General features: G+C 37.3%; 15 protein-coding genes, 3 long non-coding RNA genes and 1 pseudogene across 25 annotated transcripts; 9 read left to right on the forward strand and 10 right to left on the reverse strand.

Moving 5' to 3' along the window:
• Positions 1-8,935: 8,935 nt before the first annotated feature.
• On the reverse strand, positions 8,936-12,302 carry LOC116199741 (patellin-3-like). Its single transcript, XM_031530212.1, has 5 exons — positions 11,419-12,302; positions 10,434-11,189; positions 10,203-10,327; positions 9,952-10,093; positions 8,936-9,684 (listed from the first exon to the last, which is right to left on the reverse strand). The coding sequence occupies exons 1-5, from the start codon at positions 12,043-12,045 to the stop codon at positions 9,430-9,432; spliced, it is 1,905 nt and encodes a 634-aa protein (XP_031386072.1). The 5' UTR covers positions 12,046-12,302; the 3' UTR covers positions 8,936-9,429.
• A 4,367-nt stretch (positions 12,303-16,669) lies between these two features.
• LOC116199349 lies at positions 16,670-19,198 on the forward strand. The gene is made up of 5 exons (XR_004155529.1): positions 16,670-17,972; positions 18,051-18,151; positions 18,276-18,517; positions 18,686-18,836; positions 18,969-19,198. It is a non-coding gene; the product is annotated as an uncharacterized LOC116199349 (long non-coding RNA).
• Positions 19,199-20,032: 834 nt separating this feature from the next.
• Positions 20,033-22,013, reverse strand: LOC116199265. 2 transcript variants are annotated; one of them, XR_004155511.1, is made up of 3 exons: positions 21,926-22,013; positions 20,985-21,784; positions 20,033-20,474 (listed from the first exon to the last, which is right to left on the reverse strand). It is a non-coding gene; the product is annotated as an uncharacterized LOC116199265 (long non-coding RNA). The 2 variants fall into 2 exon arrangements; XR_004155510.1 differs by lacking the exon at positions 20,033-20,474 and having other exon boundaries at positions 20,636-21,784.
• Positions 22,014-32,539: 10,526 nt separating this feature from the next.
• LOC116200252 (transcription factor bHLH80-like) lies at positions 32,540-35,357 on the forward strand. 4 transcript variants are annotated; one of them, XM_031531070.1, is made up of 5 exons: positions 32,541-33,132; positions 33,274-33,429; positions 33,607-33,672; positions 34,656-34,724; positions 34,909-35,357. In XM_031531070.1, exons 1-5 carry the CDS (start codon positions 32,683-32,685, stop codon positions 34,969-34,971), a joined length of 804 nt encoding a protein of 267 aa, XP_031386930.1. In that variant the 5' UTR covers positions 32,541-32,682; the 3' UTR covers positions 34,972-35,357. The 4 variants fall into 4 exon arrangements, with proteins under 4 accessions (XP_031386931.1, XP_031386930.1, XP_031386933.1 ...); XM_031531072.1 differs by having other exon boundaries at positions 32,544-33,132; positions 34,924-35,357; XM_031531073.1 differs by lacking the exons at positions 34,656-34,724; positions 34,909-35,357 and adding an exon at positions 34,168-34,558.
• Positions 35,358-35,512: 155 nt separating this feature from the next.
• On the reverse strand, positions 35,513-37,589 carry LOC116200251. The gene is made up of 2 exons (XM_031531069.1): positions 36,164-37,589; positions 35,513-36,048 (listed from the first exon to the last, which is right to left on the reverse strand). The coding sequence occupies exons 1-2, from the start codon at positions 37,334-37,336 to the stop codon at positions 35,701-35,703; spliced, it is 1,521 nt and encodes a 506-aa protein (XP_031386929.1). The 5' UTR covers positions 37,337-37,589; the 3' UTR covers positions 35,513-35,700.
• An 11,705-nt stretch (positions 37,590-49,294) lies between these two features.
• LOC116199730 (FT-interacting protein 3-like) lies at positions 49,295-53,031 on the forward strand. The gene is made up of 2 exons (XM_031530200.1): positions 49,295-49,501; positions 49,608-53,031. The coding sequence occupies exon 2, from the start codon at positions 49,623-49,625 to the stop codon at positions 52,797-52,799; it is 3,177 nt and encodes a 1,058-aa protein (XP_031386060.1). The 5' UTR covers positions 49,295-49,501; positions 49,608-49,622; the 3' UTR covers positions 52,800-53,031.
• A 949-nt stretch (positions 53,032-53,980) lies between these two features.
• Positions 53,981-55,324, forward strand: LOC116200068 (V-type proton ATPase subunit G3). The gene is made up of 4 exons (XM_031530740.1): positions 53,981-54,055; positions 54,385-54,488; positions 54,697-54,797; positions 54,956-55,324. Exons 2-4 carry the CDS (start codon positions 54,401-54,403, stop codon positions 55,091-55,093), a joined length of 327 nt encoding a protein of 108 aa, XP_031386600.1. The 5' UTR covers positions 53,981-54,055; positions 54,385-54,400; the 3' UTR covers positions 55,094-55,324.
• Positions 55,268-56,774, reverse strand: LOC116200067 (NAD(P)H-quinone oxidoreductase subunit T, chloroplastic). The gene is made up of 2 exons (XM_031530738.1): positions 56,060-56,774; positions 55,268-55,824 (listed from the first exon to the last, which is right to left on the reverse strand). The coding sequence occupies exons 1-2, from the start codon at positions 56,518-56,520 to the stop codon at positions 55,401-55,403; spliced, it is 885 nt and encodes a 294-aa protein (XP_031386598.1). The 5' UTR covers positions 56,521-56,774; the 3' UTR covers positions 55,268-55,400.
• Positions 56,775-57,427: 653 nt separating this feature from the next.
• Positions 57,428-59,130, forward strand: LOC116200070. The gene is made up of 2 exons (XM_031530743.1): positions 57,428-57,688; positions 58,678-59,130. Exons 1-2 carry the CDS (start codon positions 57,616-57,618, stop codon positions 58,905-58,907), a joined length of 303 nt encoding a protein of 100 aa, XP_031386603.1. The 5' UTR covers positions 57,428-57,615; the 3' UTR covers positions 58,908-59,130.
• A 119-nt stretch (positions 59,131-59,249) lies between these two features.
• LOC116200069 (protein RADIALIS-like 4) lies at positions 59,250-62,450 on the forward strand. Of its 2 annotated transcripts, XM_031530741.1 has the most exons (3): positions 59,250-59,423; positions 60,803-61,100; positions 62,148-62,450. In XM_031530741.1, exons 1-2 carry the CDS (start codon positions 59,371-59,373, stop codon positions 61,053-61,055), a joined length of 306 nt encoding a protein of 101 aa, XP_031386601.1. In that variant the 5' UTR covers positions 59,250-59,370; the 3' UTR covers positions 61,056-61,100; positions 62,148-62,450. The 2 variants fall into 2 exon arrangements, with proteins under 2 accessions (XP_031386601.1, XP_031386602.1); XM_031530742.1 differs by having other exon boundaries at positions 59,280-61,100.
• LOC116200066 (probable alkaline/neutral invertase D) lies at positions 62,390-66,719 on the reverse strand. 2 transcript variants are annotated; one of them, XM_031530737.1, is made up of 5 exons: positions 66,247-66,719; positions 65,180-65,647; positions 64,401-64,832; positions 63,493-64,051; positions 62,390-62,911 (listed from the first exon to the last, which is right to left on the reverse strand). In XM_031530737.1, the coding sequence occupies exons 2-5, from the start codon at positions 65,570-65,572 to the stop codon at positions 62,616-62,618; spliced, it is 1,680 nt and encodes a 559-aa protein (XP_031386597.1). In that variant the 5' UTR covers positions 65,573-65,647; positions 66,247-66,719; the 3' UTR covers positions 62,390-62,615. The 2 variants fall into 2 exon arrangements, with proteins under 2 accessions (XP_031386597.1, XP_031386596.1); XM_031530736.1 differs by having other exon boundaries at positions 66,293-66,718.
• A 6,644-nt stretch (positions 66,720-73,363) lies between these two features.
• On the reverse strand, positions 73,364-74,474 carry LOC116198813. Its single transcript, XM_031529057.1, has one exon. The coding sequence runs from the start codon at positions 74,373-74,375 to the stop codon at positions 73,770-73,772; it is 606 nt and encodes a 201-aa protein (XP_031384917.1). The 5' UTR covers positions 74,376-74,474; the 3' UTR covers positions 73,364-73,769.
• A 2,660-nt stretch (positions 74,475-77,134) lies between these two features.
• Positions 77,135-79,153, forward strand: LOC116201998. Its single transcript, XR_004155969.1, has 2 exons — positions 77,135-78,302; positions 78,421-79,153. It is a non-coding gene; the product is annotated as an uncharacterized LOC116201998 (long non-coding RNA).
• A 2,558-nt stretch (positions 79,154-81,711) lies between these two features.
• On the forward strand, positions 81,712-87,775 carry LOC116201997. The gene is made up of 9 exons (XM_031533498.1): positions 81,712-82,055; positions 82,227-82,351; positions 82,686-82,893; positions 82,963-83,500; positions 83,576-83,827; positions 83,927-84,118; positions 84,205-84,279; positions 84,483-86,939; positions 87,079-87,775. Exons 1-9 carry the CDS (start codon positions 81,889-81,891, stop codon positions 87,394-87,396), a joined length of 4,332 nt encoding a protein of 1,443 aa, XP_031389358.1. The 5' UTR covers positions 81,712-81,888; the 3' UTR covers positions 87,397-87,775.
• Positions 87,776-89,325: 1,550 nt separating this feature from the next.
• On the forward strand, positions 89,326-91,643 carry LOC116201999 (50S ribosomal protein L21, chloroplastic). Its single transcript, XM_031533499.1, has 5 exons — positions 89,326-89,753; positions 89,890-89,970; positions 90,753-90,854; positions 90,963-91,037; positions 91,238-91,643. The coding sequence occupies exons 1-5, from the start codon at positions 89,451-89,453 to the stop codon at positions 91,310-91,312; spliced, it is 636 nt and encodes a 211-aa protein (XP_031389359.1). The 5' UTR covers positions 89,326-89,450; the 3' UTR covers positions 91,313-91,643.
• Positions 91,644-91,647: 4 nt separating this feature from the next.
• On the reverse strand, positions 91,648-93,533 carry LOC116202000 (annotated as a pseudogene).
• Positions 93,534-101,010: 7,477 nt separating this feature from the next.
• On the reverse strand, positions 101,011-104,543 carry LOC116200040 (NAC domain-containing protein 37-like). 2 transcript variants are annotated; one of them, XM_031530704.1, is made up of 4 exons: positions 104,334-104,543; positions 102,728-102,886; positions 102,052-102,338; positions 101,011-101,780 (listed from the first exon to the last, which is right to left on the reverse strand). In XM_031530704.1, exons 2-4 carry the CDS (start codon positions 102,882-102,884, stop codon positions 101,148-101,150), a joined length of 1,077 nt encoding a protein of 358 aa, XP_031386564.1. In that variant the 5' UTR covers positions 102,885-102,886; positions 104,334-104,543; the 3' UTR covers positions 101,011-101,147. The 2 variants fall into 2 exon arrangements, with proteins under 2 accessions (XP_031386564.1, XP_031386563.1); XM_031530703.1 differs by lacking the exon at positions 104,334-104,543 and having other exon boundaries at positions 102,728-103,125.
• A 2,633-nt stretch (positions 104,544-107,176) lies between these two features.
• LOC116200039 lies at positions 107,177-112,942 on the reverse strand. The gene is made up of 11 exons (XM_031530702.1): positions 112,205-112,942; positions 111,725-112,053; positions 111,283-111,360; positions 111,021-111,123; positions 110,735-110,823; positions 110,115-110,226; positions 109,723-109,776; positions 109,592-109,640; positions 109,111-109,211; positions 108,079-108,191; positions 107,177-107,978 (listed from the first exon to the last, which is right to left on the reverse strand). Exons 1-11 carry the CDS (start codon positions 112,634-112,636, stop codon positions 107,615-107,617), a joined length of 1,824 nt encoding a protein of 607 aa, XP_031386562.1. The 5' UTR covers positions 112,637-112,942; the 3' UTR covers positions 107,177-107,614.
• Positions 112,943-117,953: 5,011 nt separating this feature from the next.
• Positions 117,954-118,922, reverse strand: LOC116199352 (protein ETHYLENE-INSENSITIVE 3-like 1a). Its single transcript, XM_031529675.1, has one exon. The coding sequence runs from the start codon at positions 118,920-118,922 to the stop codon at positions 117,954-117,956; it is 969 nt and encodes a 322-aa protein (XP_031385535.1).
• Positions 118,923-125,524: the final 6,602 nt, after the last annotated feature.

Genomic DNA, 125,524 nt, shown 5'->3' on the forward strand with positions numbered 1-125,524 from the left:
CGACACCCGCTCTCACGTGCAACGTGTGGTCTATTTCTGCCTACACGTTGTCACGTGCCCTTAAACACATGCCCTCAACAAATTGATCTCGAACCGGGATTTTATCTTCAGTGCTCGAGCAAGGGGGGATACTAACACAAGACACACTCTTGGCTGCACTCGACATACTGGGTCTGGCGTAGTGTGAGTGCACACACGCGCGTAGGCACGCATACGGGTAACATAGGCTCTGATACCAAATTAAATTTTCATTGGGCTTATGCGGGCTTGGACCCATTTCCACTTAAAAAGCTCAAGCTGATAAGTAGTGGTACCCAAGCCATATATTAACCCATGGATTTTCCTTTTCTTTTCCAATGTGGAATTTATCACATTTTTACTCCTCGACACCCGTTCTTACGTGCAACGTGTGGTCTATTTCTTTCCAACATTTTCAAGTGTAACACTTTGATATAACGTGGCGTTTGGTACATTGTCAATCAAGATTACTGAAAATCTAATGGTGCGTTTGGTTTTAGAGTTAAAGTAATTTTGATTTTAATTGTGGAAAATGACAAATGATTGTGTAGTGTGTTGAGTTAAAGTTAAAGTTAAAATTTTTTACTTGGGAAATGTGTATTTTTGTTATATAGTGTGTTGAGTTAAAGTTAAAATTAAAATTTTTGTGATTTTAACTACGAAACCAAACGGAACATAAAATTTCACACAGATAGATCTCCACCTTTTAAATTAGTGAGAATATTGCATAACCATGTTTAATATGGACCGAGGATCTTATCAGTAATCCTTATTACCTTGTTTGGCATAGAAAGAAAATTACTGGAAAACTAGTCTTTTTTACCAAAATACAAAAAGCAATATGGCGAGCATATATGTATCCAAGGATATTCAAAGGACCAAATCAGCAAGATTTGCTTACATAATCACAGGAGAATATCATATGGAAGAATAATAGAGGAAATTTGACGAAAACATAAACTACCCTCGTCGAATTAGGACAAGAAAACAAATAGGACATGGGCAAAATTGAAGACGAGATGAGCAAAATTAAGGAGGAGACAATGAGCCATACCTGAAACGGGCAAAAGGAGCAGTAGACGGAGAGGACGCGAGGTGCTGGTGACGGAGAAGAAGCAGGAGCAACGGAGAAGAGGTAGGAGGGAGGGAGAAGAGGTAGGGCAAAAGGTGAGAGCCGTCTGCTCTAATACGTTAGGAGAAGGGAGAGTTAAGGTAAATGAGGCAATTTTGTTATAAATTATACAAACTAAGATTCCCACTTGGGTGGGAATCTACTTGGACCCCTCTCCCCATGGGAAAATACATTACCATCAGATTGGGAATTGACATTATTATTGGGCATTCATTTTTCTAGTAAAAATTTGCAACCAAACACAGTAATTTAGTGGGTTGAGGAATTTAAAATCATATTTCTAGGAATCTAATGTGCTTTGTTTGGTTTGTTAGTGTGATTTTAAAATCATACTTTAACTTAATTTTATCCACAATAAAACAAAATAAATCATACAAAGTCAAAATATGGATTCCATTTATACCACTTTTTTTCATAACAAAACAAAATAACTCATACAAAGTCAAAGGGTGGGCCTCATACATAACAATTTATACAACTCTGTTTCAAATTCAAAATCTGATTTTAAAACGTTACTTACAAACTAAACGTAGTATAATAGATTTCCTCATCCCAAACACCCTCTAACAACTTTCTTTTAGTAACGATCTGATACAATCTGCCAATTGTACCCTCAGAACCTCCTCAGGTGCCTATGCCAACGCGGGGCCTTAGTCCAGGTCCCGGCCTTGTCCCCATTGGAGGAGGCCTGAGAAGGCCCTGTCCCTCTACGCAGGGACGAAGCCCTCTTCGAGCCCAACAAATCAAGGCCCCCCACCTGGCGGCCCTTTGTTGTTGCTGTAGAGTGAAGCAAAGAGCTCTTCACATAGGCAGGCCACGTGTGACCCTCCTTCCCCTTTAAAATAATAATAATAACAATAATAAGTGTGAAACTACAATAGGGATCAACTACTAGAAGAGCCGATCCCTTTTTCCCCGAGACCTCTTCGGGTGATGTGGCGCCTACGTGGTACTTTGTGGGCCATCAATAAGGACTCAAAGAGTGTTCATCATTGTAGATGCTCTAACGCCATCAACAATTTAATAAGGTGGTAAATGATATTTCAATGTATCAAAAGTAGCATAGAAATTAAAATAAAAATATTCATTTTTTAAAAATTTTCAATAAAAAATAAATAAATGGAATGATTAAATTTATTTAGAAATAAGGTGATTGGACACCTTCGCTGATCTCGGTTGGGATGTGGGGTTACTGACAGCAGGATCCTCAACCTCAACTTTCCGTGATCCTACCCCCGACTAGTAGCGGATCCAGGACCAAACCCGAGTGCAATGGATGCAGACTGCAAACAACCTTGCACTATGGCCATAGCGATTCAATATTTAAATAATATATGCTTTCATATTATTGTAGAAAAATTATAATAGTAATTGAATATTTCTAAAGACCTGTTGAAATTTAATAAAATTAAGAATAAGCATAATATAAGTAGTGCGCCCCTGTCGCGAACTATAAAAAACTCCGAGACTTTGTTTGAGAGTGTGGTCAAAGTTGAATAATGGCTTATTTTATTGAGTTTTAGGCAGAAGCAGTGTTTGGTGAGATCTTTTAAAATCATGGTTTGGCCAATTTTGCAATTGGAAACGTGATTTTCTCCAGTAGGTTGATCGGTACTTGTAAAAATTATTATTGTTTATTCTCTATATTAAACATTAATATTAATTTCAGTAGTTTTAAATTATTACATCCCAAACAATTTTACTTATTTTAAAATCAGCACTTATTTTTTAATAATTATACTTCAATACTTTTATTTCAATAATAGCACGTCCAAACTAAGCTTCAGGTGAGGGTTGGGGTGCTTTGATTCGGGGGCTAGGCGACCCCACTGACGACCCCACCTCCCTAACCAATTCGCCGGCGATCCTAGTGGTGAACTGGGTTGGAGGTTGGGGTCGTCGGCAAGACACCCCTATCCTAATTCACTTGAAATTAAAAGGTAAAAAATATTATATAATAAAAAATAGTGGAAGAGAGATGGCTTTGACGGACTTCCGATGACCAGTGAATTACCAGAGACACCAATGAGCTTCTAACGATCTACGGGAGAGAGATGGCAAAAGAAAGGGGAGAGGGAGTGTGTGAGGACGAAGAGAGGGGAAGGTAAAGGAGAGAGGCTTTCGAAAATTTCATCATCATCATCTTGTTCAAATTAAATTTTATAAAATGATTTTTTTTTATTTTAACATTTTGCCATGTCAAATATTTTTTGAAACGACATTCGTGAAGCCACTAAATGTTAACGGTGTTAATGAGAAGTTTATGGACTACAATTAATTATTTATAAAAGAAATTGAAAGCAGTTAATTACAACGGAGTTAGAATGTTTTGTCTTGTCTAAAATTGTTACATAGGAAAAAAAAATACTCCCAAAACTGTTACCGGCTGCGACCTACGGTGCAATTTTTTTTTCCTATACTTATTGGAGTAGGAGATGAGTACTGCAAACAAAACAATGTTACAGCCAACAATCTTGTTGCGGGGCGGGGCATGCAATCGGGTGAACCGACCCCACCCAATAAATTGAAAATTTTCGAGTTAGATTTTGCTCATCCAACCTAAACCGAAGAGAAAAAGGAACCGAACCAAACCTTGAGTCATTTCGAACAAAACCTGAAAATTTTCAATCTTAGGTCTGTTTGATTTTAAAATTCTTTTTACTCTGCTCCACTTATTATCAACTCAACAATATATTCATTATTTTTTTTCACAATTTAACAATACAATCATTATTTCATCTCAATTATTCATTACTTTTTCATATTTTTTATCATAATTCAACAACATAATTATTATAAATCAATTAAAACTAAAATTCATTATATGTTTGCTCACGTTGCTAAAAGAGGACAGCTGCTGCTTAAAAAAAAAAGAAAAAGAAAAGAATTTTGCTGAAAGTAGACACTACACGAGGCAGAAGGCAAAAGGAATCGACATCTTCATAATCCCAACGCCTCCTGTTGGATTTTTCTTCCCGAAAATCCCGAGCTGCAAAGGAGCACAAAACCCTTCAGTATTTGATTCTTCAGTGAGAGAGATGAGAGAGGTGGCGTGGAGGCGACTGGTCAGTGACGAACCAAGGGAGTGAGCCATGATCAACGGCGGCTGGCTGGTGGGTCGCCCTGAGAAAAGACAAGAGAGGAAGGTGTCGCCCTGAGAGAGAAGTAAAAACGATAGGAGAGAACAGGAAGAGTGCCCCAACGTCCGAGGACAAACAGGATTTAGTGAATCTTTTTGCCCTCGAAAATATCAAGTTTCGGTTTGGCTCAGTTTGAGTTCAGGAAATTGGAACTCGAAAACCGGACTGGAATATATCCATTGAAATGTGGGTCTTGAACCGAATCGAAGCGAGAACCAAAAAACCAGCGCTCTAGCGCTTGTTTAGTTCGAGCTGTTGGTTCTACTCGTTTAATGGATACCCATATTTCAGACAACATCTATCAATCTATCAACGAAGGAAAGATCGCGTTACCATTTTTTATTTTTGGTGAAAATCCCTTTTTTTTTTCCTTTTTCTTGATTCATTATCCACAACTACAATTATAATCAAATTGGAAGATCGCGGAGCTAAATTATTTTATCTCATCTCACCTCATGGTTTTATCTACCAGGGGGAGCACTTTATTTGCAAATGAAGTCGTCATCTTCATCATCATAATCGTTACCTATTTTTCATTACACCCACAAAACAAACATTAATTCATCATGTTGCTTGCAAGTCGCAAATTACTTTTTTTTTTCCCCTTTTATTCTTGTTTCTTTAGTGCAACTGTAATGCAGTCTGTATAGTAGTTCACCTTAGTTCAAACATAAAGGATCGGCCCAATGGGCCAAGGCTACTCCAAAGTGAGTGGGGAGAAGCAAAGCTCCATCTTCAATGTTTCGGCCTTTATTATTTACTAAGGCAAGGTGCCCGCGTGATGCCGGCTGAAATTCTTTTGATAAAAAAAAAATCATAATTGTAATTCAGGCAATGCTCAATATAACATATAACCTCAATATATTAGAACAGAATTAAAATCACAAACTCTCAATTGTCAATAAAAATTTAAATTTTTAAAAAAGGTGTATTATTTAATATATGTTGCATGAACTGCAAATTTTATTTTTAATAGTTAGAAAGCTATTTTTTTATTTTATTAAGTCATTTTTTTCAACCAGCATTGATAGGACATTGAAATAAAAGAAATAATTCATCTGATATCTTTAATAAGAAAAAAAAACCATGATGATATGTTAGGACCTGTCATATAGTTAGAAAAGCTTTATAGAAAATTTATAAATTATTCAAAAGTTTATATCATATTTAGTGACTGAAATTCATGAAGGGAAAATAGCAAGACAAAATATAATTTTACAAGAAAAAAGTTTATTAATACTCGAGGAGAAACTTAGGGTGTGTTTGTTTTCAGAACAATATTCAACTCAACTCAACTCCACTCCACTTATCTTCAATTCAATATCACAATCATTACTTTTTTTATTTTTAAAATATTTTTAACCATTCAATTCAATTTTTTATATTAAATTTTCTCAACTATTCATTACTTTTTCACAATTTAACGACACAATCATTACTTAATCATTATTTTCTCTCAATTATTTATTACTTTTTCACACTTTTTCTCATAATTCAACAATACAATCATTACAAAACAATTAAAACCAAAACTCAACTCAACTCAACTCTCAATCCAAACACACTCTTAGAAATTATTATAAACAAATTTATCGATGAGGAAAATTTTAGAAAGATTAGGAAAAATGTTTTAAAAAATCATTTGATAAATATATGAAATATTAATTAAAATATGTTGAAGATTGAAAAATGTCAAGCATATTGGTGAAAAAACATAAGCACAAGATTTAAGGAGAGAATAACTTTTAAAACTTGTTCAAGTATTCATATTATAATTTTGAAAAAGACAGAATGGTGTAAGAACTTATGACACCATGTGGCAGCCTATAAGACGGCTCCACACAAAAATCAATTTTTAAATCATTATATGTAGATAGACATAAGCAAATTTGAATATGATCAATAATAGCATTTAAAACTTAAATTTAATAATCTAAATAAAATATGCGGTCACAAGATTCCAACCCCTGTTGCTAAAATTAAAGTATTAGATGGTTTACCAAGAAAATCCTTCATTAATTTTTTAAAAAAAAATCTTATTAATTTTACATCATATTATAATTTCAAAGTAAATTTTTTAAAAAAAAACACCGTCACAATAACCATATTTCTCTTTGCCAAGTCTCCCATCATACTACATATTCAACTTTATTGAATTTTCATTGAACTCATATGGGCGTGAGTTCACTTTCACTTAAAATGTCTCTCCACCAGTCCTCATTAGTCTAGAACTTATATTTCACAAGAAAAAAAAAATAACATATTACCAACAAGTTAAAACTCCATTGCACATCAACCTTACTTTATCAAGCTTAATGAAGGAACTAAAGTTTGCGAGGAAGTTGAGATCATAAGGCCAATATTAACGGAACACAACATACACTAAAAAAAGGAAGGGAAGAAAAAAAAATCCATATCCGCCTTCATAATACATGTCTACATAAAAAAGTAAAAAAAAAAAAAAGATGGAACAAGCGGCAGCAGGGAGGGATTTCGCTTGTTCTTCTTCTTCACGGAGTCCAAGCAAAGCATGAGTAAAATCAATTTTTCAAATCAAAGGGAAATCAAATTAAAATCATATTGTAAAATTTCTGAGCTAGCAAGAACCCTAACGCAATCAAGCGAATCCCAAATCTTCTTCTTCTTCTTCTCTCGCTCGTATGTTCTCTGATTTTTTTTTTCCTTCTCTTGAGATAAATCAGATTGTAATGAAAGATGAAGTATACTTTTATAACCAGTTAAATTTTTTACTGATTTCATTTCATCCCTCTATTGTTTTTTTTCTTTTTTGGATAATACATAAATTGCTACTTGTCATTTGTATTGCACCAACAAGAATCCAACTCAGCATACTTAACGATATAAATAACGTAAGGACGAATATAGAAAAGTAACGGAAGGTATACAATAAAAAAAATGATAAAGGTATGGGATTAAAAGTATATATTTTTTCTTTAATTTAATAAATAAAACACATAAATAAAGTCCAAAGTAATGAAAGCGACGCGGCCGCCCACGTCAGGAAAGGGACGGGATGGCCCTCTTCTTCCGGTTCCCATTGATTTGAAAAGCGGATATTAACGATTGGAAACTTAATGGTTTCTCTTAAAAAACTTGAGCCCTAGAATCGACGGGCTTTGGCCCTGCCCCACTCCGGTTGGTATAGACAATAAATACAAGCTCCATAGCTGTACCCTCACACAGCGGAAGTAAAAGCTGGACATTTGGAAGTAGTCCCCCATTATTTGTCATGCCGAGACATCTCACCAAACATTAATCAACTGAAAATCTCTAATGATTAAGCAAGAATCTTTCTGGCCTTAATCATCTACTATTAATAGCCATCCAGCCAGTACTAGTATATATATATATATATATATATAATCTAGCCAGTACTAGTATAGCAGCTAAGTAGCTTGGGATATGGGGTGTACATATATACTGAGTATATTCGGAATCGATTGAAACCTACCCGTAAAAGTATGGTCGGGGTAATTCCAATTGAAAATAGGGTAGAGTCCGGTTAATAATTTAAGGAACCAATGACAATAAGTTTCGATTCCAACATACTTGCTGTAAAATCCTAATGAGAGTTTACTTCCTCTGTCTATTAAGAAGAGTTATATCATCTTTTTTTGCTAAATAAATAACTGCATAATCTTTTAGTTGTGTATTTATTTTGTCTATTATATAATCCTAAAGAGAGTTACATAATCTTTTAATTCTGTGGATAAATGTGATCTGATTAATCTATGTTGATATTTATTTATTTTACGTAATTATGAATGGAATCTTTTTTATTTTAATTATTTATTTTATTTATTGTGCTTGAAGGAAATTTTTTTTTACAGATTTCAACATGATACCGAAACTAGTAGTATAATTCAAATTTATGGTAGATTTCGATTCTAGGTTCTAACGGTATAGAATCCGATTTCAAAATCTTGAAACATATCCCCTACAGCGTATGATCCAGATATCGTGAAAAAAAAACTCAAACCGCACACCCTTAGCTAGCGACGACCTTTTGTGCTCTTTCCGGCCTTTACACATATCTCCACTGTTTTTGTTTGATCGGAGTACCCACCTCGTCTCCCCGTTTAATTCTCTGATCAGACGATTATAAAACTAAAAATAGACCCGACTTGATCCCTTAATTAATTTCTAACAAAGTGACATGTTTTCAAACCAAACCTGTTGTGTGTGTATATACATATAAATAAACACTTCGCTTTGATTTGAATTAATTTGATAGACTGGTAATTTGGTATAGAAGTACAACTCGTTGATGGACAACCAAGCATTCTTCTACTAAACCAAATCCTTTCTCCCTTCCATTTAAAATAACAGTAATAATAATAAGTAGAGAGGAACTTCTCTAGCTAGATCATTACCAAGTGGACAGCAGTGATTATTACATTGAGGTTGGCATGCATGCATGGATTGTCATGTCATGCCATGCCATAGCCTCCTCAAATCTTAATGAATTTCCAATTCATTATGAATCAAAAGCCAAAATAACACTCCCAGCCGCGGCCGGGCTTGATCAAGCTGGTTAATAAGTGTAGCCAATAACACAACCCAGCTTCCAATACCGAAGACCAATTAAAAGAGTTCGGTCATCATACATCAAAAGAGAGACTCAAGAGAGAAGAGCATATAACCTTTCACACAAATACTGTCCACAGTGTCATATCATCAAGAATAACAACCAAAGTTTCTATTCACAGCCAACAAATTAAAACCATATATCGTTGGTAATACATATATCCAGCCATCCCTCCCTCTTACAATATGTGCTGCGCTAGAGCAATTAATGCGTCCTTTTTTTTTCTTTTTTTTTTTTTTCCCTTTCTGTACTAGGGATGTGTATCTACCTATCCATCCATCCAATCCAATCCATAAAAAGGAACAGTCACCATTGCACCCCAACAATATTCCCAGAGAAAATTAAGCAAAACACCAACCGCCAAAAATAAATAAATAAATCACTGGACTCCCAACATTCGAAACTAAATTGATGCTGATGATGATGATGATGATGATGATGATATCAGACAACAGGAAGAGATCGAACTGAATAAATGTTGATCCAAGAGCAGTACCATGACTGACATCTTTCCCCATTTAGTACCTTGTTCAATCAGAGGAGGGTTTGGCCTTGGACCTGTAGAGGAGCTTCTTCTTCTTGGAGGATTGATTGTCGACGGTGATTACAACCTTCCCAGGTTCTCCCGTCTTGAAGCTGTTGCAGATTACAGTCTCATCGGCTGCTGCAATCTTCCTGGACTTCTGCACGATCACTGTGTAGCTGCCCTCCGCGCTAGGCACAAACTCAGCTCCATAGCTCACGTCCCAACCGACGACCCTAACTTCCCATACCAATTGGCATTTCTGCAGGTTCCCAAGAAGAGCTCCTTAGTTAAATCAAACTTCCCATGCCAACTGGGGCTCTGGCATATGAAGCAAGTCAAAGAAAACTGACAGTACATACATAGCATGTCATTAATCTATATATTTTGTGTTTGTGTTTCTCTAAACCATTATACCAAAGCTTACCCCGTTCCAATCAACATATTTAGAGTAGAGGGGATTATAGCTATTGCAGTTCTTTTTTTGCTAAATAATGTAATTCATAATAAGCGTTTGCAGTTCATTTACCTCAGAGATGGGGAATTCAACAGTGTGCTTGGACGTTGGCTTGATTGCAACTTCGGTGGCAGGGTCAGAGGTTGTGAACTCCTGCTCACCCTCCCTGCTCAGCCCACCATACTGCACCGGTACTTGCTCAGGAGCTATGTACCTGATTTAATTATAATTGCAAATGGTCAAACTTAAGCTCCCGAGTTCAAGTTCTTGAAAGAGAACCCAATAACTAATATCGGAGCTGAGTCAGAAAAGGATTAACTCACTTGAACAGGGCTTCCGCAGATCTTGCTGGACCGGCAAAGACAAACTTGCTCTTGGTCCTCTGGGTCAGGAAAGGACTGATCATCTTGTTGAAGGCAAGGTACCACCAAGGAACATTGATGAACACCTTCAGTCCAAATAGATCTCTAATTAGTAAGTTAGTAGCACGACCATGAAATGCAATCATCATCATCATCGTCAATCAATTATAAAAAGAAGAACAAGGAGAGCACCTGCTTAGCCAAAAACTCAGGGTAGTTATCCTGAAGGAGCTGAAGTGCCTGATTGGTGGCGAGCCTGAGCTCCCTCTTGGCAAGTCCAGGAGAGTTCTTGAGATCATTCACTTGAACAATCGTGCAGACTCCATTAGGGCTGAAATCGAGCTTCCTGATGCTCTTCTCCAAGAACTGAATCCTCCACTTAAGGAACTTCTTCCTCTTCTCCTCATCGGAGAAGGTGTTCTGGTACAGCTCCTTGTCCCTGAACTCGCCGAACACATTGTAGCAGACTGGGTGGCCCTTCTTATCAGACCCGTGCATGAACACCACCTTCTCAAGATCGCATCCAAGATCCTCCTCGAGCAGGGCTTCGATCCCGAACTCCTTGCGCCAGCGGACCATGTTCTTGATCATGGCGAACGCATCCTTCACCTTGAAGTCCCTGGCCCTCAGGAACTTGAGGAGGACGACATCGCTCCTCTCATCTCCAAGTAGCGGGATTCCCCAAATGAAGACTTGCTCCGGTGGAGGCGGAGGAGGGGTTGGGACCTCGGCAGCATCTTGTTCCTTGGTCTCTGCGGGGCCCTCCCCCTGATCAGCTGGCTTAGGTGGGGCTTGGGTTTGTTCAGCTACCGGAGCTGAGAACTCAACTATGGTCTCCTTAATAGCCTCAACGGTCTTAGAGCCGTCCTCATCTACTTCAGTCACCTTCTCTACCACTTCCTCGACGACCACAGCCTCTACAGCTGCCGCTGGAGGTGGCGGCGCTTCCTGTTCAGAACAATTAATTGTCAGACCAACTCCTTGTAGATCAAGTTCTCTCCTTCTTTTCCAATAAATATATATTCTGGTCTGGCGCATAGGAACTCATAGATGGATAGGATGTAATGAAAATGGATCTAATGATTGATGGCGGACTGGAGATTTGTAGCTTGGATAAGAGAAAAATCTGGGCTTTGTGTGTGTGAGGGAAAGCAAAGAACAAAGAAAAAGTAGTTACCTTGTCTTCCACCTTGTCCTCATCTGGGGGTGGTGGGTGGGCCGGAGCCTCTGGCTCAGGTCTGGGAGGTTCTTCTTCAGCAGGGGAAGCTGATGGTGCTTCAGCTGCAGGGGGTGGAATCTCTTCGGTTTTGGGAGGCTTGTCTTCCTCCTCTTCCTTGATTTTCACTTCCTCCTCCTCCTTGGAGGCAGAGGGAGGGGGAACGGTGAACTCGTGCTTGCTGAGAGCCTCCTGGATGAGGGATTTGAGTTCATCGAGAGCCTTCTTCTGCGACTCGGGGAGCTCATCGACCACGTTGCTCTCTTCCTTGAAGGAAGACGACTTGGTGACGACCTTCTCTAATTTCTTATTCTTCTTATCCTCCTCATCCTCTTCTTCAGCCTTGGGCTTCTCTTCCTCCTCAGCGACAGGGACAGGGGGATTCTCCTTCTCGGGGACGGGCTCAGGTTCAGGTTCAGGTTCAGGTTCAGGTTCAGGTTCAGGAGCAGGAGGGAGTTCTTTATCGGCGGAGAGGGAGAGGGGGGGCTTCTCGGGCTGGGGGACGTTGGCGACCACAACTACCTCCTCCTCAGGGGCAGAGGCTTCAGTAGCAGCAGGAGGAGGTTTGTGGGGGGTTTCTTCAGCCATGGATAAGGACAGAAAGGGACTGATGAGAACTGAGAGCTAGAATATATAGAAGGGGCACTGGCGGAGCAGAGAGAGAGAGAGAGAGAGAAGTGGCACTGGCAGTTGCTGAAGAGGAGGGAGTGGGGAAGACAAAGGGAGGCGAAGGAGAGGGTAGGGGGCGGTGGTTCTTAAAGGGAAGTGGTGGCAAATGGAGGCAATGTTTGTCAGGACGTGTTTTTAGGGGGTGGTCAGGTGAGAGAAAACAACGATGAACAAGAAGAAGAGGAGCCTAATACATAGACTGTCACAGAGAGAGAGAGAGAGAGAGAGAGAGAGAGAGAGAGAGGTTTATTTATTTATTTATTTATTTATCAATGCAAAGCAAAAAGATAGAAACAAAAGTCTAGTCTAAGTTTTTGCCATTGCCAGCTAAGTACTCCACTGATTCCTTGTGTTTGGGCCCCACTTCTACCCCTCACCTCCCCCTTCCTATAATCATTATCACGTTGCCCCTTTCTTCTTCTCCTTCTCTCTCTACTGTTTTCCAACGTTATAATTCACGCCATTCCATCCCATGAGATCATTCATCTTTTTATTATTATTATTATTATTATTATTATTATTATTTTAAACAATTCGATACTTATTTTTTTATATAATATCTTAATATGAATTTTGTGAATTAAATTAATTTATCTTTTAATAAGCTGACTATACTAGAATTGAATTAATCGAAATCCGATAAACATTCAGATATCATGATGCATATAAAAAAAATATAATTTATCTAATTGATTCAAGGCTTACTTAATTTGACTAAGCATCCCGGGTCCCCCAAAAGCTGTTTATTTTTTTCTCTCACAAATAAATAAATAAATATATATATATAGTATATCAAGTCGTGTTTGATTTCGATTTTCATCGTAGAAGTAAACGTAATTTGGTTTTTTAAAGTTTGTTTTATGGTAAAAGGTGTATACGTATTCATTTCATTTCAAGTTTGAATCCTCTTAGAACCAGTTGACATGGTCTTTAGCTGGTTTATTCTGTTCCGTGCATTTGTAGGTCTATATACGAGATCATGAGGATTAGATAGGGGAACTCCAAATACCCAACGTTAGCAAGAAAAGTATAATTTAGTTTTTCTTTTCTTTAAAATGGGTAATAAATTAAAGATAAAGAAAAAAAATATTCCAGATGTAGTTATGTGTCGTACCCTTTACTTTTTTTTTTTTTTGTCCTGAGGAATTCAAATTGCCATTTGATCATATCATCAAGGCCAAGACAAGTTGAATTTCATTTTGATATGATGGCACATCGGCTGGAATGATGCTTTTGCAATCCGCCTCAATGATGGATAAAATTAAACTAATAATAATAATAAAGTTAAACAAAATATATTAATTCTGGCTCTGCTTTGAAGAAGTGTACAAGTAATGTACAGAGGACGACGCGGTCCAAGAAGATTATTATATAGAAGAAAGATATGGATAAAAGATGAATCGACGGATAAGAATATAGATTTCACGGCCTGACTTTATTTATGTCATTCAGAAAATAAAATCTAATATTCCACCAAATTGTGCATCGATCTAAGAATTCCAAAAGTCATATGTGTACATCTTCATTCCAACCTCAATAAAAATGCGTTTTAAGGTCGGAAAAACTTGCACAAAACATATAATTCTAGAAATAGAAGTTACCAGCCACGTTGACTTCTTCACGAGGACGTGATAATAAATGTTTACCCAAGAAGAAAGAACGTGATAATGTGAAATAAAAAATAATTAATTATCTTTGGTAGCAATAATAATAATACTACAAAAAATGTTCGTAGCTATTTGGTATGTATCAGAACCCTTTCTTATCATGCATGGATGGGAATAAAGAGGAGAAATACAAAAGAAAGTTCTAAAAATTTGGAGTTTTTTCAACTTCAATAATAGGCCATCACGGAACTACTAACATGGACATGACGCTATCAAAATTGTCATTGCTGACCATTAATTGTCAACCCCACCCCAGAGATGAGGTTGCTAGGGAATGACAACCTCATGGGAAGGATTGGATGGTCGAAAGCGGCCCCCCAACCTAGAGCCCCGCCTTGTTTCATACAGAGAAAAGGGTTGGGGTGCAGATCGGGTGGGTTCCTTCTAGCCACCCATCCCTTCTAGCACGAATTTGTTCCATCTTCCCCTCCCCTCTAAAAGCACACACAGAGGGAGGGGTGATCATACCTAAGGTCGCTCCCCTTTTGGCCACCCCTCTTTTCTAATGATCTTGCCAGAGGTTCTGGGACGAGTTGGCCAAAAAAGGAGTGTTTGCTCTGGTCCTCTCTCCTATGAAGGGGACCAGATCGAAGACCCTTTCGCCTACCTCTGTCTCTCTGTGAGGTCGTCGTTCCCTTGAAACCTCATAAGGTGGTGGGGATCGTCGGTGAGGGGCCCATACCTCGTGTGGCCACCCAGCCAACAAGGGTTAGGGGTTCTTTTTATTTTTATCTTTGATTTTCTAATGAATTTCCTAGTTTTTAATTTTCTGCCAAATATAAATTGCCATGTTGATAATTAACGGCCAGTTAGAACAAAATTTGATGTTGTGACCTTCACATAAGCAACTCCATAACAACAAGTTACCAATAAGACCAAAAATGTATGCAAACCTTACGTTATAGGATTGAAAAATCCAAATTGGAACTTATAATGACTAAAGTTTTAAAAAGTCCAAACTTATAGGACTTTCATTGTACTTCTCCATTGGATAAATGGTCTGTATCATCAATATGAGTTAGTTCGAGTGATTTGGTGCTTGTACCCCTTAAGCAAGGTCTCGGATTCGAGTATTATGAATGGAGAAAATCTATGTTGAAAGAGTTTTACCCCTTAATAGGCCGACTCGGTTCAAATTGAATTAGTTGAAACCTGTTGCATTTTCGAATATCAATGTACACTCCGAGCAAAATGTTCTTATCATCTTAAGAATTAATTTTTCTAGCTATCATCTTAAGAAGTAATTTTCTAGCCATCATCTTAAAGACTATTTGAGAATACACATTATTTAATAGGATTAATTGCACCGGTGGTCTAAAAGGTTTCATGAATGTTTCAAGTTGGTTCAAAATATTTTTTTGGTAACTTGTTGGTACATTAAGTTTCAAAACCGTTTTGATATAGTACATTAGGTCATCTGTGTTTGATGTCGTTTCTACTCCAAACTTTTTAAAATTGCAAAACGACCCAAAATTTTAAAAAATTTCAAAATGTACCCCACATTCTCTCTATCTTCCTTCTCGACTTTCTCTCTTTTCGGCAGCACCTCGCTTCCTTTCGAGAGCAGCTCCTCATTCTACCAAGGGAACAGTAGCGGCAACGCTGGCAAGTCCAGGGACGGCAGCTTCCCGAGGGGGTTTTGTAAGAATGGGAGCGACTTCAAATTCATCCACTCGGACGATTTTGAGGGTTCCACGTCGGCCCTTTCGGGCTCCCCGAGCAGCTTTGATGCAACCGAGCATATGATGAGACTGAAGCTCACCCATCAACAGAGATGAAGAGAGAGAAAATTAGCAGAAGAGAGAGAAAGTCGAGAAGGAGAGAGGCGATTGGACTGGAACTTGCCGGGTCCAAGGAGAGGGCGGGTCTAGAGACGATGAACAGTTGGGGGGGGGGGGAGGAAGACGATGAATAGTGGAGGAGAAAGAGGGTTTGAGGCAAAATTGAAAATGTTCAAAAAATTTAGATCGTTTTGAAATTTTAAAAAGTTTAGAGTTTTAATTAAAATTTAAAAAATATTTTTTATTATAATATTCTTGCCACATCAGCATTTTGCTAACGGCGTTAATCATGAATTGACGGAATATACTACATCGAACGGTTTTGAAACTTAATGTACCAACAACTTACTAAAAAAATATTTTGGACCAACCTAAAATATTCATGAAACCTTTTGGACAACCGGTGCAATTAACCCTTATTTAATATGTAACAAAAATACTGTAGAATGAATCTCTCTCCTGCACGCGCTTCGTGCATGCAAGATTACTCTCCCATCTTTGAGCACATTCAAGGATTCTTACTTTTTAAAAATTGTATCAAACTTTTAACTCATTTAGAACTTGCTTATTTTTAAGGTAATAGAATATTGAGTTTTTTTTCAATTTTTCCTTGAAAATATGAGAGATATTAGTGCCCTATATATAACAAAGTTTAGAAAAAAAATTATAGCGGTTACAAGATGCAAGTTTACCTTAAATAGTGGTAATGTATATATATATATATGTATATATAATATATAAGATATAAGATGATGAGTGAAGGGGTATGACCTTGTATAATAAAATAGAAATCTCAATAGTTAATAAAAAAGTAGTGTATTGGGTCCATGAACCTATTTTGAAATCAAAAAATAAAAGAGCATAGGTAGTCCTATCACGTGTATTAAACATAGAACATCTCGGTTACCTGCGAGAGCATATGCGACTTCAAACCAAATGAGTTATTGTAAGTACATAAAAATTATATGTTGTATTTCTATATGATTTTCATAAATATAGCTTAATTATTTCTTGCAATTATTCTTGTTTGTTTAATCGTCTTTGGTTTCGGACCCACTGCGGAAAGTAATTTGGTGATGGGATGGTCCCCAACAGGTCCGTCAATTTCTCTGGCTCACTGCTCATGGTCGTCTCATGACGCAGGAGTATCGGCTGAGATGTCATCTCACAAATTCCGCCCTCCGTCGTCGTTGAAATGCGGCTAGCGAAACGGTCATTCATGTACTGCGCAACTGCCCCTCTACAAAAGCTGCTTGCATGAGATTGCTTGCTCAATCCCAGGTTTTGGCTTTCTTTACTTTACCTCTGCGGGAGTAGCTCTTAACTTATCTTCGACCAGATCATCGTGTCACTAACTCTATCAGCTGGTCAAGAATTTTCGGGGTCGGTTGCTGGCTATTGTGGAATTGACGGAACAAGGAACTATTTCAAGATGACTTCCATTACCCGATAGACGAAGGTTCGCATATTATGGATATTGATTGGGGATTCCATTCGGCAAAGTGTTGTGCATCTCGGGCTGATCCCATTAGGGCGAGGTCATGGCACCTTATCAACTGGGATGATCAGGGCAACCGGTTCGGTGGCTTCATGCATAACATTGGTTTTTCATCCTCGGTAACGACAGAATTGTGGGGAGTTCTCTTGGGACTCCATCTCGCCTGGTCTCTGGTTTGCAGAAGAGTTATTGTTGAGTTAGACTCTCTGTTAGTCCGGAATTGGCTCGTTAGAGTGTCTTCCTGTGGGCCATTTCATTATCTGCTAGTACATGAGATCGAGGGGCCACTACAAAAAGATTCGGACGTCCAGATTCATAATGTGTATCGCGATGGAAACTTTTGTGCGGATTGGCTTACCCAATGTGCCATTCTTCGCCCTATCGGCCTCCATGTCCTTAATTCCATTCCTAATGGTTTAGGTTCACTGCGGTTAGAATATATTGTAGGGGTTATCACGGCCCGTCTTTATCCTTCTTAGTCTTTTAGGGCGTTAATCCCGCTTTCCTACAAAAAAAAAGAAAAAGAAAAAGAAAAGAGAAATGAATTGAAGTCATACAATACATAGTAAGTCTTAAAACGGTGTCTGTAAATGGCTCCTTAGCTGGTTACTTCTCCCGTGGCAAAGGGGTAAGACGAAGTGATCCGTCCCCTCTCCTTATCTTTTTGTTCTTGCTATGAAGTGTTTTATCTTATCTTTTGATGCTGCTGTCTTGAAGTGTTTGGGTATCATCCGAGGTGCAAAAGGCTGAAGAATACTCGTTTGTGCTTCACAGATGAACTCTTTATACTCTCGAATGGTTCCTGCAACCCTATACATGAAATTTTGAGAATTTTGGAAAAATTTCATGAACTTCCAGAGCTTCGATTGAATCCAGAAAAAATGAAGATATATTGTGGAGGTTTTAATTCTGATCAAATCTTTACGATTTGGAAGTTGCCTGGTTTCAAGCACGACAATTTACCTATGAAATATCCAGGTGTTCAACTTACATCAGGGAAGCGTTCCTCTCAGGATTGCTCAGCAAGGACCGATAAAATCACGCAAAGAATAAAGAGCTGGACTGCCAAGCATCTCAAGGTGCAGTTCATGAATTTAGTCCCTTTGCTATGAGAAATTATCGGTGTGCTGCTTTCATTCTCCTGAAAAGATTATTAAGATGGCGTATCATAGATGCAGAGTGTTTTTTATCTGGTTCTGACAGACATGAAGGAAGAGCAAAGGTGAAGTAGAGCATTGTTTGCTTGCCCAAGCATGGAAGCGGGCTGGGGATTACGGACCTAGAAAGCTGGAAGAAAATATGGTTGTTATTAATGAATGTAGGTTCTTTGTGGGTTGCTTGGTTGCATGCCTATTTGATCAAGGGAAGATGCTTTTGGGCTGTCGAAATCCAAAGGGATTACTCTTCAAGTCAGGCCCGTTGCTGATTCATTCATGGTAAACAAGGTTGGTGGTGGTTTTAGATCTTCTTTTTGGTATGACTCTGGCTTTTTGTGGGACTTCTTTGCTTCCCTACAATTTCTCACATGGCGAATGTCCCTGTTGTTATTAGAAATGGTGAGTGGTCTTAGCCAAGAATTGGGGGCTCTCGGGCTTTTTTGTGATTGCTTGCAGCTCAATACAAAGAATTGAAGTTAATGCAGTTATTTGGAAAGGCGAGAAGGCTGAGGCTTACAACGGGGAGCACCCATTTTTGAGGGACCTACTTTGGTGTCACATAATCAAGAATGGAGACCCAAAATAAATGGAGATTCACTCCACGATGGTGAGTCTCCATCCCCATTCCCTAAAAAAGAAATTAACTTTATCTTTATCACTGGCATTAGAAGGGCCCTAAATGGGTCCACTATTGCCACGCAGCGGGCGTCCAATTCTTAATATATATATATTGCAACAGATTCTAATTGGAGCTTGCCACAGCCGGGCCAGTCCTTGATACCAAGGACCATCCGGGCTCATTTCCCCTCCTCACAATCAGGAAAAAAATGGGGACGTCTCGACTGCTTATGTGGCAGCAGTCGGGATGCCCATTGTAGATGGTCTTAAAAGTTTATTTGTAATATCCCGAACTTTTCAATAAAAACATATAAATACAATCAGTAACATTTTTGATACTACTTACACCAATTTTTTGCACATAACGGCCTTTACAAGCCTGTGACGGACGTGATACTTTTGAGGGGATTAATTAGTCAAATTTGGGTTCAATTAAGGCCCGTGACTCGACATTTACACTATGGACACATCAAGAGGTCTGTGCATAGAAATGGCTCATGACTGAGGATTCGAGGACTCAATTCAAAGAGTCATGGCATTACCCAACTTGGACAGCCGTTAGATGAGTTAGGGATTCACGGAAAAGTCGTGAAAGGTTTCAGCTAGCGTGGTCCAATCATTTAGCTGGAGGAATATCAATTCTTTCAAAAACAACAGTATTGCGCGAATTTGGACAAGCACGAGGATGAGTACGTTACTCTACATAGTAGCGAGGGTTGTTGCCTTGGCTTTCCCAACAGACATTGAGAGTTACGTGACATATACTGTCATTAGCTAAGTAAGGGAGTTAGTTCGATCTTTTTCCTTTGTTTAGGTTAATGAGTTCGTGTAAAGCAAGTGAGGTACAGCTAGTGCCTTTAGTTGGCGTTTGGGACATCGCCTTGGACAGGTCGCTCATATGGAGGTTACCGGAATGTTTAGCAAGTGTATCATCTCAACTTGGCAATTTCCTTATCTTTAAATAGATGGATATGCATGTTTCCCAGTTTAGCCAGCTATTAGGGAATTACGAATTTTATTACTTTTTGTTGCTTATTTCCTCGTAATAAGGCCGAATTTTTGCTCGATTAGGGTTCTTAAGTCTACCTTATAAGAGTTAAAAGGTGCCATCATTGTAATCTCTCTCGACAACACAAACACAAACAGGCTCTACGCTAACGTATCCTTACTTTTCCTTTACGTGTCTTGTCATTTCAATTCCGCGTTATTCTTCAATATCGCAATACCTGTTTTGCACCTTTCAGTATCTCTTTTCTCGCAGCATGCTCTTCCAATATTTACCTTCCCGCACATGCATCTGAATAGCTAGACTCTCATACTGCACATTTCATCTTACATCAAGAGCTCTCGCTTCCATCCTCTCCACTGTTTCTCACTTCCGGGCAAGGATCGAAAAGTCTCTTCACTTCGGTTTTAGGGTTGAGGTTCTATTGACACTCGATTGCATAGCCGAGTTACTTGCATCTCGTGCAAGTTGACTAGCAGCTCAACTGCATACTGCTTGAGTTTGCTGATTGGCCGCTCCTTCTAATTCGTAAGTTCAAGGTGTACAAGTCATGCGCCCGTGGGTAGAACTTCGGCAGTTTAACTGTCAAGACCGTTTCATCGTCTAGTACATCTGACACACCTGCGACATACATCAATCACATTCATGAAATCCAGCTACCGCTTACTCCTACGGACCTTAGGGACCGTGGAGCTACGCTATAAGTCAATTAGAATAGCCGGTGGTTTCGCCGTTATCTTGGGACAGTGCCTTGGCACGCTTGGTACACTTGTCTTGCCAGGTTTAGGCCGAAGATTGGCCCGTCCATTTCTAGGCGGAATATATACAAATTTTGAATACATTCGATAAATATAATTTCAATTGAATAACTGAAAATCTCGATAAATTTCCTCATTTCCACAGCCACACGACCAGTAAAACAACTGCGAGGGTATGTTTGGGGTGAATTTGACACCTAGTGAAATAACCAACATCTAAACTAACTAGTTTCTGCACGGGTTTAATAATATCATAATCGATCGTATAAAATATATGCATGATTCATAACATCGACATGAGCATAATAATGTAGTTATAGAAAATATGAATATAACGGCAATAAAAGTACTAGTTTAAGAATATATTACTCACATCACCCCGAATGTTGAAACCGACCATTTTCGCTCTCGGCCTCTCTGATTCCTCTTAATACTTAGTCTTGAAATTTGCGAAAGGAATGAAAATAGACGAGCAGGGGGAATGGCAAAAATAAATGAGGAGTCTAAGGCGGTGACACAAAATCAAATATTACCCATTACCCACAATGACTAAGCTTAGCAAATTGTTGACACATGGAAAGTTTATGATTCAAGCGTATCTCATATAAATATTAATTAATCAATTATCAAAATACCAAAATATGTTGCAGTCAAAACCACGAAAAGTTTCTTGGATAACCTTATGAAAATTACATTCATATACGTGTGCGTAAATGTATTATTAAAACTCTTTTAACTTAATAGACAATATACGAAATCTGAAAATACGTATAGGAAGACATGTCATAATAAAGTTCGGGATTTCAATCATACCTAACATCTCTCCCGTGTTATGTTAATATGAGATTCGCCTAGGGTGTCACATTACACTCCCTGTTAGGGACTCTGAGTCCTCACTTAGGCTTGCTCCACCATCGTTCAAGTTTGCAATAGAGCGACTCTGATACCAATTGTAATATCCCAACCTTTTTGATAAAATATATAAATATAATCAATAACATTTTTTATATAAATTTTGAATACATTCAATAAATATAATTTCGATCGAATAATTGAAAATCTTGATAAATTTTCTCATTTTCACCGCCACTCAACATGTAAACCACTGCGAGAGTATCTTTGGGATTGGATTTGATGCACAGTAAAATAATCAACACCTAAATTAGCCAGATCCTGCACGAATTTAATAATATCATAATCTATCGTATGAAATACATGTATAATTCGTAATATCGATATGACCATGATAATACAATTATAGAAAATACAAATATAATGACAATAAAAATACTAATTTAAGAATAAATTACTCACACAAGCCCTGTGTTGAAACCGACCATTTTCGCTCTCGGCCTCTCTGATTCCTCTCAATACTCAATCAGTTGAAATTTTCCAAAGGAATGAAAATAGACGATCGGAGGGAACGGCGAATATAAATGAGGAGTCTGAGACGGTGACGCAAAATCAAATATTACCCACATGACTAAGCTCGGCAGATTGTTGACACATGGAAAGTTTATGATTCAAGCTTATCTCATATAAATATTAATTAATCAATTATCAAAATACCAAAATTGTTGCAGTCAAAACCATGAAAATATAACCTTATGAAAATTACATTCATACACGTGTGTGTAAATGTATTCTTCTAAAATCAAAACTCCTAACTTAGTAAATAATATACGAAATCCGAAAATACATATAGGAAGACCTGTCATAATAAAATTCGGGATTCCAATCATACCCAGCATCTCTCTCCCATATTATGTTGATGGGTGATTCGCCTAGGTGTAATACTCCTATTGAGTTTTTTCTTTTTTCTTTTTTGGTAGACTGCGTTTGAGTCTTATTTTATGCCTTTTTTACTGTCTTTTAGTCTTATTTACTTTCTTTTATTCTTTTTGCATATAAAAAAAATTAGAAGTATAGATATGATTGTAATTTTGTGGAAATTACAATCATATCTTTGATTTAATGGTAACGAAAAATTGTAACATAAATTTCACAAGTAATAATGGAAACTGAATGTTCGACAAAATAGTTCCTTCTAGTTTTATAGCTAGTATTGTGCCCAGTGTGTTGCATGAGTTTGCCGTCGTATAGCTATTATTATTTTTATACTAATTTTTCAGACTTTTTTTATATAACTTTTTATTGGAAAAAATATTATTTTTTAAAGTTTAAATTTTAAGTAACAATTAATACAATCCTTTAAAATGTAATCTTACTAATTATCTTTTCAATATTTCTTAGATTTAATTATTAATTCATTAGAAAGACTTATCATAGATGATCAATTTATACGTTTATTTGGCTTTTTTTCCCTTTAAAAACAATGTTTTTTTTCGAAATACTTATTTTGAATTTTTAATTGGATTAATATCACCATATAACATGATATTTTGAAATTTTTCACCACATAGCACATCTCGTATTAATTTCACCATTCAACACGATATTTTGAATTTTTTTCATGACATAGCACAACAAGCAATAATTTCACCAAATAACACAAAATTGTGAAATTATTTCATCATATAACACAAAATTGTGAAATTGTTTCACCATATAGCACAAAAAGTTGTTGAAAAACTAACGTCGTGCTACGTGGTGAAATTTTTTTAAAATTTTGTGCTATGTGGTGAAATTATTGCTTGTTGTGCCACGTCATGAATTTTTTTTCAAAATATGGTGTTGAATGGTAAAATTAATACGATATGTGCTATGTGGTGAAATTTTACAAAATATCGTGTTACATGGTGATATTAACCCTTTTTCACTTTGATGCATTGTATCAGAACCGGTCCGGATCGGCCGGTTCGACCGGTCAGATCGAAAATCGAACCTATGTCCGATCTGGTTAGCTAAAAAACCCAAAATGCATAAAAAAACTGATGAACCCAAAAAACTAACCGGTTTTTGGGTAAACCCATCGAACCCATTCGAACCAGCCAGTTGCATGGATTCATAAATTTAAATGAAACCCGAATCGAAATCCCCCTCCCGACTCGAAATGAAAGCGAGCAGAAATCAAAAACCCTAGTCTTTCCTTCTGTTCTTCATTAGTTCACCTTCGCTGTTGCTCCCAACTGAAATCGAAAACCTCTCACCTAAGTTCATCAGTCATCTCAAGTTTAGTGTTATGCTTCGAGCTCTTCTGCGTCGAGCTCAATCATCGCAAGTTTCGTCTTCTCTTTTGAGCGGCAGAGTCCTTCCTCTTCTCCTTTGAGCGATAGAGTCCAAAGTCTCAGAAGATTTCTCTTCTCCTTTTGTCATTTGAGCGGCAGTTTCTATGATTGCAGAGTCCAAACCAGAGTCTCTAACGTCCAGACTGACGACGGCGCGACAACGGTTCGAGCAGGGTTTGAGCTTCATCTTCCTCTTCTCTTTTGCTTGCAGTGACTGGACCAATTTTAATTTAATTGTGGTAACCTTTGCTTGCAGTCGCGGTGAAAAATTGAAACATTGGTTGGTTGATTTTGCTGAAAATCACTGTTTAATGAAGTTTTTTCGATTCCAAATTACGGGTTGATTTTGCACGGTGACTTGCTGTTACTGAATGCTGAGGGATTGGTTGGTTATTTTTGCTGAAAATGAAGATTGAAATGCACGATGACTTGCTGTTGCTGAATGCTGGTTATTTTTTATGGTTGGTTTTGCTGAGATTTTGAGAATGAAATGCTCGGTGAATTCTGCACGGTGAATACTGAGGCTTTTTTTTTTTCACTTTGTTGGTTATGGCTGTTTGAATACGTGCTTGATGAAAGACAATATTTTGGATGTTTTTCATTTTGCCTAATGCGCATCCTATGAGGCAAGAAATTGGATTAAGGATGTGTATGCCCTACGAGGGATTCTTATGTTGTAAACAAGAGTGCTTCATGTAAGAGTTTAGTGCAACATTTCTTATTCATGATGTAAGAGCTATTATTTTGGAATTTAATGCAGTAATGCTTTTGACATTACTTTGGTGTGTTGTGTTTTGGTTGCATTCTGCATTTGAGCATTTTCTACATCTTTTAATTCCATTTTAGCATATATTTCAGCATTGATGCTTTTACTTTTTGTTTCTGCAGTGATACTTTCACTTTCTGTTTTTGTAGTGAAAGAAAACATGATGCTTTCATTTTGCATAGAAGCATCACTGTAGCATTAACAAGGTACATATAGTGAAAGGTCACTTTTTGTTGCATTGCAATGAAGCAGTTGCAGCATTAATAAGAAGAAGCATCAACAAGCTTAGGACAGTGCCACTTAGTATCTGTTCAAGATCGTGGGGACATCAGTACCGGAAAAGTGATGCCATTTTTCTCTTATTTTTTTGGACACATTAATTATTATCTAATATTTATTATTACTTTCATGTATTTTATATTATTTTTTAAAAATAATAAAATATTTATTTATTTTATAATTAAACATGCGGTCCGACCTATTAAACCCCCGGTTGAACCCATAAACTCATGAACCCATGCCTCGGTCGGTTCGATGTCCAATCCGGTTCTGATAACACTGCTTTGATGTTATTCTTTGATGAATGTAAGTTTAAAGAGTTAATGGCTCGTGATAAGGTCTTATCCTTTACAATACCTTAAGTTCAAAAATTAATGAATCATGATAATTTTCTTAAAAATTATATATAATAAACTAATTATACTTTGTAGTATTTTAACCTTTACAATTGCACCCATTTGTTTTCTTAGAGTAATGACATTTATTCATATTTTCATTAAAATTGCTTATTAGGAACTATAAAAATTTTAAAATATTAATTTCAACAATTTCAAACAATAATTTTTTTTATTAAATTAAAGTAATTTTAGATGGTTCAATAATTATTTGTGACTTCTCAATTAGTATGCATCACGTATTTATTTAATTCCAATGTTGTAATATATAGGACAAATTTGTGAGAGATGTTCAATTTAACATTCTGTTTACTTTTAAAAAATTGATTTCCAGTTTTCATCTTTATTTTTCTTCTCCTTTTCTAAATTTATTTTTTGAAAATATAAGAATATGTTTACTAATGTTAAATTAGAAAATTTTATAATACGAGAATAATTGGAGTAATTGCCAAAAAAAGTTGATATAAAATAAATTTATAAATATAAAAGTCTAATTTTTATACAATTTAGAATAATGGAGATGAAAATTTTCTTTGAAAAATTAATTCAATTCAATAAAAGTAAACGTACTCTTTGTAGTTTTCCTATTTTTATAGAAGTTTCCTAGAAAATTGAAGAATTCTCCGTAAGTAATCAAACCATAAAATTTGTAGTTTTCCTATTTTTATAGAATTTTCCTAGAAAATTGAAGAATTCTCCGTAAGTAAACAAACCATAAAAGTTTCTTAGAATTACTTCACTCCCACTACTTTTTAGAAAACGTCTGTTTTAGTTAGCTGCGTTTATAAATATTTAATTTTTATCTCTTTGTATAACTTTAAATTGATAGAATCAATGAACCGTTTGTGATAATTCCTTTTGCTACGATATATGTGATCGATTAAGATAAAGATTACTTTTAAAATTATGATAGCACTAGTTGTTTGTCCATATTTTGCACGGATTGATTAAATAAAATTTATTTTTTAGGATTAAATATTGAAAATTATTTTATATTTTTACTTTTCATGTAAATACATGAAAAAAATACATGATTATATGTCCTTCAGAATATACATTTAGCTAAAAAAAGTTAAAAGTCAAGTATTATATAACATTCTTCAGATTTTACTACTTGATTTATCTCTATTATAACATTTTTACATTATATAGATTGGAGGGCTATGTGTATATATATAAATATAAGACTTACCTAGAATGTAATTGTATAATTATTAAATAGAAGAAAAGATAAATAAATGGTTAATTTCACCGTACAACGCGATATTTTGAAATTTTCACCACATAATGCATTTTATATTAATTTCACCAAATTGCTCAATATTTTGAAATTTTTTATGACATAATAGGACATCAATTTTCCGTCAATTCCTTAAGGGAGAGCTGACGTGGCCTACATTGTGGGCCCACCCTTAATATTATATGTGCTACATTGTGAAAATTTCTAAAGTTTCATACTATATTGTGAAAAATTAATACTATATATGCTACATTGTGAAAACTTTTAAAGTTTCGTGCTATAGTGTGAAATGTTTCAGGGTCCACGAAAAGTCCAGCTATGCAAGGTGGGCCCACAACATCGACCAAGTCAGCTTTCCGTTAAGGAATTGACGGACAATTGACGTCGTACTATGCCATGAAAAGATTTCAAAATATCGTACAATTTGATGAATGTGTTATGTGGTGAAAATTTTCAAAATATTGTCTTGTGCGGTGAAATTTACTCTGATTCCTCTTATTTTATAAAGATTGGTGATCTATTTAGTTATCAAAATCTCAAGAAAGTTAAGAATCAATTGAAAGTACATATATGCTAAAACATATTCAAATTATAAATAACATAAACTATATTAAGTTAGGCTCCATCCTCCTTATTAGCTAAAAGATAATTGCATGAAAGAATCTGTCGAAGAATAAATACACTTAAAGAATAACATAGGATAATATTTTTACTTGCATACAGTGAAATTATTTAATAGAAGGATAGTACATGCTCTAATATGAGAAGTCTTCATTCTTCTTGTTTTTTAGTTAACTCCGCACCCAACTAACACCAAAGTAAAAGCAAAAGGAGAAAAAAAAAATCAGTAATGAGAAAGTAATACGTACCATTATTGCGGAAATTGAATATGAAAAAATATGAATTATCACGATTTACCTACTTGAAATTTGGGCTTCTCTAAATCTGCTTATATATATATATATATGTGTTTAATTATAACGATTAATTTTATTATAAATCAATTTATAGCAGATTGATTTGAAAAACTGTTTCTATTGTCCTCCTTGAATGAGGACAAATTAAATGCCGTAAAGATTAGACGTTATGTTGTATACTAAACTGTTATAAAAATACAAAGCTTACTTATTATGTCCACTGAAAAGAAGCTTACATATTATAGATTCATTTTCTTTTATAAAAATCTACTATAATAGTAAAGTAAATAAATTCAAGTAAAATTTTTCATTTTACTTTTCTTTGTTTTGAACTAAATTTAATGGATTGGATGTATTTTACTCTTAATTTATAGAATTCTTTTTTCCTTTGTAAAGTATATTATAATAGATTTATCAAATTGATCCTATTATTATAGAGTGACTGTTAACAATATCCAAAAATTACATAGTATAGACGTTAAATTTTTTAATACATATTCTTTTTTTAAAAAATCCACTATAAAAATAAGGAAAATTAATGCAAAAAAGTGACTTTTCTAACTTTGATATTTTTAAACTAAATTTTACATACCATAAATTTTAATTTCGTTTTGTAGCATATTCTTTTCAATAATTTCACTAAAAAAATAAAGCAAATAATTCAAATAAAGTTTCTTTTCTAATTTCCATTTTTATAAGTTAAATTTACTCTAAATTAGATACAAAAATAAATTTTATTTAGATATTGACCTTTGAAACTCTATATTAGTAAACATTTACTTTTAGATTGGAGTGAATATATATTGTTGGGTAGGTTGGAGTGAATATATATTGTTGGGTAGATTGGAGTGAATATATTTATGTGTATATTCAATTATTTTCCTATTTGCGGCAAATATATTAAATATAAGTTATATTAGTTATTATTTAGACATAAAAAAGTGAATGATATTTTGATATCATAAAAAGTTGAATAGAAAAAAATTATAGAAATTTTTATAAATTCATTATTATAAGTAAATATATGATACTTCTTTCCTAACAATGGCTATAAATAATTAATAAATAGTTTTTAATTATTTTACTATTTAAATGTATTTAATGCGAGAATTTTACTTCTTTTTCCTTTAAATGATATTTCAATTATAAATTTTATTTAGATATTTACATTTGTAACTCTATATAATCTTGAATTTATTTCTTTAACTTTATTTATTGCATGAGATACAATTTTATATATATACTAGGTTTTTAGACCCGTACAATGCATGGGTATATAAATAAAAAGAACACGATTCACTTGGTTGCTTCAAATCTTGATTCATGATGTACTTGATAATGTTCGCTATTTTTTGTAGGCTCTAATAGAATTATGCTGATTACTATACTTGAAAAAAGAAGAGTTAAATTAGAATTATAAATTAATTAGAAGAAATCAGTTAGCCTACCTTGTAAATACCTTGCCCAATAGACCGGAATATTCAAATTAAGAGCTTTTATCAATATTAGCAAAATAACCTCACCACGAGCATATAAGCTCCAAAATCAATATATATATATATGTAATATGTATATATAGATACCTATGCAACTAAAATAATTCAATTTTTTTGGGTGAAAAAAATAATTCGAAATTTTTTGCTGGATAAAATAATTCAAAATTTAATAGTCATAACAATACCATTTCTCTTAATTATTACTAAATTTATGATTTCTTTTATTAATAATTAATGGCATTGGTGGTGAAATTGATATTGAATTTACATTGATGATAAAATAAAAATATTACGAGACCATTTAATGCAAAAAAGTAAGTAGAATTTATGATTCATAACCATTTTATTAGTGTTGAAAAATTAAATTGATAATTTATAATATTATAGTAATTAAAGTAACAATTTAATTTATTGACCACAACTTTTTCTCCCATATATATGAAATATATATCTTTCCATAAAAATTTATATTAACGGCATACATATACTCTGTTATATTATGTTTTAATTTATTTGATTTTCCGTACTACCTTTATTTAGTAAGAGGGACTTAAATATATATATTGATGCATGTATATATATGAAAAGTTTCACCATTTATTGTGCTACTTTTACTCATATACTTCCATGAGACATTACATAATTGAACTCTTATAAGTTTTGCTATCCTATTAAAAATGTAATTAATGAAGCTTAAATTTATATGATTATAAATTTTCTTAACTTTCCTAAAACTAGGAATATTTATTTATTGTTGAAAATACCATGGTGATTTAAATTTTTCTTTGGTACTACTTTGAAAATATTCTTCATTTTCATATATTGATTTCTTTCACAATTTTATGGAAGTTTTGTATTTAATGCATTATAAAATATAAAATATATATTTTCCTTACAAATAGTATTTATTAAAGCATTGACCTTTTTAACCCTACTATATTTACACATTTACTTTTCTAATCCCATTTATTGTCTTGTTATCAAGTTTATATATATATATATATATATGTGGGTAAATTGCACCGGTGGTCCAAAATATTTCATTAATGTTTTAAGTTGGTCCAAAATATTTTTTGGTAACTTGTTGGTACAAAAAGTTTCAAAACAGTTTCAATATAATACATTCCGTTAAATTCCCCTGACACCGTTAACATTTTGCTGACGTGGCGAGTCATATGTGTCACTTTTGACACGTAGAACCAATCACGGTGCGCCACGTCATTTAAGAGAAAATAAAATTTGAAAAAGTCTAATAAAAATACAAAAAAAAAATAATAAGTAAAATTTAGAAAAAAAAATTATTTTTTATTATTATTTTAAATTTTAAATTATTATTAAAAACATTTAAAATTATTTTTAAAAACATTTAAAATTATTTTTAAAAACATTTAAAATAATAAAAATAATAAAAATAATTTTAGAAATAATTAAATTTTTTTTTCTAAATTTTTACTATTTTTTGTATTTTTTTTTGTATTTTTATTGGATTTTTTCAAATTTTATTTTCTCTTAAATGATGTGGCGCATTGTGATTGGTTCCACGTGTCAAAAGTGACACATAGGATGCGTCAAGTCAGCAAAATGTTAACGGTATCAAGGGAAATTGACGAAATGTACTATATTGAAACGGTTTTGAAACTTTTTGTACCAACAAGTTACCAAAAAAATATTTTGGACCAACTTGAAACATTCATGAAACGTTTTGAACCACCGGTGCAATTTACCCATATATATATTATATAATTTTTCTTAATTTTTCTTAAACTATGAATATTTATTTATTGTTGAAATGACAATAGTGATTTGAATTTTTATTTAATACTACTTTGAATATTTTCTTCATTTTCATATATTTATTTTTTACTTTTTTTTATAATGAGGGGTTCCGGGCTTCGCCCATAATTCCCATGGTCGACGTAAGCACCCTACAAGTCCACGTAATAGGTCAGTCCGGCCAAACAGGTTGTGCATGAGGCATAATAGGGAGTTTTCTCATGCATGATTCATCTAACCCTATATTATTTTTATTTTTATTTTTCTAACCCTATTTATTGTCTTTCTATGAAGTTTATATATACTAGCTTTTTTGCCTGTGCGATGTATGAATTATTATTTAGAGTGATTATTTTTAGATTGATTTTTAAAATTTTGACATCATAATTGAAATTTTCATTAAGTTATATATATTCTTATATTGAAAGCATTCAATTATTAGTGCATATAATAACAAATTCATAATAATTGGAAATAAATTATAAAACCAAGTATGGATGAAGAAAATGATATTATTTAGAAAACATATTAAATTTTCTTAAATATCAAATTCTAAAAAATTGTAATAGATGGCCTCCATGTATTTTATAAGAAAAGTGCAAATAATGTATTTTTAATAATTTTTAGGGTAAATTACAAAAAAAAACCCAAGTTTTGTAAAATGTCTCAATTTTGTCCTAAATTTTGTTTTGTAACAGAAAAAACCATAAATTTTCTAAAATGTCTCAATAATGACATCTGTTATAACTTCCGTCAATTTTTGCCTACGTGTGACCTACGTGGACTGTTAAAGGGATCCACCATCAGCAGCAAAAATTGACGGAAGTTATAACGGATGTCATTTTTGAGACATTTTAGAAAATTTATGGTTTTTTTGTTACAAAACAAAATTTAGGACAAAACTGAGACTTTTTACAAAATTTGAGTTTTTTTTTTGTAATTTGCCCTAATTTTTAAATAGATTTATCCATTACTATTTTAAAAGTGTTTAATATTTAAACATATTTATTGCATATAATAAAATTTTCTTTTAGTTACTAATTATGTCAAAAGATTTTTTATAGATATTTATTTTAATAAATTGTATTTTTTATAAATAAATTTTGAGATTATATACTTTAAATCAAGGAGGTGCTTGTATAATAAAAATATTAAGTATTTAATGATTTATATACATTTACTTATTTAGTCTTAATTGTTTATATATTTATAATTATTTATTTAAACATTTACCTTTATGACCTTACACTATATATAAAATTACTTTTTATAAATAAATTTTGAGTTTGTATATTTTAAATTAAGAATGTACTTATATAATAAAATTATTAAGTATTTAATGATTATATGTTTTCACTAATTTAGTCTTAATTATATATATATATATTTATAATTATTTATTTAGAGATTTACGTTTATGACCTTATAACTTTTCTAATCCTATTTATTATGGGGATACAACATTATGTATATATATAGATATAGATAGATATATTAGGGGCATTAATATATTTGTAATTAGTTTTAATATATGTTTATATATGGATATGGATTCACTATTTTAGTCCTGTTAAATATGACCTTAATCGACATAGATTGGTTCAAGAGGTTCGATATTTGCTCATCTTAAGCAGTGTCTCGATTTCGAATATTGTGAATAGATAAAATTCATGCTAGAAAAGTTGTACTCCCTTAATGGACCGATCCGATTTGAACTGGATTGATCGAACTCGTTAGGCTTCTGAATAACATGGTATTAAAAAAAAAAGATGACCTTATTTAATTGCTAAAGGTAGTTCATTATAATATATATATATATATATAAATTAATAGATAGTATCTAAAGATATAGATAGTCTTAGATAAAATAAAATAAAAATATAGAAAATGGGGATTTTGGTGAGCTCAGTCCCACCAGAAGACATCCATCATCCCATCAGTTGAGTCGCGTTGAGTTGAGTCGAGCTCGCCATCGGCAACAGCGGGGGATAAGTTTCTGAAGCAACCACACAGAGAGATGCAAGCGCCTCCTTCAGGCGGCGGTGAACCAGCCCGTTCCGGGCTGGCCCGGTTCCATTCAGCTCCCGCGCCGTGGCTAGAAGCACTCCTCGAGGACGAAGAAGAGGACCCACTCAAGCAGAACCACTTCTTCACTCAGCTTCTGGCCGGCGCCGTCAACCCGCCTCCTCCCACCATCCCTTCCCGAACCTCCTCCGATCTCTCTGCTGCTTCTCCTTCCTACGGCGCGGGTGCTGCTTCCGGCCATTTCCTCCGGCAGAACAGCTCTCCCGCCGATTTTCTCGGTAGCTCCAGCATGGACGAGTCTGACGTTTACTTCTCCAATTACGGGGTTCCCGGGGATATCGATTTTGTGTCGCCTGACATGGGCGTCTCCCCGAGCGGGAAGCGTGGCCGGGGGCTCCAGTCCGCGCAGCAGCTTTCTGGAGATTACAATCCTCACAATCTGGTAAGTAATTCCCTCATCGGATTCCTGTTAAGAGCAGAACAGTTCCAATATCATGCTGAAGTTCGCATCTTTTTTTTTTTTTGGATATGTAGTAGTTTCTGAAATTAAATGTCCTCTGGCTTTGCATTTATTGGATTGAAGACAACGGAGCAACAGGACGGTGGTCAGACACGAGGCGGAGGAGGAGGAGGAGGAGTAGATGCAGCATGTATGGAGAAGCTGCTTGAAGATTCGGTTTCTTTCAGAGTGCGGGCGAAGCGTGGATGTGCTACTCATCCTCGAAGCATTGCTGAGAGGGTGAGTGAGTAGAGATCTTTTTTGTCTGTCTTGACCAGTTGTTGCCTTATTTTCTTTTCTGATATTTTGATTTGGTCCCAAGTAGGATTTTGTCCCTCCTACCCTTCGTGCCCAAGTGAAGTTCGTTAATGTTCTGATCAGTTGTATTCGTAGTTGACCATGTTGTCTCGGTTATAGGTGAGGAGAACTCGAATAAGTGACCGGATAAGGAAGCTCCAAGAACTCGTGCCCAACATGGATAAGGTTCGCTGCTTCATCCCTTTCCTCTTCATCCATTGGGTTGTATGTTTGAACAGCCAAGCAGGACAAGTTTCTCTCCTTTGTTATATATTTTATTTGTTTGTATCCCTTTACACCTGCTAGCCTTCTTTCTTTCCTTTTTTTCCTCTTCTTCTTCTTCTTTTTCTTTTCAGATAACCAAAGTTGCATTAATTAAATCCTGCTGAACAACTTGCTTTTAGAGTACTTTCGAAGGATCGTTCTAGTATTGATCTGTCAGCTTTGTTGGCCTCAAAGTACTTTTGAATTCATTATGGTGCTCTCCGTCTTCCATCGGCTCTGTGGCACAAATGCTTTTATCAAGTATAAAGTATATTTAAAAGAGTTAATGTAGTATGATGGTCTGGGTGATCTTTAGTAAGGAGAGCAAGATGGGTTGGTTGTGTCAAGCATCCCCCTTTGGCTTCTACACATGTTCCGGTATTATATTGATGGATTTTTGCTGTTCCATGTTCGCAGTTGTGGTTGTTGCGGTTTGTGGTGTCCTCACGTGGTCCTTTAGAATAAGTACGCAAGGTTGCCGAATAATTTGAAGTGACTATTTTGTGAAAATATCTGTAGAGTTACTAGCTTATGGGGAATATTACGATTTAAGTGAGAAATTCGGATGCGTATAGCTGGATGTGTACACTTGGGTAGCCACCTTACTGAGCTTGCCAACAGGAGTGTTGGGGCGAAAGTACTATATTGACCGTATCCCTAAATATGGTTTGGATGCTTTGCCTTGGGTTCATTCTGAGGTTTATGCGATATATATGTTCTTTGAAGGAGACTTGCGTAATTGTTTCAGAGAAGTCCCAAGTGGATCGTTAATATCTAAATAGAAGGCAAAATAAAGGATTTTGAGGAAGATGTCTAGAATATTTTTTATGGTCTCTCCATTAGCTCTGTTCCCTCCCTAGACAAGCTTGAAAATTCAATGCTCACTTAGTGGTCGGCGCTCACAGCAAACAAATACTGCGGATATGTTGGACGAGGCAGTGGAATATGTCAAGTTTCTTCAGAAGCAGATTCAGGTATGTCTGGTCGGTTTGATACTTGTCCTGCACCCTGTTGTTCTGATTCCCAGTAGTTAATTTGTTCAGTTTGCCTTTGCTTCTTTTTGGAGTAGAATTGCTTATTTACCTTACCATTGGTGAGACTTCCACTCACTACAAAGTAATAGGAGCATGCCATGTGGGGTTTCTATGACCGGTCCAGTATGAAAAATTGCAGGAGCTATCTGAGCTTCAGAAGAACTGTAGATGCACTAAGAGAGAGTAAATTAGACGGAGGCACCACAGCAGCGGGTACTGCTACCTGCGGCGGCAGCTCAGCTGCACCTCGCCACCACCTCCTCCTGCACGAGCCTGCCGTCAGTCTCCTAGGATTGACCAACATTTCATCATATATTGGGCCACTCCTCCCTAGATATAAACTGGTGTCCTACAAGTCCGAGTAATCCGTTTCCCTAGATATAGTTTTAGTGGCTACAGTTCCTCTTAGGAATGAGAAGACTCATTATAAGGAGGCTGCCATTCCTAATTCTGAGAATATATATATATATATATATATATATATATGTCATTTAATTTAACCATATCCTTTCCGTGGAGGAACCATCATCTGTGCAATTCCACCATTCTTGATAATACCTTTGGTTCGTAGGATCGCCCTCTCCCCGTATATGCTCAATAATGATCTGAGAGGGGTACAACCTGTAATTCCTTTCGGATCATATATTCCCCAACCAGCATGCACTCTCCATTAGCTTCTCACTCGTGTCGAGTACTCTGTCCGGTTTGTGGAAAAAAGCAACAATGGCAACCCAGAAAGCAAAACTTTGCATGAACATTTATAAGATGCTACGTTCAAAAGAGAGAGTGGCATGCATCCTACAGAGCGGAGGATCCTAACACATACAGTAGCCTAAAACAAGTTTGACAATTAAGCCTAGTATAAACGAAAAGATAGATATTTTCTGAAACATTACGGCGAACTGCTACTGGGCGTTCAACAAGTCGGTGACACTCTTTGCCCTAGATAAACTAGATGCCAAGAAAGGGCCATCAAGGTCAAGATGTTCAGCAGCGATGAGTATGAGTTAAGGCTCTTCAACCTCTCGTTCAACTTAGCTACCCTGGCCCTAAGAGCAGCCTCCTCCGCACTGTCTGCTACTGGCGAGGCCACTGCCGTGCCTGCGGCGGTAGGTGCAGTGGATGCAGGAGCTTCTCCAGCTGGGCTCGACTCATTTGTTTGCCTGCCTCCGACTCCGACTCCAACTCCAACTCTGAGCTCCTCGCCAAAGAATTCCCTTCCTCTGCCTTCTTCCTTCTCTAGCTTCATCCTCTCAAACATTACCTACAGAAAACAGTATGTAATTAAGCGGTAACAATACCAACCACTAGCGTATGTATTAATAGAGTCATGCTAATCTCATATTCGTACACAGTAGGTGTTAATTACGCTTCCCAACCTTGGTGGCTCTTGGCTCCAAGTACAGCATATTGAAGCAGACCATCAGGAGAGAGGCCAAGAGATTGTAATTCTGCAGCATCTCCGGATTACTCGAAAATAGCCGCCTCTGGTGGCTGAACATGTGCCCCAAGAGAGACCCTCCGATGCTATAAGCCATGGCTCTGAAGTAAATTGGGTAGAGCTTGCTCTGCACCAGGGCAAACTGCTGCCTGGGGAGTGTCTTCGCCAGCACGCGGCTTGAGATGAATGTGACCCAAGTGCACATCCCATAAGCCACTGCGAATCCCAGCAGGTTGACCAGACCCATAAGAGAAGTAGGCATCAGGGACCGTGAAGCCAACAGCTTGTAGCCCATCTCCTTGATTTTGCTGGGCCCTGCCTTCACCCGGCCCTTGGCAGTCTCTTTAGCTCTTCTCCCCTTCTCCGCGGCCTCGGACAAGCTCCTAACTGTTTCACCTATCGTCTTCTTGGCATCTTCTTTCGCTTCCTTTGCAGCGTTTTTGGCTCTATCTAATTGTTCCTCGACATAATGGGCTCCCTGAGACAAGGATTCTTTTGCCCCTTCCTTAGCTCCCTCGAATCTCTCCTTGGCATCATGGGCTCTCTGAACCACAGATTCCTTAACCTCTCTAGCCTCATCCCTGGCACCCTCGAACTTCTCCTTAGTGTGTTCCTTGGCATCGTGGGCTTCACGGGACACGAATTCTTTCGCTTCACCTGCCTCCCTCCCAATTTCATGAACCGTGGCTGCTGCCTCGTCTCTGGCCTTCCCGAGGGTGCTGGAGATCACATGCTTGCACTTCCCGTAGGCGTCGCAGATGAGCTCTTTGGCCGCAAACCCAGGACCATGACCAGATTCGTGCAATTTTTGGTCGGAGTCCTCTTCCTCCCGTGCCAAGTTGTCATCTTTGTCCCTGGCCCGGGCTTCCTTATTAGAACTAGAAGCGGAGAGGGAAGTAGTGTCGGGGGAGATGGAGACCTTAGTGTTGGGGTGGCCGTCCTGGTCGTACTCGACAACGATGGTGCGGTGACCGTCTTTGACGATGACTGCATCATTATTGATGTCTGGCGGGTGGGTGTGAGGCCGAGGGGTAGGGGAGGGACTGGGAGACCAGACCCCAGCGGCAGCGAGGGAGGTCGCCACCAGACAAATGGCCACCACATTCATCATCTCAGACAGTACTCTTAAAAGAAATCAAAAAGACTCCTGATGGATGGATCAGACTCATGCAAACACAATCTCTCTCTCTCTCTCTCTCTCTCTGTCTCTCTGGGATTCTAGACTGACTGCTAAGCTATGCGTGTGCTGATCCTCTTCCTCCTTTGCCTTTGCTAACAAGAAGACAAAAGTAACTGAACTCAAACAGATATCAACATCCCCATCCCATATATCGATCCCCTTCCAGCTCCTTCCGACGACAGCGATGGAACTTCCGCAGCAAGCAGTATGAATGAATATATATATATATATGTATGAATAACTGACACGCGTAAAACCGGTTCTTCCACGTGGATGCGCACGTGTCTGCAGTGGATAAGGTCCTCCCCTCCCTCCCCTCGGTAACTCCTCGTCACAGAACCAAACGGTCCAGTTCTCGTCGTAAAGGGAAGGCCCAAAGATGTATTTGCCGGAGACCGGCCGGGCCTTCTCAAACTTTTTTTATTCTCTAGTCTGCAGATATAGCTATCCATCCATCTATATCTATATAATATAATACTAGGAGAATTGCCCCGTGCATGGGTTGTGTTATATGTATATTGGTGTTCGTGTATTTACATTACAGTTTTTGATAAATGTATATATATAGAAAAAGTTCAACGCAAAAATTTTAGCTCAAACTTTGATATTTTTCTATTATTTCCTTCTGGCCTACATAAATCTTTGTTGTGCAATGCTATATTACATAGGTATATCGCAACTCGTAAATTGTAGTCAGCATATTTACATTGAAAGAATAAGAGAGTACGAAAATTAACGTTGAAAAATATATAGAAACCAACTAAATAGTAGAGTTTTCGAGAGGGAAATAATATATTATAACTTTATCAGATAGGATTTATCTCCAAAAAAATTATCATATTGGAATTAACGCATGTACAACATTATATATGTATATTTTTTCATCTCGGTAATTCACTAATGAACTTTTTTCACATATTAGTATACATAGATTGCTTCGTTTGACATAATTAATTATGTACAGTTTAATGTGAAGAGCTTAATCCTATTAAGAGACAAATGAATTGCTTTAACTGATAATAAAAATTGATGAAATGCCCTGCACGTATAAGAGACAACACAAACGTTTTACGTGGTCTGCCCACTTATTTTTTTAACACCACCTGACCAAACAATAAAATGCTATTAATTAGATTAGAATTCAATAATGATAAAATCACTCCAATTTTCTTGAAAGTGTTGTTTTGTAAATTATAATAAAATATTTGCATTGAAGTGGTTGATTAATTTATATATTTGGATGGTGTACTTAAACGCAAGATAGTCACTACTGATTTCTTATTAATTATACTTAGTGTATTTTAATGCAACAGATGATTGAAGTCTAACCCTCTTTTAGGCACAGTATAATTTTGTATTTTTTTGATGTCTTAGGATTTACTTTCTCTTAAATCGTTCTGTTCAGTATTTGTGCGAATGGTCTGTGCTAATAATATGTTTGACTTCTCCTTCGGAGTCTCTTTATTAATTAATTGGTTGTAGTAGTGGAAGTTTAGTAATAAGTAATAACAAAATAAAATAAAAAATCAGTTGAGAATTAACAGCCAAATTAATGATAAAAATAAATCATAGAAGAAGAAATTTTCTATTAAAGTGTGAAAATAATATACATAAAGAGTAGTGAGTACGATCTCAATGAACTAATAAAGGTTGGACGGACTATTTCCATTGTCCTTTTTTTTTAGAATTATATAATTCATTCATTTTGTAATTTATGCCTTACAAAAAAATGAAAATTTTTTCATTAAAAATTGAGTAAGAGAGTAAAATAACATATTAAACTTTAAAATCAAATAAAATCTATATTTTGGTTTTTGCCTAATAAGACACAACATAGTAAATGAGAAACTTGCTTTCTTTATTTATATAGTATAATAGAATAAATTATTAAATAAAACGAAATAAAGTAGAGCATAAAATGATTGGAACTCTTCCTAAAAAGTCCAAAACTTTATAACTTAATAATACATAATTATTGAAATAAAATGAAATAAAGTAGAGTTGCAAGAGTATAAAATGATTGAAACCTCTATAAATGTCCAAAACTTTATAAATTGGCATTATATATATATATATATTCTATATATTACAGAAAGAAAAAGGAGAAACTTATCTAAGTTTCATTTTTTTGGTTAATAAAAATAATAAATTAACTTTCAATTTCAAAAATATCCATGGTAAAATAATTTAACAAATTAATAGCTATTAAATCAGTTGAAAGATAAGGTTAAATTAGTAATTTTATATATTTCTACTTCACTACTGCTTCCCATTTTCTCTCCCTCTTTGCCTCTCTTCTCTCTAATATTCACCGAGTTTCCATCTTTTGCTTTATTATTTATCAATTCATAATCCTTAATAAAATATCACTTTTAATTTTCTCGAGAAACTCTGCGTACATTTGAAAAAAATTACCACATCAATATTACAAAAGGGAGAAGGAAGTTAGTTTGTGTAACTTTCCTTCCTGATGATATCCATTACAAAATAGCGCCATTAAATATGAAAGAAATTGAGATTCTATCAGTAAATTCACACATTATCTGTGACTATTAAATAACTATTCATTATCCTCCTCTCTCATCTCTCCACTTTCTCTCTCTTCTTGCACGCCGCATTTCTAATAATTTTTAATTAAAGAAATTAGGTTTGCCTCTATTTAAAAATTGGCCAAAAAATCAATTTTAAAAACTACTCAAATAAAAATAAAAGTACTTTAGATATACATTTTATAAAAATAATTTAGCTATACATTTTCTAAAAGTAATTTAGATATACTTTAGATATAGTTGCAAAAAGATCAAAAATACTTTAGACATACATTTTCTAAAAATAATTTAGCACGGTTATAATCTTCAAATAAGAATTTGATTTAGTTCCGTACGTAGCACGGCTCCTCTCTAGTATTATATTATTGGAAGATTTGTATTAATGTATATAATAATGCAAAAGAAAATGTAAATACCGTACATAGCATGGTGTGCGATCTAGTCTATCCATATTCCAAAAATTGGGAAAGAAATTAGTTGATGTAACATCTTATTGCTGGAAATGCCCATTAAAAAATAAAATAAAAAATCATGAATCATTTAATTATTGAAAATTAAAAGGCAATTTAATAAATCTCATTATCTTTGACCTCTTAATAACCCAGTTCTCCCGCTCCTCTCTTTCGCCCTTTCTTTCTTCCTTGTCTCTCTCTCGGCAAATTTCCCTTTATAAAATCTATTTGTCTTTTTAAAATTCTATTAATATTGTCAATAAATACACTAATTATTACTTTTTTAAAGGTAATTAGAACATTGACTAGCGCTCCATGCGAAAGCATAATTAAATTTTTTTTTATTTATAATGGGGGCGTATGAGTATCATTCAATTAATTTCATGATTCACGTGAATATCCTACAAGCTCACGAGATATGTTAGTCCGGTCACATGCCATACGGTAGCCCAAGAGGAAATATTCTCTCGTATAGTTTATGCAGTGACTCGAATCTACAACTTTCCCAGAAAAGTCACACTCTTTAACCACTAAATCGATCCTATTGGGTGTGAGTTAACAAAAAAATTGTTAATTTACATTTGATAAATAGGACGATATTTTTACATGCTCCGTTTATCTACATAAGGTATGACATGTACGCACCGTTTGCATGTAAATTATGTCCTTTCTATTATTTGTAGGGGAAATAGAATTTCCTGGGCGAGGAAAATAGAGGAAAAAAATTGAGGGGAAATTAAAATAAGAAGGGGGAGATAAAAGGGAGAAACGTGGATGCATTAATAGAAGATATATAAAAGACTTTGAGAGGAGGGACAGAGCACAAAAAGATGTACACGTGTTCTCAAATAGAAAAGAGATCAAGAAAGTTGAGGGCAATTTTATCCTCAACAGTGCTGTAATATATATTCTTTTGGTGTGTATCTTAATTTTCGAAAGTTCAATCAGTCTGATTAATTCAATTCGAGCTCTCCTAATCAAGAATTTTACTCTCAATGGTGCTCTAATACATATTTTCTAATTTTTCACATTTTGTTTATATCTATGTTACCTGGGTGACGAAATATGATATTAGAGCCAAGTTTGCAAAATTTTTGGGAGAGAATGGAATGGATATTGTAAGATAGTTTAATTTCAATCTGTAAGATAGTATAAAAATTACAGTAAGTAAGAATAAATTTAGGTTGAAAAGAATAAAAAAAATCCAACTTCATATATTTCTTTTTTATTAGTCTTGGGAATATTCTAATTTTGAAAAGAATAAAAAATTCTAACTTCATATATTTCTTTCTTATTAATCTTGGGAATATCTCAATTTTGTAAATCATGTTCGATATTTGCAATTCAAACTTCTTGTGCGTTATGAAGATCTTAGTTAAATTCTATCATTAGCATAGAAAATTCAGTTTGAGCTTAATGAAATGAATAAATACTACTAGTATCTGAACTAGCACTAGATTTTCAACGAGAGAGTTTTTTAAATAATGCAAACATCTTAATTTCTTTTTACAAGATCTTGGGTAAATTGAAGAAAGTAAGTTTAATTTTAAGTGCCTTTAGGTGTTGTGCGGTCGCCATTGACCAACGGTCTCACTGCCTCTCCCAGGGACTTACTTATGATACCACAACTATCTAATAAAACACTTTCAAAGCACCTAAATTTATTCTTATTTACTGCAATTATCACACTATCTTGCATATTGAAAGTAAAATATCTTACAATATCCATTACATGCTCCCCAAAATTTTTGTGAACATGGCTCTGATGCCATATTTCGTCACCCAAGTAATATAGATATAAACAAAATGTAAATTTTATTAGCAAATAAATGAAGAAATTCTTTCTATCTAGAAGTTCAAACAAAAAATCCATAAAACTGAAAATTGAGCAAAAAAGTGCAGTGCTTTGGTTTTGAGTGTTTCTCTCTCAATGGTGATTTCATCTCTGAATATAGGGCAAGGGTTTTACCCTCAACGATGCTCTAATATATATTTGTTTAATTAAAGAATATCATTGGCCTTTTAAGCACTTTGTAATTGCAACGGGACACTAAATTTACAAAATGGCTATACATGATATGATGTATACAATTAATTTACTTATTTATTTATTTTTTGTTCACATTTTGGTATTAAAGCCATGTTCGCAATATGGTATCAGTGTGCGTTGTTCAATTGTAAATTGCTATTGTAATATTTTATTTTCCCAAAATTACAATTTGAATTGAATTATCATTTTTGTTATTTGACGTAATTCATTGTTAAAATGGATAGAATGCTCTATTAGAATTCAAAAGTCTTGATTTTTATGTTAAAATAGTAACGATAGAGAAAAACGCGCACTCTAATTATTTATTTTATATTGAATTCTTATTTTTGTTATTTGTGTAACTAATTAGTTGAAACTCAGCGAGTCAAGATTATATTAAATTTTAAAAAGAAATTTTCTCTTAAAATAAAAATATATATACATGTAAAACGTAGTGGCTATATTTTAATGAATTAATCAAAATGGAATGAAAAAATTTATATGAAAATATAAAAATAAATATATTTTCCTTTTTATGAATTAAATTCATGCATTTTCTAATTTTTGCCTAAGTTAATAATAAAATAGCAAGACAAATTTTTTTTATTAATGATGATGATTATTATCATTGTTATTATCATCATCATAAAACAAAGAATTTTTATTTTTTTTTCCTAATAAGACAAACTACTCATTAGCGAGCCTTGCCCAGCGCTCGCACAACCCATGGCTCTAGAGCTCCAGACCGGGCAAGCCATGGGCCCGCCGAAGCTAACCAAACGAAAAAATTGAATCCAATTTCAACCCTGCTGATTTTTATTCCCTCCTTATTCTATTACATCTTAATTTCTGTCACCTACTAAACGCACACCTTGTACAAGAGTTATGCTTATTGGAGGTGAAACCCCAGAAATCGATGAAGATTTTCCACGGATTCCAAACAAATATTTTGAAGGAAAATCATTCCCTCAAAAAAAAAAAAAACTCATTGGAATGACTTTTCAACGGATTTCCGCAAAAAATTATGTTGGATATTATAATTTAATAATGAATTCTTGTATTCTTGCGCTTGAGACCTGGGTTCCCAATATGGCAGGTGCCCATTTTACCATCAAATAAATTTAGGGAAAATTGAACATAAAATATAAAATATTTTATAAAGGAAACACTTTGTTATAAAAATAAAATTTGTAATTTCTTTTTACATATTTCATAATTTGTTACCATGTTGAGCAAATCATTAATTTCAGGTTAACGACATCAAGTTTTTCTACCAGAAATCTAATTTTTTTACATATTGATATTGATATTGATGTTGATGCATATGCATGCTGCTGAATAAAGTGTGTGGATAATTCCTCCGTATTGATTCATCTAACAACTAAATAATAAATAATGATAAAGCAAAACATGACATTGGCGGGGGCAATAGAGTTACTGATATATATATATATATATATTATAATATATAATATAAATAAATAATATACATATATATATATATATAGGTGGAATTCGAAGATCAAGCAAACATTTGAAGAGAGATTGCTCACAATCGCATCTTCGTCCACAAGACAAGAAACAATTATTGGACCCAACAAACTAATAATCAATGCATTCTTTATCCACCAGAAAATTTGCCGCTGCAATATAAACATTATAATCATGTATAAGGAAGGATGTTACATTTGCTCGTTACTTTCTTCTTTTGTTCTCAGTCTTGCAGTACGTTTGAAATATATTTTATACTTCGTTTGCCATTTTTTTTTTAATTTTTTGTTTATATCCTGATATATTAATCTATTTTTCGGATACCAAATCTATCGATAGCTGTTGGTAGCTTGCTAGGATGCACTACCTTAATTAGCGAGAGAATCCATTGTAGATGCTAATTGAAATGGCCAACAACGTATCAAATGAAGAGAGAGGGAGCTACAACTAGAATGGAGGTGAGGATTTTTTTCCCCTTGAAAGGTCAAATGAATCCATTAAAATCCACCACAAAAAGGGATACATGGAGAGAATGACCAATTGGATATTATGAGACAAGAATAGACGGTTTATCTACCGAGCAAATGACAAAGGAAATAAGTGAAAATCACTCTGAAAAAAATAGATATAATCATCATTTGCTATTATGAAATTGTTAATTTCGATTTCAACTTGCTAATTGCATTTTATTATGGACCCCAATGAAAATTGGGAAAAGAGAGCATCCTTCTCCTTAATCCATGATGAAATCCTACTCCTTATGGATACCACAACAAAGTAGATTAGGTATAGTGTATTGTGTCGATATCCGAGTGTAAAATCCAATCACATATCACAACCATTAGATAGAAAACCAATCGACATAACCCTAAATAGACCAATTCCAAGATAGTCATAGCCAAAGCTGTGAGGTCTTCTTTGATCGATTCAAACCAGCGATCACCGTTAGGGAAGCCGAGACCTGTCCAAAACCAATAAAAAAGACAAAGCCACAAAAAGCCGGTTTGAGCAGGCGGGAGGTAAGACCATTCAGACTAGTGGCGCAATATCAATGTGCTGAGCGGGAATGCTGTCGCTGAAAAGAAGTAAAATAGTCATAGGTGAGAAATCACAACGTAAAATAGGAGAAAAGTTGGTCAAATCAGGGTGGAGGCCTGCCACGCTGTCACCGGTTAAGGGGCATACAGGGAGTGGACAGTGGTCAGGTGACGATCAGGAGGTGGCGCCGCCGCTGCTGCCGCTATCTCCCAGTCGTCGACGATTCAAAGGGTCGGGGATATACATATACATATACATATATATACATACACATACACATACACGCGTATATTGTCGGTAAAAGAATAATTGACGGTAAAAGAAAAAACAAAAAAGGGGAAATTCAATATTCCATTCCATGGACTGGGATGAGGCTATAAAGAAAAAAGGCTAAAAGACGATCCTGTTGAATATCCCAGAAAAAGCACTCATGTTGATATATATGATATGCCATTTCCATATTCTCCTCAGATATATATATATATATATGTATAACAAAGTGATGGAATAATATACATATACAAATGTATTCATATTACAAAATGAGAATAAAGAAGACACGACTTTTGGGATCTTGGGAGGCCTATATCTATCTCTATCTTCACTTCTTTCCCTTATCTTTTCTTTTGCTTTATATCCGCTTCGGGGGGAAAAAAACAAATGGGAGAATCATAAAATATGCTGCCCTTTTTGTCCCAAAGACTTATCGACAACGGGTTCCTTATGACCATCATCAAGTTAAAAATTTTGACCTCTCGAACGTTCATCGTCGACGATTTACCGATTTAGTTCGATGTCGTGGTCATATTCGATTCTATTTTTCTCACAATATCCGTTTAGAGGAGCTCCTCAGTTGTTCAGATTGTATATGTGCTTGGTTAGTCTTAGAAGATCTGTTATCGGGTCTTATTTGCACGATAGTATGTGGTTGTGATTGGTTTCTGCATGATGTGCGGTTAGTTTTCCTTGTTGGTGTTGTAATATACCTAGTAGTTCTATGGTCAGGACAAACACCGACAGTGTCATGGCTAGGATAAACTTTGACAGCGTCGTGATTGGGTAAGACGTCGACAATATCATATGATCAATTAATGTATATTATGTTTGCTGATTAATAAAATATATCCTTTCCAAAAAAAAAAAAAGAAACTGACTCCTTATTATTCACAATTTAAATGAAGTAAATTTTCTTTTCAAAATTGTACTAAAGTTGCCGGCGGCCCTATGCCCCTTTGACATGAAGATAATATCACCCTTATATTCATGTATCAAATTAATGTATATCACGGGTACATGCATATATGACAGACGCACCTGCGCTATCCACGGATTTTAAAAAAAAAAAGGAGAAATGATTAGGGAAAAAAGGCAAATAAGGACGAAAAAAAAAAGGAGGGCGAGAGGTGAAAAGGAAAGTGAATAAGTGAATGTAAAAATTATTTCACAAAATTATTAAATTATTCAAAACATAGTGGTTGTAATTAATTAGAGAGAATGTATCATGTGTATTGTAACATCAGAAAGATGAATGTGTTTTGATACAGTGACACAAGGCGTAATTCAGAATCAAGAAATTTTAGATTCGATCCTTACTAATGGGACTTATGTATCTCTTTATTTAACTTTTTTTTTACTAGACTTATGTGGTTCTTTTATCACTTAAAAAAATTGACACCAAAAAAAGGAAAGTTTTGCCTTTGTATAAGAGTGTAGATATATATATATATATATGTATGTATGTACATGTATATAACAAAACAATTGCCATTAGTTAAAGGAGGAAAATAATCCAGTTAATTTAACGGTCAGTACTCTTCTCTTAGATAAATAACAACTTCGGATGCTTAATGAAAAAAAAAAAAAGGAAAGTGACCGGAGATTATTATCATTAGATCACCCTTCATTTTGATTGAAAGACTCTTCTCTTTGTTAATATATGTTACGTACATAGACTCCAATAGAATACTTTAATGGCTCGTTTGGTTTCATAGTAAAATTTTAAAATTCTACCTTAATTTAATTATATCAACAACAAAATAAAATAATTTATACAAAATCAAATGGTGTGCTGCATTTATATCACTCTTTTTTCATAACAAAACAAAATAACTCATATAAAGTCAAATGGTGGATCCCATTTATATCACTCTTTTCCAAAATCAAAATATATTTTAAAATCTTACTTTGAAATCAAACACAATATTAAAATGTGAATGTTCACAATGCGTTAATTCTTATAGTAGCAATATACTCAAATAAATATCAACATGAGGGAAGGAAGGAAGGAAGGAAAAAGATGGATGATGAGAGACCAGAAGGCCTAAAATAAGGAAGGAACTATTACTTACTCTAACTAAACTTTCACGAGGCCCCTCTACTTCCAGAAATTTGAAATTGCAAAGCAAAGCGCATTCTAATCCCATCTCACCGAAGTAAACATATATTTGTTTCTTCCTTCTTCTTGTTGTTTTTTTTTTTTGCTAAGTAAACATATATTTGTTACAGTATATATATGTTTTGTCCCTTTCTCTTGGATTATGATTAGGATTATTTTTATATAATAAGGATTTAGTAACAGAAGATCAAAAAAAGAAAATTATTATCTTAGAAGGAGCTGAGCACCCATTGATTCATGTTCTTCCGCTGACAATATAATATCCTCTTTGGGGGAAACAATATAATTATCTTTTTAGTTTTAACCAAGATGACGTATATAATACTATTCATAATAAGGGTTATTACGCAAAATCTCGTGGTAGCATTCGTTTATTAAATTTATCAATGATTTAAAAATTGCTTAGAAAAGTTTATGGTTTAAATATAGTTTCAAATATATTCTGACATTAATTTCTTAATCAACATTTAACGGTGTTACTGACGTAGAATATAAGCGAGTTCATTCTTATCACCGTGGTCCTTTGCCTATAATAGATTTAAAAAAAATTAAAATTAATAGGTTTGAAACCTACTTATATTTCCTTGAAGATAAATTGACGGCGTAATAGATTTATAACAAAATATAAATCATAATCTCTTTGGGATAATTTTTAAAGTAAGAAATATATTTGAGAGTACAGTAAGATTATGTGACATATGACGTAAATATTCATTCATAATATCTTCGTTGACGGTGATAAATTTGCAAAGATTGTTTTGTGTGCCACGTATGCAGTATAGAAGGATCCCTTTGTTTTTTTACTTTTGTTTTGTTGTGTGCTGAAAAGGAGGACATTCCTCTCTCTTTCATTCTATGATATGATATTATTATTATTATTTTGGGAAAAGACCCTTATGCATATCAAGTACTCAGTTATGGGCAAGATTACTCTAAGTGCAGCATCGAAGATTACTTGGAAGGCGGGGGGGTGCCTCAGTAATTTCCTGTATGATGTTATTAATCTGCACTGCAGATTATATCATTTAGTTTGAGTGGTTTGAATTTGTTTTATAGGGTTTAAGGTTTGTAATGTGAGAGTTTAAAGTTAATAAGAGAGCAGACATGAATTTATCCAAATAATAATTATATTCGTATATCTAAGAAAATGAAAACAAGCTATCAAATCCTCTCTCTTACGCACAATTATATTTCTGAAATTGAAAGTAAAGTGAGAGTTTTTGGTGTCGTGTTGTTCCTTTCCGAATGGCTTTCGCCAAAGTCTACCAATAAAAAACCTTATTTGATAGTTCCAAACAAAAGTTAAGAAAAATATAAAACAAATAAGTACTGTGAATCTTGTGGTCTCTCAAGACAATATACCAAATATTTGGTGGAAAGTTACACACCACCATAGATGTGTGGATCAAATGGGATTTATGTAATGATGAAAGGGAAGGATTTAAAATCTTACTCAAAAGAAAAAAAAAAGTGTTTAAAATACCAATTACGAGACAATTACATTAAAAAATAAATGAGAGGTAGAAAAACAAATGAGATATGAAAATTTAAATTATTTAATAATAATTGAGTAAAAGAAACACTTATTTTATTAAGTATAAAATTTAATTTAATAAATTAAATTAATTTTTACTTAATGATGCTTTTAACACTCATCTTTTCTATACTATTTTATTTTAATTTTTAACTAATTAAATACTTATTTGCCTTGCCTTTGCCTAATCAGACAATTATGCAACACCCCAGCCTGAAATTAAAAAAATTAACAAAACAATAAACTCACGGAATCTAATTTATAAACATTTTAATTAATTATTACTTATTTAAAGTGATGAAACAATACTCATATTTTTTCAACCACCTTCCCCCCCTCTCTCTCTCTCTCTCTCGCCCCTTCCACTGCTGTTACTGTTAGCTTCATTTCTTTTTTCTTCTGTCTTTTGTTGTTGTTGTTGTTGTTGACCTCCTGTTGTTCTCTCTCCTCTTCTGTTGTCCTTGCATACTCTCCTCACCTCTTCTTGTTCTGTTTTCTCTGATCAATCTCCTCCACACCCACACCCACACCCCACTCCCCCTATTCTTTCTACAGTGCAGGATCAGACCTCCTCTCTACCCTTCTTTTCTTTACCTCTCTTTCCCTGGGTTCGGGCCTCTTCCTTTCTTCTTCTTCTTCTTCTTCTTCCTCCTCCTTCTCCTTCTCCTTCTTGATTGATTGATGATAAAAAGCTAATGTTACTGATTAAAACAGGCGTGATCGTGATCGATGACGACAAAGCTGGTAGTGGAAGTTGTAGATGCAAGCGATCTCATGCCCAAAGATGGACAGGGCTCTGCCAGTCCCTACGTCGAGGTTGAGTTCGACGGCCAGCGCCAGCGCACCCACACCAAGCCCCGAGACCTCAACCCCCAGTGGAACCAGAAGCTCTTCTTCAACGTCAACGGCGGCCCCACGGACCTCCACCACCGCATCATCGACGTCGTCGTCTACAACGACCGCAACCACGGCCACCACAAGAACTTCCTCGGCCGCGTTAGGATCTCCGGTCACTCTGTCCCCTTCTCCGACTCCGAAGCTTCGGTTCAGAGGTACCCTCTCGACAAGCGTGGCCTCTTCTCCCACATCCGGGGCGATATATCCCTCAAAATCTACCTCCTCAATGTCCCTCATGAGTACGATGAATATGGGCCCAGCTCCTTCCCTAATTTTCGTCCTCCCCCCCAAAATGCTAATACTGCTGATGCTGATGCCGCCGCCGCCGCCACTACTACTCCTACTATTCTGCAAGATATGGATTTCAATCATGATAAGCTTGTAAATGAAGGCCGCGGCCATATCCACGCTCATGCTGATGATGATCAATATACTACTAGTGATAATTATAATAATAGTAATAAGAAGAACAATACCAAGGAGGAAATTACAAAGCAGGAAAAGGACGCTGCCCGCAGGACCTTCCACTCCATTGGAACTAACAGCAGTGGAGGCACCGGCCGACCCAGCCCTTCCCCTGCACCCCCTCCTCCCTTCTCAGCACCACCCGGACTCGATGCCCATTTCATGAAGGCAGGCCCTGGCCCCACCAGCGTCGTCCGCATGCAAGCCCCCAAGCTTACCCAGAACCCTGAATTCTCTGTGGTTGAGACTAGGCCCCCCGTGGCAGCCCATCTCCGGTACCGGGGCGGGGACAAGACCACCAGCACTTATGATCTCGTCGAGCAGATGCACTTCCTCTACGTGAGTGTGGTCAAGGCCAAAGATCTCCCCAACATGGATGTCTCTGGCAGTCTCGACCCTTATGTGGAAGTGAAGGTTGGGAATTACAAGGGGATCACCAAGCACCTGGAGAAGAACCAGAACCCGGTGTGGAATCAGATATTCGCCTTCTCCAAGGAGAAGCTGCAGTCCAACTTCCTTGAAGTGACTGTCAAGGACAAGGACATCGGGCTGGATGATTTCGTGGGGAAGGTCACCTTCGATATAACTGAGGTGCCTCTCCGAGTCCCGCCCGATAGCCCCTTGGCTCCTCAGTGGTATAAGTTGAAGAATAAGAAGGGGGAGAGTACCACCACTATGAAAGGGGAAATCATGCTTGCCGTTTGGATGGGGACTCAGGCTGACGAGTCTTTCCCCACGGCTTGGCACTCTGACGCCCACACCGTCACGCACGCTAACCTGTCAAATACCCGATCCAAGGTCTACTTCTCACCGAAGCTCTATTACCTCCGAGTGCACGTCATTGAAGCTCAGGATCTGATCCCCCACGAGAGAGGCCGTGCTCCCGACGCGTACGTAAAGGTCCAGCTGGGGAATCAGGGCAGGGTCAGCCGACCTTCCCAGATCAAGACCACCAATCCTATATGGAATGACGAGCTCATGTTTGTCGCACCTGAGCCGTTCGAGGATTCCATAATTGTCTCTGTCGAGGACAGAGTTGGACCTGGGAAAGATGAGCCCTTAGGAAGGTTGCTCATTCCTGTCAGGGACGTCCCCCATAGGGTCGAGACCGCTAAGCTCCCCGATCCCCGGTGGTTCAACCTTCACAGGCCTACATTCCTGGCCGAGGACGAGGAGAAGAAGAAGAAGGAAGTAAAATTCGCGAGCAAGATATGCCTGCGGTTGTGGCTGGATGTGGGGTACCATGTCCTCGATGAGTCCACTCATTTAAGCAGCGATCTCCAGCCCTCGTCCAAGCACCTGAGGAAGGCGAGCATTGGGATTCTCGAACTCGGGATATTGAGTGCTCGGAATCTGCTGCCAATGAAGAGCAAGGAAGGCAGGACAACTGATGCCTACTGCGTGGCCAAGTATGGGAACAAATGGGTCCGGACGCGAACTCTCCTCGACACCTTAACTCCTCGGTGGAACGAGCAATACACCTGGGAAGTGTTCGATCCATGTACTGTGATAACCGTTGGGGTGTTCGACAACTGCCACATCAACGGCAAAGACGATGCCAGGGATCAGAGGATCGGGAAAGTGAGAATCCGCCTGTCTACTCTTGAAATTCACCGAGTCTACACCCACTACTACCCTCTCCTCGTCCTCCAAAGTTCGGGCTTAAAGAAGAACGGGGAGCTCCAGTTAGCATTGCGATTCACCTGTACGGCTTGGGTAAACATGGTGGCGCGATACGGGAGGCCATTGCTTCCGAAGATGCATTACATACATCCCATTCCGGTCAGGTACATTGATTGGCTCCGCCACCAGGCGATGCAGATCGTGGCCGCGAGACTGACCCGAGCAGAGCCGCCGCTGAGGCGAGAGGTCGTGGAGTACATGCTGGACGTGGATCATCACATGTTCAGTCTGAGGAGGAGCAAGGCCAATTTCCACCGAATCATGTCCGTCCTTTCTGGGGCGACTGCGGTCTGCAGGTGGCTCGACGGCATCTGCCAGTGGAAGAACCCCGTCACGACCTGTCTCGTTCATATCCTTTTCTTGATACTTGTTTGCTACCCTGAGCTGATCCTCCCGACTATCTTCCTCTACCTCTTCATGATTGGGATATGGAATTACCGGTTCAGACAGAGGCACCCGCCGCACATGGATGCTCGACTTTCTCAGGCAGAGTTTGCTCACCCTGATGAGCTGGACGAGGAGTTTGACACGTTCCCCACGACTCGGCCGACCGATATAGTGAGGATGAGGTATGATCGTCTCCGGAGTGTGGCAGGGAGAGTTCAGACAGTGATCGGGGATTTAGCAACACAAGGGGAAAGAACGCAGGCGATACTGAGCTGGAGGGACCCGAGGGCAACTGCAATATTCATCATATTCTCGCTGATATTGGCGGTTTTGATCTACATAACTCCTCCTCAAGTCGTGGCTGTGCTGCTGGGGCTCTACTGGCTGAGGCATCCCCGGTTCAGGAGAAAGCTGCCTTCCGTGCCTGTCAATTTCTTCAAGAGATTGCCTTCCAAGTCGGATTCGCTTCTGTGAGATAGATGGACGTTATTTATTGTTGGATTAGCCTCTTTTTTTTTTTTTTAAGGGGGGGAGGGGGAGGGAGTTGGAAATGAAAAATAAAATCTCCCACGAATTATGTAACATAGTTACGGACTTGTGATACTTCTGAAAATGAAGACATTATATATTCAGGTCAGGAAGGAATAAAGCCACAACGATAATAAAAGGGCAAGAAATTTTTATAAGAATTTCAATATTGCTTTGATTGGAGTTGGGACTGACTATGACGTGATGTGCCCCATCTGTATATTTCCTTGTTCAACCTCCATTATTATTGATATTGATATTGGTATTGATACTGGTATTGAAGAAGCAGTTGTTCTTCTTCTGATCTTCTCGACTTGGATTAAGTCCCCTTTTCATTCTGTGAACTGAACAAGAGTGCTGTGGCTGCTGCTGCTGCTGTATCTGTGGCTGTCCTCTCCTCAAGCACACAGTATTCAGTATCGAGTATTATGCATGCAATATATAGAAATATATATATATATATATATATATATTTTGTAAGTGAGAGAATTTTAACTATATTATGCATGCTATAATGTACGTTCACAAGGCGTCCTTGGGGGTGGGGTTGGGTTGGGGATGATATGATTATTTAGTCCCCTCCCAATTCTTTAGATTTGATAATTTCCAAGCAAAAGAGAGTAGGGTGCACGCTAGCTAGCTGGAAGTACATATATAAGAAATGTCCTTTCTGTTATGTATATAAAGATATATAATGAAAGAAGGACCTACCGATGATGTAAGAACAAAAAGAGGATGTGGAATAATGTTTATTTTGGGTGTGTGGAAGTCCCAAGTCCAATCAACTGAAGGCAAGGCTATATGTAGTGATGTTAGAAGAATGACGTGACTTTAAATCAACTATATATGTATGTATGCATATTAATTTAAGGAAAACAAAGGCACAAAATATTTGGATTGGAGAACAACCTGTATAAGAAACCGTGCTCAGAAGGAAGACCGCTTATTTGAAATTGTAATTATAATTTGTAACGGAGGAATTTGTCAACATTTGTCCCCTAAAAGTTAGTTAACTCATCCGGCCAAATCTTCAGGAACAGGAAGAATGCTTCTCCTCTCTCGCTCCTGTGATCTCCCCCTGTGCGTGCGTGTGTGTATATATGCGTAAGCTCCCCTGGCATATGCCTGCCATTCTCTTTGATAGGATAAAAGTAAAAAGGAAGAAGAAGAACGCCATCATTTACTTTCTGCAAATCAGTAACGTATAGGCATTTATCGTCCACATCTTTTTTATCTTTTGGACCTCCTCGATCCACATTCTTTTTTTTTTTTTTTTTTATTGATATGTATATCCACACACAAACACCCACACATATATATGCACAAGCAGGTTTAGAGGTTCTTTCTCATCTACATCGTTAAAGTGTGACCTGTATTATTGTTTGAGTTTGCTGTTACACTATGTGGTGGCAACTGAAGACTGCGTTCATTTTCTCGAATAAATAACTAACTAAAAACACTCTCCTGTTTTTGAATTACTTCTCCTAACATCATCTAATTCCAGTGCCCTCTGTTTAATTCTCTGACGAAGGGATAAGAGCTGCGCCATGGATTCCATCAAAGGACAGGGAGGGATTCAGATGCTATTAACTGCTGAACAAGAGGCCCAGCACATTGTTTCTAGTGCAAGGAACTGTAATGCATTGACTTTCCTCCTCCTTCCGCTGAAAAGAAAAGATCCTGACGATCCTGCTTTTCCAATTCACGAATTGAACCCCGGCAATGCCTGGTCGTGGATTTACTTTGAGATAGAAATAAATAATATTAGAGGAAGAACGTTCAGGTCATATAGCTTTCCTGATCCATGCTTATCTCAGTTCCTCTCGTCTTTCTAAATCTCCAGTGAAGATAGGAGGATTGAAGCAAGCTAAGGAAGAAGCTGAGAAGGAAGTTGCCTTATACCGGTCCAAACTGGACACTCAGTATCAAAAGAATCTGTCCGAGGTATTCTTTACTTAATTAGTTCTATATCCATCCCGGCAAATATTTTAGCTCATCAAGAATATAGTTCCAGTACGATGCTAATCAAATGTCTCTGTCTTGGTTTCTTTCCCATGGACTTCCGTTTTAAATTACCTTTATCAATACACGTATCTTCACAGACGGGCGGGAGCTCTGGGGCGAAAAGACTCGAAGAAGAGACCGAAATGAGGATTAAGAACCTGAAGGAATCAGCCTCTAGAGTGTCCCCAGATATAGTGGAAATGGTAATTAAGTATGTCAGGACCGTGAAAACCTGATCGATCAAGTTTATCTATCTATTACTGACTCAGTATCAGCCTGAGCCTTCAGACACTATAACGGTCCAAGCAGGACCGGAGCCCAGCGCCGAAAGCCTGCCTCTGATGTAGTCCCGCTTGTTCCCATCAGTTCTTCTGTTCCCCCCTTTTCATTTCTCTGTCTGGTGAATTATGATTTACAAGACGATGGAGTAAAAGTAAGCACTCCCGAGTTTGGTGTTCCTATATTTATGTTTCTGAGTTTGCTGTTCTACAATTCATCAAGAAAACAGTTTGGTGTTCCACAGTTTCCTCATGCACATGATGCCTAGTAATATGGTTCTTTGAAGAATACGACATAAATGATGCAACAAACCGCAAAGAGTATGATGAAAACGTCAATCGTGAGGGCACTCATCGCTTGGTCACTCAGGTCCATGTTCCTCCCACCAAGTCGATCGACCGTGTCAGGAACTGGTTTGTAATTCTCCAGATCCTGCTCGTATGGATCCTCCAGTCTCATCCTCATCTTCTCCGCTTGGCGGCTGGCAGCCTCCTGGGCCAGCGTCCAGTCGTAAAACCTCCGGGTTTCCTCGTTGCTCAAGATGTCATATACCTCCCTCAGCTTCAGGAACTTGTCCGATGCTGTTTTCAGTGGGAGTGAGGTCGTGTCGGGGTGGTACTCTTTCGAAAGCCTTCTGTAAGCAGCTTTGATTTCTTCAAGATCGGAGTCAACTGAAACTCCCAGGAACCTAACGAACGATGACCCCATCAAGAAAACAGTAGTCAGCAAAACACACAGCATATCAGCAAGTCAGTGTACTGGAAAGGGCTGGCAGGATCAGCTAGTATTGCCAATAATGAAATCCAAGCTCATCAGAGCATAGTCTATACGTACGCATGCACGCACACAGATGTAGAGCAGAGGATTTCGTGAATGAATTCTTGCAGTTAAGGCAAACAGAAAGCACAAGAGAAACTCTCAACTGGTAATGAGAATCGGACGAATTGTTGAGAAGGTCAGCGAACTCTTCGCCTAAGAGATTCTTCTGCTCCTCTTTGGGGCTGAACTTGTGCTGCTGCTGGTCTTGGTCTTGGTCTTGGTCTTGCCGAGAACCTCCTCCAATCCACCCTTCGTCCGGGTTGTCCCAGTGAATCCTGGTATCGACACCTGGGGCTGCTCTCTGGCGCTTGCTGGGGCCTCCACCCTGTGGCTGCGATGCCACCGCCAGCACTGGCAGGAGGAGTCTAGTGTGATGGTGATGGCTCCTCATGCTTGACCCTCCTCCACCTCCTCCTCCTCCTGCTGTTCCTATTCTGAGGCTGCTGCTGGCTCTTAGTCCTGACACTACAAGTATCAGTATCCTATGACTATCTTCCTGTCGAGTGGGGGCAGTCTTGGTGAGGAGAGAATAGAAAGAAGTTTGAGGAGCTGCTGCTGAAGCCATTGCATATATAATTCGCTGCTTTGCAGCTCCGGTATTGGTTACGCAGGAAATCAACCCGATGCTGATGGAGAATGGCTAGGCTGTGGTGGCTGCTGCTGCTGCTTCTTGTTATTATACTAACTAGTAAATATTTACATCACATGCAGATGCAGGCTGTTTTTGAGCTTTTCGGTTTTGAGTAGAGGAGAACTGCCAATGCCAATGATGCCACAGCCGGACTTTCATTGCAATGCATTGCTGACCTCCCAATTTTTTGTGGCTTAGGATGACATTTGATTTCACTCGACAAGTGGAGCTAGAATTTGGCTTCTTCTTCTTTTTTTTTTTTTTAATGAATATATGTTGGCAAAGGAAAAATATCTATGACAGTCCAATCCAGTCCTACTCCAGTCCAGGCGACCTCATCATCGTTCAGTTTTAATTTTGGACCCACTCCAGGCAGGAATTGGGTTGGGTGTGGGCTCCACAAAGAGTGAGTTTCCTAATTCAACGACACAAAACATGAACCCCTTCTAAAAATGAGGATCATATGCGCCTCGATATATGAAGATAACAAACCTAATAACTGGATGCTCTGCACTGATAGTTCCATTACAAGAAACACACACGATGGTTTTACTTAAAAAACAATGCATGCATCGCCATGCACAAAAGAATATAAGAGCATGTCCAATGGGGCCATTTCGTTATCCGATCATATTATTTATTATATTATTGCAAGAATATATATATATATATATTATATATACTGATATAGTTTGGCGAGGAAAGGGCAGTGAGAAAGGTACCATTGTTATTAGTTAGAGCCCAATCAAATGGCCCATCAGTGAGCCCAACTTAGAGAGACCCAAGCAAGCCCATCTCACAGTGGCCCCCACAACCCCTACCCCCAACAGCTCAATTTGCTCGGTTCGGTTGTGCTTGTGCTTGTGCTGAGCTGCGCAGTGCAAGGCTGACCTCCGTTCATTCTCCGTCCATTTCTCCATTCTCCATTCTCCATTCTCCATCTCCTCCTCCACTAGCTAGCGAGCGAATAGCGGATTTGTTAGACGAGAGTCGACGAATCGAGGGTCTGTTACTTTTACTGTTACTGCAATGGCGTTGAACAACGGATTGAGGTCCTCGTCGAAACTACTTGCCTTCGCTGATCCCCTTCTTTCCAGATCAGGTAATCTCTTCTCATGGTTGTCTGTTTAGGGTTTCTCAGCTAAATGTCGGCTTGATCGCGATTGAAATGAAACTCCCCTGTTGTTATTGGATCGACCTCCTTTGCCCTGATGCATGCGCATGTGAATCAATCTACTGAGCTCCTTGTGTTGGATACGGCCCAGCAACTCTCGTCTAATCAAGTCTCCTATCACTTGACGAATGAGCAATTAATTTGTTACTCGAAAATGAAGTGAGTATCGCCAATTGCTTGCTGCTTGCAGTGCTTGATACTCCATTTCTGTGGAACTGGATATAATGATTGCAAGACTGGGAGGACTGCTCTGCTTGATATTATGTTCCCCTGTAATTGGCTTTTCGGAAACTTTTTTTTTTTTTTTTTTTTAAAATGCACTTCTTCCACATCTGCTAGACTACACTCGGGCAACCGTTTTCAGATTTTGAATTTGGACTCCCACAGTCACAACCACATCTGAAACTATCGTATCTAGTGATTGCCGCTGCCCTCGAGGCTTTTTTATTTTATTTTTTTGGCTACTGTTCTGACACAGCTTAAACCTTCAGCACTTGCACAATTAAGACACTTGAGTGCCAACGCGAATACCAATTCACATTCCATTTTACTCGTTCATTCCATGTCCTGTGATTCCAGATTGCATCACCTCACATTCCACAACTCTTCTTGGCGATTTTATCCTTTGCGACCCTGATAACATCACTGAGTCGGTGTTGGGACCCAGAAGAAGTACATCTACTATATATAACAAAGCTTTGAACTTTCTGAGTTGGTTTGTCAATATCATATGCTAAGTGATGAATGTTATCCATGTAGTTGGGCCGCCTGAACTTGATTATTGATCCTTGATATGAAGAATGATAATTGAGTACAATCACTTCAATTTCCTTCCTAGATGAGCCCGTGTCTAGAATCTATGAGGATTACTGGGTAGCTATGAGTAGTGATTCTTGTGCTCTTCCTTGAGTTGACAGTGAGCAGAGGAATCCACTCAACTGGTGTGAAGAGTATGGGTGGCGGACATGGACATGGACATGGCCACGACGAACCATACTACCTTCATGCTAAGCACATGTACAATTTGGATCGGATGAAAAATCAAAAGCTGAAGATGTCGCTCGCTGTTTTTACTGCCTTTGGCATTGGCGTTGCTGTTCCTGTCTATGCTGTTGTTTTCCAGCAGAAGAAGACCGCTTCTGCCTGATGCACTGGTGCGGTGATTGAGGTGCAATAATGTCAAAAACTTTGCAATGCCTTGAGTGGAAGCTGCGACGCTCGCTTGTTTTGTTTTCATTGACAATATTGAATTAGTCACGTTTACTTCTTTGAGCTGTTTCTCTCTGTTTTTGAAGAGTCGGAGAACAACATTTGGGACTATTTATTCTGCAGATGCTAATAAATAATATTCAACTGGATGCTTGATTGAATTCCATGGCATGCACCTTGCCAATGGTTACTGTATGTTTTCATAGGTTGAACCTGTCCTTGCAAGTGGCAGGCATGCATCAAGAGTTGTTGCGGCTGTTTGGATCATTTCGGTGACGTGTAGCAAGCACATCTACTTGCTGAGTCTTAAGACTTGGTTATTTCGTTTCGTAGGGGTGGTTGGTTATATATAGATAGATAGATAGATAGATAGATAGATTCATCAATCTCATTGTGGGAGCATGGAAATTGCTCCTTTCCTTTCCCTTGCTCGCTCGCTCGCTCGCTCACTCTGGTAAGTAAGGGTAACTAACTAGAGCCTTCTGAAACGACCTGTTTCCCTACTTTTTCTTAATACAATAGGAAAATTATCATTATTATTATTATTATGTCATGTGAGTTATTATTATTATTCAAAGCAAACGCGATAGATAGGAGAGAATCCAAATAAGTCCAACATACAGAGACACAGGGAGGGAGGGTTACTGGCTGATTCTCTGCTCTTCCAATCAAAGTCTTCTGTGTTGTTGGAAGGCATCTCTCTCCTTTTTGCTAGATGGATCTGTTGTGGAAGATTAGCGCGATACGATGAGTGCGTCAACCCAAAGAGCAGGAAATATTTTCTCTTTTTCTCTCCCCTGATATGTTACCGTGGCATCAAAATAAAGTGGATTGTTTTTATCTGGGGATAATGGTATTTTGATCTTTAAGAATGAATGAATGAATGAATGGGGAATAAGTGAGCAAGTTGCCCAAAAACTAAGGGGGAATAATCGTTTTGGCTAAACGCCCCCCACCCCACCCCCTCCAAAAAAAAAAAAAAAACAGAGAGAGAGAGATGGTTTGCAAATCTCTTTAGTTTAGTTTAGTTTAATTTGTGTGTGTGTGTGTTATGGCTCTTCTAGAAAAGAAAAAAGATGAGAGGCAGAGGCCATAAGCTTTGCCTTTCGGTATTTGTTGAGGCATCTGAAATATTATTAATGGGTAAGTCTGTACCGTCTGACGACTTGGGATCTAATACCCCCACACCCCATCTAAATCTAATGGTGAAATGAAATGCGCAACAAAATCAAAATCCACTTGCTTATTATAATTAATAAAAACTATGAACCAATTTTTTTTTAGTTGACAGGTACTGTGAGAGTCTGCAACTCCCAAAATCCTTACTCCTTTTGTTTGGCTAGGAATACAAACTTCAAATTTGTATTGTTTGACAGAATCAGATCGGTCAATCCATGTCCATGCATTGGCTTCATCACAATTCCCTGGAATTCTCCTCTTGAGTAAGTTTAGTTTAGTTTAGTTTTGATCTGATTTGATTTGGGAAGAAGAAAAGTGGCTTTTTTCTTGTCAATCTAGCACATATAGCATGATCTTCGCTCGCACCTGCAGGATCTTAATTGAGCACATCTCGATGGTAACCCTAGGCCTAGCTAGCTTGTGTAAAAATAATATTCAGCAACTTGAGGTATACCAGACCCCACCAGGCCAACATCTCCCTTTCCTCTATTACTACTCCTACTCTTACTAAGAGTAGTATATAAGGGAGCAAGGCATGGCAATTTCTTTGTCAGCTCAGTGCCAAAGTTTCTCCCTCTTGGCTACTAGGTAGGTTGTTCAATAGAATAGAGTCAATTCTTGTCATATGGCTTCTACTTCTCGTACCTCTTACAGTGACTCTACTTGGTCCCCACTGGAGAACAAGAAGTTCGAAGAGGCACTGGCTCGATATGACAAGGACACCACGGACTGTTGGCACAGGATTGCCAAGGCTGTGGGTAGTAAAACTATCGAGGAAGTGAAGAGGCACTACGAGCTCCTTGTGAAGGATGTGAAGAGGATCGAATCGGGCAAAGTCCCTTTGCCCAACTACCAGGGGACTGACAGCGACGATGATGCTGCTGCTGATAATGATGATGAATGGTAGGGATAAAAATGCTGCAGCCCCAGCGATCTTTGTGATTGCTTTATGGTAAGTAATGACTCTAACCACTTCTTCTTCTTTTTTCCCCTTTTTCCTTTTCTTTTTCAAAACTGTCTTGTCTGATATATAAGCTTCAGAGCAGCACATTACATTATCATAATATAAGGAGAATACCAGCACTTATATCTTTTGCCGTAATGTTCCCGTCCCAAGGATTCAAGGACATTGCAAGCTGCAGCTGAGCAGAAAGAAAGGACTGTTTGTGCAGAAAGTTTTACAAAGTCTTTGAACTCATACTTCAGGGATTAATAAAAAAAAAAAAAAAGTTGATAAGAGATTGAAAACAGTCTGCATAATTTCTTAATGTTAACTTTTATATTAACTAGTCCAGGTTTCCTGGAGCATATCGTCCCAAATCTTTCATTTCATTTCATTTTTGGGTAGATAGATACGATTATGAGGTTCATGGAAGAACTCACCTTCACCCAAAGCTCAGTAAACAAATATTCCTTCCTTGTACTTCTTCCCTACGAAATTAAGAATTCCCTAAACACACACACGCACATATATACAAGTATATTTTATATAGCCTTTGGTGGTGCTACGCTAACGGGACCAGTGCTTGCACTGATTGATCAGATCGTCTGATATGTTCGTAGTTGAATATGAGTGCCCAAATATTGCCTAGCAAGGGGGCAATGCTGCCATCGCCTGCTGCTTACCATTAAAAAAATTCAGCAAAAAAATATTTTATATATGCCCCCTCAACTTTTCTCATGGTGGGAGAAAATTTACGCTGAGAGATTTTTACCCCTTAGTGAACTGACCCGACTTGACTGGATTAGTTGTGACACAATTAGACTTCCAAATATCAGAATTCACACAAAAAAAAAAAAAAAAATCACTTCATGTTGCTTGCATCAGTACACTCACATACAGTAGGAAGGAACTCCTTAAGCTGCCTTTCCGGGATTGTACAACTAGTCCCGAAATGCACCAGCACTTCTTTTTTTTTTTTTTTGGGGTCAAAGCACTAGCACTTCTCATTTATACATATATTCTTATGGCCCTCTGTCTCACTTGTGTTGTATGCAGGAGATGCTGACTATCAAAAGGCTTAAGCGAGACGAGCAAATGGATCTCTTCTAGTCAAAAAGACGCGTTAAGAAGATGATTAAAAAAAAAAAAAAGTTAGTACTTGTAAATAAAAGAACCGGATGTGGGGGTGGGTAGTGAATCCACATTATGCGTCTTACGTTTAATTACCACTTAAATTAATTAAGCTCGCTAGTCTGATGTGTTATGAAGCTTATAAATGTTCAGTCTGCACTCAAAAGTATGTGTATGTGTGTACTTTATTATAAAGGTAATGAATATATGGAAGAAATTTGGTCCTTCTAAGCTAATCCTCCCAACCTTGGAAATTGCCAAAAAAAAAAAAAAGTAAGAAACGTCGTTGTAACAATCAAAGTAAAATGAGTGGCATCTTCTCCCTGCTGTCAGTTTTTCTTTTTTCTTTTTTTTCCTTTTCTCGGTTGTCCTCTCTACGGCTTGGCTTCCAACCTAACAAGTCCAAGAAGATGATCTTCTAATCATCGGCTTCAGCTGCTTGTCCTCTTCGAGGGAAATCATCCCCAAGTGCGAAGGATCCTCTAGCATCATCTTTGCCACCAAATATCCAGCAATCGACCATGTCTGATACTTCCTCGCCTGTTTGCCAATAAACCTCCCGAGTTTACCGTCATAGTACTCAGGCCACCCGTCCTTCAGCAATCGGGTCTCCGCTAGATCAATCGCTTTCCTAGCAATTTGAGGCCGCCCCGTCTTTATACATGCAGCCGTTAACAACCATAGAAGCACTGCATTTCAAGCAAAGACAGACACGTCAGTTGCCAAAAGAAGTGATAAAAAGCATCGACTGATTAATGTTTCTCAAAGCAACATGACGGCTATACAGAAAGCTGTGGAACTTGTCTCTCTTACAGTCCTCACATGAAAATTTTAGGGGAAAAAAAGGAAATGGTGTAGGAATTTTGGAAGATTGGACTTTGAATAAAAGGAGCTCGGAGCCATAGACCGAAGAAACCAATCAGTCAAGATTGAGGTTGAGGGGCAACTCAAAACCATAGATGCATCTACATCATCATATCATAGTAACCACCCCCAACTGCTGATGACTTTCCTCAACTAGGAATCAAGCCGATTGATCAATGCACATAATTAAGGAATCTGTCATCTAGAGTTTCAGTAAATTTGGTTAACTAACTAAAGGTTCCTTCTATTAACAACGAAAGTTTAGAGGATTCAGAGTCCATTATTGCTAGTCTCCCCAGATTATTTCGCGTGCTCATGTCATGTTCCCTTCACCACAATATAAAACAGATGATGGGACTGGGAGAAGGGTGAAAGCAAAGGGTGATATTAATTTAAGGAGAAAAACCTGGCCAAGATCCCCCATTGTGGTAGCTCCAACGGGTGTTCTTAGGATCACAGCCCGTCATGATTCTCCATTCATGACTTTCCAAAGCAGGATAAGCGATTTTCAGTGGCATTTCTCCGACCAATTCCTCCCAGCGAGCTTCAATAAGATCCATGATAGCCATCGACTGCTCTGGGGTAGCAAGAGAAGACAGAATGGCCACGCAGTTGCCCAAGGCGAACCATCTAAAGTCCATCCTTGCAGGACTCACGTTGCCAATGAAGTAACCCCCAACTGTTGGCATAAAATCAAAAACCCATTCCGGGATGGAATCAGGAATGACGTTGAACTTATTTACAGCTGTGTGAGAGTATTCCTCAGTCTTATAACGGTATATCACGTTTAGTTGTTGGAAGTCAAGCCAGAAGTAAGTCCGCATGTGGTAACTGAGGGCGTGCAACCGCTTAATTATCCTCTCAATGAATTCTTTTCCTTCTGCATCAGGTTTTAACATTGCCAGTGCACATCTTAGGGCCATAAAGAAGAGTGCTTGTATTTCAATGGGATAGCCATATACTCCCTGTGAACCAAATATCGGAAAACAGAACTCCATGAGGTAAGTACTCTGACATATAGAGAGGGGAAAAGAAAAACTGATGAAAAAGAAATATCCACTTTTCTTTGTCCATGTATATTACGAGAAAAGTCAGCAAAAGCTTAACACCCAGTTTAGAGTGCAATATATATGAGCAAGCGAACAAAGAGCATATATAGATCTCAAGCTTCTATTGGCTTTGAGATACTATGGACAAGTCAGTTCTCTTATTAGGAACAGATAAATCCTTTCCACATAAGAGAGGTAGAAGGAAACAAACGATAAATGTCATGTTAATAAAAGAAGGAAAAGAAGAAGAAAACGCAGTGCATACCATTCTTCGATCTATCATACAGCACCCGTCAGCGCAAAGCAAAGTTGGGAATGTGTCAAAGCCCTCCGAGAGACACAAATTCAATATAAGCCTGATACCCCTCTGGCAATCCGGAGTCTCCGCGAGGGAGAAATCTCCTGTGGACTTTGTATATGCACGAAGTAAAATGATCCACCAGAACCCAGAGTCTACGGGAGCAACCCTTCCTATAGCGCTTTCCCCAAAATCTGCAACAAGAGTCTCCGTTTTCCTAGCGGGATCATGTAGCACTTTGAAACTAGCGGGCATAACACCTTCCCCGAGCTTGAACCGGTCTACTCTTTTTTCCCATCCTTGAAGGTGCAAAGTCTTAAGCAGGAAGTTCTTAACTATGTCGGGCTCTCCATTCATTAAGAAAGCCAGTGCACTGGGCACGAAATCCCGTACAAAAACCTGTAATCGAACCAGAAAACAGATCAAAATTCAAAACCACAAGTGCAATCAAAGGGCAGCTTAGACCACAGCTTCAGAAATCATCTCCAAGGCCACCTAATTAATTTAGAGCACAAATTTAAATTGTAACATCTACTTCCATTTCATTGTACTAAGCCCATGGCCTCCCTTCGGAAAAATAAATTGTGACATCTAAATATAATTCGTAAAATTTTCAATCATTAAGTTGCTGGAAAGTTCCAGTCTTGATTCAAACAAAATCCTTTTGTAGGGATGTAATCAGTCAGTAAGCCCAGCATTCGCTTTTATGTGATGGCAGCCTAAAATCGTCCATTGGCATGAATTACCTGATCGTAATTCAAGACTTCTTCGGAGGCATGGTCACAGGCAGCGACTGTACCAACAGGTTGGCCCCTGAAATACACCAGGGTGCGTCTAAGAGAATCCCAGGCATCGACAACCACCGGGTGAGGCTCAAACGAGTTGCGGGCTGAGGAAGCTGGTGTGGCCAATCCCGACCTTCCACCGGAAGAGTACGAGCAGTCAATGTTGCTCTCAGGGGCCAGCTGTCTGGGGATTCCATTAAAGAGCTCGCTGAAGGACCTCTCATCGAATGACCTCTTGCGGTCAATGTTGATCCGTGGCTTGTCGAGAAGGCGGGAGAGATCGTTGTCATCCATTTCGGACAGGGAGCACTGTGAGCTCACATTCCGAAGGCCAAAGTCCCTAATGCTATCCATGCTAAGCTAGCTAGCCAGCTTTTTGTCCTCTTAGATAGATGTTGTTTGACCGGACAGCGGTTTTTATGGTATGCTCTATCATCAGTGAACAAATATGTACCAAATTAATGAGAATCGAAATCAAACCAGAGTTGCATCCAATGACCAAGATTTGGCTCAAGAGCCACCACAAAGGAAGGACTAACTGCATTTTCATAGGTCTAAACTAAAATGTATATAGCACAGAAAACATTACAATCGAAACGAAGCAGATAACGAATCATTTGCCCGATGAACAAACGGAATAATTAATAAATGCAGAGGTTCTTCTTTTTAGCAAGCTCGCTAGGAATAAGGAGATGATTATATTGCAGAAGGAGTTTGGAAGGTGTACACAACAAACGATATTGTTATCAGTAAGTAATTACATCACATTTTTTGAGCTTCATCTCTTGAGGAAAAGAAAAAGAAAGGCAACACGCATCTCAAGAGAAAGAAACCAAACCAACCACATTGATTGAGGTGATAATGATATTATTAGAATCAAACAAAACACTCCAAAAAGGGGTAGCTGATTTGATTGCCCCCGGAGAAGAAACTAGCGGGTTAGGTTAGGTTAGATCAGATTAGAGACCGGAGGCGAAAATTAAGCCAAAAAGAAGAGGCAATACGCAGGCAGGCAGGCAAGCAAAAACCTTGGAGATTAACAAGACAGACAGGCCCTCGGGACCTGGAGAGCACCTGACACGGGGATGGGCAGAGAAAATGAGAGACCGGAAATATCGATCCTACTCCTCCGACCTGCAGCCTCCGATCCGAGACCTCACCTCACCTCACCGTTCCGTCGATCGGCGAAGAAAAACAATTGTACATACATACATATATATGTATGTATATAAGAGGACTTCACAGCCGGAAATAGAAGAGAGAAAAGAGGACAATGTTTGAAGCGCCTGTTTATATAAGGGAGGAAGGCAAAGGGAAAGAGGAGACGACGAGACGACAACCGGTCGATTGGTTGAGCCTGAGCGCAGCGCGCGCGCGGGAACTTAGAAGGCAGTGTCCGACGTGGCAACAACGACGCCCAGATCGCCTGTCCCTTGTCTCTCTGACTTTCTTTTATTTTATTTTCTTTTTTTCTTCTTTCTGGAACGACGTGGAAGCCTAATGAATTAAATTTACACAAAAACTAGACCCCCATCAATATGAACAATATGAAGTACCCCAACAAGATTAATGGATTTCCTACTAACCAAGCTTTCTCCTTCACGGAAGGTGGGAAGACCGTGGATGTCCCATTTCTCGGCAAACTCTTGAGTACTTCAGCCGCTGCATCCCGTATCAAATATTTTTGTACTTGGAAATAATATTTCGTCCATGAAAAATAACATTTCGTACAAAACAATAAGTTGGCCACATATACGAATCGATCGACTGATATTTCGTATGAAATATTTTCATACTCGGAGAATGACGATTCATATAAAGAGAATAACGTTTCATATTAGACCTGATTGAATATTCAATCTTTAATTCCAAGAATTTTCATTTTCTTAGACATAAGCGCGCCAAACTGATGAATCAAGGATTGCAACGTGGACTTTCTTTTCTTTTCCTTTTGGATATATACATTTTGCTTTTATTGATCGATTGATTAAAAAAAGAAAGTGAGTGTTGGAATATCCTAGTTGCCCTGCCAACTTGGATTCTTTTGCCTCTCTTCTGCTTCTTTCAGGTTTTTTTTTTTTAAATTTAAATAAACTAACAATTCGGTCCTTGACGTTTATAATGTTTATTAATTTCGTCCTCACCTCTTTATTATCATAAAAAACACCCCTAACATAGTACTTTCGTCCATCAATTTAATTATTACCGTCAATCCGCTGCTAATTAAAATAATATGCAAACATACAGAGGAAAGAGGTATGGGGGCAAATTGTCGGTCCCCCTGCCGACCACCATCCTAGCAGTGGAGGAGTCCCCTCTCCCTTCTTCTCTTATGTAAATCTATAGGGGGGAGCTCTGATTATTAATTTTTTTATATCTTAATTAACGTCGTTAATGGAAGGTCAAATTGATGGATGGAAGTGTAATGTGAGGGGCAGGAATGAAAGGTTGAGGACGAAATTGATGGCCACTTTAAACATCAAGGACCAAATTGTTAATTTGCTCTTTTATATATATATATATATATATATATTTTTTTTTTACTAAATTGCTTCTTTCAGTTTTTCAGTTTCCATTTCTTTTCTGATTTTCTTTTTTCCCCAACATATATTATTGGGTCCCTATAAAAATAATTAAAAATAGCATAAATTAAATAAATTCTTAAGGCCCCGTAAGGCGCGGGCATGAATTTAGTTTCTCTTCCTTTTTCCCTGTCCCCAGCCCTTCAGATTAGACGAACAGCACATACTTCTCCATTTATTTTCTAATCAAAATTTATTAACAAATTAATTTTCAAAATTATCTTAAACAATGACAACTGGTCCATCCCTTTTTTAAGAAGAGTAGGATGGCTTGCAAGGGATCCTCTCTTCTCTTTTTATTTAAAAAAAATTTCTTTTTTCTTTCTTAATTTATGTTTAATTATACCAACACTTTTCCGATGTGCACCATCTCATATTCGAAAGTCTAGCAGATCCAATTAAATCTAGGTATGAACGGAGTTAGTCCACTAAATGATAAAACTCACCTGATTGTGAATTTTAATCACAAGACTCGAATATAAAATTTTACTTAAATGAAACGAGTGCCGAATTACCTAACATCAACCCATATTAGTGAAAAGTCTATCTCAATTTGTCACTAATTTAAGTAGCTTTTTTTTAAAATTTGTGGCATTAGAAATATCCTTATCTTTTTCGATGAAAAACAAGGTTATATTAGTATACTGTCTGAGACTAATTTTCACTTGAGTATGACTATGACAACGTGATGGTTTTAACAAATTTCGAGCCCTAACTTCAAGTAAATTTCATCCATTTAAAATTAGCAAGTTAAGTCCTATTTATTGTGACCATGATTTTCTAAATAGATACATTAAAAATTTAAACTAAGATTAACTTGGAGAAATGTTCATAGTTATATCGTACGAAAACTAATAATTGATATAATTTATTGAAAAAAATCTAAATCATCTGCCTGAGCAGGCGAGTAGTATGGGTTTTCCTACTCACGGGGACCCACCCCCTTTTTTTCATTTATTTATTGTAATTGTACAAATTTTCAGGGAAGTACTGCTTGATACCCGAAAATCCAATAGATTCGATTAATCTAAGTTCGAGCAGGGTCCACTAAGAGATCAACTCTCTCCAATCACAAGTACAAAATAATCTAAAACCAATGCACCTAGGTAAAAAACCTAATCCAATTAATCTAGATTCGAGTGGGTCAGTCAACTAAGGAGTAAAGTTCTCTCCTCAATCACAAGCACCAAGTGATCTAAACCAATACGTAGGTGAAAAGCTTATTTCAATATATCACCAATATATGAAATGTCTTTTTATTTGTGATTTTAAAAATGTCCTTTATGTCGGTGACGCAACTTTACACCAATCTTTTGACTGAGACTAATTCCCGCGACTTGGCTGTGATGGCGACATGGTTTTCATGAATATAGAACGATTACTGTAAGTAAAGTTCGCCGACTTAAAATTAGGAGGCTAATTAAGCCCTATTATATTACAGTCAAGGTTTTTGATTAAAATCACTGAAAATTCAAATTAAATTAGTGGAAAAAATATTACTTTATACCTTACGAAATATTTTTTAGTACAATTTAAAAAAAATGGATTATTTACTATCAATTGAAAGTTCTTTTTTTATGTATGAGTAGTTTTATTATTGGTTTCACTTAACTCTACATTGGTTATTATACAAACTATTATGATAAACTAAACAATCCAATAAAAATTTTTCGACCTGCAGCATTGAGCGGGTACTACGCACTAGTATTAACATTAATCAAGAATCTACGCTAAATTTATTAAATAATTTTTTTATTTAATTTGCAACACAATTTGTCGACCTTTTTCATGCTTCAACACAAATCAATTCAATTTCATCATACATCATGAAAAATTTAAAAAATTTCACGTCATAACACACCCTCTATAATCCGTCAAAATGAATGGAAAAGTAGAAGTGGTAGCTTTTTGTCGTGGAGTTATGCACAGAATGCAACTTGTGGGACCAAAATCAAATAAAATTAAATAAAAATATAAAAGTAAAAAAAAAGTGGGGTTCGGATAACAAGTCATAATAACTTGAACTATAGCATGTGACACGGATCCTCTTATATGGTCCAACTAATATATATATATGAAAAAAAAGAACATGTCGGGCAGTGTGAGATGACTTCAATACTTCGTTACTGAATGAAATTTTCTCAATTTTTTAAAACAAAATTTTAAAATATAAAGATATAGATTTGTGGGACCATATATTATTTTTTTCTTTTTTGAGCTTACTATAAAATATTTTAAGTTTTAATTTTTAAAACATATGAATATAAATTTGTGCTAGATTGAATTTCTTGATTTTTGAAATTTTTTAAAAACAAAACTTTTAAAATATAAAAATATAGATTTGCAGAATTATACATTTTTTTCTGATTTTTTTAGCTTTCCTTAAAAAAATGCAAATTTTAATTTTTTAAAACATATGAATATAGATTTGTGATATCGGTTGCTATTTTCTCGATTTTTAGTTTTTTTATTTAATTTTAAATTTAATCTTTTTAAAACATTTTAAATTTTAATTATTAAAGTTTTTAAAACATATATATATAGATAAATTTGTTGGTTGATCGTTATTTCTAGATTTTTTTAGCTTTTTTGAGAGAACAAAATTTATTTTTATTTTGAAATTTTTTTGAAACATATAAATCAAGACTTGTGGGTCCAATAATTATTTTTTGTGATTTTTTGAAGTGTTTTATTAAACGAATCTTTTAAATCTTTCAAAATATATAGATATAAATTTAAGGAGTGTGTAATTATTTTCTTATTTTTTGAATTTTTAAAAATAAGAAAAAATTAATGAGAAGATCCAAATAAAATAAATCACATAAGATCCTATTTTCTTTTCATAAAATAATCATATTATTTTTTATGAATATGATGTGTTATATATTTGCTTTTCAAAAAGCAAATCATATCACAATATATATATATATGTATATAAATTGTGTCCGGCTCTAGAAAAATATTGCTATCAATAGGTGTGCATTTTTCAATTCTTCGCACACATGTGAGTTCTTCAACTTTCTCATTTTTCACACATAAACTTTTGCAAAATATTTGGATTCTCCCATTTAATGAAAGATCATATTGTATTCCGTGTAACGCACGAGTTCCGCTACCGGTTGATATCTATAGCAAGAATCATCCTCATACCACTAATCTTTGTGCAAGTGGCATTAATCTCAGGTTGTGATTAAGAAGTTCTAGTTGATGAGAAAATAAGAAAGGGGATTCCAATTGGACATAAGAAACTTTCTAATGATCATTAAAAGAGGATTCTGATTGGTCGTAAGAAACATTCTAATGATCATTAAAACTCCAGCTTTCTTATTTCTCCTAGGTCCTTAACCCTTTTGTTTTATGTATATTAGACAAACGTATCTGCGCTACACACGGGCAAGGAAAAAAAGAGGGAAATAATTAGGACAAAAAAAGGAAAATAAGAAGGGGACAAGTGAGAAAAATAGGGGAGAGAGTAGGAGGTGGTGGAGAAAGTAGATGAGTAGATGTGGAAATTATCTTATGAAATTACTAAAAATTGTTCAATATATACTAGTTGAATTAATTAGAGAGAATGTATCAAAGGGCATTTTGGCGACAAAAGGTAACACAAAATGGGAATGTTTTGGCTTTATATAATAGTATATGTATGTGTATATATATATAAATATAAATTCGAATAGAGGATGAAGGTCTTTGAGCCTTTTTCTTGTAACAAAAGTATTGAAAAAAACTAAACTGTGATGATGAGGTTCTTTTTTTTTTTGGTGCAATGATGAGGTTCATTATTTAATCTACAAAAGCACGTACTATTCACAGATTTCCTAACCTAGCACGTAATTTAAAATTTTTCTAAAATATACACAACGTTTCAAATCCTTCCCTTATTTAGTACGTAGTCACCATCTGTCCATTCTCTGCAATGATTGCCCACGTGGTTGTTAAATTTGACTAGTTGGCCGTTAATTGCCAAGTGCAACCATCCAATTGGTGGCCTATTTTCTTTTTCTCTTCAACTATTCCCTTGCTCTTCCTCATCCTCTGTTCTTTCTCATCCCCACGAGTAGTAACTGCAATAGTCGGGCCTGGATAGCAGCAGCACAGTAGCTCAACAGCAAGCAGAGAGGCCTGAACCACCCCCAGCAGCAACAACAAGTAAGGGAGGGGCCTGGAGCACTAGCAGCAGCAACCCCATGATGGTGGTGATGTCGATGATAAAGGTGATGGCTTTGGGAGAGGAGATAGAATGAAGATGATGGTGATGTATATGGCTATGAAAGAAATATAGGAGACCATAAATGAGAAGTAGTGTAGAAGACTACATAGGAGATGTAGAAGGCTATGGAGAAGATGTTGAATGTTATGGAGAAGATGCAGAATGCTATGGAGAGAAGAGAAAGAAGAAGCAGCATAAGATAGGAGATGGTGATGTCGATGATGATGGTGATGGCTTCGGGGGTAGGAGATGGAGGAGAAAGGTAGGTGATGGAGGTCGAATGAGTGATGGGACTCGAGAGAGGGTAGATGATCAAGATGGTGATAACCATGGAGTCTGAAGGGAGGTGCAGAGGAGCAGCGACAGCAGTAGACTGAGCTTGGGAGGGGGCTGGACAATGGCCTAGCAACCACGGCATCTCCGAGGCTCGAGGGAGGGCAGCGCAATGTCGACGAGCAATAGGGAGCCGAGGAGCTCGAGGAGAAGCACAACCGCAGTATGGTAGGGAGTAGAAGGCAACATTAGCGGCTTATGGAGCTCGAGGGATGGGGGAACTGAGGGACAAGAGAAGTAGAGAATAGGGAGCAGAAGGAGGAGATAAAGCTAGTGGTGATTGCGAAGGAAGGAGGAGGACTGAGGGTGAAGGCCGAGGAAGAGATGAAGTTCTGATGGTGCCGGTGATGGAGAGATGGTGATGATGAAAGTGGCAGAAGAAGAAGAACAGGGAATGAGAAAGAAGAGGAAAGAGTTGAAGAGAAAAAGAAAATAAGCTGTCAATCGGATGATTACACATGACAATTAACGGCCAATAAGTTAAATTTAACGGCCATGTCAGCATTTCACCGCGGATGGTGGACGGAAGATAACGACATGCTAGAATATGGAATGATTTGAAACGTATTGTATTTTTAAAAAATTTTCAAAATACGTGTTAAATTTGAAAATTTGTGAATAGTACGTGTTTTTTTAGGTTAAAAACTCAAAATATTTTGCATATAACTAATATGATTTGATACAAACGATTCAATATTTATTTCTCTCAAACAAAATAGGGCTGGGCTCCCATATGCATTTATATATATATATATATATATGTTTGTGTGCGGGGGCGCTAGTTGCTTTCTCTTGGTCCAGGAAAGGACAAACAACGACTCCCAACTCACATGGGAAAATGAGATCCACATAACTGATGATTCCAGCTCTAGCACGCTGCACGTGAAATACGGCCAAAGAGCATATGGATGTCCTTATATCATATATAAGTACCTGTATACATATATATATGTTCTCTCTTATTCTTGGACCGGACGGACAGCGATCCAACCCCCTCAACACACACGCACATAAATATATATATGATAACAAGATTAATTAAAACAGTGATTGGATTTCACTACCAACTCAGCTATAGCACAGCATCATCCTAAGCAGAACTAGAAGGGATCTTCCTAAATTATATGTAATAGGGACCGACTTGAATACATACAAGCTGACCTGATCTGCAACTGCATCACACTAACATTGACTTATTAAGAAGAAATTAAGTGAAGGAACATTATAACGATAAGAGGACCGATGGCAACCTGGAGCTAGCTAGCTAGCTAGATGTACTTAGAACAAGAAAGTAAATTCAGAAACAGACCTTCCATTAATTAAGAAAGGCTTCCGACTGATCCAGTTGTCCTAATTGGCGCTTTTCACCGATGGCGATCCGAACCAAAAATGATTAATTGCTGTACGTAGTACTGAAACATGATCAGCGGAAGTGGGATCGACCTGGGTCTCCTCCCGTGCTCGGGAGGTGAATTATTGATTGGGCAACTACACAGCTTCGTTTGCAAGAAGTAGTGAAGGCACTCGCGAATCCAAATCGATCACTGATGCTCCTTGACAGCCTAGCTCCAATCCAGAAACCAGCCCCTCCTCCTCTACAGGAGGCATCGCTGATGATATCATCATCTTTGGAGCACTCGACAAGAGCAACAGCGAAAGGATCCCTCAGCTGGGACCTTCCTATTATTAGACTACTCTTCTTCCTAAGGTTGACGGTTGGGGATTTTGATGAGGCAGCAGATGGAGGCAGTGGGAGGAAGAGACTCAGTGGCACCACCTGCCGCGAAGAAGAGGAATCCTCCTTATTCATCGCTGTTGCTGTCGGTATTTGCTTTTTGGGGATTCCGGGAAGGTGTTCCCAGGAAAACGGAATTCCAGAAGAGTGGATCGGGGTCCTTGGAGAGTCATCTGGGGAGGAGCTCGGTGAAGAGATGGATGGTGAGGAGGCGAATGAAAGCACCCGCATGCCGCCCAGTTGATGACCTAAAATGTATTCTTTTGAAAGGCTCATCCGATCATGCATAACCATATATAAGGGGTGGGAAGGTGTGTGTATATATATCAGAAGTAAGTAGGGAAGGAGAGGTCTTTTTTTTCCCCCCCTGAATGAGGCCGGGACTTCTCAGCTAAAAAGCACCGACGAATCTAATATATTAGATTAATTCACCCGTGTGATGTACGGGTCTAAAGTTTCAAAAAAAGTTTTAAATTTTATTTATTCTCATTAATATTATATTACCAAAAATTACATTAATTTATAATCATAAAATAATAATACCATTGAATGATACATAACTAAATGAAAGTTTCCCTTGGAAATTCTCTAGTCTCCTTTAACTTAATACGTAGATACATGCATCTTTTCTTCCATCTTGGTCTTTTCTTTTTCTTGTGAGACCGTCAACCCAGACTAGCTACCGGCTGATACTAATTCCGTGTTAGGCGGTCGATTTGGCCTAATCCCAGGGTTCAAGCCGATTCTTGATATGATTCTTAATTTTAACTAATTTTTGGACATGCGCGTTGCACACGGTCGTAATGGATACAATTTTGCTTAAAATGAAAGGGAATTGTAGATGATGAAAACTTTTTTGGATAAAAGATGCTGAGCTTATATGTTACAAAATAATGTAAAATCAGTTTTTCCCCTTTTTTTAAATTGCACTGCAGTTGTAAAAGTATTTAGGAAGTAGAAGCTGAATATAGGTCAGACTATATAGAATAACAAACCTGTTTTCATCATTTGAATTAGCGATAGGTGATGGAAAAGTAGTGTTTCGAAGCAGATTCATCTCACTCTTAGAGATATTATACTGTGTTGCCCTATATAGCACCAATGTCCCTCTTCTTTGTGATCAGCAGCATGTAATAAGGTCCGAAAAACTTGTTAAACCCTGTAAGATGAAGATTACTGTGAGTTGCTGTAACAATAAAATAAACCATACTTTTGCCAGGACTGGTACATACGCAATATCCAGTTCACCTCTATAACACAGGAAGAGTGACAAATTTGCTATATTAAATGGAAACAACGCTCCTCACACTCTGTCCGACTCTCTGTGTCTCTCTTCTCTATCGTCTCATCTACTCCCGTTTCCGGTCTCATCGCCCGCGCCTCCCCCCCCTCCCCCTCTTTTCTCTTGCCTCTCCTTAAAATCCTGAACTTGTTCTCCCAAATACTGACCCCACAGACATCATCGGAAGAGGAAGAAATTTACTTATAAACATGAAAAGGAAGAAATAATTTACGTACGCAGGAAGATGAAGAAATTTACACCTAAACCGAAAGAGAAAATTAGCCCAACGCAAGGGGACAATTCAAAGAGAAAACACAATTCACAAGACAGAGTTGAACAAATAAGCACTTTATGCGTCTCCAGGACGAATGAGAATATAAGGAAATTACCGTTTGCATGGACTGGAAAAACAGTCTAGTCGACGAAAAGAGACAGTTTGATGATCGAAGAAGAAGCCTTCCGAGATGGTGGCAGATGAGAACGAGAGAGAGAGAGGGGGGGACATGAGGAGACCTCTGGTCTCTCTTTGGGCAACGAGAGAGAGAGAGCGCGAACAATGTTTAGTGTCCAATGGTAGTATAACGTAGAATTATGCGATAAAACACATAAAAAAAATTATTTTTGTCAATAATAAATTATTTTTATTAACAATAGATTTTTTCTACTTTTATTTACATATTAAAAACTAAAATAATAAATATTTATTGGCTTATAAGATTATCACACGTTATAACTTGCATGTATTTTTACTTTGGGTAAATAGGGAGCTAGCAAATTGACACGTGACAGCATCTTGATATGACAACGTGACATATCCTCGTTCAACCTCCATTTTCGTTTTTGCAATTATATATTATATATAGATGTATCCGTGCGAGGAGGCGCTGGAGGAGATGGAGGGCCAAGCTGGGCTAGCCTAGGAATAGGTAGCTTTTGTCAGTTTGTAATCGGCATAATTGAATGCAAATTAATTCTATATTTTATGCCTGTCTGCTCTCTCTGCCTCGGCATTAATATATTAGAGTACTACTTGAAATGAAGCTAGCTAGCTATTTCATTCCAATATAATACTCTCTAATCTCTACAAATGATTTTATTGTATATATATGGCCAGTTTGAAGTTCTTATAGGTTGGTAGGTTTTTCCCAATCGAAAACTCGAATTAGGTAATCAGAAATTGAAACAACTGGGCCTATATCGATATTTGTACGTTGGCCATGGCTTGCGGTTTATTATTGCAAAATTGCACTTTCAAATAAATATGAAAACTTTGGCCCAAAAAAAAAATGAAAACTGAATATTCCAACTATATAAAAAAAATATCACAAGATCTAATGCGACAAGTTACAAATGGAAAAATGAAATTTACAACAATTACATACAACTATATATATATATATATGATGTTGTATGGCATGTCAATTTGATAGGGCACGGGATTTCTATTACGATTATATATGTATGTAAAATAGACTAATGAGAGAGGACCAAAGTAACGTGGCTCATGATATACAATGGTTTGCTTTTTGCTTGTTTGCATTTAATGGTTGGCATTGTATCGTACGAAACCAAGATCAAGATTAAAAGTGCACACGTGAACGTGATCGAGTTTTTGTTGGCTAATAACATGTGATTTTGGGACAAAATTGACAATTTGATCCTTAAAATATACATCTTACGACAAATTGTTCCCTGAAATATATTTTGTGTACTACTTAGTCCAAACGTTTCAAATGTTAGAACTGGTCCTTCCGTTCGAATAAATGGCAGGTCCCTCACAAAAAGTGCCTCTCATGGCCGTTAATCACACTTCTTTGTCCGTTTTCCACCTCCTTCTCCCTCTCTGTCTCTGTCTCTCTCTCTCTTTCTCCATGGATGAGCTGAAAGCTAGAAGGGAATCAATTCACTGCGAGTTGTTCCAGCTTGATCCCTCCGTTATCATCATCATGTGTATTTGTTCGGTTGGATGGTTCGGTTTTCAGCTCCGAGCTCGGAGCTCTTGTCAAGCTAGTTCCAATTTGATCGTCATGCTTGGAAGTTCATTTGACTTCGCATTTCGATGCATGAATTCGTTATTTGTGTCCTGGACTAGGATGATTTTTGTTCGAGAATAGCTCGATTTGGAGGTGGCTGAGCTAATTTGCTCGTCGGTGGTCTCCATAGCCGATTATGTCGCAATCAGTGTTCAACTGACAACTGAATTTGATTATGAAGGAATGGTTAGAGGTTTTCTCAGATGCTCGCTTTTGGATAATGGGGACTCCCTTCAGACAATAGCACTCCCTCATGGGGGAAAGATGGAGTCAGGTGTATTGATTTCTTGTGGGTGGTTATTCGGGAACACCGGGCTGGGTTTATTGAATGCATAAAACAAGTTAATTTAGTTATCTATTTGGCCAGCCCTTGCCGTGAGGATGTTCAACTTAGTACACTTTACCTTAAGGCACCAGGAAATCATCATCATCATTATTATTTTGGGTTCCTTGTGCGATCAGAAGTGAATTTTCGGGGATAATTACTTTTATGGCCTAACTCTGGTCAAATAGCATACGTGCGCGATTGAGATCAGGATGTTGGACGTCACTGCTGATGAAGTTGAGCTCATCTTGTGTGTTTCTCTTCCATCTTTGCATTTTGTGCATGGCAATTGGAATAGCTTGACAAGCATTGGATATTAGGATAAGTCATATCCAAGTCTAAATGCACAGTTGGCTTTCTGGTTCAATTTGCTTTGACTAGGAAGTGGATTTCAGCATCTCTGCTATCAAGAGCTTGTAAAACGTCATTTTGTACTTTGACAGGCTTGACATTATAATCTTGAATGCAAAGTAAATCTGCTTGCTAACGTACAGGTGGGATATATGTGTTCCCTAGTACATAATGTTTGACCGTGGTTACAAATCCGAGTACATGGATGGCCAGCGAGAGAAGTTTAGGAGGTATTGGCTTTTCCTTGTGGCCTCAATGCATTTGGAGGCCGAGCATGCAGCCTTGAAAATTAATTGTTGAATCTTTTGGATGTGTCTGTGTGTTTGTTCTCGGGTTTTGGAAGTGCAGATGGTTGAAGCTGCACCTTGGGGTTGTCGGGTTTTTGGAAGTGCTGGGGGTTCTCTGTTTTGGTTTGCAGATGGTTGAAGCTATGGTTCTCGGGTTGTTGTTGTGCTGATTCTTCTTCTTCTTCTGACGAAGGGAGTGGGGAAGATTTGCAAGATAGCAGGGGCATCGTTATCTCTGCTTTGTCTCTGTTCTCTCTGCTTGTAGCTCAGCACATACAGAGGCAAAGTGCTTCTTGTGATCAATATCGCTTCCAAATGGGCTGTAGGAGTTCTCGGGTTATTTTGTGGGGGTTCTCGGGTTTTCTGTAAGGCAAGCAACTATGGTATTCTGCAGATGGAATCAAAGTTCTATATGGGCGTTCTCGGGTTATTCTGTAGATGGGATCAAGCTAAGGATGTTCTATTTTGACGGGGGATTCTTGGGTATTTGGCTTTTTTGGGGTGAAATTGCTGGGGGTTCTCTTCATGTTTTTTTTTTTTTTTTTTTTCTGTTTTTGCATTCTTATGTTCTCAAAGTTGTAGGGTTTTCTGTTCAAAACAGGGAAAGGGAAAGGGAAAGGGAGGAAGGCTGGACAATGAGGTTCACAGACTCACAGTGAGATTAACGGCCATGAGAGGCACTTTCCATCAGGGACCTGCCATTTATTCGAATGGAAGGACCAATTGATTCTAATATTTGAAACGTCCAAACTAATTAATACACATAATATATTTTAGGGACCAATTTACCATAAGGTGTATATTTTAGGGACCAAATTGTCAACTTTGTCATGATTTTGGGGACCTTACTCCCTACCCTAATTAGTGCTGCGACGGCTATACAATATTTACAAACTATGAATTGTAGATATAGTAATCTTTACTAATAATAATCTAGACTTGTCTTATGGGACCATATAATTAAGGGTTAATTTAAAAAGAAAAATCAAATTTTACACATTCTTATCGATGAATAAGCGTAGCATATTTTACTAACATTAGCATGGATTATTTTCCTTCACATGGAAAGACACAAAATATTGATGTGGTATAAATATTAGCACGTCATCACTTTTCCCCGTTGATGTTAAAGATATTTGCCAACGTTTATTTCATGATGCCACGTGACTTACCATGATTGACAGAATGAGCTCCAAAAGTTGTTTTAAATAAAGATACATTGAAAATTAAATAAAACAAAAATGAAAAAAAAAGCATAAAAATCCTAAGTTCGAAACCCTAGGTTGGAAAAGAAGGAAAAGTGAGAGTCACGCCTGTAGCCACTACCCCTAATTGGGGTTGCGAGCGCTCCCAATTCCGAGGCGGTGGTCACCAGCGAGACCCTCCTCCATAGGATTTCATTCTTAGGATTTTCAATTTTTTTCAAATTTTTTAATTTTTTTTCAGGATAATTTTTAATAAAAGAACTAAAGGGGGCAACCATGAACCACATTGACGAATCTCATTAAAATTACCAAGGAAATCGATGTTGTGTTAACATTGATACAAAATCGATAATTAGTGTTTTTTCATGCAAAGGAGAATAATTCATGTTAACATTGATAAAAAGTGTAAAGTTTGAGTTTCTTGATAATTAATCCCATTATTAACATAATATTTTTGAATTAGGGATACTAAATATATACATTACTACTACACTGGGAAAAGACTCATGGTATACTTTCGAGTTTTTAAAAATACCCTTATTACATTTTTTTTATTAATAATAACTGTTGAATTAAGATTAAAACTGCAAGGCTATGTTTAGTGGTAAAAATAAGAGGTGTGATAGGATTTTGAAAATCCTTATCTTGTGTTTGGACCCTGTAGGATTAAGATTGGATCTGGTATCTGGTTGAATATATTTGTTAAAGAAATTATCACATGAAGGGATGGAATAAAGACATAGGATCAGTTTACCAAAAAAAGAAAAAGAAAAAAAGACATAGGTCATAATTTATATGAAAGGATGAAAACTCCATTTGTCATCAAATTTACAAATTAATGCCGGTCGACTTTTAGCAAGCTACAAGATGTTAACGGAGAGGGTGGTGGTGACTCAACGCCAACCACTACCACCACCCGCGTGAACTTGAAGGCAGTTTTGGAGGTCACCGACAACCTTGTTTGGGTGGTGGTTGCCGACGTCGGGCCACCATCGCCCGAAATTTACCGAAAGTGTGAAGGGTGAGAGAGAGAAGAGAAGATTGGGATTGTGGTGGATTGACGGCTGCCACCACCGCCCAATTGAGGTCATCGGTGACCTTTGAGGCTACCGGTTGGAACAATTGTGGCCGAAGGCGGGCCACCGCCCTTCTCTTCCTCCCTTTTTGAAAGGAGGGAGGAGAGGGCAAATATGCAGGATCGTGGAAGCCAGCCACCATTGTCCAAGCGAAATTGCCGAAGACTTCTAGGACCATCGGTGTTCATTGGGGAGGTGGTAGCCGGCGTGAGATCGCTGTTATCCTCTCTCCATTTATTTCTTACATGTTGTGTTTTTTTTTTGTAAGTTTCTATTTAATTTTTAATTTTGAAAGTTTATTTTATTTTTCTTAAATTTAAAATATTTATTTTAAGGGAAGCGTTAGTCATTTCACTTTAATACACCGATTCTAGACCTAAACACAATTCAAACACTTGATTAGGAAATTGTAGATTCATGAAATTTAAAATCCGTTTTCATCCCATTCCAATTCCTATCTCTAATCAGATCCGACGACTAAATATAGACTAATACGTACGTATGAAAAGGACTCGCGATGATGCCTGATAGTGTTGGCTTTGATCGAAGTACTGCCGCTTAGGCTACAGACGGGTGATTCTCGAGATGGATTTAGATGTGGTTCGTCATTTGATTAGTGGCCATCTTGCTTCATTGGTGATGCCTATTCAGGAAACGCTCGAACGAAATTGGAAGGTAAACATTCAGCACATTTACTGTGAGGAAAATTTCTGTGCCAAATGACTGGTTCGGAGTGCTCTTCATTTACCGATCCAGAATTCATTCTTATCGAGTCCTCCGAATGGTCTTAGTCCGCTTCAGTTTTGCGATATTATTGGGCCTATCGAACCTTGGTTTGCATTTTATAGTTTTCTTCTCTCTTTGTACCCGGCGCTAGCCCCGATATTCTATAATACATATATATATATATATATATAAAGAGCAAACCGCTGGCGGACAGGCCGGTAGCCGGCCCAAAACACAATTTCAGGCTGACGATTACATTAGGAAGAGTAACCTCGACCATAAGGGCCTCCAGTCTGGGCCCACACGAACAAGCACGTCAGGGGCCCTGGCCTTCCTTCCTTGACTTGCTTTCCCCCCTCGGCTGGCAGAAATTTCCAGTCCCTGTTCGTCCGTCCCCGTCCCCCCGAGCCGACGACAATGGCGATCAATTCAAAACTCTAGCCAGAGCTCTACAGAAGAGAAGATGATCTTCTGAGTCCACTCGAGTAGACTGTATAGTGTGTGGCTTGCTGGAATATTTCGATGGAGAATCAGCCATCGCCCACCGATGGCTCCAGAGAGCTCCTCTGTGTCGGCAAACTGGAAATCATCAGCCCGAAACCCGTCGGGTTTCTCTGCGGTTCCATCCCTGTCCTCACTGAAAATTCCTTTCACGCATTCAACTCCGCTCTCATCCCTTCTCGCCAGAAGTAAGCCCATCAAATTTGTCCTTACTATTCCATCTGTGCTTCTAACTGTTCGTCTCTCTCTCTCTTTCTTCTTCTGTTTATCATCATCATCATCATATCATTGGTCTTTCTTTGGTTTGGTTCTTGGAAGCTGATGATGGTGCCGCTTTTTTCACTTAATATATATGGCAGGGTGAGAGCTCCGCAGTATCGGATGCTTCCAACGGAGACTGATCTGAATAGGCCTCCATTGCTTTCGGACCTCTCTGAGAAGTTGCTTCCAATTGGTGTCGTGCCACCCAGAACCTTTCCTGGAGGTCTTTTGTCGCTGCACCCTGCGTTTGTTGCTTTTCTTTACTCTGTATTTATTTATTGCCTAGTGTGTGATTTAAATTTTAGGACTTTTGTGTTCTTTTCAGTTGCATAATTGTGCTTTGTGCTCGTGAAAAATAATTTTTTTTAAAAAAAAATATGTGGTGAACTTTGCATTTCTTTTTTCTCCTTTGAGAATAAGTTTTGCACGAGCTGGTCTTATCAAGTACTTGTTCATGTGAGTTTGATCCCGACATATTGTTCTATGAGGTAAATCTCATGTTGACAGGAGGATTGCTTTTGCACATATATATTGTTGGAGGGTTTTCCTTTGTACAGATTTATCTTGGGAAGATGGCGCTCTTAAGGCAAACCTATCAAGGAAATGTGAGGCCCTTGCTGTATCTGGCTTGGCTGAGTATGGAGAAGAGATTGATGTTATTGCCCCTACTGATATCTTGAAGCAGATTTTCAAGATGCCTTATTCCAAAGCTAGATTATCAATTGCTGTCCATCGCATTGGGCAGACTCTTGTTCTCAATACCGGGTCAGTATGTTATTCTCTGTTTGTCTCTTCTGTTGCTTTTGTCCACTAATCGGACCTTGCTTAATGCAGGCCGGACGTAGAAGAGGGAGAGAAACTGTTTAGGAGACATACCAATACCAACCAATCAAAATGTGCAGATCAGACCTTGTTTTTGAATTTTGCAATGCATTCAGTTAGAATGGAGGCTTGTGACTGTCCTCCAACTCGTAATTCTGGATCGTCGAATCACCAACCAAAGTCTTCTGTTCTTCCAGAGGGGGATGTATCCCATTTGGTTGGGCAGCATAGTAATATAGCTCAAAACGAGCAATTAAAACCACGTTCAGATTATGCACGAGTTAAACAGGATGATTTCATTTGGGGGAGTAAGAAGAATGAGAGAAACAAGAGGAGAGATCCCATCCAAAAGACATCACAAGTTGGTGAAAAGCCTAGATGTTCAATGCAAGAGTCTGAACGGCACAGAAGAGTTGGCAATGATGGCTTCTTGAGAGTCTTGTTTTGGCAATTCCACAATTTCCGCATGCTTCTGGGCAGTGACCTTCTTCTGTTCAGTAATGAAAAATATGTTGCGGTCAGCCTGCATTTATGGGATGTCACACGGCAGGTTGCATATGAACACTGAAACTTCTGATTTTCTCATCGTGCATACTTTCTCGCTGAGATTCCTCTATCTTGGCAGGTGACACCATTAACTTGGCTCGAGGCATGGCTCGATAATGTGATGGCTAGTGTCCCTGAATTGGCAATCTGTTATCATGAGAATGGAGTGGTTCAGGGTTATGAACTTCTTAAGACAGAAGATATATTTCTTCTGAAAGGCATCTCTGATGATGGCACTCCGGCTTTTAACCCTCATGTTGTCCAACAAAATGGTCTCTCTGTATTGAGATTTCTTCAAGAAAACTGCAAACAAGATCCTGGGACTTATTGGGTATGTTGGTCAATTGTAAAGCTGACTCTTTGGAATGTCTCTCCACCAACCTTTTGATTCTAACCTTTTGTCGTATTATCTTTTTGAACCATGTTACAGCTTTATAAAAGTGCTGGTGAAGATGTGATTCAGCTGTTTGATCTCTCTGTTATACCCAAAACTCATTCCTCTAACAAATGTGATGATAGCTCAAGCTCTCTCCCTTCTCTTCTGCACCGAGGAAGAAGTGATTCCATATTTTCATTGGGCACTCTCCTTTACCGCATTGCCCATAGACTCTCGTTATCTATGGTAATATTATTTCTCTGTTCTCTTATGTGTATTGCCTCACGATTGAGATATATGCTGTCTCTTATGGTTGACAAACTTCCCTGCAGGCGACGGAAAGTAAAGTCAAGTGTGCAAGCTTTATTCGGAAGTGCTTGGATTTTTTGGATGAACCAGATCACCTGGTATGGGATTTGAAAGTTAACTTTTCTCATTGTTAGCAGAACCTTCTCTCTTCCTCCCACCTAAAAATCTTTGGCAGGTTATATTTCTCGCAGGCTACAAATTTCTGGTTTTATTGTTGACCAACGAATATGGCATTTGTCTCTGCTAGGATTATGCCATTATTTTGTTCCTGTCTATGATTGTAACGTTTTCTTTTGGATAGGTGGTATGTGCATATGCTCATGAACAATATGCAAGGCTCATTTTGAATAATGATGACGACACGGATGTAGCATCGGATTGTCTCCCGGTAGAGTCTGAAGTTACTGTTACTGATGCTGAAGAAGAATCCATGGATTTCTTAAGCAGCATCACCGATTCAGTCGGTCATGAGGATACCCACCATTCAATTGGTGGGCTAAAGTTAAGTGACGAAGGAAGTAATCATCAAGACTTTCCACTGGCATCTCCAGTGGAGATGACGTCAGAAGCCAATGCTTCTGCTTCTGGAAGTCCTGGTTCTGATGAAAGATTTGCAGTCTGCAAAATGGCTCCATTGTCTGCTCCCATGGTTCAAACTGTTGGGGACCCTATCTCTACTAAGTTAGCTGCTATCCATCATGTTTCTCAAGCCATCAAATCACTCAGATGGATGCGCCAACTGCAAAGCAGTGGGGACTGTGCTAGTGAAACTGCTGAACCTCCATCGCCTATGAAGTTCTCTGTTTGCGCTTGTGGTGATGCTGACTGCATTGAGGTTTGCGACATCCGTCAATGGCTTCCAACATCAAAATTGGATCATAGGCTGTGGAAGCTTGTTCTCTTGCTTGGTGAATCTTATTTAGCTCTTGCTCAAGCTTATAAAGAGGGCCGTCAATTGCATCAGGCGTTGAAGGTTGTAGAATTAGCATGTTCTGTTTATGGATCAATGCCTCGACATCTTGGGGGAACAAAGTTTATTTCTTCCATGGTTGGTCGTGCTTCGTCCTTATCAAAACATAATGAACATACTGCCAAGGCAAGATCAAGCTTTGATATTGTCAAGGATGTGAACTTGGGATCAGATGGTGAAGAACTCGGCTTTGAACAGTTCTCTTCCAATTATCTATTCTGGGCCAAGGCATGGACTCTTGTTGGAGATGTCTATGTCGAGTTCCATATGATTAAAGGTAGGGAGATCTCAACTCAAGCTGCAAATCAGCCCATAAGAGAGCTCAGAATGTCATCTGAGGTTGTCAAGGAAGTAAAGAGGCTCAAGAAGAAATTGGGGCATTTTGATGGAAACTGCCGCTCCTGTTCCTTGATCAACTGCAGCTGTGAAAATGATCGAGTCAGCAGTGGCAGCAGTGCAAGCAGCAGCAGTGGTGATACTGGTCCAGCTGTCTACAGCAGAAGACATGGTAGGCGATCATTTGGTAAGAATGTCTCTTACTCCAAAATGGGAGATGCTGAAGAGCGAAGAAGTCAACACAGAGTAGAAGATGGGAGCTCTGAGGGTGTTCAGCGCTCAAAAAAAGGTGCTTCAGAAGAAGCTCCTCTTACTAGGCATTCAATATGCTCTGAATCTTTGGATAAGGCTGAGTCTAGGACAGTAGGAGGGACTATGAGAAGGCCTGATGTGGGTCCTGTTTTGTCCAGAGAAATGAATCTCCCTTCAAAGGGAATCCCCAAGGTCAGAAATGGAGGGATATTTAAGTATGTTGATTGTGCTATGGTTGGAGAGGGAGAAAGCAATCTGCTTGCTGCATTAAGCTGCTATGAAGAGGCCAAAAAGGCATTGGGTGGACTTGCTTCTGGTTCGGCAGAACTGCATACTGTATTCAAGAAGAAGGGATGGGTTTTCAACGAACTAGGTCGAAAACGACTTGAGAGAAAAGAGTTAAGTCAAGCAGAGGCTTCTTTTTCAGAGGCTATAAAGGCATTTAGAGAAGTTTCAGATCACACTAATATTATATTAATCAACTGTAACATGGGACACGGGAGGAGGGCATTAGCTGAAGAGATGGTGACAAAGGTTGAGAACTTGAAATTACACTCCGTCTTCTACAATGCGTACAAGCAGGCCCTGGAGACTGCAAAGACAGAATATAGTAATGCACTTAAGTTTTATGGGGCAGCAAAGTCAGAGCTGAATGCTGTGGAGAAGGCTGTTTCTGTTCCTGACGGCATGAGGAATGAAGTGCACACACAGTTTGCACATACGTACTTGAGGTTAGGTATGCTTTTGGCTAGAGAAGACATAACGGCTGAAGTTTACGAGAACGCAGCTTTTGGGGAGATCTCAATAGGTGCCGCTAGTCCTAGTGCTGCTGCAAGTGCCAAAAAGGGCTCGAGGAAGCATGAGATCTCAGCAAATGAAGCCATCAGGGAGGCATTATCGGTGTATGAATCTCTAGGCGAAATAAGGAAACAGGAGGCTGCATACGCGTATTTTCAGCTTGCTTGCTACCAGAGGGATTGTTGCTTGAAGTTTCTGAGCTCTGATCACAAGAAAGGCTCTCGTAAAGGTGAGAATGGAATCCAACAGCGTGTGAAGCAGTATGCTTCTTTGGCGGAGCGGAATTGGCAGAAAGCCCTAGACTTTTACGGGCCTAAAACACATCCCACCATGTACCTTGCTATATTGACGGAGAGGTCGAAGCTCGCATTAAGCCTCTCGAGTTCACTGCACTCAAATGCGGTATGTCCTCTAATCGTCCAGTTACTCGACAGATATAGTATATAATTTCTTCACTCCGTTGAGTTGATTGAGACTAAATTTGACTCTGTTGCATTCTCGAATGGTTTGGGTAGTGATGATTTGACTGGTTTTGCTTCAGATGCTGGAATCAGCTCTATCCCGTATGCTAGAAGGTCGCCACATACTGGAAAGTGTTTCCAGTAGTTTGCAAGCTGAGTATCCGGAAGTACATGGAAAGTTTTGGAGTCAGTTGCAGATGGTGTTGAAGAGAATGGTGGCTGTGGCTCTATCCAGCAGCACTACGGGGAAGCAGTCTTGTTCAGCAGTCTCGGTGCCACCCCTGCTGTCAAGCAACAGGTTTGGGGATCCCGTGAAACTCAAAGAGCTTTATAAGATGTCTTTGAAATGCGCTGACCTTAGTGAGTTGGACAAGATGCATTCCTTGTGGACATCTTAACTTAGAACGTTTTTATGTCATACCATAGCATGACATACATACATACATACATACATACATACATACATATGTATGTATGTATCTATATGTATATATACATGCATCAGCATGAATAGTTAGAGAGTTGTATGAAGCTAAGCTACTGCCTATTGCAATATATATGCATCAACATGAGTAGTTAAAGAGTTGTATGAAGCTAAGCTACTGCATATTGCAATTGGAGGATCTCCAAATTATTAGCTATGTCGTCTGTGTATGTATATATATATATATGTATATGTATGTATGCAAACATACGATGCATGTATCGATACATACATGTTTTGTTTATGTGACATCCTAGGCCTAGAGTTTGGGATTCTCTCCGGCTTTTCTGTTTCGTTTCATTGGTTTGACTTTGCCCTCCCTACTATCTTCTATTATAATTTTATATGGGGCTCTGGGAGAAATTATTAGATGAATTCAGTTACGTCATTAATGATTTAAACCATCAGCTGACGTGACTGAAACGTGTATATCTGGTCTCATCAAGTATTTCAAAAAAGCCCATTTTGCTCTTTAAATTTGTCTCAAATTCGATTCTCTCTCTTCTCCTCCTCTCAATCTCCGTCCTTTCCCCCCGCTCTCCCCTTCACGGAGTCATGTCCTGGGCTCTTCCCTTCCAGTCTCCACCTTGCCGATGGCAACAAAAGGAAACAAAATGATAAATCAAACTTCAAACTCTAAAATGGCACCGTAGGTCACATGAGATTTCCGATTTTCGGTAAATTTCATGGATATGATACAAAATGTTATAAAAGTGTAAAGATCAAAACTTTTCGGTAAGGATTTGATTCAGTGCTCGAGGGTCAAGGGTTTGGGATGACTCTCAGGTGCATGCACTCCGCAAGGATTGAATCTCTCCTCCCTGAGTTAAGCCGATTATTTTCCCCCAAAGTCCCAAACCCTAACACCTCTCTCTCTATCTTGGTTAGATGATGAGTTGAACTCCAAACCTTTAATTTGTCAAATAAAATTGGTATTGATATATGGATGAGGGAGAAGTGTGGACGGAGGGAAAAAAGAAAGAGAGAAGCCGGCAAGAGGGAGATTGCAGCGGTCAAATGTGAGGTCACCGACGGGAAGGAGGAGCCGGGAACTTGTGAGGAGGAGAACAGGGAAAAGGAGGTGAGAGAAGATTGGGGCCAATCTTGAAAAGAATGAAAATGTGGATTTTTAAAAATATTTGATAGGACTAGTGGTACACGTGTCAGTCAATTAACGGCTTAGTTTATTGATGACTTGGTGGACCAAATCCACCTAATAATTTCTCTAGGTTCTAGTTACTAATATGGGAAATTACTTTTGCTCCGAATGCCACTCAAGTGTAAATTGCCCCGGCTTTTTTCATTAATTGCAAAATTGCCATGTGACACATTCGGCCCTGCCGAATTCGGACTGTGTAGCACAACTCTACTAGTATTATCAGTGGATGCGGATATTGCATTGCAGCCCATTCTAATTCTTGTTCCATTTGGTACCCAAATCTCGAATTATCTCAAAACGGTGTATAACACTTGGCTCAAAAAGAGAATGGGTTCGGTTCGCACTAAAAAATATATCTCTCTCTCTCTCCACATTCCATTATGCTATTCTACGATCACAAATATTGACATCGAACCAGTTGCACGCACCTTAGATGCCGGTGAGTAAGGCAGTCAAAATCAAATGCGAAAAGAAGGGAGGGAGGGATCATGGCCGGCGCATAGCACAGCGACCAGAGATAGTTGTAAATGTTTGGGTACATACTGGAATATTATAAAATATAGGGCAAAAATTGGAATAAAGTCAAAATTTAGGTGCAAAATCAAATTAAATATATCCTCGACAGACCGACGAGACGGGGCAGACAGAAGAGAGAGAGGATAGGATAAGAAGACAGGGAGAGACGGAGAACTACCCTAGCTCAGAAAGACGACCAGACCCTGCGCTCGCTCTCTCTCTCTCTCTCTCTCTCTCTCTCTCTCTCAGAGCAAAGGAGGAGGTTGAGGAGGAGGAGGAGGAGGAAAAGGAGGATGGCTTGTTGCTCAACCACTTCCTCCGCTCTTTTCCTCTGCTCCCATCTGAAGCTTCATTGCAGAGTTTCTCCCGCTCTCCATAATCCACCGCTCCCTTCTCTCTCCCTCTCTAACTCCAAGAAACCCATCCTCGCCTCTCCTCATTCCCTTTGGTTCAGCTCCAAACAGAAGAACCCACCGTTAGCTCCTCCCAGATTCTCCGAAGCTGAAGCACCCGTTCTCGAGGTACAGCCGGAGCCCGAGCCCGCCCAGATAGTCAGCCAAGCGCCCAAGAGGGAGGAAGTGTTCGCTGTGGTTATGGTGAGAGGAATTCGAGCATTTCCTTTTTCTCTTTCAATTCAATGGTGTTGTTGACGAATCATGCGAGGGGTTTGGTTTGATTCTTTTTTTCTTTTCTTTTTTGTGTGTGCGTGTGTGTGTGCCTGTGTGTGCTTAGATTGGATCTCGTCAGTATATAGTGTTCCCGGGGCGTTATATCCACACCCAGAGGCTTAAAGGTGCAAATGTGAATGATAAGGTAAGGTGCTTATTTGTCACCCTTTCTATTCCTTAGCTCTTGGAGCCTGGTCCTGACTGACTGGTAGCGACAGCTTCCCCCCTTTTCTTCACTTTGGTCACTCGGATCCTAAAATCTTCTTGTTAATTACGGGGACGGGACGGTGATTGTAGTTTTCTGGGGTGGGGTTATGTTATGTTATGTTGATTCTTCTTTTTCCTTCATCATATTTTTTCCAGAGTTGAAGCAAAATTCTGTTATATTACAGTTGGGTATTATCTTATTTGCATTTGATCCCTAGCATAGCAGGTCAAGAAGAAGGTTGATTTGCAAGGGAAGTAACCTCTCTGGTGTTATAGAATTGTCATCTTAATGTTTTCTCCCTTCACCGGTTGAAAGATTATCCAGCATTTCTTTCTATACCTGTCATTTTCATGTTTTGCTCGGATGCCACCTATTGCTTGGGATACAGAACATGTAGAAAAAGCGAAATGTACTCAATGACCTTCAATTTTTGCATATTATTATTATTATTATTATTACGTGGGATCCTTTGGACCTATCAAGCAAATATCTCAAATAAACTGCATTTATTTTCACCGAGAAGTTTTCTGTTGATCTGATATCATGTGGAGAAGATGTATTTATTGGTTTATACTAAAGTATGGCTTCCTTGCGAACAATAATTTCTCATGGCTAATACTGAATACTGTTCTAATGCAGTGTCCATCACGCTGTTCTGTTAGTCTGTCTTTTGCGCAAGTATGGTCAACTGATTTCTAACTGTTTGCCTTTGAAAGTAGATCATTCTGAACAAGGTGCTCCTTGTGGGAACCAAAACAAGCACCTATATTGGAAAGCCGGTGGTGCCTAATACTGCTGTTCATGCTGTCGTTGAAGAACAGGTCATATTCTAATACCACTCTTGTATTATGTAATGAAGTAGAACATTAAAGTTTACAACTTGCAATCTTCTTGTCTCGTCTATTATTAAGTTCTGGTATTCTGTGCAGGGACTGGACCCCAAAGTGATCGTCTTCAAGTACAAGAAGAAGAAGAAGTATAGAAGAAACATTGGTCACAGACAGGTAACAATCTGCTTCTTTTTCAAACGCTACATTTGTTTGCATTAACATATGTGGTCTTTGTGCTTTTCTATTTTTTTTCCTCCCCCCAACTTTTGTGGTGATCGCTCCGACTGTATCCTGAGGTACTCCATGGTGTTCTAGGCTAGTCTTGTTTCTAGGTTTATCAATGTTCTCTTCCTGATGAAGGAATTATTGTGCAGCCAAATACCAGGATCAGGATAACTGGCATCACCGGCTATCAAGACTCACCAGCCGTTACCCTTAATTCATTATAGGATGATCATTTCGGGAAGCTGAGGTGTATGATGAGAGCCTACACAAGCCACCATTTTCTACTGTAGTTTACATTTTGTCTCATGAAAGACTTGGGAGTTTCTAGTTTTCTTTTGTTAGCGTGGAAATTCAATTGTTGTGTACGAGCTTAATTCGGCAACTAGTTGAATACGTCCCCAATGGCACTACAATAGGCCTAGTTCCTTCCTACCAAAATGAGAAATCAGTAAGCGGCCAAGATAAGCATTCCCCTGTCATCTGAGAATGAATGATTTACATTTGAAATGTAAATTCAGCATATATCAAAACAAAAAGGAAAACTTGAAGGTTACATTTCGATATGTTCTACTTCTTTATGCCAATTGGAAGACGATGCAGTCAAAACTATATCATCTTGAATGGCCTTCGGCTGCTCCTTGGAGGCTGGAGAAATTATTATTATGGTAGAGACGTATTTAGCTTACGCAAAGGAGCCGTTTAACACTGCTGCGGAGGGTCCTCATGCATTCACACCTTTAATTCGTATACTCGTTTTCTCTTCAAGAGGGTTGGAAATATAATGAGTGATCCAGTGAGGAAAAGAACACAACCCGTCTTGAAGTCATATATATCCTTCAACTGACTTGAGATCACCAAGGGCAAGACCCGCCTGTAAAAAAGCACAGCTTGAGCACCCAGCACCACTAAAATGAAAAGCAGCTACGACACTTAATTCGTGGGAGGATTGCTTATTACTGCAAGGACAAGAGAATTCACTACCTCCCTTCACTTTATTACAAACACTGCATCCCCCAACAAGAGAATTCACTTACTCCTCCACTTTAGGCTAGTAGCACATCAGATGGGTGAAGGAAGGAAGGGGCTAAGAAGTTAGATTACAGCCAGATTGCCTATCAAAACAATGTTGGCATTATCTTAAAGGTAACTGGCCTTAATATCTTTGCCGCACCCCAGAGGCTAGCATATTAAAGGCCATCAATGAAGATTATTGAGTACAGAAAGAAGGTTTCATCAGCTCCGATTATGCAGCATTGGCCACAGTTCACACAGAACCATGTACAGGTCTTGTATAAGTAAGAGACTCGGAGGCCATTGATCGTGTATGCTTTGCTGCATGAAGCTGCTGAGAGTCATGACATTCAACTGTTAGTAGGAGGTCTACATGCAGGGGCATTTGAGAACTACACGTCTTCTGGAAACCTGGAGGAGAGGCAAGACCCTTTTCCTTTTCCCACTCAAAGATTTGGATTACATTTCCCTCTCATATGAAAGTTAACAGCGAATTGGGAATATCATTTTCTTTATGGTTTTGATTCTGTCGTCAAGTTTGATTGGCTGGGAGGGCATCCTTTTCCCAAATTTCTGTCCGTTTCATCCTTCACACATTTTCCCTTGCATTCTACTGAACATTGGACTGCTTTTGCTAGCAGCTGAACTTCTATATGGCCTCAGATAGTTTTTTGTTTTAGCCCTTGCGGTGCTTTTATTCTCATGATATATCTTACGCGCAACAAATGAATGCAGATGCAACCAACAGAACGATTGAGAAAATCATAGTTAGGATGACTTACTCTAACAGTGATATAAGCAGCAGGGGTAATTAAGACCAAGGAGAGTTGCCAAGAAGAAAACATGAAACGGCACATCAACCACTGGTGATGCCAAATTGATAAAACAGGTTGGGCAGCGTTGGTGTTACCCTCAAGAATATATAGCATGACATTCAGCAACTTATCCTTACGCTTTGCTATCTGAACCCGAAACAGCAAAGGTGAATGTTCTGCCAAAAAGATTCTTGCTGCTATATGATTAAATGAAGAAGGATCGAGAATGGATGAAATTTCGAGCTTTGGGAGAGGAGAAGTAAGTACTACCTCCCCCTGGAAATATCTCAACTTATCAGGCCACAACCAACTAACTAGCGGTCTGCCAATCAACTTAGACTAAAGGTAGCAAGAAGATGCTCCTGCTGTGGCATTGAAGACAACTAAGGAAGGGCCTCTCACTACACCGAAAAGTGCTTCGGCAAGCAATGACATAAAATATTGTTCCAGGAGTCATAAAAGTTTGCACGGAGATGTATGTTGAGCAGTAATCCAGGATGAACCTTGCAGGGTAATCTCTAGCATATGCTCCAAGATGATCTCTGTCAACAGCTATTGAGATTAGGATGATGGAATGAAAACACAAGAAGATCAGAGCTAAGCGATTGCTATCAGCCATAAATAATGGACTCGAACATAAATCTAGTCTAGGAACAACAACGGCAGCTAAACGCAGCGCATTCAAGAGATAAAACTAGTTCAACCTACTCTGCAGGAGCTCGACATTATAATTTTCTTTCTCAGGGCCGCCGATGGGCCGTTAATTGATGGTACGCCTCAGTAGGCTTTAAAACTCAATTGAAAAGTTGGAGAGAATAAGTAAGACTCAGATTGTAGAATGCCAGAGAGTAAAGCAAGTAAAACAAGCTTCACCAGCAACTAATTCGGCAGAGCTCCTAATAGAGGACAGAAAGCCAGACAATTGACCAACGAATATACATTTGAAGGATTTAAATCGCGTTCATGGATCGCGTAACGGTCGTGTTGTGGCTATAACAGTTTCTGCCAATCTCGGTACGGCGTCACAGACAGAAGTTTTACTGTTCTTCCTAACCGTCCTCTCTTTTCCGTGGACTAAGTTACTCATTTCCTCACACCACTGATCACTCTCAAATACAAAACCCTGCCTCCATCTATAATTATACCCCTCCATGAACGTGCATGGTCACTTTTTTTATTTGAATAACGGCCGTAACTGCTGTTGTGGCCGATATTTTACCCGTTATGGTTGCGACACACAAGAAATTCTTTCCAATCGATATATCGGCCCGTAAAGGTAACGGACCCCACCGATACAGATACATAACTGCCGTTACAGCCGATATGCGCCGAGATTTATTAGTACCTTGTTATATATGTATTCGAGTTATAGGTCGAATGGTCATTCACTACATACGCACACCGATGAAATGCTTTCCAATGATAACAGCAGAAGTGGAGAGACCCCAGAGCCAGAGCCGGATGATGGGGAAGTGCAAATTCTGCACCTTTATATATATATATATATATATATATGACCAAATGGCAAATCCATAAGTAAACTGAGGGAGCAGAGCAGAATGATTAGTTTGGACAGGAGAGCGAGGGAGGCAGGGAAAGGAAGCATTAACTGCGGCATTTGTGTTGATAGTTGACTTACATTGTCATTTTTGTAATTGAGGGAATGCCCTGATGGCAAAAGTAGATCATTTAGGAGATTACTGTTGGAATTGCATCTAATCATATATGCATGCTAATATTTGAATAATTTAGGTAGATTGCTTATTTACTCTTAATGTGGTTAAAATAATTTTTATGTATGTCTAAATTGTATGCGCTGAAGTTTTTACACTGACAAATGAATGCAAATGTCTTGACATATGAGAATCTTTTAAGTAATAGGAACCCAAGTTGGTGTAATGTCTAGTGAGAGGTTGAAAGTTCAAATATTTGATTATATTGTCCAATGTACTAAATTGTATGAGTTAAAAGTTTTTGTACTTACAGTTGAATGCAAATACCTAGACATATGAGTGTCTTTAAGCAATAAGAACCCAAGTTGGAGTAATCTAGTGACAGATTAAATTCCTAATCAATATTGTACTTGGTATAAATGATCACTGGTGAAGGAGGCTACGCTAATTACGATGCTGGTGTTCGTTCACATTTATATATGAAAGGAGTTTCCTCTTTTTTCAGCATATTTATGTATCATATTAGAGAAAATATTGGTTGGTCCTACCTCACCAGCAAAGCAATCTACCTGGTGAGTAAGTACTAATAGGAACTTGCCAACTCAGATAGTGGGCCCTCATTAGCCTCTGTGTCTTTTAACGGGGTTTACGATCAACGTTTGTGTTATTATGTAAGGAAAAAATACACGCACACCCTCTCTCTTCATTTACCGTTGCCCTCTAGGATTTCTTCCATTATTCATCTTCCCTCTCTTCCTCCTCCTCTTCTATCTCTCTCTCTTTTCGTCTGCTCTCCTTCGCCTCTCTCTCCCAACGAAATTGAGACACCATCTTGCCGGCGTCCATGGAAGTCTGATTTCGTTGTAACTAATGGAAGCATTGAAAGGTTTTGATCCAACAAACCATTCTTCTGTCCTCCCCTGACTCTGCATGGACGACTCAATTCCTTGCACAAAGTAGAAATATCGAAAATTGCTCCACATAATGAGGGTTAATTATCTTGCAATTGGACAGAACATCAGACATAAAAAGATGCCCCTTTTCCTAAACTCCAAAACTACCGGTGGATCTTTCAGCTTCTCTATTCAATATCTCGATTAATTATTGTCGGGATCTCGAATTAACAACTGTCTAATCCGAGTCAAGAATTTGAATTTGACCCCTTTTGTTATGTCAATGGAGGTTTTTATTTCTTCTTTTCTTTTGAGCTCATGAGTGGAAAGCTTGCAAGACAAAAGAAAACGAACAAAAAAATGGGGATAATATTTATGCATGGGTGTAATGTGAAAATTTTCCGAGCTCTGCTCCATTTCTTGAGCCAAAGAGCACTTTGTTTTTGGAGCCACAGAGCACTTGTTTTCCACGGACCCCGGTGAGATGGTGTTTCCATTTCCTTGGGAGAGAGAGGAGAAAAGACAAGATGAATAATGGAAAAATCTATAGGAAGGAAACAATAAATGAAGGGAGAGAGTGCTTGTATTTTTTTCTTACAATAACACAAACGATGATCATAAACACCGTTAAATGACATAGACGCTAATGAAGGCCCACCGTCTGAATTGGCAAGTCGCTATTGGAACTTCCTCACCAGGTAGATTGCTTTGCTGGTGAGGAAGGACCAGCCAATACTCTTCATATTAGGAACGCATAGAAAAGTATTGATTTGGCAGAGTCACTTTTTTCCAGGAAGATAAATTCCAAATTTAATATAGTTAATAAATTATCATCAAAATATAGAAATTGGTCGAACACTTGTAGTTTAAACAGGAAATACTTAAATTAATATACGTATTATTCAATCATGGCCGACAGGAGCCCCAATCTCGCAAGTTTGAACAATCAAACAACAAAGTGGGCATTGCACTATATGCGTACGCAATCAGTGATCGATGAGATCAAGTCCATGAACAACATCATTACAACAATGGCGTCTCCTCACCCTGCCCAGATGCATTTGACGAAAGGTGTCCCTACGACCCCACAATAAACCCCACTGTGGATCTCTATCGATTATCCGACCAAACCGCTATGCATGTCTTACCAAGTCTTGCCCTTTGATTGCGCCAGTCAAAGTGAGGTTGGAGAAGGCAATGCGTTTGCCAGTGAATCCGGCGTTGCTTCCGCAGTTGCAACTGCTTCCTCTAATAGTTTGTAGTCTCTGAAATTAATGTGTGCCAAGAATTAACTTAGCACAATATTCCTAGCATTTGCTAACTCCCCTTGGAAGGTTCTAGCAGTTACACTAAGTCGGGGTCCAACCTACAATATGAATGAGTTAAATCCTTCTCATAATGGGAGAAACTAGTCGCCGAGATCACCTCAACCTGTCATTCATGCAAACTTCGAGGTTAGAAAAATATCTCAGACGTGAAGTTGATGATAGGAAAAAATAAAATATAGGAATAAGAAGTTATTTATGCATACATTAGGTGAAGATTCATCACGCATTCAATATCCAAGGTGGCCAATACATTCTGGATGATAAAAAAGACCACCTCGTCATTGCATTCTTTTTGGGACGGCATTATATTGTTTGTAGTGGATATGGAGGGAGGAGAAAAAGAAGATTTGCAAATTGATAGTGCATTCATCCGTTCTAGAAGTGAGTTAATATAAGCCAAGATGCCGACAGGGTGAGAGATAATCAATGGAATTACTAAGAAAAATTAATATCATTTATGAACTATTCCCTTCGTTTGCTATTCGAAGAGGCACATTTAGTTGACCCATTGAAAGGCTAGTGAGATTATAAATGTCTTGATAACACATGTGATATGTCTTGCCAACCAAATTAATATGTCATGACAAACTGGATCGAATTATTGAGTGACGTTGTAACCGGCATTGTGAACCGGATTAGTCAACCGGTTTAATTGCATGGTCCAAGTCGATGACATGGCAATAATTGATTTGCCAAAGGGATATTACGATATGGAGGGAAGTAGAAATAGAGAAAAATGGAAGTACTAAAAATATAAATCCGTAAATAGACGGTTATGATTAAGAAAAGGCGCATCTAATGCCTTTACATGGGTGTTGTATGGTGCAACTCACATAGAATGTTGCACTGTAGGATAGGATTTTATTGTAGTTATTCTGGATATAATAACAAAAAATTAAATTGACTATCAATCATCAATTATCCATATCTATGTCTATCTTAATGATTACTCTACAGGGTTTTAGAATTTTAGGGTTTAATGATTACTATATATAACTTAATCTCTTTTAATGTATAAATAATATATATATATATATATATGGATACATAAGTGAGAAGTTACGAAACTTCTAATAACCTGATTTATTTTATCTGCACTAATCACATCTTCTTGTTCCCTGCTTTTCCTTTTTAGGAAGGGCACAGAATTAGATATAATTAACCATTTATATAAACAATGAAAAATTCATCTCGTATAGAATTCAACATCATGCATCGTCAATTATAATATAAAAGTCAAGAAACGACACAAGAATGCGCTGGCACTCACTTTTATTAATTCCATAATCCTCAGTTCATCATCTTTTCGACTATGATAATTTAATTCTGATAGGAGGTTCATGCATTTTTTAATATCTATCATTGTCTCTTCATTTTTTAAATATTATATATATTTGTAAATCGAAAATACCTTTTTTCTATGTATATAGGATAGGATATCTTATTTCCTTAAAAATTTATCCATCGAGAATAGAACTATTTAAAACATTTTTAAAAATTCTTCATAGGAATTATATTATTTTTTCATAAAAATCGAATAAACTAGACTTTATTAATTCTTCTACAAAATGCGCAAAGCGCGGGTCTGCATGTGGTCTAAAAAAAATATAGAATATAAATATATATTTGTTTGTGCATTCCCTAATCCTCTTATTATTTTCCTTTCGGGTAAATTAAGATATCATTGTCTATTTCTTGATTTCTTTCATGCCATAAAGATAGAAAAAATAAATAATTAATACAAAACCGATTCATAGAGCTACGTATATATGGATACAGATTTTGGGATCATTGACATTTTAAACCTGCACCTGCTCATTAATTAAAGGGATATACGTATAATTTATAAGGAGATGAGAATAAACCTTCATAAGCTAGCTTGCTAATTAGAAAGGATAACAGTGGGAACTAAAAGCACGTCCAATGGAGAGGGACAAGTCCCGAATTCGGAGGACTCACTTTGGAGTCATGTAGGCATTACGTCAAACGAAATTAAAATCCTTAAAAATGGGACTCCAATGGCCAGTCTCATGATCCCACGTGACCACAAAAAGCATTATACAAGATGTGTGGGCCCTCTCCATGTCACTTGGCATGAAATGATTTGCGCCTCTGCACAAAAAGCAATTATTATTATTATTAATAAATAAATAAATAAACTGTTGCGGGCTGCCATAGCATGTCTTGTGGGCCCGCCCCGTGCCGATGGGGGCAGTGAAAATTAAGAGAAGTCTTTGAAATATCTTATGTATTTTTTTATTAGAAGAATTACATAAATGATCATATAAATTTAATTTTTTTAATATTAAATCATATAAGTTTCATTTTAACTTTTTCAGTCCTAAACGTTTGCTCACTTAGACACTTACGGTATAAATCGTGACTGACCGTTAATTGGTGCTGACGTGGACGTAAACGACGTTAGATTTTTTCCACCTGTATTTACAATAAGAAATTAAAAGAATAACAACGATGGCTCTAAAAGTTTTTCATTTTTGGAACTTAAGTCGTATAAGTTCAATTTTGTAAAAAATAGTCCGAAATCATTTCAAAAAATGACAATTTCAGTCCATTCAGTATCGGGCGATGATGTGGACTTAATGACATGAAAATGGTTATGGCTAGCAGTTAATATGACACACATGGACCAACCATATTAAAGATTTAAAAAAAATAAAAAGGAAAAAAAAGTAAAATTGAATGAGATTAACCAAAATAAAATAAAAATAAGATAAGATTCTAAAATGTTTGTAAAAAAATAAAAGAAATTAATTTTTTGAATTTTTTTTGTATAAATAGAAGAAAAACTATATTAAATTTTAAAAATTAAATAAAATTAATTAAATAAATAAAAAATATTTAAAAATAAGAAAATACAAAAAAATTAATATAAAAGTTCAAAAAATTACAAAAATTTCATAAAAGGAAAATAGAAAAGGGAAAGGCCAGATCGAGAAACCTCTTCATGCTAGTCCTCTTTCCCGATGAGGTCGTCGAAGGCTTTTGAGCCCCCAACAACCTTGCAAGGAGGTAGGGGAGCCCAACCCCATATCCGATCCTTCCCTCGCGTTCTCTTCAGAAAAGAGAGGAAGGGAGGAGAGAAGGATCAGAAAGGGGAGCCCTTCCGGCCATAACCTTCAATGACCTTGCCTTTTTCTGTAATTCTAATTAATTTTTGTAATTTTTTTAATTTTCCTTCTATTTTTCTAAAACTTTTAAATTTTTAAATTTTATTATTATTATTTAAGTTTTTTAAAAATTAATTTATAAAAATTTATATTTTTAGGGTCAAACTTATTTAATTTTAAATTTTCTTTTCTAATTTTTATTTTTTTAATCTTTAAGAATTTTCTAAAGTGGCATGCGATGATTGGTCAATGTGTACCATATTAACGGCTAGTCATAACCTTTTTTACGTCGCTAAGTCCATATCATTGTTCATTAACAGTCGGTTATGGGATAAACCAAAACTGTCACTTTTTGAAATGATCAGGACTGTTTTTCCAAAATGAACTTATAGGACTCAAGTTCAAAAAATGTAAAACTTTTAAGACCATCGCTGTAATTCTTCTAATTTTCATGTAAGTATTTTAAATACAAGTAAAAAAAATTTAATGCCGTTTACATTCAAGTTAGCACCGGTTAACGGTTAATCACGATTTCTACCATAAGTGTTTAACGAAGTAAATATTTAGGACTAAAAAAAGCCAAAACGAAAATTTATAGGATTCAATATAAAAAAAAAAAACATAAACTTATAGGACCATTTCTATATAGCTCTCCTATTTTTTATTATTTAATAACTTATGTTTATAATTGAAATTTCGATAGATTTTACTTCACACTTTTCAAATTAAATCTCATATAATCATCTCATCATTTCCTTTATAATGTAGTATCTTTTATTTTTATCCAGAAAAAAGTATTATCTTTTATTTTCTAATTCTTTTATAAGTTTCAACATATGAATCAATTTAGAATAAGAAATTCTAAAGCACAAATTTTTTATCTACGGTAAGGCGCGGCAAGTAATTAGCAGTGTGTTCTTGAAGGGAGGGTGTGTCAGTAACAGTACTATTCTTGGCAGGGGGAATACAGTGAGCTGCTATGCTTTTTGTACTCTTTTTGTTTTTTTTTTGGCTGGGTCTATGCTTTTCGTACTTGCCAGCTGGTTGGCTTGATCTGTATGTGTTATTAATGAAAGAGCACTGACTCGCTTAGCGGAAAAGAAAAGGTGGGAATTAATATTAATTATGTACTGTCCACATGCATGTAATATATGATAAAATTGACAATGATTATTTCATCAGCTCATCGTCGCGAGCGAGCTTTAGCAGTTTTAGTTCGAAAAAGCTAGCCCTGAACTTGTTATATATGGCGATTTATCATTCAAGCATGATACGAAGGGATAGTTGCCGGCCTGACTTTCATGAGCAAGATGAAGGGCGAGTTCATGGGTACCAAAAGGCGGCGGTAGCAGTGGCAGCAGGCGGTGGTTTGCATGATCAGAACTAGTGCTACTCGTCTGTTCCGGGGCAATGAGCAAGCTGCTGTTATTCAAAGCCTTCCAGTCACTGTCGAGATTATAATAATCTTCAGAGTGCAAAACGTCACACATTCTCTGATGTGATGTTACCACAACAGTAGCTTGTTCCAATGGCCGACGACTGACGATGTCTGAATTGGCGCTGATCCTAGTAGGAAGTTCAACTAATTGTGAGGATCCAACGTCCATATTTATCTCATCACTCAGCGCCGTCGTACTTATGGTCTGCGTCTGAAAGTAGACATCTGGATTTGGATCAGTTAATAATAATGGATTATTATTACTATTATTCGTGGTCATGTCCCAATTAGTGCATTCATGAGGCAATATTTGATGAATCCGGCTGCAGTAAGTGTAGGCTTCGAGCCCGACTCTTTCCTTCGGGATTGGTTTCTTGAACGCCTTACATACCACCCATCCTTCTTCCTGCATGCATTATTGCATTAATTCACCAGAAATCAATATATAATTAAAGAGGTACATACACGTGCCTACGATTATACATGTATATATATATATATATATATAATAAGGTATATATTATATATACTCGCTTTTGACGGGTACTATACTAATAATTATATTATTGGAGGTGGAAATATTAGCTGTTGTGGGCTGGGGAGGAATGGTTGCTATTAGATATAGATACAGATATAGATGGGAAGGGAGCTAGCTGTAAGGAGGGAGGGAGACTTGCCTGAGGCTGAGGAGGAGCGTGTTGCGATGTTTGGAGGCGATATTCGTGGATGATCCAATCTGTCTTCCTTCCGTTGGGGGCACGACCTCCGTAAAAGACGAGGGTCTTCCTCATGCCGATGATTGAAGATGTGTTTCTCGAGAGCACGGCCTTGTCCCTGCCTGTGGCCTTCCAGAACCCGTGAGCAGTGGCTCTGTTAGTTCTCGTTCCTGTCGGATACTTCTTGTCCTTGTGACTGAAGAAGTACCATTCCTTCTGTTCCTCATTTTCGAACAGTTTACATCTATCTGCAGATCATTATATGTATATGTATATATATATATATATATATATATATATTAAAAATAATGTATCAAGAAATTAAATTAAATGTATCGGTGCTCTTAGCTAGCTAGCTTAGAAACGATCGTGGCATAGTTAGAATTAGCTAGAACAATTAATTAATAATAATAATTAATGGATCAGCCTTTTAATTTCTACATTAATAAGGTGAGTCCAGCTTTTTAATTGAAGGCACGTAGAGGGGAGGGGAAACTATATATAGAACGTTAATGGGCAAGTAATATTGTGTAACTAAAATGGGGCATTAATTAATTCGATCATAAGGCGTGAATTTTACGGTAACAGGTACGTATAAGATCACAAGAAAAAAAAATGTACGTACATAAGTATGTACCTTGAATGTCCCAAGGCTCCATGTTGTAGAGATCAATGTCGGTAATAAGATGGAGATCGATTCCCAGGGAGCTGATTTTCCTCTTGAGGTAGTACCCCACAAGTTCTTCCTCTGTTGGACGGAATCTAAACCCCGGCGGCACGCATGACTCCTCCATCCCTATATATATACATATATCGCTACAGACTTGAGGGGACGAATATATATCTTCTTCGCGCACTAGCTAGCTACTCCAAATTAAGACGTACCAAAAAAAATCAATTACGTATTTAGATCGGAGAGAGAGGGAGAGAGAGAGAGAGAGAGAGAGACGAGATGAAATTGTGAACACCAAAACCAGCAAGCAATACACCCGACTATGAAAAATAATTCAAGTTTTGATGAGAGAATGCTACAGCTAGCTACCTAGCTAGGCATTAACAAACCTACACGTGTTAACCAAACAAAAGCCTGTCACGCATACATACATACATGCACGTACGTTCGATCATACATATACACCTACGTACGTAATAAAATACATACTTAACTATGTAAGCTGCAGGCTAAAGTGTAACTAAACTATGAATGTGGATTGGATCAAGTGACACGACTCTTATTTTGCTTAAGCAAGATTTCGGATCTGAATCTTTGTGAATGTAAAAAATTTATACTGCGAGAGTTCTACTCCTTAATAAATCGATTCGACTTAATTAAATTAAATTTTATTGAATTTTCGAATATTATCGTCTATTAAAAAAATAATAATAACTGAACTGATCGGCACAGCGAACATGCGATGGAATATTGGGAAAAGAGATGAATTAATTGGAACCAAAAGAAGCAGCAAGCAGCCGAAAAGGTTGACCCTTTTTATGGGTGCAAACTGTAAAGGGGCCGTCAGTCACACACACGTGTATATATTTACATATATTGATACATGGGTACACCATACACGCGTATATAATATATGTTTCTTAGAGTGCACTATACTTTGTCCCCGCCCGCCAAAGGGATAAAATTTATTGTTCTTTTTAATTAATACACCGAAGTATATATTACTATATATATATATATATATATATATATATATATATACACCATGATGATTAAACTTCCAAACAAAACTATAAAAAAAAATTAAAATAGAGAGAAATTACATTTAAATGAAACTACATATAATATCTTGATTAATATGTATATGGCGCAGCTGCAGCCTAATGATCGGCCAAGAAATTTATTTATTTTTCTATATAGGGAGGTCCATATGTCTAATACAACGAAATAAAAATCTTAATAGTTAATAAAATGGCACAGATGATCCTACTGAGTATCGAACATGATCCTTCTAAGTTATCAGGAAATGGTATGCAGCGTAACGCTATACCCTCTTTAATATTTATAGTAATGCATGTTGTTTAATAGATCATAAACACCTCTCTGTTGCCTTCCCTCAACTACATATGGTAACCAGCTACCGTTGTCATATATATGCAATTGGAAGTGAAAAAGTTAAATACTAATGAACTTCAAATTAATGTTGAGTCAGGAATAAATGAATTTAATTATGAAATTTTCACACGAAAATTATACACCAATCGCTATAATTAATAAAGAGTGTACTCACAGCTGCAAGCAGAAGCAACCAATTGAGAAATGTAAACGTACTCTTGAGAGACCACCTTCGAGTTCTGCTCCTTATTGAGAAACAAATTAATATGGGAGAGCGAACTCTATATATACGTACATATATATATATATATATATAGAGAGAGAGAGAGAGAGAGAGAGAAAGAGAACAATTAATAGAGAGACAGACAGTGAGAGAGACAGTAATATGTTATTGTGTTGTGAGCTGAGAAGATATGAAGAGCAAGACAAATATATATATACATGGAATTATGTCGAGAGAGAGAGAGAGAATGAGAGGGTTGAGAGATTTGAATTATTGATGGCTGGATCGTGTAATGATCGATCATAAGTTGGGGGGTGGCTGCATGCTGATTGAGAAAGGTTGGTTTGGACGGTGCGCCACCAAAATTGCCTCCCACCCGACCCCAAAATACATTACATTCATCACCAACATATATATAATTACTAGAATGATAATGATATAGATATAGATATATGTCTTTGAGTGTACATATTCATTCATATATATGCATGATACATGCATGTTCGACGGACACTGCCTTTGACAATTACTCTTGAATGCAACACTATCATCATCAATCATCATGAATTATTGAATCTGCCAATGACTATCTCCTGAAAGAAAGAATCACACGCACAGTAAGCTAGTGAAATGAAATAATGTAACCACACAGTAAGCTAGGGATATCTGAAGATTATTACGAATCGAGGCCATAATCATCAATGTTATCATTATATCCATCCATCTCTCTCTCTCTACATATATATATTCTCCTTATTAGTGATTAGCTTCTAATTTTAGACCCGGACCCCCATGCATCGAATATATGTAATTAGTAGTAGCTATATATATATATCCATAGCTACATCGTATTAGCTCTATCTATATATGCTTGCATATTATATGGAATTAGGTCTAAGGCTAAACAATTAGAAGCCAAATTAATTAATCTCTAGTTTCTTCCTAGATTAGAGTATTGTGTCATATATGCAATCACTGTGCGCTAGCTAATTGGTTCCAAGCTAGCTCCCTCATATATATATATATATATATTACATACATATACATATATAATGAAATTATCCAATAAAATTGTAGTCATTTTCTCAAACGTCTATTTATGAATTTAAAGGTTAGTGGAATTTTCACTTCAAAGGGTTACATTGGAATGTTAATATGTTCAATGGTTTGCACTTAGCAGTAGTGACATTATTAATCTGAAAATACTCAATCTTGTTCACCAAAAAAAAAGAAAAGGTAAATCCTCCTAAATGGCTGCTAAAGATGCTTGTAATAATTCAAAATCTCGCTCATATCTATTGAATAGTCATTGGATATTGTGTAAATTGCAATACATGTCATTGTGAGGAATTTTGAATTAATTAACCGATGTTGATATGATCTTGTCAAAAGTGGGATCATATATTATCGTCATTTTTTATATCATATTATTATCATCGCCAGAATCTTATGTAATCTACCGACTTTACCTTTTGAAAAGGATTGTTATTTTACTTTTTATATAGATGTATATACTTTGGTCATAAAATGTTAACGGATAACTCATCACGACAGTGGGCATTCAGCTTGATAATTGGACTTGGATGGAGGTAAAGCTGGGCTCCACAATCATTTGATTTTGCAACTAATTATTACAATAATGGAAACAAAACAAAATGCTCTTTTACGGATATTAAGAATAAGAAGACGAAAGTAAAAGAAAGAAAAAAAAGAAAATCACAGAGGATAAAACAAAAAAAAAACTACTTTTTCCACCCAAAAAGAAAAAAAAATCATTTTCGAAGTTATATATATATATATATATATAAGGCACTTTTACAGTTATTAAGAAGAAGAAGACAAAAAGAAAATCAAAGAGGATAAAGAAAAAACTGCTTTTTCCACCAAAAAATCCTTTTCGAAATTATATATATCGGCGAACCATTTCCAAGTTATATAACAATTATTAAAAGAAAAATTATCGTGTACCTATTATATTAGTGAAATTAATATAGAGAATAATTACTGTGTATACACGCACATTATATGATATATCCTACCAGCAAGAAGCAAACAACAACGAGGGTGCAAGGGTGAGGGGTCATTTTCATGGGTGACTTCATGTCATGTCCGTTATTGATTAGTGATTCATATATATATATATATATATATATATATACACGCACACGCACACACACACTCATCGTCATCGTCATTGCTGCTCCTTAATTAATTAGCTAATCTAATCTAACAATTACCTGCGTTGCAACCATCTAAATTTATAAGCTCAGCAACCCGCCGACCGAAGTGCAACTGCTGCAGTTTCCGGCAGGAGTGCACTAACTGGAAAAAATAATGGCGCGAAGCTAAGAACACACACACGTGTATGCTGATACATGTATTGCATTTATGAAAGGGGAAGAATGGGTTGCGATTGCTTTGATTAGCAAATTACATTACAACATTTGAAAAAGGCGTTGACAATTCAACAAAAGGAGGGGGAGAACCAAAAAAAAAAAAAAGGGGAAGAAGAAGAGGAGAAAGGCGGTGGGTGGTGGGAGGAACAGTGCAAATCAACCCAAGTGCAAAGTGCGACCCATGAGTACACTACCGGGGCGGTTTGTGGGGACTGGAGAGAGAGAGAGAGGTGGAGTCTTCTTAACATTGATTGACAGTCACTTCAATTCGCTCATTGGCCGATCGGCCTCTTTGCCTGCCCCCCCTTCTATTCTATTTCTAGAACTAGAAGAGATACATACATACATACATACAGCGGACATGTACTGGACGGCTTAAGCTTAATCTAATCTTAATAATTGATCTAACCTTAACTGTAATAAAATAATGCTTAGGGGTCTTCCCCCTTATAATTTAGTCGGGTATTCTGCCCCTGGCACAATCGAACAAGGGAACATACTCCCCATCTATCTAACAAACGACGGACACAAATTCTCAGAAAGCTTGACCCGATGCGCTCTCTGTCAGTAACAAGTAAATGAAAATACCACCGCCACTATCACACACATCGCCACACCGCACAGGAAGGGAAGCTCATAAAAAACATATAATATAATATAATATATAACAAGAGGTAGTAACGACCGTCAGACCCCAAACACTCGAAGAAGCTGCTCCTGTACTAGTTAGAACATGTGAATTCAAGGAATCAGCAGCTCCACTAGGCCTTATCTCTTCTCATTCTCCGTGCTGAGTCATCAAGCTCCAGGATTCTTCGCTACCAAAACTGAGCTGAGCTACAGGAAATTCCTCTGAAAGTGACCAGAAGAGAACTTCGACGACAGTCCTTCCGCCATACTCTCCGAATCAAAATTCACCTTTTGTCTCCCAGCCGTCAAGTCTTTCTCCCGGTCCCATGGTTTCCACGGATGTTTCCCCACCCAATCCTCTTCCTCCTCTTTCTCCGCAACCTGCTGCCTCGACTTCTTCTTCTTCTTCTTCTTTGCGCTGCTCATCGACTCTTCCTGGTGCCTCTCTACCAATGTTTTCGACCGTTTGGCTTTATTGTACATGTCCACCAACTCCGCATCCGCACTCATCCTCTTCTCCCCTCCCTCATTCGATGCAAGTGCCGTAGCCTCATTGTATGCTTCCAAGTAACTGCCACGCAAAAAATATAAATAAATCTTCAGTAAAACACAAGAGGAAACATATATAAAGGTGAGAAATTGGAACCCTTGAGGTAAAACCAGGCATATACTTCATTTTAGCTTTCTGGGCTCTCTCTGATGGAGTATCGGTCCATACACTTGTATCACCTCGCCCTTCTTTAGAGGTCTTGCTAAATGCTGTCGAGTGCATGGTCATACCGGGCTGCAGAGCAAAAAACAGGGATGATATCAGTGCAAACTTATGAGTTGAATGAAATATACCAATACGCACTTAAACATAACTTGTCTAGTCACATTGCCAGCCTCTGCTTCGAACTACAGCTCTGTTGAGGGGCACGCTTTCTAGTTTCGGGTAAATCCCCCTTATTATTGTTTGTTAATTTCCTGGTTGATTGTGAGATAGAGATACCTCTAGCTCATCTTAAATTAAGCAAGGAGTGAATAATCAACTAATGAAAGGAGATGAGCTGGAGTTTAACCCCCTTGGGAGACAAACCAATCATTTCTGGAAAGAATCCTATACTTTGTACTGCGTATTACTTTTATTTATTTTCTATTTCCATCTATTATTTTGATTATTTAAATGAATTTTCATTTTCAAATTTTTAGATAAAATAGGATATATATATATATATATATATAATAAATATCTAATTTCAACATACAATTATTTAAAATATAATTCTCTTTTTATTTTTTTATATAATTAGAAAATGTTTTTTTTTTATAGATTTAGAATGCTTGTTATAGAATTGTCATTAGATGAATGATTTCTGAACAGAAAAAATGACGAATCAAATGAGAATTATGGTATGAAAGACCAAGAGATCTTTTGGGTCTAGTCAGACCATTACATTTTATTGACAATTTCAAAAAAAAAAATTCATACTATACCAAAAGGATAAGATTATGTTCATCACCCATATCAAGCACCAAATATTACTTTCAGGATTAGAATTGTGGCAGATGTGAGTTGATTTGGAGAGGGCTTACGAAAAGAAGATCATGGAACAAATTGGCCTACTGTAGAATACTGCATAAAGTCCGTTTGGAATACATTGTTATAAATAAAGAAACCACGACAATTATTTCGATCTGGGAATTATCCAGGACCATCTTACCTTCCTCTCTGGAGGTAATTTTGTCATCCATTCATCTCTTTTTGGAGCGGCATTTACTTGTACTTCCGCCAAAAGCTCCTCATCACCCTCCATAGATATACCTAAATAAAGAGATACCGATACTTAAATCAATGGATGAAACATTCTTATTCAGTAAAAACTCTAACCCCCCCACCCCCAACAAAAAAAAAAAAGGACAGCTAGATTATCCATGTCACCCTCCAACAACTTACCCTTCAAAAGGGAAAATTCACCAAGGATAGACAACAGCTAGTTTTATGAACTATTCAAATAGCAATTACTATTTACTACATCATTGGGCTTCACAGCAAGTTCAGCAGTTGTTTCTTTGAGGGAAGAAGTATATTCTACAGCATCGCATGTGACATGGAAAGCAAGGTAACAACAGAATTTATTACTTTATCAAAATGAAGAATAAAAAGTGGGAATAGAAACCACAGATAAGTAGAAAGTTGCTCACCTTGCAATTTCCTCCACTGAGCAGCCTCTCGCATTGCTCGCAACTCAGCCTAGGGTGCAAAACATGGATTATAAATTCAGTCACCACTTGGATAACTACTTAGCCTGATTTATGAAAGAGAAAGCGCATACCTTAAAAGCCTCTTGCTCCTCCTTGAGTTTTATTTTGTCATCAAATGCTTTCCGCTGTATAAACCAGGTAAAAAATGATACTTGGCATCAGAGAATATGCCAAATGATTTAGGATAATGAGTATGCTAACTGAATCACTTTGATATTCTGAGGAAACATCCTATGACAATTTACTTCTTTTTTTTTTTTTAAAGCATGCAATCCAGCATCATTTTAAGTATAAAATCTTGGCAACAATGTGAGAGGCCAAGCACAACTAACAGACTTAAGCAAGTAAAAAGCAACATTTTCAACCATAATTTAATTTTTTTTCTTTTTGTCTGCAGAAGTTATGTGAGTAGGGAGGACACGGTTAACTGTGAAGAAAGAAAACCTTCATTTTGAATGCTCACCTTCTCTGGGTCCTGCAACTCCTTAAATGCTTTATTGAGCTTAACAAAAGCTTGGTGGGCTTCCGGATGAGAACATTTGTCAGGATGAACCAAAAGAGACAACTTCCAGTACCTAGGCGATAAAAAGAGAAAAACTTGATTTTCAAGTTTAGGAACTTGAATACTACAGAAAAAGCAAACACAAAAAGTCTAAGAACAGAAAAAGATAAGATTATATCATCTTCATCCATCATTGTTTAGAAAACTACAGTGGGACTCACACATATTGGAAACTCTAACTGGTCCTGATGCAGCAAGATACTAGCAAAGGAATACCATGTTCAAGACCAGATTGCGTAGAAACATGCTTGGAATGCTTAAACCAAGCATAACCACCTACTGATTAATACTTTGGATGGATATGTAGATGCTGGAAAAAGAACAGATACATCTATCCAATCTAGCTCGGATATTTCAGGTTTTGTGGATCCAAATTTCTTGAGATACAATATATTACGCTAAAGGATTTCATCATTCTTTTGCATTTACTTCAAGCTCAGGTAGTCAGAGACAAGCGATTAGGATTCTAATGATTTATGAGACAATATCATCCTCTCCTAAAAGAAAAACCATCATAATACCTTTTCTTAATGTTATCTGTGGACATGTTATGATTTGATCCCACAACATCATAGGGATCATTTACATCAGCTCCCATAATCCTTGTCACCTGATGAGGCAAATAGGATAAGGTTATGAATAATCACAGAAAATTACAGTTTTTTTCCCCTGAATAATGCAGGCAACTATGAAGGTGCATAGCAACCACACACAGGGAATCCTGCTTCTTCTGTCAAAGACAGGATTGAACAGTAGCTTGAAAATTTCCTCTGTTGATTATGGTCACTCAAGGAAACAATATCAAACCTCTTCAAACCGCTCTGCTTCATTTGCAGATTCAGCTTCAGCAACCATAGTTGGTGGGGCTGGGCCTATAAATAATTCAGGATCTTCTTCCAATTCAGCTTCCCTGAAAAATTTATGTTTGATATGGTTCAAAATAGAAGCAAATAGAAGCCACCATTCACACCAAGAAAAAAGCTGAAACAGTAAAAATACAATTACGACACAATCAAAGTAGCAATAGGAAAACAATAGCTGAGACATAAATTCTGCAGAGAAGAGATACCTGAGATCTGCATGTGCTTCAGTCAATTTAGCTGCGGCAACAAGCAACTCTGCTGATGGCATTGCTGGGCCAATTATCCTAAATGAACCACATTTCATAATCAACAGAGGAACGATATATTTCAATAAACGCAAGCTCAAACCAAATAAGCATGGAGATTCTAAATAAGAACCGAGGAGAAGTCAGAGCTTTTAAATATCTCCTAGCTTCATTTCTGGCCCTCCTAAAATGACTGGATGCTTATACAGAGACAGTAGCTCCAGAAATGAATGTGCCAAAGGTAAGCTGTAACTCTTCTCAGCGGATGAGAGCAGAGGAAGTCCAGTTAGCCCAGTTCTCTTTGCCTAGACCAATAGGGATCTTTCACTCGCCTAGTCGTCGTGCTGTACATCACACTATACAGCTAAAGTAGCTAGACAACTAATTGGAGAAATGAAAGTACCTCCTACGAGCTGAAGCATCAGCGGTAGGAGCCATAGCTGCTGGGACATCATCATCTACGGCTGGTCTACCCTCAGTATCGGCAGGCTTGAACTGTGAATCCTTCAATGGTTCAGAATGCTTCAGATTTCGCTCCTTACTCTCAATATGAGCATGGATTAAGGGTCCAACCACCTCTAAAACGGGGCGGCTATCAGGAGGCAACAAGAAAACTCCACCATTCTCCTCGAGGCTCGATGCAACGAACAACTTCTTCAGATGCTTAACCAAAGACGTTTCAGTTATACCCTTGATGTCAACAGCTTGTCCAGCATCAATCATTTGCAATAGCTGTATCCATCATCAATAGAAATAGAAAGAAAGAGGGAAGAAGAGAACCGTCAGGTAAAAACGGAGAGGTGCCTAATCTATCAACACCACATACAAGCTCAAAGAGATGTTACTATCTATCAAGCTAAAGCTTCCTCAGACGTCTGCATACCTGCTTCAAGTCATCCGCCACGCCAGGGAACTCCACTAGCATATCTCTTAGCACAGATTCCGGCCTTTCCCGAGCTCTCTCAGGTTCGGAGTGGCTGTAATCAGAGGAAACGTCATCGTCAGACCGATAACTCCTCTTCTTTGATTTCCACTTTTCATCTTTTCTCGATTTCCTCCGGCTTCGATCGCCATCCTTCTCTCTTCTCTCCCTCTGCTTCTTCTTCTTCTTCTTCCTCCTACTGCTGCTCCTCTCCTCCTTCTTCTCTTTCTCCCTCCTGGAGCTGCTGCGCTCATTCCGATGGCGACGGCGCCCCCTCCGGGAGGACCGCTGCGAGTCACCAGAGTCGAACGGAGACGATGACTGGGATTCTGTGTCCGAGCTCGATTCTGAATCCGTCGGCCGTGAACGCCTCGTCCTTGATCTTTCCCCCATGCACAGCTGCGAATGCGATGGGCTTCGCCGAGTTTCTCAACTCGAGTGGCAATCGGGGGGGTTTGGTGGAGCCAATTATTAGGGTTGGATGAATCTGCCTGCCTGCCTGCAGTAGGGACAGGACAAGGGATGTAAATCGACCTTAGCCGAGCCCGAATAAAAGAGGCTCGAGCTTGGCTCGATCACGTTCAGGTGAGCTCGACGAGTTCGAGTTCGAGGTCGACTCGGTTGCAGCTCTTGAGCTCGAGGGGTCTTGAGAGCTGCCGCTTGCCGTGGAGGGGGAGGGTCGATTATGCACGCGCAACAGAGATCCTCTATAAGTTTATATAGTCGATAAAGAAAAAAATTGGGAGGAATTTTTCCACCGTAATAATAATATACTAAAAGTTTATATAATTTTTTATTTTTTATTTCTCTTTTTTGGGGCCATAACATACTAATGTCTGCCTTTGTGGCTATTGAATGTTTGGATTAAGCCGAATGCATACTAACCCGCTGGGCCAAGGGATTTTGGTTCATTTTTGAGAAAATGGGCTTTAGCATTCATGTGCAATAGCCCAGCCCATAAAATTGTTTATCACCTCCCTGTTTGTTCATCTTTTTCTCCTAAGGCACAATATTAAAGCAGCATGCGCTCTGTGATTATGTTGCTAGCTAGGGTTTTTGATACGCAGAATGTCTTTATGTATCCGATCGAGTTTAGACCGTGAAGATAGTGGTGGTGATTAGCTTTGGCAACTGTCTGTTCTTGTTGTCTGTGGCTGGTTTTCTGCCTTCCTACATGTCCTTTTTCACTTATCCACCACCACTTATATGCTGCACTTGAACTGCAGCTTCAGCTGTAAATGCTTTAAAAAGGCCCCTTCCTGATTTCAGCCCAAAACCTTATCTCAGTTTTCGGTATACCCTTTTTAATTTTTATGTACGTGTATGTATAATATTTACATTAATTATGTGTGTCTGTGTTCACATATGTGTGTATATATTGTTTACATAAATTGCCCTGTTGAAAGAATATACGGGCTCCCAAATTTCTGGGCATGGGAAATTGCGGCCAGAGCCCTAAGTTTTGGAATGATGCCGCCTGTTATGCGTGTCTTTTCTTTTGCTTTATATAATTTTCTTTTTGCTCTGAGCCTTCTATATTTGCTCTTTCCTCCTGTTTTCCCTATTATAATTTATGAAAAGATACTTTCATTATAAGTGTTTATGAAAATTGCTTTAGCTTATTTTGTATTTCAAAAATCAAATAATTGCTGTGGCAAAAATAAAAATGTATTAATCACTTTTATATTATTCTCAGTCATTTTTAGTTATAACTTCTCTCAAACTTTGACTTTATTCGGCAATTATTTTTGAAAAACTGAAAGAATCTTTTTAAGTGAATTATTTGAATATTTTCCCATCAACCACAACACTCTCTTATCTTTCCTCCTAATAATTAAGGAAAAGGGGAAAAAAAAAAGATAAATTATCAATTTACTTTGGATTTGGGCCTATGAAACACAAGTGGGCTTTATATAAGTACGTGGGCTCATACAGCCTACAACCTCTGCCGAATAACTCTCATGCCCACGACTTTGGCCAATACCAGCCTCAGGCCAAATTTTATTTGCTTTTGTATGCATGAGGGTCATCCCCGAATTTATGTACATTCAGTTTCGTAGTAATACTATCGTAACCTTACCTAAAAAAGTACGTGGGGTTATAAATTATATATACATATTTGGCCGTCTCCCTCGAGCTTGGCTTCTCAATTGGTAGGCTTAGATAAAGCTCGATAAGATCGATCTGAATTCCAGCTTTCTTTGAATTCAGCTCGGAAGTGAATAGAATTAGTCCAGACACACGTCTAGACAGGACATGAAAGAAATTAAGAAAGAGAACGGTAACGGGGTCTCAGGTCAAGGTGGACTTGAGAGTATGGATATGGGCTGAACCCAATTCTCTGAAGGTGAAGTGAAGATGGTTGTGGTTCAAAGTTGGTCCGAGTCTAGCATATGAATTTGTTGGAAGTTAAAAATGTCATATAGTGACCACACTGAAAAAAAAGAAAAAAATAAAAAAAAAGGGTCATATAGTGAGAAAGGTGATATAGTGCAGTTGCAGACGTTCCGCCCTGTATAACAAAACTCTAGGTTTGATTATGGTTGTGGGTATCAATCCTCCATTATTAGCTAGATTTTCTAACTCTTATATTAAATCCACGAGTATCTTCTAAAAAAGAAACATACACTCTCTTTTTTTAGTGAATTAGGGTCAAGGCCTAATTGCATTAAATAAAAGGATTAAATAATAGTTCACCCAAAAAGGATTAAGTAACAATACAACACAAATTATCTAAAGAAACAAAAATTAGAGACTGTTTTGTTTCTAAATCTTTGTTTTTAGAAACAAATAAGATACATGTCTCTATATGTGATGTTATTTGTATCAAAATCTTTACTTTCATAAACAAATAAAATTGTGTCTCTATATAATATATTATTTGTCTCTAATACAATTAATTATAAAAAATTGTTGACTTAAAAGGAGTATGGTTAATGTACGAGCAATAGAGACTAATTTATACGCTTTTAATTTATAAAGACTAATAGATACTCTCCTAAATCTTTACTTTTAGAAACAAATAAGATTGTGTCTCTATATGATATATTATTTGTCTCTTATACAATTAATTATAAAAAAATTTGACGACTTAAAAAGGACAAAATGGACAATTTGGTCCCGGAAATATGCATGTCAAGGCAAAAGCATCCCGGAAAGATATTCTCTGTACGATTTGGTCCGAACGTTTCAAACGTTTGTACGAATTCGTCCTTCCGTTTGAAAAAACGCAGGTCCCTGACAGATAACGTCCCAACGTTAACAGCCGTCGCCGTCATTCACCCCCACACCCCCCCTGATTTCCTTCCCGTCCCAAATTGCCCCAAATTGGAGCTTCTCCTGCTTCAATCAACCCTAATTGAACACCCCGCTTCTGCTCCACTCTTCCAATTCGACGAAACGCCTCAAGATTTCTGCGATTAAGAGTGTCGACTTTTATCTTCCGAAGTCGCAATTGTTATTGTCGGTCGTTTTCCGGCGATAATCAGTTGGGACAAACCTCTACAGGGGGAGCCAAAGTCGATCGATCCGTCGCCCAAATGAGGACCAGGTTAGTTAGCGTTGCCCGAATGTTGTTGGTTTCTGCCTTGAAAATCACTGTTTGCCCCCCTGTTCATCTCAGTGTCCCGCTTGAAATTGCCCAAAATCGATCAAACCCTAATTGGTTTCTGCAATTTAGGTTTGTTTTTGGGTTTATCACATCTGGGGTGGGGAGGCCAGAGGCGACATTTGTTGCTGTGTGCTTGATTTGCCCGAGCTTTGTTCCATTCTCCACTGTCTGCTTATTCAGCAATATTTCGAAAATTTCTTTCTCAGGGCTTTCAGGATCATTGCGTGCTCATGCCGAATCTGGCATCTTGGCCAAATTGTTGCCTTTGATTTCAGTGAGTTAGGTCAATTTCTTGCATGAGCTGTGTAGAAGTGTTTCTATATGCCCAGAGACACAAATTGTCAGGAACATTGATTTCGCGGCTGTCTGTTGTATTTACTTCTGGTAATACAGACAGACAGAGAGACAGAGAGATTGAAACAGTTCCATATTGGGTCGTTGGTTTTTCAAATTGCAAAGTTGGGCATGCATCGGCAAAACCATCTCGTACCTGTCAGTACATCGATGTTGCGGTTCATTATGTCCTTGAATTATTGGTCGGTATGATTGTGATTTATATGATCTTTTTTTAGCTCAATTGTGATGCTATTCATTGGCAAAGACAATTCTTCTCAATCTATATCCATTTGCTTTGCTGTTGTATCGAATCGTGTAAGGCGGTTTGGCTTATTTCTCAAAGTTTCTGTGCCTCATTGCCATCATGTGAGGCATATAGCCAGTGGACAACTCCGATGGAGCGAATTACTTTCGATGCGAATTAGCAATATGCTCTTACTTAGAGTTTTATCTTAGCTGATTCATATGATGAAGCTTTTACTTTCTTCAGTTCCTAGTACCGAGGTGATCAACTTGGCTCTGGTTTCTCGGTCAACATGTTAGGAGGATTGCTCTGAAGAGATAAAAGACATGGTGGGGGACCCTGCTCAAGGAAACCGTGTCGAGTGAAGAGGTTGTTGTCCCCTTCAAGACGACGGGGGACCCTGCTCAAGACGTGCTGAATTTGCTCCTCGGACCGCTGCTAAAGAAGCATGTCGACAAGGACGAAAAGAAAGACGAGCTTTTGACAAGTAGCATGTTGTTTACATAAGAGTTTAGCCAAAAGCAGACCACGGACGGTGTCAGGGAAACAATCCCCCAAGCAAAGAAGAAGACTAGTCTCAAGGACAAGATTGCAATGTTTCTTGAATGAAGATAACTCTCAATTTCCATGATTTTCCAAAAGTTTAGGATTCGAACTGGTCGTGATTCATATGTATAGATGATGATTCATTTTTTGTCTATGTAGTTATCGGGCGAGGCCACCCATAAACGAACGAAATCCACCCAACAACTTGTACAGATATCTTTTGCTATGACAATTGTCTTCTTCCTTTCATAGTTGAATTATCAAGTGCGAAAGCTACATTTTCAGTTTCTTCTCCTCTCTGACTGAAGGAAAATGAGGAAAACATGCAAAGAACGGAGGGGCATGGATGGTGACCAGTGAGCTCTAAAGTTTTCGCGAATCCAAGACTTTGATGGGACAGATAATTAATATCCATATCCTCTGCCTAACTTTGTTTGCTTCAAAACAAAACATGACTGTCTGTTATCGTGTGGAGGTGAATGACAGGAACAATTGCCATCAAGGATTCATATCTCACACCTTTGGTGAAGACTCCTCTCTCATAAGAGATATAATCTGATTTGGGCAAATATAGTAAGAAGGAAAGGCTTCAAGCAGTATCTCAAGAAAACAGCAAAGTCATAGTCTTAAATTAGTATATCATCATCAGATGTACATGCCATCATAAGATCTCACAAGAAAGGGAACAACAATACAATAACAGTATCTAATAACAGGGTCTGATTCTTCCCGCAGTTAATTCGGGGTATGCCCTTACAAGATCCTATAATATGTAACAAGGAGGGCTGATAACAAGATCTGAACCCGTTTTTCATATGTCCGACCAGTCCTATAAAACAGAAAAGAAATGAAACCAAACTTCAGGAGGAGGATCTTCGCCTTTAGAAGACGAAAACTACATGAAAGATCAACCCTATGCTGATCGATATTATATCATAGTCTTAAATTACCTCTACAAATTGGACCTGCCTATATCACAAGTACCACATCGAGACATCTTGCTTCGGCAACAGGCTGACAGTATAGTCTGCTGCTACCAATGATGTGGCCAAATTGAACGGAGAGCTGAACCTGAAGTCTCCAATCGAGTCACTGAGACCAGCAGGATTGAATGGAGAATCAAACGCCTTGCACTGATGGAACTGAATCTCTATCGGCTGAAAAACAGAGTGATTCGGAGGCAAACCATTGGCTTCTTCAGGTATGTTAATGACTCCCCGACCAAAGTTCTCATCCATAGAATGCTGAACTTTCTGTGATGGACGAGAGATGTAGGATTCAACCGCAACTTTAGTATTTGAAGGACCCTTGTTCCTTGGTTGATTCGTGCTGTAATAGGACATGAGATCAGATATAATGCGTTGCCCGTCTTCAGGAAGACTTAACCTGGAGGCACCAAAGCCAGTAGTAGGGTTCGGTTGAGCAAAGGGTCGAGAGACAACTGGTTTGAATTCACTAGCAACTTGATATTTTGGAATGCCACCAAACCTCTGTGAAGCGGAATGGTATTTCTGGAACGGGCAATTCAGCTGGTGATTGTTTCTCGAGCTTTTGTCCATGAAATGAAGCCAATAATCACTGTAAGGGCACTGAGGGTTCTCGCAGGTATATATCTCTTGATTGATCTTCACCATGGGTCCATCACAGGGCTGTTTCCTCTTCGGGATTAGATCAGAACCAGGGTTCCTCTCAATCATCTCTCCTATGATCTGAGGAATCAATGGAGGATGAGGAGGAATCATCATCAACCCATTATATCTTCGGCGTTGCTGAATAAGCAGACCGGGGAGAATGGAACAGAGCTCGGGCAAATCAAGCACACAGCAGCAAATGTCGCCTCTGGCCTCCCCACCCAGATGTGATAAACCCAAAAACAAACCTAAATTGCAGAAACCAATTAGGGTTTGATCGATTTGGGGCAATTTCAAGCGGGACACCGACATGAGCAGGGGGGCAAACGGTGATTTTCAAGGCAGAAACCAACAGCATTCGGGCAACGCTAACTAACCTGGTCCTCATTCGGGCGGCGAATCGAACGACTTCGGCTCCCCCTGTAGCGGTTCATCCCAACTGATTCTCGCCGGAAAACGACCGACAATAACGATTGCGACTTCGGAAGATAAAAGTCGACACTCTTAATCGCAGAAATCTTGAGGCGTTTCGTCGAATTGGAAGAGTAGAGCAGAAGCAGGGTGTTCAATTAGGGTTAATTGAAGCAGGAGAAGCTCCAATTTGGGGCGGGAAGGAAATCGGGGGGAGAAGAGGGGGGTTGACGGCGACGGCCGTTAACGTTGGGACGTTATCTGTCAGGGACCTGCGTTTTTTCGAACGGAAGGACGAATTCGTACAAACGTTTGAAACGTCCGGACCAAAACGTACAGAGGATATCTTTCCGGGATGCTTTTGCCTTGACATGCATATTTCCGGGACCAAATTGTCCATTTTGTCACTTAAAAAGATTATGGTCAGTGTACGAGCAATAGAGACTAATTTATTTGCTCTTAAAAGTATATCGATGTGTTAGGGACTAATATAGAGTTGCTAAAGTGAATTTTTAAACTATTATTTTTTGATGAAAATTTTCAAAAGTTAAAAATAAATAAGTGTGTAATGCATTGCTTTAATTTACCCTTTTTTTTTTCAATTTTTCACTCTTTCATCTTTTTTTTCTAATAACCATTTCTCATATATATATATATATATATATTCTTCACTAGATCTTCTCTTCAATGCAAGTATATTTTCTTGTCATACTTTTACATGTTCTTCTTGATTTTTTTTTTCTCATCACCATATATCTCTTCTTTTTCTTTGCTTAAATTCGATGAACACAAGAATTTCTGGCATTTCCGCTCTACCAACACATTGTTTATAAAAATTATATCAAAAAATTTCTTACATAATTTCAAACAATAGTCTATCATAAGTTTATCTTTAAAAAGATAATTCCTCACAAAATATTTGATTGGAATAAATATTGTTATTTCGTAGGTTAATTAAAAAAAACTTATAAATATAAAATACTAATAATTTACTTAGAATATAAACATTATCATTAAGGTAAAATAAATAATAAAAGTTACAAATTTAGACAAGTAAGGAGTATTAGTGCATTGGATAAAGTGATGTCATACTAGAGTGGAGGTTGTGAGTTTGAATCTCTTTGTTGTAAAATTAAATGGGATGGTGAATTGAGTTTGTTTGTTAGATTTGATAGTTGCCGCTTGGTTCCAAAAAGATATTTACTTTTTTATAGAACTTTATTCTAGGAATAAAAAGCATCTTGATGCAACTACATTTGCTTCTAAAAAATATATAGAGACAATTTTATGGGATGTTTTTGCTTATTTTTAGAGTCAAATCATTTGTTTCTAATTGCACTAGTTAGAAACAAATAAAAATTAGTTTCGAATTTGTATTTAAAGGTCTATAAAAATAACAGTAATATGGTCAATTAATTTATCTATCTCCGAAGGTTTTAGAGGTAAATAAATGGCCGACAGAGACATATAATGACGTTTTAGTAGTTCATTTGTGTTGTAGTATAATATAAAATCGAGATGTGGTGGCCTCTTTAATATCATCAAATAGCCAAAATTGAGCCCAAGCAGACAGCTACTCAACCTATGAGCATCAATAAAAAGCGAAAGCGCCCGATGCACTAACCATATACTTCGTTTCTTAGTGTTACACATGCACAAAAATTAGTTATGAAGTTATGACGAAAAGAAAACTAATTCAGAAACCATTGACTTTCACGAATGCAATGTAACTTGTTTTATGACGTTTGAAAGTCTAGCTTGACGGTGAAAACGAGTTCCCTTCTCCTCCATTGCAACCACCTCCTCCTCCTCGATATGATTCTCCTATTCATACATATATATATATATATATATAAATAAGGTTTAGGATCAAAATGGAAAAATGCTAAAGGTTGAGGACTAAAAGTGTTGTTTTACCTTAATTTAATACTACTACTACTATTATTATTATTATTATTATTATTATTATTATTTTGCCATAAGAGAGGCTAGTGGCTTATTACAATAATAAGAAATAAAGCCAAATAAAGGACAAATAAATTCCACTAATGATGGTTAAATCCAAAACTTTTTGATTTCGAATTGGCAATTTGTGTCATTATATTAAGACCCCTTAATAGGCATACTTGCAGGAAGGAAAGACAAACTACTTTTTTATTCTCTCATATATTAACGATAGATAAAATGAAATAGAACATGACAAAAACACACATGGGATCAACAATTTGTTGATTGAGTGTAAAGTAAAATTAACTCGTAAAGAGTATAATACAATTTCAAATCTTGGGAAGCCAGGGCGGGAGTAATCTTACATGCAATATTTCCATGAATTATGAGAGTTCTCATACAAGTTTCCCACTAAAAAAAAAAAACTCATATGGGTCTCTCGCTTTCTTGTAAAACAAAATTAAAAATTTTACCAAAATGCGAAGGGGGCCAGGGGGAGTCATCTCGCACAGTTTTCGAGCTTTCATCCCATTTCTCACTGAAAAACGCTGAAAAAATCACACGCGCCACCTGTGTCTTTGTAAGGACCAGGTTTGATTATCCTTTGTTTATGTTTTATGTTTATGTTTAGGGCTGTGCAAAATTCCCGAAAACTGAACCGTTCGCAAAACCGTTTCAAACTGAATCAAAAAAATCAAATTAATCGGTTACAGAAATAATTTGGTTCGGAAATTTGAAGGCAAAATTAGTTACGGGACGGTTATGCTTTTAAAATTAAAAATCACGATTAACCGTTCCGTCACGAATATATATATCTATATATTTTTAAATTTATATTATTATTAATTATTATTAACGTTAATATAATATAAAAATCAATGGAATCTTTATCTTTTGAGTCTCGAATCCCAGTTCAACGATTCCATTTCACTTTTATATATTTGTCTTTATATTTATATATATAATAATAATATTGTATTATAATTAATCAAAGGAATGTCAAACAATATAATATAAATCCCTAATCAGCTAATCCCCATTTTTGTTTTGTGATGTGTTGAATTGTTGGTGAATGGTTTGGAGTCTGTTTGTTCTTGATTTCATATTTTGTAAAAAAAAATTAATTAATATCGGTATGGTTCGATTACTAAATCGAAAATTTGGTTATATTTCAGGACGATTTTTTTCATTATGATATGGTCACTGTTACGGTTTCTGAAATTCTTGAAATCGAAAATTCAGGACGGTTATGGTTTATGTCAAAAACAGTACCGAACTGTTCCGTGTCCACTCATATTTATGTTTAGTGTCTAAGCATTGCTATATCCTCATAATGATCAACCTAAATTCCTAATTAAAAATTTCATTCACAATGGCATGAGTTGTTTAATCTTTAAAAACTATTCAATAAATGTAAATAAAAATTTAAATTATGAGGATTTTTAGGCACACCACTTAAAGAGGATTCAATATTTTTGTTAGGGTGTGGCTACCCACCCCTTTTACAATGCATAGGACTGATATACCATCCAGTTTATTTTAGTAATCTCCTAATTAATATTGTAAGACTATCTAATCACTCTAATCTAATTGTTTCCCAAAACTAAGGATCAAAATTTCCATTTTTATCTTCTAGACCTAAAGAGCAATCTCTTTCTCCTTATTCGTAATAATGAAATGTCACCATATATATGTATTCAACTAAAAAAGAAAATATAATTTTCACCTAAAATAAAACATAATTATTGTAAACTTCTCATTCGAAAACCCTACCTAGTTGTAGATCTTTTTTTCTATTGAAAGGCAAAAAGTATTATTTACTCAAAAAATTCATGTCGCCAATCAAATGACTTCTCCAATGTTCGTATGAGCTTATTGTACTAATCAATTGCTATATAATCCTAAAAATGACGTAGAACGAAACACATTATATCCAATTATTATTTTTTGATTGACAAAAAAGCTAGTAACTATATTGAAATATTCAACATACTAAATGATGGTGGACGTACAACTACAAAATGATAATTATTTGATTTTATTTCTTATTGATTCTAGTTTCGGTATTTTTCCTATGTCATATTTATCAAAAAAGTCGTGCACATGTTTTGATTGTTTTTAAATCGCTTTACTTTATTTTTTTCTTATGAAAAATATTTTTAATTATTGAAATATGAATTTCAGTTTGTAAATCAACAAAATAATTGGTAATTGATAAAGAGAAACATATTGATTGTCTTTTTTTTTTTGAAAATTAAGTAAAAGGACCCATATAAAAGAGCGATTTAAGGGATTTCTTAAATTAAACAAGACAATGAGGGTATGAAGGTCCTATGAGTGATAAAAGGAGTGTATTGATGGGTATGGAAATAGTCTCACCTTTTTTTTCTAAAGAATATCAAATTATGATTTCATTAAATTTTCATTCATCGTCATACCATAAACAACAACAAAAAAAAGTCAATTAAACAACATTCATTCATAGACTTAAAAGAGAGGAAGTTGAAAAAGCGCCCATCTAAAATTGAAATTACAAGTTTTATTCTCATTACCTCACTTTTTGACCTTCTATTAAATTAAAATTCCCAAATATCACATATAATATTTATCATAATGTTATAAACATATACTCGGGATGGGACGGTTAGCAGCGGTTTCTAACTTTGAAAACCGTAACCGTCCCGTGACAAATTTTCTTTTTGATATTCTGAACCGAATATTTCCCGAAACCGATTAATTCAATTTTTTCGGTTCAAAATGGAATGGTTTTATGGGGACAGTTTGGTTATTGAGATTTTTTGCATAGCTCTAACTATATGGGCGAAAAACGTGACATTATATTTACTTGTAAATGCCGAAGATTCGCTTTCATATTGATATTATTTTTATATATAGTACTCGTGAAAAAAGGGGAAGAACTTACATATAATATGGATAAATCTAGATTAAAAAAGGCAAAATATATTTTTTAAATAAAAACTGGTTTGATCGTAATGATTGAATCATTTGACTTAACCGGTTAATCGGGTTACACTGTTACCTTGTCAGGGGGTTTAAAAACATTGGATAAAAAAGGAAACAAAAATAAAAAGAAAATACATCTAGGAGAGGGAAATAGTTCCCACTCCCAACCTAAAATTTGAAAAAAAAAAATACATATATCCTAATTTGTACATCTAGTACTTCTAATATGGAATTTCTTTTGGAAATAAGGGGTCTGACTATACGATTGGATTATTCGACATAGAGGGTCAACTGAGTTACCTAATACCTTATTTAGCCGCATAATGTAAAATCTTATAGTGATTACAAAAAAAAAATGACAAAAGCTTGTACACTATATGGGCGAAAAATGTGAGTTATATTTACTTATGAATGCTAGAGGTTTGCATCCATAAGTTTGCTTCTAATCATAATGATCGGATCATTTGATCTAACTGGTCAACCAGGTTACACCGTTACCTTGCCGGCCTGGATTTAAAAGTACCTGGACAAAAGAAGGAAATTAAAACAAGAAAAAAAGACACCACATAGAGGGAAAATGTTGCCTACTCGCAACATAAAATTTGGAAAAAAAAATATTGCATGTATATATAGCATTTCCAACACAAAATATCTTCTAATTTTTCAAAATAAGAATTGGGTGGAAAATATTTTTTTGGAAATAAGTGATCTTACTATAACAATCGAACCATTTGGCCAAATAGCTCGACCATATTACTTGATAACTTATTCAAGTCCAATTTTAAAAAAAATGAAAAAAAGGGGAGAAATTATAGACGACTTGGAAATTTAAAAGTCAAAATGTACAAATATATATATATATATGTATATATATATATATATAGAAATAAAATATTCAACTATAACGATCGGATCATTTGTAATGACAAATCGATCGGGTTAAGCTATATCTTATTCAAGCTGGATTTGAAAATATCCTTTGTCATATCAACTCAATTGAGTTATGTGATATCTGGGATCAAATTTAAAAATGTAATAACAAAAGAGAGAAAAAAAATATTTAAAAAATGAAAATTTAAAAGGGGAAGAGAGAGAGAGAGAGAGAGGCGAGTGGAAAAAAAATTCCCTACTTTATCCCACGGCCCATAATAGGACCTATAATAACTTCTTTATATAATATAAAGGTAAATTGCACCGATGGTCCAAAATATTTTACAAATGTTTCATTATGGTCTAAAAAGTTTTTTTCGCTACATGATGGTAAAAAATGTTTCAAAGTTGTTTCATGATGGTACAAACCGTCAACTCGAGCTTGACGCCATCAAGCTGACGCTGACGTGGCTACTACGTGTCACCTCCTTGCTGACGTGGCCGAAAATTTTAAAATAATTGTAAAAATTTTAAAACTTTTAAAACTTTTAAAAATAATTCTAAAAATAATTTTAATATTAAATTTAAAATTTTTATAAAATTTTATAAAATTATTTTAAAAAAATTTAAAAAATTTAATTTTTTTTTAGAAATTAAAAATTTTTATATTATATTATATTTTATTTTCTAAATTTTCTCTTTTTTGTATTTTTTATTATTTT

This window comes from Punica granatum, chromosome 3 (assembly GCF_007655135.1).
Source record: "Punica granatum isolate Tunisia-2019 chromosome 3, ASM765513v2, whole genome shotgun sequence".
In the NCBI taxonomy this organism is placed as follows: Eukaryota; Viridiplantae; Streptophyta; class Magnoliopsida; order Myrtales; family Lythraceae; genus Punica; species Punica granatum.

Excerpts from the sequence above, each read along its gene's own strand:
- LOC116200070 (XM_031530743.1), top strand. The coding sequence starts at position 57,616 with ATGGCGTTGAACAACGGATTGAGGTCCTCGTCGAAACTACTTGCCTTC. Across the intron at positions 57,689-58,677 it reads TCCCCTTCTTTCCAGATCAG|TGAGCAGAGGAATCCACTCA; the intron begins GTAATCTCTTCT and ends TTGAGTTGACAG.
- LOC116200066 (XM_031530737.1), bottom strand. The coding sequence starts at position 65,572 with ATGGATAGCATTAGGGACTTTGGCCTTCGGAATGTGAGCTCACAGTGC. Across the intron at positions 64,833-65,179 it reads AAGTCTTGAATTACGATCAG|GTTTTTGTACGGGATTTCGT; the intron begins GTAATTCATGCC and ends GTTCGATTACAG. Across the intron at positions 62,912-63,492 it reads CAATGGGGGATCTTGGCCAG|TGCTTCTATGGTTGTTAACG; the intron begins GTTTTTCTCCTT and ends CTTGAAATGCAG.
- LOC116200040 (XM_031530704.1), bottom strand. The coding sequence starts at position 102,884 with ATGGAGGAGTCATGCGTGCCGCCGGGGTTTAGATTCCGTCCAACAGAG. Across the intron at positions 102,339-102,727 it reads GGAGCCTTGGGACATTCAAG|ATAGATGTAAACTGTTCGAA; the intron begins GTACATACTTAT and ends AATGATCTGCAG. Across the intron at positions 101,781-102,051 it reads ACGCTCCTCCTCAGCCTCAG|GAAGAAGGATGGGTGGTATG; the intron begins GCAAGTCTCCCT and ends TAATGCATGCAG.
- LOC116199741 (XM_031530212.1), bottom strand. The coding sequence starts at position 12,045 with ATGGCTGAAGAAACCCCCCACAAACCTCCTCCTGCTGCTACTGAAGCC. Across the intron at positions 11,190-11,418 it reads AGGACAAGGTGGAAGACAAG|GAAGCGCCGCCACCTCCAGC; the intron begins GTAACTACTTTT and ends TGTTCTGAACAG. Across the intron at positions 10,328-10,433 it reads CTGAGTTTTTGGCTAAGCAG|GTGTTCATCAATGTTCCTTG; the intron begins GTGCTCTCCTTG and ends TTTGGACTGAAG.
- LOC116200252 (XM_031531070.1), top strand. The coding sequence starts at position 32,683 with ATGCAAGCGCCTCCTTCAGGCGGCGGTGAACCAGCCCGTTCCGGGCTG. Across the intron at positions 33,133-33,273 it reads ATTACAATCCTCACAATCTG|ACAACGGAGCAACAGGACGG; the intron begins GTAAGTAATTCC and ends ATTGGATTGAAG. Across the intron at positions 34,725-34,908 it reads TTCTTCAGAAGCAGATTCAG|TATGAAAAATTGCAGGAGCT; the intron begins GTATGTCTGGTC and ends TGACCGGTCCAG.
- LOC116198813 (XM_031529057.1), bottom strand. The coding sequence starts at position 74,375 with ATGGTTATGCATGATCGGATGAGCCTTTCAAAAGAATACATTTTAGGT.
- LOC116201999 (XM_031533499.1), top strand. The coding sequence starts at position 89,451 with ATGGCTTGTTGCTCAACCACTTCCTCCGCTCTTTTCCTCTGCTCCCAT. Across the intron at positions 89,754-89,889 it reads AAGTGTTCGCTGTGGTTATG|ATTGGATCTCGTCAGTATAT; the intron begins GTGAGAGGAATT and ends GTGTGTGCTTAG. Across the intron at positions 91,038-91,237 it reads GAAACATTGGTCACAGACAG|CCAAATACCAGGATCAGGAT; the intron begins GTAACAATCTGC and ends ATTATTGTGCAG.
- LOC116199352 (XM_031529675.1), bottom strand. The coding sequence starts at position 118,922 with ATGTCGGTGTCCCGCTTGAAATTGCCCCAAATCGATCAAACCCTAATT.
- LOC116200251 (XM_031531069.1), bottom strand. The coding sequence starts at position 37,336 with ATGATGAATGTGGTGGCCATTTGTCTGGTGGCGACCTCCCTCGCTGCC. Across the intron at positions 36,049-36,163 it reads TGGAGCCAAGAGCCACCAAG|GTAATGTTTGAGAGGATGAA; the intron begins GTTGGGAAGCGT and ends TGTTTTCTGTAG.
- LOC116200069 (XM_031530741.1), top strand. The coding sequence starts at position 59,371 with ATGGAAATTGCTCCTTTCCTTTCCCTTGCTCGCTCGCTCGCTCGCTCA. Across the intron at positions 59,424-60,802 it reads TCGCTCGCTCGCTCACTCTG|TGACTCTACTTGGTCCCCAC; the intron begins GTAAGTAAGGGT and ends TACCTCTTACAG.
- LOC116200068 (XM_031530740.1), top strand. The coding sequence starts at position 54,401 with ATGGATTCCATCAAAGGACAGGGAGGGATTCAGATGCTATTAACTGCT. Across the intron at positions 54,489-54,696 it reads TGTTTCTAGTGCAAGGAACT|TGAAGATAGGAGGATTGAAG; the intron begins GTAATGCATTGA and ends CTAAATCTCCAG. Across the intron at positions 54,798-54,955 it reads ATCAAAAGAATCTGTCCGAG|ACGGGCGGGAGCTCTGGGGC; the intron begins GTATTCTTTACT and ends GTATCTTCACAG.
- LOC116200039 (XM_031530702.1), bottom strand. The coding sequence starts at position 112,636 with ATGGGGGAAAGATCAAGGACGAGGCGTTCACGGCCGACGGATTCAGAA. Across the intron at positions 111,124-111,282 it reads GAAGCACATGCAGATCTCAG|GGAAGCTGAATTGGAAGAAG; the intron begins GTATCTCTTCTC and ends TAAATTTTTCAG. Across the intron at positions 109,777-110,114 it reads AGTTGCAGGACCCAGAGAAG|CGGAAAGCATTTGATGACAA; the intron begins GTGAGCATTCAA and ends TGGTTTATACAG.
- LOC116201997 (XM_031533498.1), top strand. The coding sequence starts at position 81,889 with ATGGAGAATCAGCCATCGCCCACCGATGGCTCCAGAGAGCTCCTCTGT. Across the intron at positions 82,894-82,962 it reads ACTCTTGTTCTCAATACCGG|GCCGGACGTAGAAGAGGGAG; the intron begins GTCAGTATGTTA and ends TGCTTAATGCAG. Across the intron at positions 83,501-83,575 it reads TATGGGATGTCACACGGCAG|GTGACACCATTAACTTGGCT; the intron begins GTTGCATATGAA and ends CTATCTTGGCAG.
- LOC116200067 (XM_031530738.1), bottom strand. The coding sequence starts at position 56,520 with ATGGCTTCAGCAGCAGCTCCTCAAACTTCTTTCTATTCTCTCCTCACC. Across the intron at positions 55,825-56,059 it reads TCGTCCGATTCTCATTACCA|GTTCCTGGGAGTTTCAGTTG; the intron begins GTTGAGAGTTTC and ends ATCGTTCGTTAG.
- LOC116199730 (XM_031530200.1), top strand. The coding sequence starts at position 49,623 with ATGACGACAAAGCTGGTAGTGGAAGTTGTAGATGCAAGCGATCTCATG.